Source organism: Alexandromys fortis, unplaced genomic scaffold (assembly GCF_014885135.2).
Source record: "Alexandromys fortis isolate MF-2015 unplaced genomic scaffold, M_Fortis_MF-2015_v1.1 scaffold_5, whole genome shotgun sequence".
In the NCBI taxonomy this organism is placed as follows: Eukaryota; Metazoa; Chordata; class Mammalia; order Rodentia; family Cricetidae; genus Alexandromys; species Alexandromys fortis.
The window spans coordinates 16817853-16943285 of record NW_026067924.1 but is presented as its reverse complement, the minus strand read 5'-3'; the positions used below and the strand labels follow the sequence as shown (position 1 = coordinate 16943285).

At 43.4% G+C, this 125433-nt stretch overlaps 19 protein-coding genes and 5 non-coding genes across 27 annotated transcripts; 12 read left to right on the top strand and 12 right to left on the bottom strand.

Moving 5' to 3' along the window:
* Positions 1-6325: 6325 nt before the first annotated feature.
* On the top strand, positions 6326-11854 carry LOC126501764 (olfactory receptor 2B2-like). Of its 2 annotated transcripts, XM_050142617.1 has the most exons (2): positions 6326-7237; positions 11840-11854. In XM_050142617.1, the coding sequence occupies exons 1-2, from the start codon at positions 6326-6328 to the stop codon at positions 11852-11854; spliced, it is 927 nt and encodes a 308-aa protein (XP_049998574.1). The 2 variants fall into 2 exon arrangements, with proteins under 2 accessions (XP_049998574.1, XP_049998572.1); XM_050142615.1 differs by lacking the exon at positions 11840-11854 and having other exon boundaries at positions 6326-7267.
* Positions 11855-13261: 1407 nt separating this feature from the next.
* Trnag-gcc (transfer RNA glycine (anticodon GCC)) lies at positions 13262-13332 on the top strand. The gene has a single exon. It is a non-coding gene; the product is annotated as a tRNA-Gly (tRNA).
* A 326-nt stretch (positions 13333-13658) lies between these two features.
* Trnam-cau (transfer RNA methionine (anticodon CAU)) lies at positions 13659-13730 on the top strand. The gene has a single exon. It is a non-coding gene; the product is annotated as a tRNA-Met (tRNA).
* Positions 13731-17649: 3919 nt separating this feature from the next.
* LOC126501809 (histone H2B type 1-C/E/F/G/I) lies at positions 17650-18126 on the bottom strand. Its single transcript, XM_050142665.1, has one exon. The coding sequence runs from the start codon at positions 18078-18080 to the stop codon at positions 17700-17702; it is 381 nt and encodes a 126-aa protein (XP_049998622.1). The 5' UTR covers positions 18081-18126; the 3' UTR covers positions 17650-17699.
* A 139-nt stretch (positions 18127-18265) lies between these two features.
* Positions 18266-18798, top strand: LOC126501797 (histone H2A type 1-E). The gene has a single exon (XM_050142651.1). It carries the CDS (start codon positions 18391-18393, stop codon positions 18781-18783), a length of 393 nt encoding a protein of 130 aa, XP_049998608.1. The 5' UTR covers positions 18266-18390; the 3' UTR covers positions 18784-18798.
* Positions 18799-22877: 4079 nt separating this feature from the next.
* Positions 22878-23226, top strand: LOC126501830 (histone H4). Its single transcript, XM_050142686.1, has one exon. The coding sequence runs from the start codon at positions 22896-22898 to the stop codon at positions 23205-23207; it is 312 nt and encodes a 103-aa protein (XP_049998643.1). The 5' UTR covers positions 22878-22895; the 3' UTR covers positions 23208-23226.
* A 3821-nt stretch (positions 23227-27047) lies between these two features.
* Positions 27048-27402, bottom strand: LOC126501828 (histone H4). The gene has a single exon (XM_050142685.1). It carries the CDS (start codon positions 27382-27384, stop codon positions 27073-27075), a length of 312 nt encoding a protein of 103 aa, XP_049998642.1. The 5' UTR covers positions 27385-27402; the 3' UTR covers positions 27048-27072.
* Positions 27403-41867: 14465 nt separating this feature from the next.
* LOC126501812 (histone H2B type 1-C/E/F/G/I-like) lies at positions 41868-42307 on the bottom strand. Its single transcript, XM_050142669.1, has one exon. The coding sequence runs from the start codon at positions 42296-42298 to the stop codon at positions 41918-41920; it is 381 nt and encodes a 126-aa protein (XP_049998626.1). The 5' UTR covers positions 42299-42307; the 3' UTR covers positions 41868-41917.
* Positions 42308-42591: 284 nt separating this feature from the next.
* On the top strand, positions 42592-43031 carry LOC126501803 (histone H2A type 1-E-like). Its single transcript, XM_050142658.1, has one exon. The coding sequence runs from the start codon at positions 42592-42594 to the stop codon at positions 42976-42978; it is 387 nt and encodes a 128-aa protein (XP_049998615.1). The 3' UTR covers positions 42979-43031.
* A 5600-nt stretch (positions 43032-48631) lies between these two features.
* Positions 48632-49087, bottom strand: LOC126501798 (histone H2A type 1-E). Its single transcript, XM_050142653.1, has one exon. The coding sequence runs from the start codon at positions 49085-49087 to the stop codon at positions 48695-48697; it is 393 nt and encodes a 130-aa protein (XP_049998610.1). The 3' UTR covers positions 48632-48694.
* A 293-nt stretch (positions 49088-49380) lies between these two features.
* LOC126501807 (histone H2B type 1-C/E/F/G/I) lies at positions 49381-49783 on the top strand. Its single transcript, XM_050142663.1, has one exon. The coding sequence runs from the start codon at positions 49381-49383 to the stop codon at positions 49759-49761; it is 381 nt and encodes a 126-aa protein (XP_049998620.1). The 3' UTR covers positions 49762-49783.
* An 18201-nt stretch (positions 49784-67984) lies between these two features.
* Positions 67985-69780, bottom strand: H1-5 (H1.5 linker histone, cluster member). The gene is made up of 2 exons (XM_050142629.1): positions 69073-69780; positions 67985-68505 (listed from the first exon to the last, which is right to left on the bottom strand). Exons 1-2 carry the CDS (start codon positions 69738-69740, stop codon positions 68442-68444), a joined length of 732 nt encoding a protein of 243 aa, XP_049998586.1. The 5' UTR covers positions 69741-69780; the 3' UTR covers positions 67985-68441.
* A 5834-nt stretch (positions 69781-75614) lies between these two features.
* LOC126501790 (histone H3) lies at positions 75615-77073 on the bottom strand. Its single transcript, XM_050142643.1, has one exon. The coding sequence runs from the start codon at positions 76247-76249 to the stop codon at positions 75839-75841; it is 411 nt and encodes a 136-aa protein (XP_049998600.1). The 5' UTR covers positions 76250-77073; the 3' UTR covers positions 75615-75838.
* A 140-nt stretch (positions 77074-77213) lies between these two features.
* LOC126501795 (histone H2A type 1-E) lies at positions 77214-77702 on the bottom strand. The gene has a single exon (XM_050142649.1). The coding sequence runs from the start codon at positions 77662-77664 to the stop codon at positions 77272-77274; it is 393 nt and encodes a 130-aa protein (XP_049998606.1). The 5' UTR covers positions 77665-77702; the 3' UTR covers positions 77214-77271.
* Positions 77703-77945: 243 nt separating this feature from the next.
* LOC126501808 (histone H2B type 1-C/E/F/G/I-like) lies at positions 77946-78372 on the top strand. The gene has a single exon (XM_050142664.1). It carries the CDS (start codon positions 77961-77963, stop codon positions 78339-78341), a length of 381 nt encoding a protein of 126 aa, XP_049998621.1. The 5' UTR covers positions 77946-77960; the 3' UTR covers positions 78342-78372.
* An 8234-nt stretch (positions 78373-86606) lies between these two features.
* On the bottom strand, positions 86607-87026 carry LOC126501811 (histone H2B type 1-C/E/F/G/I-like). The gene has a single exon (XM_050142668.1). The coding sequence runs from the start codon at positions 87017-87019 to the stop codon at positions 86639-86641; it is 381 nt and encodes a 126-aa protein (XP_049998625.1). The 5' UTR covers positions 87020-87026; the 3' UTR covers positions 86607-86638.
* Positions 87027-87307: 281 nt separating this feature from the next.
* LOC126501799 (histone H2A type 1-E-like) lies at positions 87308-88041 on the top strand. Its single transcript, XM_050142654.1, has one exon. It carries the CDS (start codon positions 87316-87318, stop codon positions 87706-87708), a length of 393 nt encoding a protein of 130 aa, XP_049998611.1. The 5' UTR covers positions 87308-87315; the 3' UTR covers positions 87709-88041.
* A 1076-nt stretch (positions 88042-89117) lies between these two features.
* LOC126501827 (histone H4) lies at positions 89118-89455 on the top strand. The gene has a single exon (XM_050142684.1). It carries the CDS (start codon positions 89129-89131, stop codon positions 89438-89440), a length of 312 nt encoding a protein of 103 aa, XP_049998641.1. The 5' UTR covers positions 89118-89128; the 3' UTR covers positions 89441-89455.
* Positions 89456-103507: 14052 nt separating this feature from the next.
* On the bottom strand, positions 103508-103871 carry LOC126501832 (histone H4). The gene has a single exon (XM_050142688.1). The coding sequence runs from the start codon at positions 103854-103856 to the stop codon at positions 103545-103547; it is 312 nt and encodes a 103-aa protein (XP_049998645.1). The 5' UTR covers positions 103857-103871; the 3' UTR covers positions 103508-103544.
* A 345-nt stretch (positions 103872-104216) lies between these two features.
* On the bottom strand, positions 104217-105376 carry LOC126501801 (histone H2A type 1-E). The gene has a single exon (XM_050142656.1). It carries the CDS (start codon positions 105343-105345, stop codon positions 104953-104955), a length of 393 nt encoding a protein of 130 aa, XP_049998613.1. The 5' UTR covers positions 105346-105376; the 3' UTR covers positions 104217-104952.
* Positions 105377-105627: 251 nt separating this feature from the next.
* On the top strand, positions 105628-112357 carry LOC126501785 (histone H2B type 1-C/E/F/G/I-like). 3 transcript variants are annotated; one of them, XM_050142638.1, is made up of 2 exons: positions 105628-106018; positions 112270-112357. In XM_050142638.1, the coding sequence occupies exons 1-2, from the start codon at positions 105642-105644 to the stop codon at positions 112340-112342; spliced, it is 450 nt and encodes a 149-aa protein (XP_049998595.1). In that variant the 5' UTR covers positions 105628-105641; the 3' UTR covers positions 112343-112357. The 3 variants fall into 3 exon arrangements, with proteins under 3 accessions (XP_049998595.1, XP_049998593.1, XP_049998596.1); XM_050142636.1 differs by lacking the exon at positions 112270-112357 and adding an exon at positions 108206-108305; XM_050142639.1 differs by lacking the exon at positions 112270-112357 and adding an exon at positions 106434-106458.
* Trnal-uaa (transfer RNA leucine (anticodon UAA)) lies at positions 110064-110146 on the bottom strand. The gene has a single exon. It is a non-coding gene; the product is annotated as a tRNA-Leu (tRNA).
* Positions 112358-116202: 3845 nt separating the features above from the next.
* On the bottom strand, positions 116203-116276 carry Trnai-aau (transfer RNA isoleucine (anticodon AAU)). The gene has a single exon. It is a non-coding gene; the product is annotated as a tRNA-Ile (tRNA).
* Positions 116277-116807: 531 nt separating this feature from the next.
* Trnat-agu (transfer RNA threonine (anticodon AGU)) lies at positions 116808-116881 on the top strand. Its single transcript has one exon. It is a non-coding gene; the product is annotated as a tRNA-Thr (tRNA).
* Positions 116882-125433: the final 8552 nt, after the last annotated feature.

The window sequence follows — 125433 nt, the reverse complement described above, 5'->3', positions numbered from 1 at the left end:
GGGGGAGAAGATTGGGGGAGGGGGAGGGAAATGGGAGGCTGGGAGGAGGCGGAAACTTTTTTTTCTTATTCTCAATAAAAAAAAAGAAAAAAAAATGACCAAAACAACTTGAAAACGAAGGGGTTGTTGCTGTGGCTATTGTGACTTGGCGAAGATTCAGTCATTGAGCCTGGAAGAGCATGGCAGCCAATCTCAGTCCATGTCAGTTAGATCAGAGGACTATTTGGACAGCAGTGGGCCAAAAAGATCAGGGGGAGAGGAAGGAGGGAGGATGAGGAGGAAAAAGAGGAGGAGAGGGAGGAGGAGGAGGAGGAAGAAGAAACAAAAGGAATTGTAGACACAACACACCACTGTGTTGTAATTTAGCAAACATGTAATACAGCAAAAGCAGTACTGATGAAAAATTATATCCACCAGTCCCCACATCAACAGTGAAAGATCACAGATAAACAGCCAATTGTGGTGACCCAAGAAGATGTGCTACTCAAGCAAACCAAACCCAAAAGCAGAAGGAAAACTTAACGAAGATGAAAAGGGAGATGAAATGTACTCCCTCAAACAAGAAATGAGCAGGCAATTGTTCATGTAGTCATAAAATGGGCTCCGGGTGTAACAAGAGAAAAACACTACTAGGATACCTGTGGTGATGTGGATGAATTTCAAAACATTACGCATAGTTGAAGAATCTAACAAAAGTTTACAAACTGCATACATGAAAGTTTTGGTGTAGAGAGAAGTGTGTGGTTCTCACACCAGGTACCCGACATGTGTGAAGCTGTCAGGACTCGATGGGATGGCTTGTCTCAAAGCAAGGGTGATGACATGCAGAGGGTTCAATAAGCAAGGAATTGTGTCGAGGAGCTTGTTTTTTTTCTTGGAGCTTGGAGAAGTAATGGAAAAGTGAGAAAAGGGAGAAGACCTGAACAATTCTACAGATTAGATTGGAATGAAGGTATCACTGAGAACTGATGTGCTCCATGCACACAGATGAATGAGCTAGAAAGAGGTGGAGAATGTCTGTGGGTGAATATTACATACTAATGTGTTCACGCACTCTTAGATCATGCTTTTTATTCCCCATCCCCTCCTGCAGGAATCCAGAGTGATGGGGAGAAATGGCAGTTCCAGACACATCTTGCACTTAAGTTAAGGAAGTGTTTCTAGAAACAAGAGGACAGGACAAAAGGATGTAGTGGAAGCTTGGAGAGACTTATGTGGGCACAATTTGGGGGAATCTAAGGTCAAAATAACAACTGAATGGAAGTTCAACTGATAGGTTGGAGAGGGAATACACAAGTCCACGCTGCTTTAAACTGTGAACACGAACGTGGGCACTTGGTAGAGTGTCAACGAATCAACACAGAGGACTGGAAAAGGAGCTCTTCAAAGCCATGGTATCAGGGATGCAGATGAGCATCGATGAGATGCAGGAAGCAGAGGGGGGTTTAGTCAGACAAAAAAGACCAACAGATATCGAAGGATATCTAAAGGATTCTTCTTGATTCAATCAAAGGGTAACAACATGACCTTGCATGCTATCTTAGGAAATTTATATGTAAAATATTTTTTTTGTTCTCATCAAACTAAGTAGTGAACAGATGTGGTGACGCACCCCTGCAATCCCAGCACTTAGAAGGCTGAGGCCATCCTGGGCTACACAGCCAGATGCTGTCTCAAAAATAAATATCAAGCAAACAAACAAAAGCAATTAAATGGTTTGGGGAAACTCTCTGGATAGCTTGTGAAAAGAAAATAAATCCCTACTAAACATAATTTTAGTTTCCATTTGATAAAGCACCTCAGTTTCATGCCAGTTTGTTGGTGCTTGAAAAAGTAGAGCATCCCATCCCTAGAGGGAAGTTCTTTCCTGAGCTAATCAGTGATGAGCCACCATTTCCAAGATCTCCCTGCCTGTGTCCCATTGGGTCAAGTGCTGACTTTGTCACTATAAACAGAAGACTTTGGCAATGTAGACTTGAGATTTCTTCCACAAGGCCAAAAAACAGCAACAGTCTTCACAGAGGAAGTATTTTTACCCAGGTTTGCAAGACTGACAGGAAAAAATAATCTCTAAATATAACAGTAGAGTCCCTAAACTGTAAGAGACACGGAACCAATGGCATACCTTCCAGTCCTGAGCAATACTTCCGACTCACTTTCCAGACAACTGTGTTTGGGGACCTCAGAACTTCTCCACAGCAAGTGAAACTAAAGAACTTTATTCCGTTTGCCAAAATGAGTATACAGCTAAGCAGTGCAGGAAGGGGCCATCGTATCTGTGCATGTTAAATTGATTCTACTCGCATTCAAGGCCACGTGGACATCAAAGCAAGCCCATCTGTTCCCAATGCTTAAGTTGGTGGTAAGTAAACACATTTATACAAACTTCTAAAACAAGCATTAGAATTTGAGAGTTAGAAGACATCTCTCGTGGTCTTCACAGCAGGTCAGTGATCCCTTCTGTTGGCTGCTGAAGCAGATCTGGGCTCTCAGGAAAGCAAGCTAAGCTAGAGAAGACTATAAACCCAGGCTTCTGCCTTCAGGACTCAGCTTTGTTAAAGGGTAAATTTTAAGTAAAGTCTTCTGTTAATAGCGGGGCTGAGGGACCCCTTTTTATTTATGTTTATAATTCAGCAGAACAGGAGAGTATGGCCAGAGGGTATGTATCTCATCAGGGTATAAGGTAATGTGAGAAAGCACAAGGAAAGAGTTTCCCATAGAGAGGAAAATAACAGCTCAATCCCACTGCAGAAAATGAAACTGATGTTCGAAACGCTTAATTCACTTGCTCAACTGTGCAGTTGGCAGACCTGGAATCGAATCTTCTTACTTTCTTATTCCAATATTCTTGACTCATAAAATCTAAAGAGTTGTATCAAGATTTTGCTCACCTTTTTGAGTATTCGAGCTCAAATATGGGGCTAGGAAACTCAAGAGGGAGATGTGAAATACAAGGTCAACCTGTAACATGCTAAAAAATAAATATATAAATAAATACGGTAATGATATTATCCATTAAGGAAACATCCTAAACTTTGGGTTAAAATACTCTTAGATGACTGCAGATAAAACTTGTAAAGACCCCTCGGTAACTTTCTAGAACTCTCAATAACCTCTGTCAGCTTTTATCTCACTGCTGGGCTCTCCTGCGACCCAAATGTTTTCTGTTTATTTATTTATTTATTTATTTATTTATTTATTTATTTATTCACTGTTTGCTTTTTGCTGGCTAAGTGAATGTGTGCTCTTCCAAAGGAGAATGATGTCACCCTAAGGTGCTGCAATGCAGGTTTGTTTTGAAGGAGAGAAAACCTATTCGGTGGCCTCAAAGACACCAGCAGTACCTGCAAGCAAGTAAAGTAGGCATTAAGAGGCAAGGATAATAGCATACATAACCTATGTCATTTTATTAATGCAGCTAAGGGCACCCTAACCTTTGGTTTTATGTTTTTTTTTTTTTTTTAACTAGGAAATACTTTTTCCTAAGGCAAAGGCTGTAAGTCTGAGTTCAAATCACTTAAAATACAGGATGATACCAATATTATCCATAGGTATGCGTTTAGGAGTTCATAACCATTTTAGGGTCTCACTTGGAAGACGGATACATTCAGCAAGCTGAATAACGCACAGCGTGAGAACTGGAGCGTTAAATTCTTCCATGCCCTCCCTGCCTTTCCTGGCTGTCCCTCTGTGGTACTCTGCCCCAACAGTTCCTGCAAGAATGATAAGTGCTTCTGCTCCTCCCTGTACTGTGACGATGGAGCATGAGAGGATGCCACATATCACAGGCGCACTAATATGCCATTCATAAAGCAGTTATAAATTATGACTCTCGGGGTGAGGGGTCCTTTGATTAGAAATGAGTCAACTAACTTTCTCTCCTTTATCAATAATGAGGCTTCCTGGAGAGACAGTCTTTTGCTGAGTTCTCAGAAGAAACATCAGCATCGAGGCCAAGTCAGTGGGGTCATCAGTCATGTTAGAGGAGAACACGTGCTTTGTCCTCACTGGTGAGATGCCTCTTTAGCAAAAATACAGAGACCATTTTACCACTCAGTTAGGGAGACTTCACAACTTACCCAGAGAGGATCCAGTTTGGAAACGAAAGTAACTCTACCAGTCACTATACCAGGACAGCAAGTCCTTGGTGAACTGGGGTGATACACTCTTATAATACAAGGCTATGTCAACTGTATATTATGCTAAAGACCTGTACCCAGCATGTCAGAGGGAAAGGCAGGAGGATAGTGCCAACATCAGCTACGTATCAAGACTGAGCCTAGCCTCAGCTCCATAAGGCAAAAATAACAAAAATAAAACTGTAAAGTATGTGAAATGTATATTTCTAATATTGTTTATCCTGTTCTTTCTACCTTGTTCCCACAATTCTTGGCAATGTATGTTTCTGATTAAGAGGATAAAAATGTGTTTCTTCAATTCATGTTTTAAATGCCTTCATAGAGTCATACTGAATTTTAAGAAAGCACTGAGTTAAAGAAATTAGATTTCTTATGAAGATTTGAGTCTGATGGCTATTGAAGTCTTATCTAAAGTTACACTAGTCTGAAAATAGAAACCCAAATAGACTGGGGAGTAAAGCAATTAAAAACATTATAAGAGAAACGTGCTTATTTTAAAACTCAACAGACTACTGTCAGAGTAGGCCAAGATGCCTTTGCTCTCCTCTCTCTGCCTCTGTTTCCCAGGGAGGAGCCTCTTCTGCATTCCTTAGGGCACCTGTCAGTCTGCAGGCTCGGATTTAGATGCTGCACGCTGTGTGTTCTTTAAATGGGCACAGCTGTCCAGTCACACATTTTCACTTAAAAATCCATCCAAGACAGGGAATCCAGCTCAGATTTGCTGAACGCTTGCCTACTGCGCTTGAAGCCCAGGGTTCGGTCCCAGCACCACTACACGGGGAGTGATGGTGCTCACCTGCTAACTGCACTCTAGAGGTGGGAGAAGGGAGCTCCAGGTGAGCCTGGGTTACCAGGAAGTTCCATACAGGCTTGGGCACCTGATATCTTATCTCAAATAAAAACCTGACACTTAAAGTCTCTCTCTATAGCCATATATTTCAAATTTCTAAGATGGAAGCAAGGGGATGTGCCCTGAAGGAGTAAATGTTCTGCAAGGAGTAGAAAAAAAATCAGCCCCGTTTGCTAACAAGCAATGAATGAACAGGATGAACAGGACCAAAGCTGAAAAGTATAATTTCTAATGATAGCTAAGTCATAAAATAATTTCGATTATCACTGAGAGTTGTCTGTGATGCACACGTTCACAACAGACTGGTCTCAGAAGCACTGTCCCAATGCAGAGCTATGAACACTTCCTCAGAGTATCACAGCTCTCTGATGCCTGTGGCCCAGCACCTGCGCGCCTGTGGAGCAGGCACTGTCAACTGTTTACACAAAAGATAGCATCCACACTTAGAATCTGTTTCTTTGCCCCCTGGAGTTGAACCTGATTGTGGGGGTTGTAGCATAACCACTTGCATGCTTACATATTTGGAAAGAGAACACTGTAGGAGCTCCAAGTGACTCTTTTGAGCACGTCTGTGGATGCTTTGAGCTCACTCCTGTTTCCTCCCAGAGTTAGGCTGAGTGGGCGCACCTGTGACTCTCAACAGGCCAGAAAATGCATCTGTGTCCTCACCTTACAGATGAGGACCCTAAGATCAGAGTACAAGACACAGTGAAACTAGTTCCAGAAGGGCAGATGAGCCAGGCCCGCCAGCCTCACTGTCACAGCAGCTAACTGTACCTGTGGATTCTGTGACACAGCATTGGAGGATGAGTCTCCTGACACTGTCTCTGAAAACTTACGAGGTAGAAGCCATAATTAATGTCTGCACTTATTTGAGGGAAGAACAGGAATAGTGGGGAAATGAGGTTTACATAATTCTAACAAATGCCTGCAACCACACATTCTCACTGATTCTGGGAAGACATTTAAGTGAATTCAAATAACAGGAGCAATATCTCTGTCCCCCCAACAGCACATACCCAGGTAGAAAGACCCCAGAGCAACTGTCCACAGGACAGGCAAACACAGAGGAGAAGCTCTGTGACTGTAGAAACGGACTCAGTGCTGCAAACTCGAAATCGCTGTGGTAAAAACTGTTAGCAATCCATGAACACCTGTGGAAGATTTGACAGACGCTTAACCTTTTATCAACACGGTTTTCACACTAACAGATCAGTTTGGAAATGCAGGAAACACTCTGGCATCATCAATTCATATCTAATTGACGCGGTCAATAAACATGTTCACCGGCTTACTAACTCTGTGTTCCAGGGACCCGGAGACTGCACCATTTACCATGACTCTGGCCAATGAGAGCATCTCAGGGGAGTTCATTCTCTTAGGGTTCTCAGATCGGCCATGGCTGGAGCTGCCGCTCTTTGTGGTGTTTCTGGTGTCCTACATCCTGACCATCTTCGGGAATATGACGATAATTCTGGTGTCCCGCCTGGATTCCAAACTCCACACCCCCATGTACTTTTTCCTCACGAACCTGTCCCTGCTGGACCTGTGCTACACCACGAGCACAGTGCCCCAGATGCTCGTCAACATCTGCAGCTCCCGGAAGGTGATCAGCTATGGAGGCTGCGTGGTCCAGCTTTTCATTTTCCTGGCCTTGGGTTCCACTGAATGCCTTCTCCTGGGCGTCATGTCCTTCGACAGATTTATAGCCATCTGTCAACCTCTTCATTACTCAGTCATCATGCACCAAAGGCGCTGCCTGCAGTTGGCGGCTGCGTGTTGGATCAGTGGCTTCAGCAACTCAGTATTGCAGTCCACGTGGACCCTTCAGATGCCACGGTGTGGTCACAAGAAAGTGGATCACTTCTTCTGTGAGGTTCCTGCCCTGCTCAAGCTGTCCTGTGTGGATACGACGGCGAATGAAGCAGAACTCTTCTTCATCAGTGTCCTGTTTCTTTTAATACCTGTGACCCTCATCCTCATATCGTATGCCTTTATTGTCCAAGCAGTGTTGAGGATCAGGTCAGCTGAAGGTCGGCGAAAGGCATTTGGGACATGTGGCTCCCACCTAATTGTGGTGGTGCTGTTTTATGGTACTGCCATCTACATGTATCTGCAGCCACCGTCTCCTGCCTCCAAGGACAGAGGGAAAATGGTGTCCCTCTTTTATGGGATCATCACACCCATGCTGAACCCCCTCATCTACACACTTAGGAACAAAGAGGTAAAGGGAGCATTTAAGAGGTTGGTGACAAGGGTCTTCTTGATTAAAAAATAAGGATTGCCCAAATAACATCCTTATTAGTGTAAGTTTTTACAACCTCATAAATTATATTGTTTTCTTCTTTATTGAACTATTATGATGATCCTCATCAAATAAAATCTTGCAGAGAAAAAACTACATCAGCATTCTGCTGCCTAAATATATTCATTTCACAAGCCCTGGTAGCTGCCTTTTCTGATCACCCCAAACAGCTAACCCTACACTGCACATTTTCAAGCTTCATAATTTGTGTGTGCTTGGTAAGGCTCCTTAGATTTCTCAGGTACAAATCTGAGAATCCTTTCTACAGAAACAAGGCATTTACTATACATGCGGATACGCTGTCAGATATATAAGCACACCCCTCACTCTTTTAGAGATGTGTAGAAGTTTGAACGGAAGTATGTGATGCTGGCCATAGACGCATCTTTTTGAGGCTGTATAAAAATTCAGCTTTATTTCTACACCAACACAATTTAAATTCCACAGTGAATCCCCCACCCAAAGGTTATTAAACTATTTCATTATTTTATTTTTACAGTTTCTACTTCTATTAAAGTGACATCCTGTTTCATCTACTAAAAAAGAAATAATAATAAAGAGATATTTTAACCTGTAATCAAACTCTTGTTTGGCATTTTAAATGCTTTTTCATAAATGTATATATATATATTTTTTTCTCATTAACTCCTAAAGGAGATATAGTTTAAATGTGAGAAATAAGATTTGAAGTAAAAGCAACAAATGGGTGGTATTTAACATTAATTAGTATAGATATTTCAAATTCATTTTCTACACTGAAGGTACAGAAATATGATTGACAATATATTCCATAAAACCCTCACCTGGGAGAACATACTGCTCAACGATTGGCTGGAGCTCTGGGATTTGCATTTTAATAGACATACTAGGCATTTAAGATGCCTTTATAGAATAGAGAGTAAGAATCAATCAGAATAGCAAACTTCTCAAAGACTTTTTAAGGCATGGATTTTTTCAGCATGGAGTAGGGAGTGCTTTGTCCTGATATCATTGACATCAGATTGGAAGAATGGTCAAAAAATGTAGTTTCTTTCATAAGTAGAAGAATTCCTACCAGTGGGGGGGGGGGGAATCAAGAAGTTGATTTTAGGACAATGTGTTGGTGGAGGCTGCACTTTCATTTCCTGGCTGCCCAGGCCTGAATAATCATACAGAAACTATATTAATTGCAATTGTTTACCCTATTAGCTCAGGCTTATTATCTAACTCTTTCATCTTAAATTAACCCATTTCTATTAATCTGTGTATCAACACAAGGCTGTGGCTTACCTAGTAAGGTTCTGTTCTGGCATCTTTCTCTGTCAGCAGCTACATGGCTTGTCTCTGACTTGTCTACTTTCACTCTCTATCTCTTCCAGCCTGGCTTTATTCTGCTTTACTATAGGCCAAAGCAGCTTCTTTATTACCAAAGGTAATAAAACATATTAATAACATACAGAGGGGAATCCCACATCAACAATGGAAGAACTCATAGCAATATCAATACTATACAAGTCCTAACAAAGTTGACCATTTCTGACAATCTTGGAAACCAGATATTTATGAAACAAGGTTGAGTCAACAACCTACTCAATGCTTTTCTATTTCATTCTGTTTCAGGAGTTTTCAACAGTGAGATCAAACTTAATACAGTAATTCCTCTAAGTGACTAAAGGAAAGAAAGCAGACAGAAAATGACAGCTATAACACTGTGTCCAGTCTTGTGTAGATGTTGAGCTGGTGGTTGTGGCTTCAAGGGACAGAATTGCTTATTTTGATTGTGCTCATGAATGTCACACTAGAAAATATGGAATGACAGGAATGAGTAAGTGTCTCTGAGATTTACAAATGCTGGAGAGGAACCGCAGTGCACAGCTTATAAAGATTCTTCTACCCAAAAGGTTAGGGTCCTGGAATCTATAAGAAGAACTTGGTTAGATGTGAAGAAGATTTCCAAAGTTCCATAGGTTCTGTACCTGAAACCAAGGTATCAACCAGCCTGGCCATTTTTCACATTTGAGTGGTGAGGGAGGAAGCGTCCTTGGGAGGAACTGTCCCACGCCTGTTGCAGCTCCTGGAGGCCTTGCACGTGTCAGGTCGCTTATTCACAGCCATATGGTCTCACCTCTGGGTCCCTTCACAGTGCTTTCTCCACTTTGTGAATCTCGGTCAAATCTCTCTCAGTCTGTCTCATAAATATTCATGATGGCACTTGGGAGACTTCTAAATCATCTAGAATAAATAATTCCTCTTAAGATTCCTAGCCCCGCCTTTTGCTAATTAGGTAACACGAGGTATGAGGCGTGCCTGTACACCTATCTCATCGCTAAAGTGCTGAGCCATCTCTGCCACTGGGGATCACGTAGCCCTTCATCTCCTAAAGCAAGAAGGACAAAGTTAAGCTGTTTCCTAGAATCTTGATGAGATGGGCAAGAATCCACTTTGTTCTTATTCCTAGCATCATCCCTATCTTACTATCATGAGAAGATATTAAACTCTACATATTGTTCCTATTTGAAGCAGTAGAAGGGAGATTGCATTGCTTACTAGGATGGATATACATTGAACTAAACTTTGGTCAGAAGTTGGCAGGAGAATAAATTAAAAATCCCATCCCTTGGCTGTTGTGACTACAGCCACAGTAAACACGGGAGTGCAGATGCCTCGAAATACTGATGCCATTTCCTAGATGAGTGTGCAACAGCGAGGTTTCTGCTCTGTACACGAGTGTGCAACAGTGAGGTTTCAGCACTATAGATGAGTATGCAAGAGTGAGGCTTCTGCACTACAGATGAGTGTGCAACAGTGAGATTTCTGCATTATGTGGTATTTCTAGGTCTTTGAGGAATCTTCAAACTGTTTTCTATAACGGGTGTGCTAATTTAAATTGTGTTCTGTGATAGGTAACTAATTTACATTAGCACCAACAGTACCTAAATGTTCCACTTTATCTATGCCATCACCAGTATTATAAAGCCGAGTATGACTGGGGTGAAATGACAGAATGTCATCGTGGGTTTCATTTGCATTCTCAGCATTCTTAGAGAAATCCCCCAGCCATCTTTAAGTCATCCTTTTTGAAATGTCTGCTTAGGTCTGTTGCCATTTCTTCTGTCTTTTAAGGCCTTGCTATATCTTGAATTCCTCCTATATTCTGAATAATGACACATAGACAATTTGCAGACATCTCCTGTCTTTTATTTTCAGTTGCTTTCTCAGTGCAGAAGCATCTGAGCTTGATATGGTCCCATACACTTTGGCTTTTATCTCTTGTGTATTTAAGAGCTTGTCCAAAAATGCCTTCCACATTCTAATGCTGTCAAACATTTCCTCTATTTTTTTTAATACAAAGCCTGACCTATCTTGAAAATGTGTTTTTTTTTTTTTTTGCATCTTTGTTAAAAATCAGTTGACATAGAAGTACAGGATTAATATCAATCTTTCTATTCTGCTATCGCTTTGTTTGTTTTTATGCCAGAACTTTTCTATTTTGATTGTTTCTGCTTGATAGTATATTTTTAAACCAAGAAATGTGATTACAGTGTTTTTACCAAGAATTTTTGGGGGGGTGGGGGATTTGAGACAGGATTTCTCTGTGTAGCTCTGGAGCCTGTCCTGACACTCCCTCTGTGGTCCAGGCTGGACTTGAACTCACAGAGATCTGCTTGCCTCTGCCTCCCAAGGGCTGGGAAAGACTTTGTGTGTGTGGGGGGGAGGGAGATGGGTGTGTATATATGTTCATGGGTATATAAACATACATTTCAAGGGCCATTGAATATATCAAATGCCTTCTGCACCTACAGAGTTGAGAGTGAGGATTTTTGTCTCTACTGTGTGATATAGTATGCTTATTATCTGTTGGACTATCCTTTCAGCCCACGTGGTCATGATGAACTTCAACAAATGCAATCATGAAGATAGATGATTCACCCTGCGCCTTTAAATGGTCTGTCTCAAGGCTCCCACATCTTGTCAAACGTTGATCAAGTATAGTTGCTATGTTTTCTTCCTCTTAACCTCTTTCCTTAATTGAGGTGTTGGCTCTGTGCTTTACGAAGGACTCGAAAGGGATGATCTCCTTTAATGTCCTTACACCAGAAAAAGCCAGCGGATGAGGAATTTAGACGAAAGGGCAGCACGATCATATCATACAATGCCTTACACACAAGGAAGCTGCTCTTGTTGCTTGGCTCGTGCGAAGAGGAGCAGCATTTAGTCCGTGAGCATTTTAGTCTGGCGGATGGCAGAGGTAAGCAAGTAGTTCAGCTCATCACTCAGCGACAAACAATGAGAATCTAGCGTTGTTGTAAGTAAACAAGAGGGGGCGGGCATCAGGGATGGATGGAGGGATGGCTCCAACAGCAAAGGCACTTGTCATTCAGACCGGAAGACCAGAGTTCAATCCCAAGGCCCTACGCAAAACCTCTCAGCTTCAAAGGGTTGTCCCCTGACCTCCACGACACGCACAGCTTCACACTTGCAAGACACATACACAACACACAAATAATAATAACAAAGTAAAACTTTCAAAAAGAATAGTGACACGTGAGCCTTCCACCCTCTGAGTGGGGGAGAGACTGAGAGGCAAAAGCTTCTGAGGCCCCAACTTTAGCATCAGTGTTCTCTGTGGCATAAAGCCCTTTTCCTTTTCTTCAGGAGTCCTTTTCTCTCTTTACAATGGCGATTTTTCATTGAAGTCTCTCCTGAATGTAAGTTTTTTAAAGTTTCGATTTTGGACAGTTTAGCTCTGAAAAGTGTTCTTATTGCCATGGTCTCTCTTTCTCCAGTGCTGCTTCCAAAGGTGTCTCCTTCCTCAATATGTTTTTTAATTTAACAATGTGTTCTGGGGAAAATCCCTTTATCAGGAAAGTAGTGTATGTTTTCTGCTTGTCAGTGGCATGTTTTTAAATTTCTATACAGCTCCTTTTGCTGAACAGGTTTTACATTTTGATACAATACTGAATATCCTTTCTCCTCTATCACGGAATTTGGGATTTTGAGGCAACATACCTAAAAGAGATTGATTGGTTAATCTCCCACCTTCCCCCTACTTCTCTTAGCCTCATCGCCTGGCTCCACCCTCAGCTTCTGTCCCATCGTACATTCCAAATCCTAAAGACTTTTGGAGAGAATTTCCCCACCCTTTCAACTTCTCCAGAAGTTTTTGTAGGGCTGCACATTTATATTCTCATCCGGGAGGTGCCTGAAAGGAGACCCCAGGCAAAGCCAGACTCAGTATGCGCAAAGGAAAACCTAGTTATGACCTCGTTCACACACTCATTTCGACATTCCTGATCTCTTATGGAAAAGCTTCTCTTCTTTGGATTTTTTTTTGTTGTTGTTGTTGTTGATTGAGTACAGAAATCATACCTTGAGTTTGTTATATCATACAAAGTCGTCTAAAACGAGTTCACGTTTATATTTTTATGGAAGTCTTGATTGTGCCTTTTGGGAGAAGTTATCCCTTGATGAGACACTGCACTCGGTTTTCCTAAAGGACACCTCGGAGCTACTTCCTAAATCAATGTAACCTTGACCAAAACTCCTAAGGCGACCAGCAGGGAGCAGCACTGGATCCCACGAAGCTGGGCGGGTGTGGGGTTCCTCTTCTCCCTCTGCTCTGCTCTTCTGCGCCCTCTAGTTGGCCTGGGGAGTCCCCCCCCCCTTTTTTCCCTCCCGTTTCCGTCCAGGTTCCTAAGCGAGTGCTGAGAATTTTAGCCCTTGAGGTGATATTCACGGCCTCCGCAGGTGCCCTCCTCCTTACTGCCCGGGTCCGAATACCTTTCCATCCCTGAAGGGAGACTTATGGTCTTCAAGGCGGTATCAAGTTCCTGGGACTCCCAATGGTTGCAATAAATCAGGAAGAAGCATTACAATAAAACTGTAAAATAACATTCATACCTTCTTATTTAAAAATAATTGTATTTAATATCTTAAAAATAAGCAATATACACATTTGTAAGATTATTAGAGCTGCTCATACACCAAGCATTGGTGGTTCAGTGGTAGAATTCTCGCCTGCCACGCGGGAGGCCCGGGTTCGATTCCCGGCCAATGCAGGGTGCAAATTTTTCTTTCCTCTTAAATACAATTTCCCTCAGAGTCAGACGTTTTACCTACTTACATTTTCATGACTCGTACATGTTAATCATATTTTGATTAAAATCACCTTTTCAAATAAAAAGGACTAGTAGGTTAGCGACAAACTGTTTTCTTAAAGAAACAGTGAATTTTATTTCTCTGAGGACATTTGAAATAAAAATTTTCTAAACGAATTTTGCAAGATCCAAATCTCTAAATAAGGCGGTCAACCATTTTATTTTTTTAAAGGGCGGAGTTACATGAATCTGTAAAGGTAAGAATTCAAAGCTATCTACTTGCGGTTAGCAGAGTGGCGCAGCGGAAGCGTGCTGGGCCCATAACCCAGAGGTCGATGGATCGAAACCATCCTCTGCTAGTATCTTTTTTCCTTTACTTTTTCGCCACAATAGAATTAAAGCTTTATCAACTTTCTACCATTTGCTTATAGAAACGGAAAATAATAGTCAATCAAAGCGTTCTGCCCTCAAATATTCCCTCACGTTGAAAACACCGCGTTTTCAATTAACTGGGACAGGGTGACAGACTCGGATTGGCGGTATTTAACCCAGCAGCCAAAGTAGCATGTCTGTTCGTCACAGTTCAAAGGAGCTTAAGTCTAGCCCCGATTTAGAGTGTCAGAGAAAGTGATATGGAGCAGACTTTTCCTCGTACTCCCTTTTCCTCCCTGCCGATCATTACCACCAGCTCAGTATGGTGTTGGGAAGCTCTTTCAGTAGGACCGGGGTTATTGTATTTCTGCTCCGTGATTTCCACTATACCTTGAGCCCAGCCTGGTTACACTTGACACGTCTTGGATACTTGTGGCTTGGAATGAATTAAAAGACACACTTTCTGGTTTACCACTCACCAGAATTTAACATTATTCTTCAAAGATTACAGAAATTATCACATAGCATTGATCTATTTATTTTATAGCATAACACACTGACTACTGGTTTCTTATATTTAAAGGAGAGGAGGGAGAGGAAGGAGGAAGAGAGAGAGAGAGAGAGAGAGAGAGAGAGAGAGAGAGAGAGAGAGAGAGAGAGACTCATAAAATGAAATCATTGTGGTCATATTATCCACTCCAGTTCTCAGTTTTCAGTCTCATAGAGATCTGAACACAAACTCAGTTTATCTAAAACAATTGTAGAGAAAGGAACTATCACTTTCTGTTCTAGGCCTTATTTAAGAAAGAGTTTTTCAGCTTGTTTGTGGATACTCTGATAGCCACTTACAGAATTTGTTTTTTTAAGTGATGTATTCAATTCACCTCCTAGTTACTTACTAATTCTCCCTCTCTATAGAATTTTCTATTAGCAAGTACGATGGTTAATATTGTCAAGATGACAGTATCAAGAGTCACTGAAGACGGGGGGGGGGGGGGTCCCTAGTCATGTCTGTGGGGAGCTATCTAGGTTAGATTCACTGAGATGGGAAGACCCACCTTAAACATGGGTAATGTCATTCCGCAGACTTGGGCCCTGGACCGAGTGCAAAGGAGAAGTGCGCTAAACTCCCTGGTTATGTGAACCTCGAGACCAGCACCTCCTCGAGTGTGCCACAATGACTTCTCTGCCCTGATCCCTTAGACCTTTAAGTCAGAGTCAACCTCTCCTCTCTTAAGTTGCTGTGGTGGTGGTCGGGTATTTATTTGGCTCCAGCAATGGGGAAAAGTCACTAATACTGTTATAGAAAGAGTAGGTCCTCGTAATGAGAAATCACTGTGTACGGTTAGAGATGAAGGATGATAGCCCATGCCCAAGCAAGAGACGGCGTAAAACAGATTTCCCTAACTTACGTACACTATTGGTTTATACGTTCCACCACACTAGCAGGCTTAAATGACATTTTAAGGTCTGGCCCAGGCTACAGTTTGAACAGAGGCAGGAGACTACACCTCTGGCCACTTGGGGAGATGGGAGATTTACACAGCCAAGATTGGCCAGAATTATTTCTGAAGTACACCAGTGTCGTTCTTGTCCACACTGTTGTCACCCAGGTCCGTCTTGCCCACCTGCAGAATTTGGCTTCTCAAATAAGAGCACGGGGACTTAATGGCAGGCCAGAACTTAGTGGTTCAGGTTGTGATGCCTGTTAGAGTCTTGCTGTTTGGGGAATGGGCCTAATGGCCTGTCAATCCTAGTGAACATTTACAACCTAGCGCTGTAAATTTTGCTTACCTCTAACAGACCTAATTAAGCTGGGGATCAGTGCCCCCTTAGCTAAATCCTACGTTGTGTGATTTAATGTCTCCCAAGCGAATCTATTAACCAACCCCTTATAACATGAATTCCATTATGTAACTCAGTTTCTATCTGGAGCCCATTCTGACTTCACAGTCATTTGAGGTCAAGCTTGACTGCTCTGCCTGCTCCGGCATCCTTGAGGGCTGTGAGAACGTTCCGATTAAGCCATGGGAAAGAACATTTTGCCCACGATAGAGAACACATCATCTATTAACACACAGGCTGTTGAACGCCAGTCAAAGGCACATCCAGTTACAAAGTAAAACCTGCTTGCTCCGAGCAGGATCCACAGGATAGACAATGAGGCTACGGTGCTTCTTTCTCTCAAGGACAGTACAGGATGATGATGATGATGTTCTGTGATCTGCTTTTTGCCTGTTATTAGTATATATATGCTGACTGAGAGATAAACTCGGGGCTGTTTGGCTTGACCAACAGACCTCCCGAACCTATCCTGTGTTTTCTGTCTTCATTTCTCTCAATCTAACATTTCATTAGCCTCAGCACCCCCCCTCCCGACTTTGTTGGAGCAGGCTCTGACACCACGACTTTGAGTTTCTTCCACCCCAGCACGGCAAGTATAAAACCAAAAGAGAACAGCTGTATGAAGATACTTTTGAGCCAGCTCACAGGACACAGGGGCAGAAGAATCAAGAGTTTAAAGTCGTCCTTGTCTGCATAGCTAGTTCAAGGACAGTTGGCCTCCAGGACTCTTTGTTTCGACCAACAAGACAGAGTCATTTTGAGAGAGCACCTCACGGGAAGCTGTTTTCTTAGCCAAGGCTGAAACACATCTTTTCGCATTCACATTTGTGAGTGAGGGCAGCCACCTACCACGTCTGGAAGAGAGGCCTCAGAAAAAGTACCACACCTGATCACACTTTGCTCTTGAACTTCAAGAAATACCTGTCTGCGTCCTGTTGCTTGTCAGCCCTGCCGTTCTACTAAAGTGTTTTAATAAGATCTTTGCGCATGATTAAGCGCTGCACACCATTAAAGGATCTAAATCTAGAAAGCAAGCCTCTAATTATTTTAAGTTATTTTAACTTGCTTTTGAGTAGTATTTTATTATTTTTATTTATTTATTTTTTGATAGCGTTGACCAGACAGTCCCTCTATGCTCTCCCTAGTCCCCTCGGTCTTACACCCTCTTGCTCAGTCACACATGAATGACTCCTGTAGTTTCTAGGAAACAAATAGCAACCCTACTGCAACTCGCTCATCACAAGAAGGAAGCAGGTCTGAACAAGAAAACTCAACGTCATGGACTTGTGCTTCTACTTGATGCCACAAGATGGCAGAAAAGAGCCATTTCACACACCCTGCAAGACCAGCTCATTCCCTAAATAGCCCCACTTGCCATGCATCAACTGCAGTCGTCCTGTGGAGGGACCTAGGCGGTGAAGCTTATTCTTTCATAGGTGGAGAAAGATCTACAAAACATGATTGACGGGAGAAAGTAGACTACGGGGTAACCGAAACGTTAATACCATGAGACACGAAAAAAAGAAGTTAGGTGTTATTTGGATAATGGTAAATTGCAGGTGCATGGAACTCCCGCGAATATTGGGAGGTAACTAACCTAGGCAGTTCGGCGGCACAGCTGGAGTCCGCTGATTTTCAGTGTAGGTTGACTCTTATTGCTGGACTCATGACAATGAACACACCCTTGAAGATAGCCTCTCACATAATTAGTGCTGAATTTACACTTAAAATTAGTTTTCAAGAGCTACTGGGTGCCGCTTTTACTTGGGCACCACTAACGATTCACCTTTACCCACTCAGCATTGCTAACCTGTGGTTACACTGCCTCTTTAAATATTTAGGTATGAAAAGTTGACTTGGCCCGGATCCAAAGGCAAGCGAGACGCGTAAAGTTTTGAGTAACCGGTTCACTTCTGGAAATAACTATACAAAACAAAACAAGCCTTAGAGCTGTGAAAATAAAGAACAAAACATCCAAGCATGGGAAGGGGAAACTTGCCTTGCCAAGAGCAATACAGGAAGTGGGGAAGGAATGTCATGTAACAGCTATTTCAGGCGAAATTGTGGTGGCTCTGAAAAGAGCCTTTGGGTTAAGAGCGAGATGGGCGCGCTCACTTGGAGCTGGTGTACTTGGTGACGGCCTTGGTGCCCTCGGACACGGCGTGCTTGGCCAGCTCCCCGGGCAGCAGCAGGCGCACGGCCGTCTGGATCTCCCGGGACGTGATGGTCGAGCGCTTGTTGTAATGCGCCAGGCGCGACGCCTCGCCCGCGATACGCTCGAAGATGTCGTTGACGAACGAGTTCATGATGCCCATGGCCTTGGAAGAGATGCCGGTGTCGGGGTGGACCTGCTTCAGCACCTTGTACACGTACACCGAGTAGCTCTCCTTGCGGCTGCGCTTGCGCTTCTTGCCGTCCTTCTTCTGCGCCTTGGTCACGGCCTTCTTGGAGCCCTTCTTCGGGGCGGGCGCGGACTTGGCTGGCTCAGGCATCTTCAGATCTCCAAACACAGGAAGCTCAATGTGGGTTGGAAGTAGACATCTCCTACTTATAGGGCGTTTATGCTAATGAAGGATTTCAAAGAAGTCTTAGCTAATTGGAAGAAACAACACCAGAGGGATCGTGGGTGTGATTATGCAAATGAGGTTTTGAGATCCTTATTTTCTATTGGCTATAGCGCTGAGTTCTCTTGTAACCAATCAAATGAGTACTTTTACTACCCAGGAACAAAATATAAAAGCAGCCGTGTTTTACAGAGCTTAGTAGTTTGTGTTGTGTCGCTGACTTCCTTATAGCTTTACCATGTCTGGACGTGGCAAGCAGGGCGGCAAGGCTCGCGCCAAGGCCAAGACCCGCTCCTCCCGGGCCGGCCTGCAGTTCCCCGTGGGCCGCGTGCACCGCCTCCTCCGCAAGGGCAACTACGCCGAGCGGGTGGGCGCCGGCGCCCCGGTGTACCTGGCGGCCGTGCTGGAGTACCTGACGGCCGAGATCCTGGAGCTGGCTGGCAACGCGGCCCGCGACAACAAGAAGACGCGCATCATCCCGCGCCACCTGCAGCTGGCCATCCGCAACGACGAGGAGCTCAACAAGCTGCTGGGCCGCGTGACGATCGCGCAGGGCGGCGTCCTGCCCAACATCCAGGCGGTGCTGCTGCCCAAGAAGACCGAGAGCCACCACAAGGCCAAGGGGAAATAGGTTGATTGCCTGTCTCTTGGACTGTCCTGGTGGAAGTCACCTTAAAACAAAGGCTCTTTTCAGAGCCACCTACGGAAACACTGGAAAGCGCTGTACTACTTGACGGTGGTAGAACCAGCAGTCTGTTCTATTATAGGGACAAAGACAGGTTAAGTGAACTCAGCCCTAAATTTATTGAATAAATTAGACCTTAAGTGAAGATAGGCTACTTGTTACCCATTTAGGTATTTTGCGAATCGGGTTCTAATGCTACTTGTTACTCTTTTAAATACTGTGCGAAGCCAGCGTTATAACAGTAAATTAGCATTGAAAATCACGTGTTCTCTGTTACATGAGTAATCGCAAGTAATTTACATTTACAGGAGGACTTATATAGTCTTCAAAACCTTAATCCTTTGTAATTTTATGCTAGTTTTCAACTTTGAGTTTTTGCTTTGTTACATAAGGATATTTTTGTAAAAATTATGAAGGCTGCTATTCCTGCCTTGGTATTGAGTTTTGGAAGGCACATGCAAAATTAAGCGCGGGATGGTGGCACAGGCTTTTACGAAGCCTAAGGTGAGAGATTTGAATTCTTAGACATCTTGAAGTCCATAGACTAATAGAAAAGTTAAAATAAAAAAATTCTGCTGCCGAAGAGCTTAGAAACTTATACAAAATGCAGAATTCGGTGCTTTTATATTCATCACGAGTTCATAGACGTTAGTGGGAAGAGCAACTCTAGAAAGAAAAAGTTTAAATAATGATTTACTAAGTTTAATCACCAGAATCCGTATTTTATCTGAAAACTACTTGCAGTATATATTTAAAAGGGTGCTGGAGAAATGGCTTAGTGGTTAAGAACAGTTTCTGATCTTACAGGAAGGCCAGAGTTTAGTTCTTAGGACTGAACATCAGATAGGGGGTGAGCAGTGGGGTGGGGTCCGGTTCTGGCATTGAGGCGTACAGAAACACCAAATTTATGCAAACAAAACAGAACAAACAAAACAAAACTATTCATCTCATAAGTTGAGAATATACTGCCTGTGGTTTTTTTTGTCAACCATCGGTTACTTGGAGTGAACCAAACATATCATTTCTGCACACACAGAACTCAAGGACTAAAGGAAGACCGTCAATCAAAACCAGGAATTCTATTGGATCGCCCTGCCTGCCTTGGGATTCTGTGATCAAGATCTTCAAGTTAGTGTTTAAATGACAGATTTGCAACTCGGAGGAATAAGAAATCCCAGCTCTTCCACTTTTTACTGTTAATTTTCTTTTTCTCATGAGACTTGGCCTTCCTCAGCGAAGACAGAGTCATGAGCACCCCTTCAAAATACCTATAGAAAAGTGCCAGCATTTTACTAGGTTTACTACAACAGTCACAGGCACATGCTTGCTTCCAGCATGCAGACTGGTTCTCAACAAACCGAGTCTTCTTCAGAGTAGTCGGTGTTGCTTTTTCTCCACTGAGAAGCTCAGTGGAGATGATGGGATCTCACTGCACCCCCTCACTGCTCTCTTATACAACCCTTTGGGTCATCCGTCACCTTTGCACACATAGACACTTGCAAGTACATGTTCGCTCTCATGCGTATTTGTACACACACACACACACACACACACACACACACACACCTAGGAAGTGTTCATTCAGTGCCTGGCAATGCCTAGTGTCCCACCCAACAGTTCTCCACCCCACATCCCTCATCTCCCTTGTATAAAACCATCTCTATATTAAAATGTAGGGTGGAGTGGAGGCCTGAAAAGATGGGTCAAGGTTTAGGAGCTCTTGTGGCTCTTTCAGAGAACCTGGGTTCAGTTCTCACACCCACATGCTATTGCACAACTGTCTACTTCAGTTCCTGGAGATCTGATGCTTTATTCTGGCCTCTGTAGACATCAGGGGCACATGTTGTATGTTTATATTTATATATATATATGCAAGCAAAACACGCATCCACATAAAGCTAAATAAAAGAAAAAGTTATACCTTTTTTTATAAGTAAGAGTTATTTAGGTTCTAAATTGAAATTACGTATATGTAAACTAATAAAAACAATAAACAACAAAAAAGAAGAAAAAACAAATATTCAAAGTATTCTATAAAGTTTTTGGGTAAAATAAAAATTGTTAATTAGCCAGTCTGATACTCGGGCCTGACATACCAGGGCTCAGGGGTCAGGATGGCCGAGAATGTGAGGTCAGGCATAGCATGTCTGGGTAGCATGAACTGCAGTACTATTTTAGCTTCTACCAACCACTGTTGAATAATGTCTTATAGATACTTTATGTTAAGTTGCCTATTAAATAATGGTTTAAATTTTAGTGTAAATGCAAAATCTTGGGAAATTAAAAAAAAAACATGGATTTTTCACACTAAAAAAGAATTTACGTAAAAAAGATTACTTCAACAACTAGCTTGCAAATGTACATCTTTACACATAAAAGTAAAGTGTGTTTGAGAAAAGAGTAGGCTTTATTCGTAGAAAGTTCCTGCCCAGGGGCTGAAAAAGATGGCTCAGTGGTTGAGAGCATTGTCTGCTCTTCCATAGGACCCGGGGTTCAATTCCCAACACCCATATGGCAGCTCACACTTGTCTATAACTCCAGTTCCGGGAGATCTGAGCCAATGAACATAAAATATGTAAAATAAATAAGAGAGAGAGAAAGAAAGAAAGAAAGAAAGAAAGAAAGAAAGAAAGTAAGTTCCATCCCAATCCCCAGCCTACTCTATTCATGCAGATGAGGGCCACAGTGTGGCAGTGTCAGTATATTGTGTTTGGTGGTTAAATTTAATTCGAGCTCACTGTTCACTGTTCAGATCCAGGCTGTGAAACTGGGCCTCGCAGAGGCTGTTTATCCTGGCAGTTCAAACAGGAAAATGCTTAGAGTTCAACTTCAAATGGGGTCCTTTCAGGAGACCTGGATACATGCCTACAGCCAACCAGCCAGTGGCTACCAGGATACATACTGATTGCATCTGATGGTATTCTTAGGTTTTGGATTGATTTGGAAGCTAGTGGTCTGCAATGTTAAGGCTACAACTGACTTTTATCTATTAGCCACAAGGTATTGGTTTCGACATAGAGGTCGACAACCACATTCAGGGCCTTAAAATTAGCCAAAGATGAGACAACCACCCCACGGACCAGTAAGATTCCATCCTCTGTTAGGTCTGGGCCCCTAACTCTCCACATCATCTCAGTCCTAGTCAACGAGTCTTTGAAGACACTGCTCCCCAGGAGTCCTCTTCACAGATCCTAACTTACAAGTTAAGGAAAAAATAGTTCAGGAGTTTAAGAAAAACAAAAGCATTTTCATTTTGCTTGGACTATGCATAGCAGTTACAGACGAACGACCAGCCTCGAAGATTGTATCCAAACTTCATAGAAGCAGTTGGATGATTCTTTGAAAATATTGGTGAAAGCCAATTAAATAGAATATATATGAGAAATGAGATTTCCAATATGATGCAATTTATATATAAAGTTTATAATATAATCAAAATGGAATGGAAATATCAGTATCGACACTAGTATATTAAGTAAAATTATGTTGTATGTGAAAAATGACCTTAAGCTTGAGGCATTCAACAACTGATGCAGGTGACTAATTCACCGATTCATGTTGCTTTTATGAAAAATTCTTAAGAGAATAATACAGATATTAAGATGGCATTTTGAAAGCTTTAGCTAGAGGAAATTATTTGAAATGTAGTCACTGTAGAGAAGGAACACGAGGTAATTCACAGCGGTGTGCGCCTTAGAAAGTGTGCACTGCCCGCCAGAGCTCCTAAGCAGCAGCCTGCGGTGCTCTCTCGGGACTGGGTAACCGGTTGTTAGGGGACCGCTCGGCTTTGTGTATTTCGCACAAAGTCAGTGTACTGCTTGTGCCCTCGATTCTCCAAATTTAAAACAGGATAAGGTGTTAGTTCCATTAGAAAGCACAGACAAGGAAACAAAAGCGCCTCTCCCCCCCCCCTTAAGCCTTCCCCTCCCCCACAAGGGCGGGCGCAACTTCCCGCCTCCTCGCTCAGGTTCTCAGTTCGGTCCGCCGCCTGCGTTATAAAAGCCGGCGCTCGGCTGCCGTCCCAGTGTTTCAAGCTCTCAGCTCTCTAGCATCCGATCATGTCCGGTCGCGGCAAAGGCGGGAAAGGCCTGGGCAAAGGCGGCGCCAAGCGCCACCGCAAGGTCCTGCGCGACAACATCCAGGGCATCACCAAGCCCGCCATCCGCCGCCTGGCCCGGCGCGGAGGAGTCAAGCGCATCTCCGGCCTCATCTACGAGGAGACCCGCGGGGTGCTGAAGGTGTTCCTGGAGAACGTGATCCGCGACGCCGTCACCTACACGGAGCACGCCAAGCGCAAGACCGTCACGGCCATGGACGTGGTCTACGCGCTCAAGCGCCAGGGCCGCACCCTCTACGGCTTCGGCGGTTAAGCTGTTTATTTCATGCTCAGCTTCCTAAAGGCCCTTTTCAGGGCCACCCACTCGGTCCTTAAAGAGTTGCAACATTGTCCATATTTATGGCCAGAGGTTCAATCCTTATTGAAATGTCCAATTTTATAGACCTTCGTTAAACGTTAATAGCAAGTAGTTAACAATCACTTGCCTTTTCTAATCCTTACCTCTTCTGGCTCACATTCATGTGCATACAACATGTGTGAATTTTTTACCCTGGTATTTCATAGTACATAAAAATTATAAATAATCAAATTCAAATCCTAAAGCAAAGAAGCAAAGGGAAAGGAATGGAGCAAGTAGAATTTTTTTTTTTTTTTTTTAGATCAGGTCTCACTACCGGCTAGGCTTGAATTAACTTTGTAGCCAAAGCCGCCTTTGAACTGGCTGATTTTCCTGATTGCATCTCTGGACTGTCTGAGTTACAACAGACAGCACCACCTCTGGCTTATTTTTCTTACTGCTGCATCAGGCTCCTTCACTGTCTATGAAGACAAAGGTACCAGTTTGGGCAAAGTTGGAAGGCCTCCCAACTTTATTCCCCTTTATTAAGTTGGGAGACAAGCAAACCCAGTCACAGCTGTGGGTCAACACAAACCTCTAGAATACTTTCAAGTTTTGTTTGTGGTTTGGTGGATAAAAGGACATAGATCTAGAATGGATATTATCACTGTGTGACTGAATTTGGGCAGTCCATAAACCAAGTATATTTAGTATATCATGAATTTAGTATCCAGGTTTTTCATGTTTAAGTACTTCACAAGTATTATTAGTGTCTTGAGTTTATCCCTTTAAACACCTTAACACAATTGTACAACTTATTTTTTATTGTTTTATTTATCATATTTGTTTCTTAGTATCAGAACTAAGTAATTCAAATAGTATCAGGGAGACATTTTTAAAATGCCAGGATACCGATACTATGAATTTTTTCCAAGTATCATCCACCCCTGGAACAGATGTAATGATATGATATCATATATATAGATATAAATATGTAATATCTTTTATTATATTATAGATATAAATATATTCTGCTGTTTCAGTGATAAAATTATAAAGGTAAATTACTTGTTCTCAATTGTATGACTATTTTTCTACATAAAGTGTGTCTTCTATAAAATGAGGAAACAATGTAATGTGTTCTCTGTGCTTAGTAAACTTCAAAACTATCTACTATAACACTTTATAAACTTCTCTTTTCAAAGTATATCACTGAACTGGAAAAAATAATAACCAAAAGTTTTAGTCATGGATCCATAAGAAAACTATTAAAACTATAGCTATAAGATTACTTCTGAATTAAATTTTATACACTAAACTTCACCTTTTTACTTAGAAATCAAAATAAAGATGTAAAACTTTGAGACAATTCTGAAGCCATTTCTGACAAATTCCGAGCTCTCTCAGTCTCAGCAGTAATGTTCACCCCTTCCCCCGGGGAACCAAGGACCTAACAACTACTGAAATGTTGGGAACTTTCCATTTCCCTGATGTTGACTCAGTTCCTGAACAATTAACCACACAGGTATGTTTTACTCAGCCCCTGGGAAACGGGGTCAAAGTGACCTCTTCCCTCATCTGCTCTGGCAACAGCTCTCCAGCCAATTATTGGTAATAGCATTTCCGAATAAGCCAATCATAATAGTCAAAGAACAACCCCTTACTTCTGTGGCTTTTCCTTTAAAAGTAACCTGTACCATCTATTCGGGGTCTCTCAGCTTCCTGAATGCTGGGAGACCCTGTCATGACAGAATTAATAAAATCCTCACGGTTTTACATCAGCTGTGGTGTGAGGGATGGTCTCTGGGGGGGGGGGGGGCGTCTCCTCCTCGCTTTTTGGACTCTAGGGCACAACAAAGATATTTAATAAATCAATGGAGAGTTGATTTGAGATATTACATATCACAAATCTATAATAAACCTTTATAGGATATTGAGGGAATATTAAATTTAAAAAAAGAAATGGAAGCAAATTCATGAGCAGAATCCACATAATGATTACAAATGAATCTAAAAAAGCATTTGATAAAAGTTCCGCAGGCTTTAGGAATATATAGAAAATATCTCAAAATAACAAATACTATATACAACAAGCTTACAGCCAGCAGGGTATTAAATGGAAACAAAGTGGGAACATTTCCTCTGAGAGCAGGAGCACACAGGGTGACTGTTCTCCCCACTCATAGTCCATGTAGTTCTGAATGGCTTATCTTTAGCAAGCAGACAAGAGAAAGACATTCGGGGTAATAACAGAAAGCAAGGAAGTCAGACTATCCTTCTTTAAAGATGATAGGATTCTTAGAAGACCCTATGCAGTCTGTTAAAGATCTCGTGGAGTTGATTAGAAACCCCATGGACTTCATATGGATAGACATAGTAAAGTCCCAGCATATAAAAAATCAATAAAAACAAAAACAAGCAAACAAAACAGTGGTTTTCATGTGACACATAGTTGAGCTTCCCAGAAACTAGTCAGGAAAATCACTCCATTCAAAATACCCCCAATAAATAATTCATGAATATATCCAACCAAAAAAAAATTTAAAAAGCTCTGCCACAAGAACTTTAAGATACTGAAAAAGGGAAACCACAGTGAAGTGTCTAAGATTAGGCTGTCTTGCTCTGACTCCATTTTCTGTCTGCGTGTGTAGACAGGTCTTGGCTCTCTAGCCCTACAAAGGCCTTGTCTGTCTTGGGGATACATTTGCACTATCGATGACCCTGACCGTTGTCCACATGTATTAACTAAAATCATTAATGTTTGTACAAACTAAAAATAAATTAAAATAAGTGATAAACTTATTTTGTTGTATCTTAAATAACTACTATGTTGAGGAAAAACAGAAATAAGGCTACTTTGACCCTCTCCTAAGATTGACATAATTGTGGTCTGTTGCACTTTTAAAAACACAGTCTCCTTTGAGTTTTGGCACCAAGAGACATTCTTCTGCTCTAGCCCATGCTTGGTGGCTGGCCAAAAATAAAAAACCACTAATTTGTCCTTATATGTATGATGGTGTGTAAGTTTCTCACTTATACATTATATAAGTATAATGTATATAAGTAAATTATAGCAACAGAAGATGCCAGAAAGTGAAAAAAAAAAACCCATGTTCCTGAATAACTGAAATAACATCGCAAAAACATCTATAGTAGCAAAATTAATATACAGAATTAATGCAATACTTATGGAAATGTCCAAGTCACATTTCACAGGTTTAGGAAAAAATGTGAATAATTCATATAAAACCCTATGTAACGGGGATGTAGATGAGTTCCAAACATGTTTGTATTATGCTGATTATACCTTGCCTCTATACCTGGGCCTCTCTGGTGGTCTCTCTGGGGGTGGTAATCTGGGCACAACACTCTTGACCGTTTAATTTTGCTTAGGTGTTAAGATTACAAAAAAAAAAAAAATCTGTTTAGAAGCTCAGCCCCCTAAGGTGGCATCTTTCAGTCACCAGGAAGTATCACTGCAGAGAAAAATGTGTAAAGTCAGAGCAACCTCAAATTGTTAGGAGGCTGGAAGCTGTGAAAGAGCGAGGATATCTAACTACAAGTGGAAAAATAATTCTAAACATTAGCATCAAGAAGTGCTTCGACAACCACTTGGCTGATTCCAAAGCGATCCTGCAGACAGCACTTTGATAAATGTCATGCAAATGAAGAACATGGACAGCTATGCTTTGATTGGACAGATTCATACCAGTCGGCTTCTAACCTCATAGTCAAGTCCGACGACCTTATTCCTAAAAATAACAGCGCTTAAGCTCCTTTTAAAGAAAATGTTGTGGCCCTGAAAAGGACCTTTGGGAAGAAACGGACAAAAGGTAAAAGATTAACCGCCGAAGCCGTAGAGGGTGCGGCCCTGGCGCTTGAGCGCGTAGACCACGTCCATGGCCGTGACGGTCTTGCGCTTGGCGTGCTCCGTGTAGGTGACGGCGTCGCGGATCACGTTCTCCAGGAACACCTTCAGCACCCCGCGGGTCTCCTCGTAGATGAGGCCGGAGATGCGCTTGACTCCTCCGCGCCGGGCCAGGCGGCGGATGGCGGGCTTGGTGATGCCCTGGATGTTGTCGCGCAGGACCTTGCGGTGGCGCTTGGCGCCGCCTTTGCCCAGGCCTTTCCCGCCTTTGCCGCGACCGGACATGATCGGATGCTAGAGAGCTGAGAGCTTGAAACACTGGGACGGCAGCCGAGCGCCGGCTTTTATAACGCAGGCGGCGGACCGAACTGAGAACCTGAGCGAGGAGGCGGGAAGTTGCGCCCGCCCTTGTGGGGGAGGGGAAGGCTTAAGGGGGGGGGGAGAGGCGCTTTTGTTTCCTTGTCTGTGCTTTCTAATGGAACTAACACCTTATCCTGTTTTAAATTTGGAGAATCGAGGGCACAAGCAGTACACTGACTTTGTGCGAAATACACAAAGCCGAGCGGTCCCCTAACAACCGGTTACCCAGTCCCGAGAGAGCACCGCAGGCTGCTGCTTAGGAGCTCTGGCGGGCAGTGCACACTTTCTAAGGCGCACACCGCTGTGAATTACCTCGTGTTCCTTCTCTACAGTGACTACATTTCAAATAATTTCCTCTAGCTAAAGCTTCTAAATGGTCACGTCTGCTTATTTCTAACACGCTTATAGAGAAAATTTTAACCAATTGTAAAGAAATTCACGAATTACCTAAGAAATCATATGCATTTTCTCTTTTCAGACCCACATTGAATACTACCACTACTTTTAATTTGATCAGTATTTCTTGGCAGAGGGACTGTACCGTGGAATAGGTTAAAATGGTGTGGAGAAAAAAAATAAAACTTTTTTGTATAGTCAATATTTCAACATAACTATGTGGGCATACATTTTAAGAAATCTCACGCATTTAACAGAAGCTCACACATTTAACCAAACCATGCTGATGGAATGTTTTCGCATACAAAATACATAATTCTGACCGTAATATGAAATTCAAATGTTTTACCTGAGAGGATGGGCATTCGTGATAAGTAAAAAATAATATTAAAAAAATACTTTTTCATCAAAGGGGGATAACATCCTTTATTCTGGAGCCATGGCCCCAGAGACACAGAGTTCAGTTACCCCAAATTCCATGTTCAAGTAATCTTTCTAGGATCTAGTACCCTTTTTGTAGCAATATGAACCTTTTTATCGTAACAGAAATAGGAAAATCACAACTCAGGGGATTTTAAAAATTGTTTTTATATGAGGTCATTGTCAGGTCCAAAATAAACTCATTTTCCCAAAGCTCCAAAAGATAGGTAGTTTATATATCCAGAATTGAGCTCAGCCTGAATTACAGGAATTCTGGCCCTTAGATAAAAGGCAGTTTCCTCAGGAACTCGCCAAACTTGTTTCCCTCTGCCCAAAGGAGTCTGTTTCCTTTCCTGTGGCAGAAGTGATCTCTGGCTACCTCTGGCTGCATATGGACTCCCATGTTGGCCTCCAGGCTCCCACAGTATCAGAAGAATATGGTAGACGTTTCAAAGTCCCCACTCGCTTTTCAGCCCTTCTCACCAACTCCTGTACCCTAGATTCCCTGCTGCTCAGCTCCTTCCCTCAGCCTAGCTCCCCCCCACCCCCACCCCCACCCCCACCCCCAGCCGCTGTCTCATTGTCTCTTACTCTCTCTGCCTGGGCTCTAGTTTCCGTCTCTGGCTTCCTCCGTCTCTCAACTGTTCTCTACTGCCCCCCTCTTCCCTAGCTCTGGCTGTGCTCAGCCCACATCTTTCCATCTCTGCTCTGCACTCATCAGATGCTGCTGGTGCTTCCCTCTCTCATCGCTACAGTGAAGAACTTAGCATATCATGGAGAGGTCAGGCCAGCAGTTTCTTTCGTGTGTCCCCTCCCACACACTCATCAGATCCTTGCAAGATGGAGAACAGCCAATGCCAGGCCTTCGAAGTTAGTCGACTGCATTCTTAGCCCTTTGGTTAGTGGAAATTAGGGTTCTATTAAGTTAATATATTCCATAAGGTTATTTCATATGTTAGTCATAGAAGGTTAGGTCCAACACCATGCTGGGCAAGGAATGGCTATTGAGGAGATTAAAGATCCCAAGATAAACTGTAATTACTCTCTGGCCCTGTACCACTGACTCCAATGTCTCCACATGGCAGCAGTTCTAACCATCTAGTCAGTCTTTGAAGACACAATTTTTTTTCCAAAGTTCTTGCTCAAAAGGTTAAGGTATTTAATTAATATTATCTTATCCTCCAAAGACTTCTAAAGACTTTAATATACTCACTAGTGCCCGCTGCAAGTGTTCTGGATGAATATAAACTTAGCGTAACATAGACAGTATGGTTTTTGTGTTTCCTTGTTGGGGAGAGCCCAAAGACTTTAACACAGGGCTGGCTTTAATATATAGCTACAACAGCCCAAATATGTTTTATGCTCAGAATGTATTTTCAGTGTGAATGAAAGACTGTCTGATGCATCAACAGGCACTTGCCCTGATTTTTTTATTTTTTATAATAAATAAAATATTATCACTAATATAATAACTTCTTGATTCTAGTAGAACAGTTATTGCATTTTGTATTGTTTCCATTCAAAATTTTAAGGTTTTTCTGCTTTTATTTTAAATTTTATTTTATTTTTTTATTTTTTTTTTTTCGAGACAGGGTTTCTCAGTGTAGCCCTGACTGTCCTGGTACTAACTCTTGTAGACCAGGCTGGCCTCAAACTCACAGAGATCTGCCTGCCTCTGCCTCCCAGTGCTGGTGTGTGTCACCACTGCCTGGCACATGTTTAAGTGTTTAATAAGATTTTTTTTTATTTTATTATGTTCATGTAATTTTTTGTACTGGTATATTTTTTGTGCACCTGCAACATCTGCACACCTGATGCCCAACAGTTAGGAAGTTCAGAAGAGGATTAGGTGTCCTGGCACTGGGGTCCTGAACAGATGGTTTGAAGCCACCATGTGGGTGCTGGGAACTGAACCCTGGTCCTCTACAAAATCTTCAAGTGTTCTTAATTGCTGAACTATCTCTCTAGCTCCTCCATTAAAAAATGTTTTAAGATTTGTGATTTCTGGCAAGTTTAAAGAAAAATATCTAAAATTATTTTAACATTTTAAAAAAACATTGTATTTTTTCATTCATTATCAGATATTTCTACATCATGGGGATGGCAAGAAGATATCCTCTCTCAACAACAAGTTGAGCAAAGTTATATAGTTCCTGCAGAAGCAGAGACGATACTAATGGAGAAGAAACTTGAAGTAATAAAATTGATAATATCAAAAGTTTATGAATGCATTTGTTTTGAGACAAAATAGCTATATCTTTTTTTTATTGTAGGGATGTTCACACAAGTTGTCATGTAGACCTGCTGTCCTTGAGGTAGTCATAAAGTCATCTATGACTTAGTATTCCTGGTTCTTTTGCTGACTCTAAATAAGTATCTTTAAGTAGCTCTTCCCTTGATTTTATGCTTGCCGTACTGGTTTGGAAGAGATTCAAAATAACAGAAATGACATTATAAAGGATTTGTTAATAATAGGTTTGTTTAGGAGACGTGAAATCACACGAGGTAAAATTTAAAAAGAGCCCTGCCCTCCAAATAACCCTAAAGATTAGCTGTGCACTAACCAGTGCCCTTAGGGAGGAGTGAAATTTAAGGTGCTAGGAGCTGTTTATTCAGCAGCATTAACTGGTCCTTAGCCTCATTTCCATAACAACAGAGACAAGCGTGAGTTGCAACAGCTGTTAGGCACATTCCCATAACAAAGAACAGGACTCTAAGGGGGCATCCCAAGGGGTCAGTTTAGGGTTACAGTCAGTGTAACCCTCGCCTGCCACAAAGCAACCCACCACCTGACTCCCTTCACTTCTTGAGAAAAGCATTATTCCACCAGGTGGGCAAGATGATCCCAGGCAAGCTATTTTATAAAGAAAATCACTGGTGACCTTAAAAGAACTCTCTCAAAAGATCTTCGCCTTGTAATTCTCCTACCTGCCTGAGGGGCCAGAAATGCAGATTTTCTTTGTTTAAATTGCTCAGAGTGTAACCTGGGGCTGAGATCCAAAGAGATTCAAGAGCCAGAGAATACAGAAGCTCCAGGTGTCTGTAAGTTAGTGAAATCTTCTATTCAAGACCAGCTCCTCCTGGGGAAGCTGCCAGAGCCGGATAAACACCCTCATTTTAGAACCTTTCCCCCCAAAGTGTGCAGAGTGATTCTTCACTGCGAAGGCCTATTACTCCTCTAACAATACACTTCGGAACACAGTAGATCAGAGCAGAAAGGTTGGCTGCTCAACCGGCCTGCCATGTGGGAAGTGTGGCTTAATAGAGGCATTCGTGCTAATCAGCATAGCCCCAGCTTTCCTGGGTTAGCTACTGGGGAAGCTCACGTTTCCTTTCAAGTTCTTGTCTCATTAATAAAAAAATTTTTAAAACAGACTTGGGAAGAAGGTCTAGGATAATTGTATTAAACTTTTATGTGACATCAAGCCTTTTGTAACAAATATTCAAGGATTCAGGGGAAACGTCCCTTCTTTTTCTCCTGAATTTTCACTAACAGACAGCTGTGTATTAGTGGAATTAGAGAACAAAGGTGTGGGGATGAACTAATGGGAAACCTCAGCCTGGACTTTCTGTTCATAATCTTTTCTGCTTTTCCGTGTGGCGTTTCCTTCCCTCGGTGTAAGACTGCTGTGAGCCACAGCATTATACAGTAAAAGTGCAGCGGACAGATCACTCGACAAACTCAGAGAAGCACTGAGAAGCCCGATTTGCAGAGCTTCAGGAAACCTGCCTTTTGAATAGTCACTGTCGACTCTGTAGAAGTCTTGTGAGGCCAAGGCTTTTCTCCCTCCCATGATGGGATTCATCCCGAAATATCCTAGTAGTGTATAAACCATTCCTTAATTATGATTTCCCTGTACCAGCAATGGGATGATCTTTTCCCATACTGCTTCTGAAAATGGTCTGTCAGTTACTCCAGTCCTTAGCCAAAGTTGGTTGTTTCGACATTGCAAATGAGACTTTGGCTGATTGCTAAGGCAGCCAGTTGTCTCTGTCATCTACTTCACATTTTCAAAGCTGCTTGACTGCAATTCCTGCCTACTCAAGTAATATTATCTCCCTTCTCAGGCCTTTGATGGGGTTGAAGAATAGATAGTTGTAGTTATAGTTTTCCTTAGTTATGATAAAAGATTAAATAGATACAAATGTTGTAAATGTAATTCTCTCTTGATACCTGTTTTGTTATATGTAATTTTACTATGTTAAAGTTAAAACTTTCCTTTCTTATTTAAATAGAAAGGGGGAAATGGTGTGGGAAGTCTTTCGGTATATGTGTTGCTTTTGTTGGTGAATAAAGAAGCTGTTTTTGGCCAATGGCTTAACAGAACATAGGCAGGCTGGAAGAGATATATCGAGAGAGTTGGTGCAGTCAGAGAGATGCCATGGAGCCGCCAGAGGGGAAAGACACTAGCTGCCAGTTAGAACCTTGCTGGTCGGTCACAAGGCTCATGGTAAAATATAAAATAATAAAAATGGGTTAACCAAAGATATAAGAGCTAGCTAGCAATACACTTAAGTGATCGGCCAGGCAGTGATTTAAATAATATAGTTTCTGAGTGGTTATTTCATAGTCTGGATAGCCAGGAATGAGCAAGCAGTCGGCTACTCCTGACAAGTGGCCTCTTATACTACAGGACGGGGCTGTTAGAACAGCATTTCTGGTTTAGTTTGGCAGCATTTCTGGTTTTGTTTCTGTCATATAAGGTGTTCTCACTTCTTTGCTTGCCTTAGGGTAGAAAAGGATCAGGAGACTCCCCTGTGTGGGGGCAAGAGGTTCACAATAGACCAATTCTAAAACTCCATTTCCTTCATGTCCTTAGCATGTGAAAGTCCCACAATTTGGTGAATTCCAAGATCATTAAAAATCCAATTTGGGGGCTAGAATAAACCATTTCTTTTATTCCTTGGACATTAGCTGTTTCTTTTGTGGACAGATGAAAACTGCTTTGTGGAAAATCACCCATACTACTCCATACTGAGACCAGTTCTGACAAGTCTACCCTCCTTATTGATCGTTCTAGTCCTTAAGGATTGGCTGGATTTTCTCTTCTTCAGGTGACCAATATTGTAATCAGTCAAGCATGTATATTAGTTAGGGCGTTCTAGAGAAACAGAATTTATAAACTACATACATTTGGAAGCCATTCTAGTAAATCCCTTTCCCTATGAAAAAGCTAATGGGCTGTTTGGAAGTCCACGTGTGACTCAGTTTCCAACTGGAGTCAATTCTGACTTTAAGACGTCATTTGAGTTTAAGCTTACCTGCTCTGCCAGCATCCTTGAGGGCTGTGAGAAAGTTCGGATTAAGCCCTTGGGAAACAGCATTTTGCCCATGAGCTGAAAACACATTATCTATTAAGAAATAGAAAAAAAAATTGCTTGCTGCTAGCAGAAGTCACATGAGCGATATGAAACTGAACTTCCTCCCAAGGACAGCGCAGGGAGGTGGTTACTTGACTGTATTGCTCTTTGTCCTGACGTCTGTATAAAAGCAAGTTCTGAAATAAACTCTGGGCTGTGAGGCTGTTTTTGCATGACCAAAGAGATCGCCTAATTCTATCCTGTGTTTTCTGACTCAATTTTTTTTTTCATCTGACATATCCTTAGCCTTAACATCCAGGAACCCTAGATGATTTGTGGGAGTAGGCTCTTACAGGGCTGTGTTCCAGCTAGCCCAAAACTGGCTGTCTATGAACGGAAGAGCTAAGAATCTAATAGTTGTTCAGTCCATGAAGGCTAAATATTTCAGCTGGTCTTCTGTAGATCTGGGAATCCCAAAGAAGTAGACTCCAACGACAGTGAAGGAATGAACTTGCTAGCGAGAGTGAAGAGCAAGCTTCCTTTTTCCATGTCTTTCGTATATAAAGGCTGCCAACTGAAGGTGTGGCCAAGAGTAAAAGTGCATCTTCCCACCTCAAAAGATCTGGATTAAAGGTGTATCTTCCATCTCAAATGTACACAGAAGTGGGTCTTCCCACTTCAAATAATATAATTAACAAAAAATTTCCTCACAGGTGTGCCCAGCTATTTGGGTTTTAGTTAATTAAGGATGCAGTCAAGTTGGCAATCAAGAATAGCCATCACAACATGCAAAGACCCTCCCGTTCTCAGCACTTCCAGCCATGGGTTTTCTCAAAAACCTGGGTTTTCTCAGCCTCTCAGACATCTTGCCAGCCATGGAGAGGTTCTAGCCTTTCTATAAGTATTTTTGCCCCTTGCCCTAAAAAAGCAGTCTTTTAGGTAAATCAAAGGAAGGTTTGAGGGTCCTTGACAGGTCGGTACTCGCTTGTATCTTCTACATGTGCCTTTTTCAGAAATGTGGACTATGTGACTCTTATTTCTCCAGAGATAGTTGAAGTCCACTGAACGTAAATACTTAAAGGGTCAGCGTTCTGTATTAGTTCAATCAACTGTATTTACAGTTCACTGTTTGCTGTATCTCCGGCTCCCTTGCAGGTATGATTTTCTTTCAACCTGGGAATCAAAAACAACCCACCTAACTCCCAGTTAAGCTGTGCGCGCGCGTGCGCGCGCGCTCGCGCACACACACACACACACATACCACACACACTGTAACTTCCTGGGAGCTATTCATGCATACATGTATGTGTACACCTGTCTCCACAGTCTCCCTAACTGCAATCAGTCGTCCACCAGAAAGGCTGAGGCTGCACCGTTCCCATACTGCGTCTCAGCCCTTGGGGGTGAGTCTGTCTACCTCTCCACTTCAATTTTTTTTTCTTCACATACCACCCACATGGCAGCTCACAACTGTCTGCACCTATAGTTCCAGGGGATCTGATGGTATTTTCTGGCCCATCTGGGCAAAAAACATGCATGTGACATACAGGCACGTATGCAGCCAAAATACCCACACACCTAAAAAATAAAATAATAAAAAGAAATCACTTTAAACAGGCCATAGCCAGTCATCTTTCAATATTTTGACTTCTTGTTAACAAAGCCTTTTCTTTCTTGGTTCTTCTGTCTTTCAATTCATTGAACTTGTTGGGTTACAGTAACCAGCCAAGCCTTGTGAGGTAACAATAGCTCACATCTTTTGCCCTATCATATTTCCTCATTATCTCCCACACAAACTCTTTATAATGTACATTAATATTTTCTAGTTTTTTTTTTAAGCAAACAAACTTTCCAGGGTTCCTGGAGATGTTCAAGGTTTTTAAAGGTTCCCCAATAACAAAAGTATCTGCTTTCCATGTCTCCTTTCTGTCTGAACTAAATTTATATAATGCAATGATATGACTCAGGATAGGAGCTGCTAACTAGAAAAAAAACAGGCAAATATAGAGTTTGGGTTGCTGACTAAATGGAAAACAGTGATATAATATCTCGAAATTATCTCTTACTTTCTAATAGCCAGGAATGTTTTTTTGTGCCCCACAGCCAGAGTTAGTAAGTCACTTTTGAGAGTGTTAAACTAGCCTGTTTGTTTAACGTGTGTTTAAGAGAACAATGTAACATTCAACTGGATTTCCCATGGAACCAACTTTCGCCACCTAAACTAGTGCATTGCTGTAATCTGCGGTTACATCCTCTTCCACACTCCTGACCTAGATAATGTGTGCATAACATTTGCTGAAAACATCAACTCCAGAAGTTGAAACCTACCTTCTAAAATCTACCATACAAGTTGAAAGTGACATTTATGGATGTTAGTTTATAAGGAATAATGTTTGTTGTCTGTTTCACTTATGAGCAGGTGTAGCCAGTGACATAATCCTTGTAAAACTCTGTTAAAGATTTCTGCAAATCTCAACCTTCCTAATACTGTGACCCTTTAATGCAGTTCCTCGCATTAAGGTGACCCCCACAACCATAAAATTATTTCATTGCTCCTTCATAACTGTAACTTTGCTATGGTTATAAATCATAATGTAAATATTTGATATGCAGGATATCTGCTAAGTGACCCCCCCCAGGAGGCTGCAACCTGCAGGTTGAAACCAATGCACTAGGGGCCATGTGATGCTTTCTATGCTGTTCAAAAAATACAGAGTGAAGCCTTTGTGAGAGACAGACACCATCCACACACACAGTTCATACAACAGACAGACACACAGACAGAGACAACAAGACAGCCTTCAGCTAGGCAGTTCAGACTCAGACTCATTCACACTGACAGACGTTAAGTCAGAACAGACACATGACGCAGGGAGCATGAAGTAGAAAGAGAACTCAGATTTGGACTTGATCTTGGTTAAGTGACTCCTAAGGGAAAAGATTTTATTTCTTCCCTTAATGTGACACCCATGTACTACTGGTGACTCCGAATCAATCACTAATGGGTTTAACCTGCACAATATTCTACCTAGGTTTTTCTCTAAGCTGCTATACGCCTAGCAAGTACAGCCCCAAGTAGGGTGGGGCAATAGGAAGACCTGTAATGGACTTTAGTAGCCCCACCCCACCCCGATTCCATGATGGAAGTACCATTCAGACCCTAAAGCTCAGCATGTAGGCAGCACCACCTGCCAAGATAGAAACCAAGACCTAATCCATCAAAGTCCCTAGTTCTGGGAAAATCTCTAGATATATTATCCTTGCTTTTTGACTTCTATAGTTCTGCTTCTGGCTAACTGTTCTTGTGAACAGAAATAAGCCAACCCAGGATATATATATTAGTTTTTTCGAGACAGGGTTTCTCTGCTTTGGAGCCTGTCCTGGCACTGGCTCTTGTAGACCAGGCTGGCCTAGAACTCACAGAGATCTGCCTGCCTCTGCCTCCAGAGTGCTGGGATTAAAGGCGTGCGCCACCACCGCCCGGCATATTTTTATAATGAAAAGCTCACCATGAGAAAGGCTCAGTGCTACACTGGCATCCTGAATACCCAGTATAAATGCTGCCCGGCTAATAAAGACTTTCATTTTTTCCCCCAATATAGGGTTTCTCTGTAGCTTTGGAGCCTGTCCTGGAACTAGCTCTTGTAGACCAGGCTGGCCTTGAACTCACAGAGACCCGCCTGCCTCCGCCTCCAGAGTGCTGGGATTAAAGGTGTTCGCCACCACTGCCTGGCAAGACTTTTCGTAGGCTTAAACCTGTGTCAGAATAATCTTTTCTTGTGGGTACACCATAACAGAGCTTTCTAAATTGTGGTCTTATATCTTATTTAGGACTTTTAATAATCTGTAGAGCTCAGATACCCTCTCCTAATGGCCATGAATGTAAAGATTTCCCCCTTGTGCTGTGGGTGGGCTTGGTTTGCTGTGATGTTGAAGGACCTCATCGCCTGACACCCATCTCAGCTCATCGCTCTCCCAAGCCTGGAAAGAATGTCTAAAACAGTGACCCGAATCTTTTATGATGAAAGCTCAGCACTTTCCCTTGATACCTGAGTCAGCTGAGAAGTTATTAAGTCCGAAAAGCTGTGAGCCTCTGAACTTGATGATGGACATCCGGGGGAAATAAGAGTGGTCTAGGAAATGCACTTGTGAATGTCACGTGACAGGAAGTCAAGCATGTTGAAGGACATGTGTCTATTTTTGAGTCTCTTTCCCTGTTCGACTTGCCACAGAACTAAACTCCAATACAGCGGTTGACATTAGGAGTTACACGGAAATTTATGGACACTTAAAATACAGACCAACAAATTAGGAAAATTAGACAAATTGAAAAATACCCACAAAACAAAATCCAAAGAATGCATCCAAAATGACTTCTAGGGGGCTCGGTCATGTCTGGGACTGTGAAGAAATAAAAGACAGACTCATGGACAGAAAGCTGAGATTGGACGGACTGGTGTCTAGGCTGTAGAAAACAGCACCCACAAGCTCAGCGAGTTTCTTATATAGAGTTGAGCAGGAGGCAGGATTGGTGCATACAGCTGGGCAGGGAGATAGGGTTATTGCACACAGATAAAGGGGGAGGCAGAGTTTATGGCATACAGCTCCATCAAGGCAACAGGCTTTGCTAAACTCTGTTGGAGCGGTCTCTGCAGGCGGGCAGACTCTGAGCCATGACCCCGGGGCTGGGGAGTTATGGTAGTTATTTTCTGCACACACTGTCAACATCTACTCACGAGAGGAGGTTTTACCATGCTTTGAGCCTCATTCCGGTGTGGGAGGCTTTGCCATTCCTTCATGGGGCTGGGATTCTAGGGTCCTTGACACGGCCATCCCCATGTCAACACACATCCACTCAGGACTCCACTCACTCTGGGCTTCCTCAGGAAGCGGGGCAGAGTGCTATTCAGTATTTGCTAGGTAAGTTTATTCGCAAATTCTTTATAACATTAACTTACTACTCTTAGTTTCTCTCACATCAATGGAAACATTCTTTTTCATATATTTAATATTCCTTACAAATATGACATAGAAAAATTTGGTAAATGCCAGTCTAAATTTTGCCCTTTGCAGTGCAAACTGAGCGTATTTTGGAAACAAATTTATGAATATGTTTGATCTGAATTTCCATTAAATTACCAAAGATAAACTAATCACCCAGAAGCAACCGCATTAGCATGGGTATCCTCTGGAAACACCAAGGCCAGATGAGGGGTATAACTTACCTTGCCCTAGTCTGCTGGTTGCCCTACTCCACGAGAAGAAATATAAAGTTACAGATCTCTTTCTTAATGTAATAAATGTATACACTTTTGTTAGTTTATCAGTTTATCTCATTGACTTAATCATGGAACAATGAGACTAGGGATCATGAGCATTATATCGGTAAATTGCCATATGATGTTTGAGTTCACTGAAAAGCTACCTCCCAACCAGTTCAGACCCAAGTGTGCTTGTCTCAAAGTCTCTTTGGAGTCTGGGAGTGGTTGACAACACACACCTTTAATCCCAGCATTTGGGAGTCAGAGGCGAGCAGGTCAGTCTGGTCAACAGAGAGTTCTGGGGCAGCCAGGCTACACCCCCTCCTCACCCTGCCCATAAAAAAGCATTCATCTCTTACAAGGCCCCAGAATTATCTGGCTTGCCTAATGCTGTTGCTAGGAAAAAATAGGAAACAAGCCAAGCACAAAATCATTGTGTCCTTAGAAGGTGAACGATTTCTAACAAACGTTACTTTTGTTTGTTCCATTATAAAAAAGTGCTCTCAGGGGCAAAAACAAAACATAACAAAAAAAACTATTCAAGAAGCAGAGGCATGTGGATCTGTGGGTTCGAAGCCAGCCTGATGTTACAGAGCAAGTTCCAGGTCAGATCTACAAAGAACCCTGCCTCAAAGGGAAAAACAAACAAAACAACAGAAACCTAGTACTTTTGTTCTTCCGTTAAGGGAAGCTCAGTAATGGATGGTAAAGGCCCAGCAGGAAACTCCAGCCGCCTGCAGCTTCCCCAGTTGGTTCCTGCTTCATGCTGTGAGCATCTGATTTGATGGTATTATCTCTACAGTTGCTCTTTGCTTTTACTTTACAGGAAGAGCCCCTTCTGCCAAGGACTCAGTGAATCCAAGCTGACTGAAGGCTTCCTCAGCTGATGGCTGCCGGATGTTTTGAGATCCGTTTTGTTGAGGTTTTACTGTATCTGCGGCATCTCTCATTATTTTTATTTATTTGCTTTTGACTTGTTATATATTTAGTAAACCGACTCAAGTTATAGTTACCACAGAACATTGTCTGGACTGTAGTGACTGTCAGAATTTACCCTCTCACAGGGATTCAGGCTGAAACTCTGCCTCTGAGTGTATATCTGGCCTGGTGGACAAGCCTCCAGCCACAGCATGGAGCAGGCAGAGAAAGGAGGACTGGAGTTCCAAGCAAGTCTGGCTATAAAGCAAACTCTCACTCTTTAAAACAAAATGAAACAAACAAACAAAAACCCACAAGTAAACAAATCAATGAAAGAAATTTTATTGAAATTTGACAGAATCTGAGGTATTTCACTTGACAAGGTAGTGATTTCTTTTCAGGGACTGTATGATTATTTTGGAGAATCGTTCACAGCTCAGTCTTTGCAGTCCAACAAAACAGGATATTAGCTGTGACTTCTGTGCGGTCCATTCTCATTTAATTTCCTCAACTTTAAAAGAGGGAAGACAATAAAATTTGTTCCACAGGATACTATAGAGATTAGAGATAATAAACAAATGGTTAGACACACATATTAAGATCTTACTATACAATAGCTAAAATTCACTGATGTTTGGGCTGGTTAGTTTTCGTCTACTTGCCACAAGCTGGGTCATATGATGAAAGAGGGACCCTCAGTTAAAAAGAATACCTTCCTTCCTTTTTTTTTTTTTTTTTTTTTTGGTTTTAGTTTGTGTTGTTGTTGTTGTTTTGGGTTTTTTTTGTTTTAGTTTTTTGTTTGTTTGTTTTGGTTTTTTGAGACAGGGTTTGTCTGTGATTTTGGTGCCTGTCCTGGAACTAGCTCTTGTAGACCAGGCAGGCCTCCAACTCACAGATCCACCTGCCTCTGCCTCCTGAGTGCTGGGATTAAAGGCGTGCACCACCACTGCCTGCTGAAAAGAATACCTTTATCGGATTGCCCTGTAGATAATTCTGTGGGATGTTTTCTCAGTCAGTGATTGATGTGATTGAACTAAGCTCACAGGGAGCAGTGCCATCCCTGGCTGAGGTGGTCCTGGGAGGTAGGAGAAAAACTTTGAATGAGTCTGGTTTCTGCGTCTGCTAATGCTTGAGTTCCTGCCGTGACTTTCTTAAGTGGACTAAATCAGCAAGGACTTGTAAGTCAAATAAAGCCTTTCCTCCTCAGCTTGTTCTTGGACATGGTGTTTACAACAGCAACACAAAACTATGACAATATCCTATTACCTACCTTTATGTGATTAATTAATTCTATGCTAAGAGAATTTAGAAATAACTTTCGTTTTCTTGAGATTTCTATTATAGTTAAATGAACCTTTACTTTACCTAGTACTTTATAATTAAGAAACAAAAATTCTTTGTAAGCAGAATGACAAAACTATATAAAAAGGTAAATCACATTAAGACTCATTGAGATTTTCTCCTTTAAATTCCTTTTTAAAACATCACACTAATAAATTCTTATATATAGTTAAAAATCAACAGAAGACAATTTTTAAAATCAACAACTGACCTAAGGTTATCAGGCAGCCTGATAGAAAAAAACCGGGGCCATGTAAAAACCACATGTACAGGCCTAAAACCCCAGGCTACCCAAAAAGTTAAGGCCCAAAGATGCAAATTTTGAGGCAAATTCAGGTTAGGGTGAAATCAAAGAGACCTGGCTCCCAGAATACAAAGTGAAATCCAGAAGTGAGGCGTTGCCAAATTTTGGTGCAACAAGAACAAGGGCAAGCTTACACAAAACAATTGTGACGCCAAACCTGTTAAAGGTGGGGCCAAATTACGACGGAAAAAGCTTAAGTGTACACTGAAAATGCCAATTGGGAACAAGATACTCAACTGAAGTGTCTGGAGAGCATGTGGGATCACATTATTTTGAGTTCCAATACTAAACACTTAGCAATGTGAACCAGTCTTTAAAAATGTATTAACTTATGGTGTACAAGCGCTTCCAGAATAAACATCCGGGTGGCCACATATTGCTACTGGCATTGGGAAGCGAAGCTTGCAGAGATATACATGAAATAGGGGAGGAGGAAAGGTGTCATGTAACAGCCATTTTATAGGAAGTTGTGGTGGCTCTGAAAAGAGCCTTTGGGTTAAGAGCGAGGTCGGAGGGCTCACTTGGAGCTGGTGTACTTGGTGACGGCCTTGGTGCCCTCGGACACGGCGTGCTTGGCCAGCTCCCCGGGCAGCAGCAGGCGCACGGCCGTCTGGATCTCCCGGGACGTGATGGTCGAGCGCTTGTTGTAATGCGCCAGGCGCGACGCCTCGCCCGCGATGCGCTCGAAGATGTCGTTGACGAACGAGTTCATGATGCCCATGGCCTTGGAAGAGATGCCGGTGTCGGGGTGGACCTGCTTCAGCACCTTGTACACGTACACCGAGTAGCTCTCCTTGCGGCTGCGCTTGCGCTTCTTGCCGTCCTTCTTCTGGGCCTTGGTCACGGCCTTCTTGGAGCCCTTCTTCGGGGCGGGCGCGGACTTCACTGGCTCAGGCATGTTAACCTACTGAATAACGTCAGTTAACTACGCTCACAGACGAGCGAACGCTCTCCTTATATAGATTTCCATATGCAAATGAGGTGAAAACTTGGCCGCGATCTTATTGGGTACCTAAAGTTCGTTTTATTCAATCACAATACAAATTTCCAAACCCGTACTTCTATTGGTTGACATGAAAATAGACGTCTAACCAATACCACGGCTTCTTTTTTTAGCGCCACTGTGTAAATATAAAGATTGAACTGTTCTTCCAATTCAGCCTGTAAATTATTACACACGTTTACTTTGCGATGTCAGGACGAGGCAAACAGGGCGGCAAGGCTCGCGCCAAGGCCAAGACCCGCTCCTCCCGGGCCGGCCTGCAGTTCCCCGTGGGCCGCGTGCACCGCCTCCTCCGCAAGGGCAACTACGCCGAGCGGGTGGGCGCCGGCGCCCCGGTGTACCTGGCGGCCGTGCTGGAGTACCTGACGGCCGAGATCCTGGAGCTGGCTGGCAACGCGGCCCGCGACAACAAGAAGACGCGCATCATCCCGCGCCACCTGCAGCTGGCCATCCGCAACGACGAGGAGCTCAACAAGCTGCTGGGCCGCGTGACGATCGCGCAGGGCGGCGTCCTGCCCAACATCCAGGCGGTGCTGCTGCCCAAGAAGACCGAGAGCCACCACAAGGCCAAGTGAACGGTATAGTTTTCGGAAAGCTCTTAGAAACAAAGGCTCTTTTAAGAGCCCCATTCTCTACTCAAAAAAGAGTGACACTTGGATCTGTGCTTAACCCATTAGAACAGTTACAAGATAGATCTTTAATTTTGTTCAGTTGAGTTATTGAAGTCTGGAACGCAACGGACAACTTGGCTCTACCTCAGTAATGTTCAAGTTCAGATTATAGGCTTCCATGACAAGTACCTTGCTAAAATTACTTTGGGCTACAAGCTACTCCAAATTGAGCACTGTTTAGGTTTCCGTGTGGTTCCAGTCTGGAGTTCCTGCAACGTGGAACTCTGCAGAAGGTGGCCGCAGCTCTTTGTGTTTTACTGCTTTGTCCCTGGAGCATCACATCTAAGAAACAAGTTTTCTGCAATCTTCCGGTTCTGTATGAATAGAATTCAGTTAGTGACCTAGTCCAGAGCCAGGAAATCCTAGTTGCACTTAATAGTTGAGTTCAATCCTGTGAGCCCACATGGAAGCAGACAGAATCAATCCCCACAAGTTTGTCTTTTCTGGCTTTCACATGTGCACGCCCCACCCTTATAATAGTTGTAACTAAGAATAAATACATATTTGGAAAGAAAGTAAGCAGTATTAGCTTAGCTGGTTTTGACTTAGTCTTTGATTACCTCTGTTTATGACTCAGCTTGGAAATGAAATGGAGCTGAAGTTACACGTGGGGAGAGGTTGACCATCTATAACATTGAGAACACAACTTAAATTTTCTATAGTGATCCAGTATTCATATTCATGATTCTGCTGCTGTAACACCGAAATTAAATTTAACAAGCCAGGTATGGGTGGTTCTTACCTTTAAATAACTTGCTGTTTGAGGCATTGGGACAGCTGAGTTAGAAGAAGCTAAGGGCTGAGGAAATAGGATTGCTGTTTGTGGTTGGTCTTTAACAAAAGCTTAGAAAATAAAATGTTTCTAGCTTTATTTTCTTGTTATGAATATTTGCACTTAACCGCTGTACCTTGCTGTCTTACGTTACTGGCTCATCTCATAAACTGTTAGGAACGTTGCTTTGCAGGGGTGTTCCACATCTCTAAACCCAGTGTTCAGGAGGCAGACACAGGCAGATCTCTGTGAGTTCCAGGCCAGCCTGGGCTATACAGTGAGACCCCATCTCAAAAACAAAAATTCATTTACCATAATCAAATGAGTTAAGTGTTTATATACTGAACAGTTACACACACACACACACACACACACACACACACGGGGAGGGGCGGCAGGGATGGCTCCTAAATGAGACTACAGTAATAATGATGATATTGAATGTTGTCATCCCAACCCCAGAAGTACTAATACTAATAAGCAGACAACCCGTCTTCAGGAAGTTTAATTTCTGCTGGAAAGCCAAAGGCTATTTGGAGAACAGTGGGGTCAAATGCCCTTGATGCAGCCTATATTAGCATACGGGAAATCTGGATAAGGAAAAGGAAATTTATATTTATACCGTGTAATAGTTATGTTGTCTCAAGAAGCTCAAGCACAATGACGGTTATTTTTCCTCCTTGTATTCTAACTATTCATTCAGAACCAGTTCACCTCACCCTTAGACAACGTAGGTTAGTGTCTGAGCTACAGAAACAACCTAGGGAGGGGAAACCCGGAAGTGAGGGAACAGCATGAGAAGGGTGAGAAAGTGTGCAGACTAGGGAACAGGAGCACGGTGCTTTCAAAGAATAAGAATCTACGGATGGGAACATCTGCTCGGGAGGCTAAAGGAGACGATTATTGAGGGGTACAATGGGAATCCAGCAAAGAATGCCCGTAAGCACAGATTCATGCCTGAGAGGAACAAGCCAATTAGGAAGTTTGACATTGACAATAAGGCAAAAGTTCCAAGGGATATCCCTCTTCTTCGGTTTTAAATATGTTTGCTATCCTACTGAATTCCACATCTTTATGTCTGTGGGAGACTTAACCCCTCTGTGTGGACCTTTCCTCTAACTCCAAGATTTCTTCTAGGAAAACAAAAAACAAAAATAAAACTAAACACATATCCTAAATCTATTACTCAACAATTCAATATGGGTCCTTGTCTTGATAAATAACATCAATGTCTACCCACTAGGACATGCCAAAAGTATGTGCCACCTGGTATTCACTTTTATATGCCATTACTAAAGCAAAACTACATTCTTATCTGGGAGATGAGACGTGCTCGAGTTTTTAATGTTTCTTTCGAGGATGACCTGACCACACTAATGTGATAGCCACCACGTGGAATATTGTCAGAAACAGAATACAATGTACAGGTAGGTATATCTTATCACTGCCCCTGAAAGAACATTCCACGGAATTCTAACCGAAAAGCTAAAACTGTGAGATGCATACTGAGTATTGATCAGTGCAAACCTGAAAAAAAAAAAAAATCTTGTGTGAGGCCGTCTAGAGTCCGTAATAGAGCATAGTGCTGCTCTAGGAGGAAAGAGTGTTCTGCTTACTGTCCAGTCGACAAGAGGCTCAGCCTGGGTCCAAAGACAAACTCTCCATCTTCAGTGTGGTGCCACTGGCCTTCCTTCCAAAATATTCATCTGTCTTTCCAGGGCCACTTTCTTGGAGAGGGACTTTAGTTTGCTTTAGGGACTGATGCCAATATGAAGCATATGCTGCTATTATTATATTTAAATTTTTATATTATTATATATTTATATTATTTATTGCATACTTATATTATCTTTAAATTTTTATTCTGCATTTGTGTGTAGTGTGTTTGTGTTTAGTGTGAATGGTGATGTGTGTGCATGGAATGCAGGTGTGTGGCCAGGGGTTGACATTGGCTTGATCACCTCCTGTGATCTTCAGTTGAGGTCTCCTAATCTGATCCAGACCTGAGGGACTCAGCGGTTAAATTAGTCAATTTATCTCTGCCTCCCCCTCCCTTGCACTGGAGTTACAGGCGGCACAGTATCGCTAGGGACCAGAACCCCTCTCTTGCACAGTGCCTTTTTTCCAACGAGCTCACTGACAAGTTGAGACAGGAATGTTATATAGGTCACTTGGCCAGGAGAAGCTGAATGCTTGTGGAAAAGGAAACATGTTAGAAAGATACGTGGATACTGAAACTCAAGGCCGGCCCTCACGGGCCACAGGAAGCTAGTTTAAGTACTCTGACTGATCATGAGTTTTGCATCTTCTATCTGGTTTTCTTGCTATTTTTCTGCGCACTCATCCATTTATCCGAGGATTCTGAACACATTTCCAGGAGTATACAAACCAACACAAATTCCCTTCATGGGACCGGAGAGATGGCTGAGTGACTAAACCAGCTTGTACCTCCTCCAGAAAGACCTCAGATTCCAAAGACCACATGATGGCTCAGGTAAATAAGGGTGTGAGGAAAAGCTAAAGGATACCCCAGGCTCAAACAGTATGTAAAACCAAAGAGTGTTTATTTCTTGATTAATTAATGCAGGTCGTTGACCTATACAAAATGGCAACGACTCCGAGAGGACCATGTAAGTTCCTTAAAAGTTTCAAGAAGTTAGGTCATCTCACATATAATTGGTTAAGCAAACAGCAGGTACATTAGTATACTTTTAATTGGCTGAGACTGTCATCATTTTTGGACCTCTTTGCACAAGTCAGGGGGACTGCAGGACTTGCCCTTGAGACATTGTGAGGCTGACCTGATTTAGGCCTGTTTTCTCTGGGTAAATGTCTTGGTAGGAGACACCTGTTTTGCCTTTCTCAGAGAACTGACACCTAAACTCGGTTGACAGTGGGAGAGTTTAACCCCTTCACTCACAACCCTCTGGAACTCTAGTTGCAGGGGACCCTATGCCCTGTTCTGGCCTGAGAGCATCAGGTACATAAGTCGTGCAGACATGTAAAGATTACACCTCACTTTTTGAGCACGTCTGTCGCTACTTGCTAATCTCTGGCATGTAAAGCGGACACTATGAATTGATAATCGGGAAGAGGGACAGTGTTGCGGCAGATTGTTATCGAAACTTAACCTTTACATATACCTAAAAAGATGGTTTTGAACGGCGTCAGGATAAACTGACCAAATACAACTAAAACCAACCCTCTAAGTAACCTCTAACACAAAATTTTTGGAGCAGCTCGCTTAACACAATAAGGTACTATTAACTTGGGGCATTTGAAAACAAATCTTGGCACCTATTAAATACATGCCTCAGCAAAACAAACCGGGCAGCAATAAACTAGACGTGAGGTAGTGCTTTCCTGAGGAAAATTCAAAAATGACAAGGCTCAAACAAAAGCCAACAGCTCCTTCCGTGCAAATATGGGTGGCTCTGAAAAGAGCCTTTGAAAGAACACTGCGGAGACCAACTTAAGCCCTCTCCCCGCGGATGCGGCGGGCCAGCTGGATGTCCTTGGGCATGATGGTGACGCGCTTGGCGTGGATGGCGCACAGGTTCGTGTCCTCAAACAGACCCACCAGGTAGGCCTCGCAGGCCTCCTGCAGCGCCATGACGGCCGAGCTCTGGAAGCGCAGATCGGTCTTGAAGTCCTGTGCGATCTCGCGCACCAGACGCTGGAACGGCAGCTTGCGGATCAGCAGCTCGGTCGACTTCTGGTAGCGCCGGATCTCGCGCAGCGCCACGGTGCCGGGCCGGTAGCGGTGCGGCTTCTTCACGCCGCCGGTGGCCGGGGCGCTCTTGCGGGCGGCCTTAGTGGCCAGCTGCTTGCGCGGGGCCTTGCCGCCGGTGGACTTGCGAGCGGTCTGCTTAGTACGAGCCATTACTAAAGGACTAAGTTCACAAAGAAAACTCTGAGCTTGGAAGGCGCGCGACCAGAATTTATACGGAGGAGCGGATTCTGATTGGTCCATATGGCTGCAGGAACAACTTAATTGGCTGTTGACTTCTTTTGTTTTCTGCATGATTTGTGGGTTTTTTTTTTTTTTTTTTTTTTTGCAATAATGTGGAATTTTCGCTAACTAAAAGACAACCCGACCGGCCATTAGTGGAAATCCATTCTTCTTAATGCGTTTATTTTAGAGCCTTCTTTCTGTTTCAGATTATATGAAAAGGTAACGTATCAGGTAGTGACTTTTAAAAGCGGTTTTAAGTGGTTAGCAATTTGGGCCCTGCAATTCGTGAATTTTAATTTGCACAGAGCAAAGAAGGTGGGGAGTGGAAATGTGCTTAACCGTGGTATCACCAAATTATTTGATATTTTCAGTTGGTTTTGATGTTAGCAAATGGCTGATTTGTCAATCATGCGTGTAATTCAACATTCAAGTGAGGACTGTACAGTGATTAGTTATTTCCCAATAAATATGAAGTTCTCCAAGTGTCGAATTGAACATTCAGTGGCCAAAGTGTCTGTCTTAACCTCTAGAAAACTCAGGAGTTAATAAAATTTTGATTTAATGTAGAGGAACATGCAGGACCAGTGATTTGAGCAAACGGTGGGGCAACAGTTGTTTTGGGGGGAAGAGGGGTTCGAGACAGAGCTTCGCTGTAGCTTTTGCAGCCTGTCCTGGAACTAGCTCTTGTGGACCAGGCTGGCCTCGAACTCAGATCCGCCTCCCTCTGCCTCCCGAGTGCTGGGATTAAAGGCTTGCGCCACCTCTCGGCTAGAAGAAATCTCATAATGCCCTTAACAGCTATTATTCTTCCCATAATGGTCAGTTCTTTTAGAGAAAGAGTGGGTGGCTCTGAAAAGAGCCTTTGGCATAGCTAAAAGATTGCTTTAAACGACTTATTTCCCCTTGGCCTTGTGGTGGCTCTCGGTCTTCTTGGGCAGCAGCACCGCCTGGATGTTGGGCAGGACGCCGCCCTGCGCGATCGTCACGCGGCCCAGCAGCTTGTTGAGCTCCTCGTCGTTGCGGATGGCCAGCTGCAGGTGGCGCGGGATGATGCGCGTCTTCTTGTTGTCGCGGGCCGCGTTGCCAGCCAGCTCCAGGATCTCGGCCGTCAGGTACTCCAGCACGGCCGCCAGGTACACCGGGGCGCCGGCGCCCACCCGCTCGGCGTAGTTGCCCTTGCGGAGGAGGCGGTGCACGCGGCCCACGGGGAACTGCAGGCCGGCCCGGGAGGAGCGGGTCTTGGCCTTGGCGCGAGCCTTGCCGCCCTGTTTGCCTCGTCCTGACATCGCAAAGTAAACGTGTGTAATAATTTACAGGCTGAATTGGAAGAACAGTTCAATCTTTATATTTACACAGTGGCGCTAAAAAAAGAAGCCGTGGTATTGGTTAGACGTCTATTTTCATGTCAACCAATAGAAGTACGGGTTTGGAAATTTGTATTGTGATTGAATAAAACGAACTTTAGGTACCCAATAAGATCGCGGCCAAGTTTTCACCTCATTTGCATATGGAAATCTATATAAGGAGAGCGTTCGCTCGTCTGTGAGCGTAGTTAACTGACGTTATTCAGTAGGTTAACATGCCTGAGCCAGCGAAGTCCGCGCCCGCCCCGAAGAAGGGCTCCAAGAAGGCCGTGACCAAGGCCCAGAAGAAGGACGGCAAGAAGCGCAAGCGCAGCCGCAAGGAGAGCTACTCGGTGTACGTGTACAAGGTGCTGAAGCAGGTCCACCCCGACACCGGCATCTCTTCCAAGGCCATGGGCATCATGAACTCGTTCGTCAACGACATCTTCGAGCGCATCGCGGGCGAGGCGTCGCGCCTGGCGCATTACAACAAGCGCTCGACCATCACGTCCCGGGAGATCCAGACGGCCGTGCGCCTGCTGCTGCCCGGGGAGCTGGCCAAGCACGCCGTGTCCGAGGGCACCAAGGCCGTCACCAAGTACACCAGCTCCAAGTGAGCGCGCCCGTCTCGCTCTTAAACCAAAGGCTCTTTTCAGAGCCACCACAGTTTCATATGAAATAGCTGTTACATGCCTTCAAATTTCCTGTGTTTAGTGTGGCCTCTAACAAACCATAAAGGCCAATAGTATAAAGTATGTATTAGGAAAGTCGATCCTATTTAATTTTTTGAAAGCTTTTCTGTAAGAGCACCAATTCTCATAGCTTAAAAACGTTAGCGTTTCATTTATGTTTGGTTCCTTGCAAAGTCATCTTTTCAATCTCAACTGGAAAACTGACTAACCACAGAACAGCAATGCTGTAGGAATCATGATCTATAGAAGACTCTGGGATTTGAATGTCCATGATCTCAAATCCAGCAGCAGAAGTCTTAGCTCAAATGATCTTTCCAGAGCCACTGTACTGGTAGGAAGTGGCACTGTTGTGAATAGACATTTTTTAGCTGTAACAGCCAGCCACCCAGAGGTCGTCCGGATGAAGACTTGGTGAGGTTCTTGAGTACTTATTAAGGAAACGTTAGCGCCTTGGACACCAGTTTTTCCGGTCTTTGAAAGCTCCTGTGCACAGATAACACCTATTGCTCAGCTTTAAAGTTTGCTTTTGTGTGCGCTGCTGTTCATGCATGTTTATTTGCTTTGCCCCTGGAGCTTTGTTTTACCAAAAGTGAAACTAAGCAAAAGAATTTCTACTCTTCTCAGTAGCCTTGCTACTTAGTGACTTCATTGGCCAATCCACGCGCCGCGCGGGCAATTTAAAAATCGCGCCAAATCTTTTTCCCGAAGAGGAGACTCTTCCGCGGAGGCGTTTTGTTTCCCGCCTCTTCATTCGGTGCTTTCCTTTTTGTTTCTTTTGTCTGTTTCTGACGCTTGGAAGAGAGTTAAAAAGAAAAATCAGAATGTTTTTGGTTGCTGTCCCCCGCTCATAATTAAAATAGGCTCTTCAGTTCAAATACGTAGTAGCAAAATTGAAATATTTCAAGTCTTTACCTAGAATCCACATGAAACCACTTCCACAATACGTTTCTTTTGCTCAGTTCTTTTGTTGGTACATTTTATATGATTAGGATATTCTAATGACTCCCAGCTGTTTTCATGAGACTGCTGCAAACAAGCAACAGGAGATGCGGAGTGGGGGGTGGTGTTCGTTTTAGCAACAACGGTGTTCTTTCAGACAGACTAGTAGAAATAACAACATATTCATATAAAAGAAATACTATAGTTGAGGCAAATTAACATAATGCATTTCATATAAAGAAGAAAATGGCTGAAATAAATTATTTAATTTTAGAGTCATTCCCCAAGAGGTTTGCAAACAATGGCATTTAATAAGACCTAAACCAAACTAATTAGTTTCAAAATTCACTTACAAATTGGTAAATGAAAGTGTAAAACTATTAGACAAAGGCTACTTCAGTGCTAGTGGTTGCCAAGGTAACTGGTAAAGCACAGTAGTTTGGTCTCAAGTGCCTCATAGAATTGGCCCTACATTTTAGGTGTGAGTTCCCTGTAGCCTGCTGTTATCAGATACTATATGATAGTGTAGATACAAAAGAGACATGAAGAACCCTGTGTAAACAAAGAAGTTCTAAGCCTCTTTGAATGTAGAAAAATCTATGAGAACCTAGTTTTTCTAGGTATTCTTATTTTCTTTTAAAAAGAGTAAGAAAGAAGAGAAATAAAGTACTAACGGAGGAGGCCAATAGCAAGGCTCGTGGTTTCAGATTTGGGCGAAAATTAAGTATGAAAGATTAAAAGATCCAGTCAAAGAGACCACAGATGCCAAAAGGAAGAACAGAGTGCAGAACCTTATTCTTAGCCACACAATACAATTGCAGCTCTGGTTACAAAATACAGAGTACCCAAGATACCAAGCTATAATGCTGGAATTTTTTTTTTCTTACTAGACAAGGAGCAGCTTTTTATATGTCATTAATTGTGCATTTTCCCAGAAGATTTTTTTTAAAAAAAAATTACACTTGGCCAAGGAAAACGCTTCCTAGAGTGTGAAGACAGCATTCTGCCATAACTCTGCAAACATCCTCTTGCTTTCAAGAATTGTCTGACAAGTGTAATGTCCTGGGCTGACATCAGTTCACCAAGTCACCTTTATTTCCCACTTTTTGTTTAATCATCTTTTGTTATATAATATTGAATACAGCTGCTCGGTGTTGAATTACTTTTTTTTTTTGATGTTGGGTTTTTTTCTAGACTATTAAAAACAACAAAAATGAGCAAATAATCAACATAAATATTACAGCATAGAAAGAGCTTGAAATCTCAAGTTGATCAAATGGATTTAACTTCCCCAAGGCTCCAGCAATCCCCACCAAAAATTTATTAACAGATAGTCTGTGCAATTAATTCTTCTGCAAACATGTAATAGCAGTCAGTAATTTCAATATTTTCTGATTACCATGATTTAATAAGTGTTTTCTAACCTCATCCCATCCAGTAGAAATGATTCACATTCCAAGCACATCTTAATGACAGTCTTTTCAAGTTAACAACTTGGTCACTTAACATAATCACAGCTGACTCTAAATCAGTGATTTCAGCATGTAGTCTACTATCTATATGTCTTGGAGTAATACATACATTTTCTGAATAAGAGTATCATTTTTAACATCATGCATTTTGAAGACTTTGATGTAGAGCTATTCCAGCAGTTATAGCAGTGGTAGCAATGGCAAGAATTCCCAATATTGATGTGGAATTTCCCTCGGTATGCTGTGATTACCATTGATAAATAAAGGAACTGCTTTGGGCCTATAGCAGAGCCATGGGGAACAGAGCTAGGCAGGGGAAACTAAACTGAATGCTGGGAGAGAGAAGGCAGAGTCAGAGAGAAGCCATGGAACTGTGGCCAGAGACAGGCATGCTGAAACTTTGCTGGTAGGCTACTACCTTATGGTGATACACAGATTAATGGAGATGGGTTAAATTAAGATGTAAGAGTTAGCTAATAAGAAGCTAGAGCTAATGGCCCAAGCAGTGACTTAAACAATACAGTTTCTGTGCAGTTATTTTTGTTCTGGGTGTCTGGGATAAACAAGCACACACACACACACACACAGACACTATACAACATAATATCAATAATTAGTCATTTTCTTCATTTGGTCCCATATATCATAAAGATAGACAAAGAGGGCACATATTCCAAGGTCGGCCCATGTGTACAGGCATCCAAGCACCAAGACAGAAATATGTTAAAATTCAGAATCTCAAATTTCCAGGAGTAATTAGCATTTAAACATGTCTACAAGGAACAATTGGAACAAAACACAGATCCTGCAGATTGATCACAACTGGTTTCTCCAGTCATAAAAGGTAAGGATGAGTAATGCATGCTGTACTATTATATGATATTTTTTAATATTTATTTATTTATTATGTATACAATATTCTGTCTGTGTGTATGACTGCAGGTCAGAAGAGGGCACCAGACCTCATTACAGACGGTTGTGAGCCACCATGTGGTTGCTGGGAATTGAACACAGGACCTTTGGAAGAGCAGGCAATGCTTTTAACCTCTGAGCCATCTCTCCAGCCCTTATATGATATTTTTTAAAGATATTTATTTGTTTATTTATTTATTATGCATACAATATTCTGTCTGTGTGCATGCTGAAGAGGGCACGAGACCTCATTACAGATGGTTGTGAGCCACTATGTGGTTGCTGGGAATTGAACTCAGGACCTTTGGAAGTCGAGACAATGCTCTTAACCACTGAGCCATCTCTCCAACCCCATATGATATTTTTTAAAAGAACACTCTCATTGTTAAAAAAAAAAAAATTTCCATATATCTCCTTTCCAGCCCAAACATTACCTAATGTTATTAATTTTCAAAAATGTTCTTGAGTAGCTCCTCACTGCAGATGAGGAGAGGAGGGAGACATCCTGCCCCCATGTCATACTGACTCCTCAGACCTATTGCTATGCATGGAGATGCTATAATTATTACACAACTATCCTAACTATTGTTTTTCCATTTGGTGAAGCAGAAAGCTGCAGGGCTGCCATCTACGGCACTATCCCAGGAAGTGTTGGTAAGAACTCACACCTCTGAGCGTCCTCGGCATTGTTCCCATTCACTGAACTCTGAGACAGACAGCAGCAAGGGGGAAGACAGGTGGAATGAAAGGCTCATTAGTAATGTTTATTTCCTTTAGAAGCCTTAGCTGTGAAAACGAACAGATTCTTTTTCCCTTCAGGTTTGTTCCATTACAAATAACAGATAACCATATCCTAGATCTAACTTTCAAACAATGAACTTCATGCCTAATACAAATAGGAAGATTTTCCACTCACACATAATAAGACTAATTCAAATTTAAGCCCCCTTCATTGGGAAACAAAGAATCTCTACTGTCATAGGGTCCTAGAATCCAAATAGAGTCATTAGTATAAATGATAATAGTCTGAACCCCCTAAGGCCACCACTCAGTCTAAGTGAGAATTACAAATGTAAGCCCAGTAAAGTCCTCTGAATGGGAGACATTTGTGTGGCTTGGGCAATTTATAGGGCCACTAGCAGTGGTAACGGGATTAATCCCTAGTGCATGAACTGGCTTTTGAGAGCTCATTCCTTATGAAGGGGTACCTTGCTCAGCATAGATGTTAGGGAAAGACCTTGTTCAGGCCTCAGTGTGGTGTGGCAGACTTTTGACTTTCCATGGGAAGCCTGACTATTTCTGAGGAGAAGGGGGACAGAGTGGGGGGAAGCGGAGGGGAGAAGGAAGAGGGGAGGGGGGGAACTGGAATTGGTATGTAAAATAAAAAAAGACTGTTTTTAAATTTTAAAAAAAGTAAGTTGAAAAACAATAAAGGTAAGCAATTTTCAAACAGTCATTTAAAAAAAAATCATCATCTGCTCCTGTCTCACACCCGCTGATGTGAGCGAGTTTTGTGAGCTATATCTCCTGTTCGAACTCTCTCCATTTGCTTCTTCTTCCCCACAGGGACCCTGGGAGGTGCCCTAAGCATGCTGTGCACCCTGCTCCTGAGAGCCATTACCAGGTCTATTTTAACCCTCTGACTGAACTGTCTCTCTTCCTGCAGGTAGTACCAAAAGATGACTTCCCCAGGTTCTTGTTGTAACCCTGCAAACTTAATGTTAGCACCTTAGAGAGGTTTCCTGTGACAAATCACCTCACAAAAGCAACTGACGAGAGGAAGGGGTTGGGTTAGCTCCTGATTTGAAGGAATACAGTTCATCAGAGTAGGGATGGCATGGTAACCATCCTGGCAGGGCAGGGGATGCTCTACTGATAAACACTCAAGATCCTCCCTTCAGATATCAGGCTACCTACAGGGTGGGAACTTTACCCAAATTAAAGTTGCCCCCTGGGAATCGCATACTGGGGAAAGGAAAAGGTTAAAGCCTTGATGCCAACTGGAAAAGGAACTCGCCTCCTCAGAAGAGGTTTCAAATAATTCTGACAATCAGGCAACCTTGCAGGACCAGTAGAAATTGAGAAAATGATAGGCCAGTGTTGGGTAGGCGAAGCCTACATAAGAACTTACTAGTTAAATATACCCGTTCGCTTCTGATTTAAGCTTGTGTCAAAAACCCAAAGAAAAAGTATAAAGGTAACGGTGCCTCCTTATTTGCTCCTCTTCCCATTGTGAACACATTGAACAAATCCTCTTTCTCGGCTAGTCTCTATGGCTTGTCTCCTTAGTCAGCCACCGTGTTGAGAATGGATGGCCATGCCCAGCTTGCTGTAGCCCAGGTTTAACTGTAAAGACTCCAGTACTAAACGTGGTAGTGGGACTGTGAAGTCGCTGTCACATGGCCTCCACACCAAGAAGCAGAAAGATGCACGCTGGCATTCTTCTTGCTTCCTAGATCTCATCTTTATTCAGTCTAGGATCCAGACTAAGCTTGTGTGGGTCCAACCCACATTCAAGATAGGTCTTCCCTCCTTGGGCAAATGCTAGTAACGCCACCACAGACACACACAGAGGCGGGTCTTCTTTGTAATTCCAAATACAGTTCCTCTGGAGACGAACAGGAACCACAAGAACGACACACAAGCTGCCTTGATGCCCTTTAAGCACAGCACTGTGCAGCTCGGCTGCAGGGCACAGAACTGAAAGGTTCTGAAGTGCTTGGATGACTGAGTGGCAGTTCACTAAATCAACTTAAAGCACAGAGCAAGAAGCAGGGGGAGAAGATGGACTAAAGGGGCCAGCTCTCAGAATCGGGAGTCTGGAATTGGAAATCAATCATCTCTGCCTTACTTTGCATGGTGACTTTGAGGGAGAGACAAGATGAGTAGACCTGACCACTGTTGGGACCCGTCCATTTATCTGCTGGAGAGCTAAGGAGTTCGTTTTCTCCCTCTCCTCTCCTCTCCTCCTCCTCTTCTGTCCCCCTAACCCCTTTTCTTCCCTCCTTCCCTATCACTTCCACATAGAGTGCATGCTACCCATGCATGCAGCCCAGATTGGCTTTCATCTTATGATTCTCCTGTTCAGACTGCTGAGCATAGGAATTAGAGGCCTGCGCCACCATGCCCAGATGATATCATTTCTTCAGTACAGAATAAGGGTATCCCCAGCTTGGGTGTGTGAGTAGTTAATGTTTGAGTGTGTCCCGTGATGAATTCTATTTACTGTTTCCCATTTGTGTCTAAACATTAGCTGTCTCTTGATGCCGAGGCCCTTCTGTCTGTATTAAATTACATATGCTCTATTTACTAAGAACTTATATAGCCTTTAAATATCTTAAGTTGTTTTGCCTATAACTTACAAACTAAAAGCATATTTGTTTTTCATAACAGAATTATAACAAAGCCAGGCATAGTGGCACATGCCTTTAATCCCAGCACTCGGGGAGGCAGAGGCAGGCCGGGCAGTGGTGGCGCACGCCTTTAATTTCAGCACTTGGGAGGCAGAGACAGGGGGATCTCTGTGAGTTCGAGACCAGCCTGGTCTACAAGAGCTAGTTCCAGGACAGGCTCCAAAACCACAGAGAAACGCTGTCTCAGAAAAAAAAAAAAAAAAAAAAAAAAAAGAACTTCGTTTGGCTGATTCCGCGCCCCTGTGTCTGCGCTCTGTGCGCTGGCACCCAGTTCGCGAGCTTCGGGAAAGGGGCTGGAGGTTGAAGACACAGATGCAGAGACAGACGACACACGCAGCTCCCAAACACTGGTTCAGAAAGCCCATCTTTAGTAACACCATGTAGACATAAATACACTGCAGTTAATGGTCAACAGGTGATCCTCTGATCCTCTAACTAGGCACAGCTTCTAGTAACTTACATTAGAAGGTTCTAGGAGGGAAAAGCTACTGAAGGCCAAGACTCATTAATCCTAACAGGTGATCTGTTTCTATTTAGCTTATCATGGCTGGCTCCTGCGATTGTCATTCATGCACATTATTGTTCCACTATGCTGCCCCCTTTAATATATGCTTTTCACCTTTCTCTTGGAGTGTCTTAGTCGCTGTTCTATTGCTGTGCAAAGACTCTGCGACCAAGGCAACACATCAAAGAAAGCATTTATTTGGTGAATTGCTCACAGTTTCAGAAGGTGAGTCCGTGACCATCATGGTGGGAAGCATGGCAGGGGGCAGGCAGACAAGGACCTTTAGCTGAGAGCTCACTTACATCTAATCCAACAGGAGGGGGAGGGAGTAAGCAGAGAAAGACACAAAGACTGGGCCTGGCTTGGGCTTTTGAATCCTCAAAGCTCACCCTCAGTGACACGCTCCTCCAACAAGGTCAATCTCCTAATTCTTCCCAGAATAGTGAATAGGGTCTTAGCCATGGAATATGGGAACCTATAGGAGCCATTCTCATTCAAACCACCACAGAGAGGAAATTTAATCAGCATATATACTTTATTTAGACCAGAAAACAATCTATATAGTCAAAATAATGGAAACTCAACAAAATTTTTAAGTGAAAATGTTGACATAGAAAGTGGTCAAGATAAGGGGAAGGGGAAGAAACTATAAGAGTAAAATTTTTATTCATGTAAATAAATTGATAATAAATAAGAATAAACAAATCAGAAGACTGAGTGTGATGGTCTATCCTGCTGTCTTGTCCCTTTAAGAAATAAGCCCTGTCCACTCCCTCCCCCAGCCACCAAGGCAAGCTGATCTTCAGCTTCCAGCCCGAGTCTTTACTTTGCACCTCTCTCTCAAAGAGACTGCCATGGCTCTTCTTACCCCCCCAACCCCCTCTCTCCCTCTCCCCTCTTCTCTTCTTTCCCTTCCCCCTTTTCCTTCCAGAATCCACTAAATAAATATCTGACCTCACTCTGTATGGCGTGCCTATCCATCTCTGTCTCTCACCCACCACTTGGCTCCCTGCCTAGGACCCGCTGTCCCTCGGGGGCTCCCTGACTGGGACTGACTGAATTCATGGCCCAACATGGTCTCGGGACCCGCTGCACACTGCCTGCCGCCACTGGGGGACATGCAGCATTTTGTTTAAATCCTAACACTGAGACAGGCAGATTATGGTTCACAGACTGCCTGCTAGTCTCAAAGACCAAATAACAAGGACTGGAGAGATGGTCCGTGATGAAGGGCACATAAAGTTCTGGTGCAGGACCCAATTTCAGTCGCAAGAACCAGGGGATCAGAGGCCATTTTCCTCACTCTCATGCACATGAACACAGTCAGACAGACAGACAGACACATACACACAAAGAAAAACTTTTAAAAAAAATTTTTTTTTCATAAAAAAAAGGTAATATATTGTGTGCATGTTCTGTTTTATGTGGATCCGTGGAAAACATCAGTCACTTCCAGGATGCATTTTGACTTGAAGCAGCAGGAAAGTCAGTTTTTGGTGAACTTGTAATGGCTTAAATAAAAACGGGGAAGAACAGAGAGAGAGAGGAGAAAGGAGGGGGTAGAAGAGAAGTGGGGGAAAGGGAGTGAGGCAGAAGCTGCCTCTTCAAGAGAGAGATGGAGAGGGAAGAGACTCTGGCTGCAAGCAGGAAGGAAGGTTTGCCTGCCTCTGCAGTGCAGGTGGAGAAGTGAGTGGGCGGGGCTTGACTCTTAAAGGGACAGGACAAACCATTACAGTCCCATTTCTTTTATAATAAAAAGGCAGGAGGTTAGGCACAACAAGTTAAAGGAATTGGGGCGGCAGATTCTCAAGAATGCTTCCTGCTTATATGTGGGCGTCAACTTGGGGGTGGGGGGGAACTTGAGAAAGCAGGGTGCTGATCACATTCTGGGGTAGCTGGTCTCTGTTCTTGTCTGGTATTTGTGGTATAGAAATGTTTAATGTCTCTTACACATGTTTAAGGTATTGGCAGAACAGAGGACAAAATTAAGTTTAGGTAAAAAAAAAAAATTAGGACCAAGGAATTGACAGGGATGTATCTGACTGTTTAATGTAGATCCTTTAATTCAGCTCCCTGGAACTCAAAAAAATTCTTTGGGTTTGTGAAAATTTAAACAGCAGTATATTTATATCAGAATGACTGTGACAGATATTTTTTTGTATAATGAAATTATTTTTAAGACTATGAGTGAGAGAGAAATTTGATAACTTGTATTTGTCCTCACACCCTTATAACTTGCAGGTACACACCTTAATAACTTGTATTTGTAGTTTACTGAAATTTGTTTGGTGAGGTTGTTCTTTTAAACTGACAAAACCTCTCAGCTGTCAAACTGCATCAGAGATCTTTGAGAAGGATAAAATTTTACTTAAGTTATTGATTTAAAAAATAACAGATAACTTACTTGGTTGGCACCTAGCGCTACTCCTCATGGTCCTCCATGGTCACTGAGGGTCGTATTTGCCTTTGGCTGTTTAGTGCAGGGCCTGGCAGACTCCAGAAGATCCTGTGGGCTAAGAAATCTGTAGGAAGACAGGCCTACCTTGACCTGAGATGCGAGGCTGTCAATTCCAGCAATTCTTTCCATTGGTGATCTTCGGCTTAAATGAAAGGCAGTTTTTCCCAGTGTTCAGTGCTTGTCAGTTGAAGCACATTGCAGATGGACATTGTTGTGTGCCCATTTGTCTTCTGTCTTCTTTGGAGGATGTAAAGTACTGCTGCTAAGAACCAACCTGTCTCTTTTTGTTATGAAAAATCTTTTAATAATTAAATATTTAAATGCTATCTTCTTCAGATCTCCGAGCAGTTGAGAGCTGTTTACCAGGTAAAGAAAAGTTATAACTACAGTATAGAATCTGCCTGGAGAGCTGGGTCCAAGCTTGACTGTACTGGCTCTCAATTTAACAGGTAAAGCAGGGTTGGATTAAATATACCGGTTTTTTTTTTTTTGTAAGAGACTTAAAAGTACATACCAGTTTAAGACATAAGATTTATTTGTAGTCTGTAATGAGATACAATGAACAGACAATTATAACATTTAACAGTAAACATAGGTGTATTAAAGTTACATGTATAAACATACACACACAGAGTGAACAGGAATCGGGCAAAGTGGATGCTCTTGGTGGCCCCACCAAAGGCATGCTGCTGCACAAAACACACATGCAATAGAATCAGCAAGAGGAATTTACAGACAATAACGTAAGTAAACAGGGGGACCAGGTAGGGTATACTTCAGTAAAGATGGTGAGACTTGGTCAGCTGATCTTGCTCTCAGTTAAATTGGTGGTAAGGTCACCTGATCTCAGTCAAAATGGCAGTGGTCACATGTTATATGAAAAAAAAACACATTTTGTTTGTTTGTTTGTTTGTTTTTTCGGGACAGGGTTTCTCTGTAGCTTTGGTGCCTGTCCTGGAACTAGCTCTTGTAGATCAGGCTGGTCTCGAACTCACAGAGATCCACCTGCCTCTTGGATCTTCCTAGTACAGCAAGGTAGGTTGGGGACAACCCCACTTTCTGAGCCAAGAGAGTTTAAAATATAGTAACAAGAGAGACCTAGAGGCATGATCCACCCTATTGCCTAGCAGGAGTGGCCACACAACAAGCCGCAAAGGGAGCAAAGGCTGGAATTGAAAACAGCCACCTTACTGGGCAGTGGTGGCACTCGCCTTTAATCCCAGCACTCGGGAGGCAGATGCAGGAGCATCTCTGTGAGTTCGAGGCCAGCCTGGTCCACAAGAGCTAGTTCCAGGACAGGCTCCAAAGCTACAGAGAAACCCTGTCTTGGGGAAAAACAAAAACAAAAACAAAAACAGCCACTTAGTGGATCTTGTTGGCAGCAGTAGCAGTGGCAGGGACAGTATTAGGAAAAGTGGAGCCGGTGGGACACCGGCAGAGTGAGATTTCATACCATAGCTGAAAATGTGAAAACCCACGAACACCGGAGGGCCTGTAGAAGAGCGTGCTCTCCCTATATACAGGCCAGGTGTTAAAGCCTGGCTGGCTCTGCTCAGGGCCACTCGGGAGCCAGAGAGGCTTCCAGGTACTGACTGCCCTTGCTTTGCAAAAAGGTCTTTTTTATTGTTATACAATTTATACCTTAGCATTTTGATTCTAAAAGTCAAATGCTAACTAAAGCAATTCTCAGTCACAAGAGCTCTTGGTGTTTCAAGTCCTCTCATGACCAAATTTTGCAAAAGCTTTGAACCCTTCAGGAAGAACTCAGATAAGATTCAAACACACCAAACAAAAAGTAACATCACAAAAGGCAATTGGAGCCCAGGTGCTAACAGTTGGGGAAATCAAGCCAGATGCAATGTAACAATAACGCTATAGTAATAGCTAATTCTCTTCTGCTGTAATGAAACCCCAAGATCAACTCAACTTATACAAGAACGTTTATTTTGAAATACGACCCCAAAGAGAGTCGATAATGGCAGAGACCAGGTGTGGCCACTGGGGCTGGAAGCTGAAGGTTGTGAGTTCAAATCTCACCACGAGAATGAAGCTAGCAGCAAACTGTAAATGGAGCTAGGCCTGAGACTGTCAAACCTGGCCTCCCCGTGACAACTTTCTCCATCAACGCTTCATTTCTAAAGCTCTCCAAACAGCATCAGCAACTGGGAACCAAGTGTTCAAATGCTGGTGACAACAGGGGACATCTCTCATTCACTCAAACCACTGTAAGTAATAAGGCTGTTAAAAAAAATAATAAAAATAAAAGTCCCTCCATCTCCCAGTATTTCTAACTTTTATGTTCCTCATTTCAGTGTTTCTTGACCATGCCCTTAGAGGCAGGTTCACAGGTCAGCAGTGGAATCTCACAGTCACATCCTTTCGCATCTGGCGGCCTGAGGACTAAAGTGGATGTGGCCCCAGATGAGCAGGGACATCGGAAAGTGGCAATGGCTGACACAAAAGTAAGGAAGGGTTCCTTACGTGGAGATGCAGGTATTAGACTCTAGCGTCCAAACACCCCCAGAGACCACCTCACACACCACAGCCGATGCAAAAGCATGAGGATTTTATTAATTCTGTCATGACAGGGTCCCCCAGCATTCGGGAAGCTACAGGAGAAGGCCACAGAAGCAAAGGGGATTGTTCTTTGACCATTATAATTGGCTTATTCAAAAGGGCTATTACCAATAATTGGCTGGAGAGCTGTTGCCAGATCAGATGAGGTAAGAGGTCATTTTGACCCCCTTTCCCAGGGGACTGAATCAAAACATACGCGTGTGGGTAATTGTTGAGGAACTGAGTACAAGCAGGGGAGGAGGGGAAACACTATGGCACGGAGGCTGAGAGGGTTCAGAATTGTCAGAAATGGCTTCAGAATTGTCTTAAAGTCTTACACAGGCTTCCTGAACTTGAGCATGTAAGCTTTGAGGCAGGTCCTAAGGAGGAAAGAGAAGTGGAAAACAAGAGGTAAGAGGCATGCTGGGAAGGCTCCACTTTGTGAACGTGGTCGCTTGGCCACTCCTAGGGCTTCTGCACTACCCACTCGTATTTCCAGCTCCCTTTGTCAATCTTCATCAAATTCTACAAAATACCTAAAGCGGGCTCCTACTGAAGAACAGGCTCCTATTGAAGGACAGAGTTTTGACTAGCTTACCATATTGGATACCAAAAGTCTAAAGATAGTGACAGACGCATGACAAACGCTGAGAATCCCTGAAAAGATCGCTTCTTCCAAGAGAGGGGCTTCAATGGAGGGTGACTCACTCTGCAATAACAATAAGCCTTTCTTCAGATTTAACTTAGGGCTTTGCACAGTACTTTGATCACTTCCAAGGCCATTGCCTACAGTGACCTAAGGGCTTGCCAAAAAGGTCCTGTATGCTAAAGGTCAGACTGTCTCCCATATCACCAAACTGGCAGCAAATTCCCATTGTAGGGACATTTGTAAATCAAACCAAACCAAAGTCAAACAGTACCTGTCATCCATTATCCAGCCACCAGCCAGCAATCCACGCATCCATCCATCCACTCATCCCCGACCAGGCATCCAGCCTTCTGTTGAGTCACCGTTCCTGTCTATCCTTCTTATTCATCTGCTTCCTGGCCTGTCTTGCAGCCACGTGAGGCAGTGTGTCTGACTTCCAGCCTTGAGATAGTTGGCAAGGTCAGAGACCTTACATTTCAAAAAGTATTTGATGGCTGGAGAACCGTCTCCATAGTTAAAAGCACTTGCTATTCTTGCAGCAATCCCTGGCTCAGTCCCCAAAAGCCTCACCACCTTCTTCAACTCCAGTTCAAAAGGATCTGACTCCACCTTCTGGCTTCTACAGGCACTGCACACACATGGTTCACATACAGGCTTACAGAGACAATGCACATAGGAAAAAAAAAAAAACCTTTAAATTGTGTGTGTGTGTGTGTGTGTGTGTGTGTGTGTGTGTGTGTGTGTTTGCAAAGGCATGCGTGTACGAATCCTTGGCAGCCAGGGTCATCAGATCCCTCTGGAGCTGGAGTTACAGGCGAGTGGTTGCTGCCTGGAGTACAAGCAAGAAACTGAACTTGGTTCCCCTGCAAAAGCAAGTATCTGTTCTAAACTACAGAGCCATCTCTCCAGCACCCCAGAGCAAGAGCACTCTTTTTTGGTTCATTCTTTATATTTTTTCTGTTTGAATGCAAATGTAAAGGCTGGAGTCGAAATACCTTTTTTGGACAAGACATAGAGGGCAATAGGAAGAGCTTGAATAGTAGACCATGAACGGTGAAAAAGGTCTGTGCTGTGTTTTAGGAGCTTTTCAACAACTCGGGCCAGAAGTTCCAAGTTTGATGAGGGTGCAGTTCTGCACCCAAAGTCTTAAAATAAAAAGGCCAGCCTTTTCTCCCTGTCCCCAAGAGTGGCATCCAGATGTAAGAGAGACAGCTGTCACTCTCCTATTCCCGCGCCCTCTCTTTGGCATTCTAGTGGCCTGTCTGTGCAGCAGTAGCAGTTCAACCTGACCCAATGGGATTTTCTACAATTATCTTTCTGGGTAAGAACAATTCTCCTTTTTTTTTTTTTTTTACTACACAACATGTTTTAAATGATATATGAAGTATGAGGGCAAATATGATGGCGAAAACATTCTAGTCAGAGGAATCAGAGAATATGTTTTCAGTTGTTGCAGAATAATTCATCCTGGGTTCCAAATGTCATGCATCCCTCCCTGGATCTTGATGTGTCCTTAAGTCCAGAGCCCCAGAGGTACCAAATTCAACTAACCTCAGTTCCACAAGCTTTGAGGAAATGCTGAGACATGGGCTGGTGCGTCAGAGCCCTCCGGCAGAAATCATCTGGGGGTACCCTGGGAGGGGGCACAGAGGCTGAGGAAATGTTAGACTGAGAGAAATGAAGGCTGAAACGTAGGATAGACTGGGAGGACTAAACGCCAACACCAAACAGCCCCGAGTTTATTTCTCAGTTTCTGAGTGTACATACTACAGGCAAAAGGCAAAACAAAGAGCAGTCCAGTCAGCTAACCACCTCCCTGCACTGTCCTTGGGAGGCAGCTCAAACAGGTGCATTAACTCATTCAGCTAAGCAGCTTCTATTCTCTAACGAGGAGTGCTCTGCCTGTCATGCACCAGCCCAAATCTTAATAGAAAAAAAAATGTGTTCTTTCATCTGGGCAACAATGCTCTAAGAGCTAATACAGACGTTACTCATAGCCCTCAAGGTTCATGGAAAAAAAAAAAAAACAAAGCAGGCAAGCTTGAACTCAAATGACTTCTTTAAGTCAGAAATGACTCCAGATGGAAACTGAGTCACATGTGGGCTCCCACGTTGGTACAAGTTCATCCTCAAGAACAACTCCTGATGTGCACTTGGGCCCCAAAGAAGCAGAAAGGAACACGATCTAGTGCAACAAGCCTTTTGTGCAGCTGAGAAATCCAAGCGTTTAGAATTGCTGGTCTCAAGGGTAGCGTGGGAGGGCACACTGCAGGCATCCTAGCTCTGTCTGGCCTTCATCACAATAGGCTTCAGAGAAGCAGAAGCCTCTCCTGACCCAACTAGGAAGCCTGGGCTGCTCCATTTCCTTTGTGTCCCATAGTCTGCCCCTTTCCTCTCCCCTCTCCTTGGGGTTTCCCTGTCCCTTTGTCCTCCGTGTTTCACTCTGTCTTCTGACTTACTCTCTCCTGTGTCTCTCTGAGCTGAGTCTCAGTGTAGGGCACAGCGTGTTGCAGCACTAGAATTTATCCCTCTGGAATAATAGTTCCCAGAGTCGCTGTTCAACTCAGTCCTGAAGTAACCCAGCACATGAGACCTGGGTCTGGAAGTGACGCCTGTTAACATACTTTGTGCAGATCATACCCCACCCTGGCAAAGCACAGCCCTACTCCCAGTGGCTGACATAGAAGAGCAATGGGTAGACAGTGGCCAAGCATGACGGCAGAGATTGTCTTAAAGCCATTCCCAACTGCAAGTTCCTCTCTGTCCAGCCCACTCCCTCCTAACCCACAGGATCATCCCTAGAAAAGTCAGGATTTCACTGCTTTGCAGTTGGTCCTAGATAGCGGGATTGAGGAGCATTCACAGCAAGCCTGGGCTATGTAACTGGGAGAGGGGGTCAGTTTTGTGCCTCCAGCTTAATAGTGTTCACCCCGGGAAAAAGCCCCGTAAACCTGTCTTACTTTTCTATAGTAGGTCCTTTTCTAGTTAACTCCTATAAAATATAAGATTGCCACAGGCACACTGGAGAATAAGTTCTTTCCCTGATTGGGGTCAAGCTATACGTAAATCCATTTTCCTTAACCAATTTCCGTTTCATTTCTTCTGTAATACAGCAAAGTTAAAAAGCAGTGAACGTGAACCTAAATGCCTTGTAACAGTTGTGCCAAGGGCCAGAAAATGCCAGGGCTGGGAGTGGCGGCAGCAGGGATGCAGGTAGGTGTGGGTACTGAGGGGGACGTGGGCTCTGGCTGACGACTCCTCCACTAATGCTGCCATCTTCTCCTTTCCAGGTCTGGGGCCGTGGGCTCTGTGCCTTCTGCACGGCCGGCAGCAAGAAGAACCCCACCTAAATCAGTGTTCCCTTTCCTCTCCTGCTGTTCTTGCCCTTCTACGCCGGCGGCTGGCGTCTTGGTATAACCACATTTACCACTCAGCGTCCTTGGTTTCCATTTCTTCAGCTTGTAAATAAATACAATTAATAACGAAAATGTCAAGATTCTCATCAACCCTGTCTTCTATCCCCTTCTGCTCTGGGCCGCTGTCCTGTCTGAGGCCTAGTGTTGTCATCTCTGTTCTACGTCATCATTGCTAGAGGGTCACTGCCAGGATCCTAGAGTGAAGGAAAAACCTCCCTGCAAACTATACTTCAGTTTTGCATATAGGAATCAATATAAGATTAAAAATTTAAATATTTAAAGTGACAAGGAAGTCAAAGCAGTAAAAATATCTATAAATTCACAAGACCTTCCAGTGTTCCCTTTTAAACTACCAAACAAATAAATAAAGTAGCGTCCCTATGAAGAGATACAAAAGAAGAAATACAAAAAAGAATTCAGAGGCAAAGATGAAGCAAGATCTGTTTGCCTACCTATTTGTCTCTCTAGCAAACTTCTGAAAAACCTTTGTCAATCAACTTCAAAAATATATTGTCCTACCAATTAGTCACTTAATGCCTAATTTTCTATTTGTTGAAAATACATATAAAAGCATATTGAGAACCTAAGATGTTTAATCTACAACGTACTCAAAGTGGTCATTTAACATCCCTCAAGAATGAAGTCCTGAAATGGGGGTAGGGGACACTCCTGGTCTTTGCTTAAGGCAAGGAGGCATCACATTCAGAAATACTGCTTTATTGCTTAGAATTTTGTCCCCACATTGCAGAAGAGAAAATAGAGAAATGAAACAAAGAGCTAATCTTACAGGGTTTCTCTATGGCTTTGGAGCCTGTCCTGGAACTAGCTCTTGTTGACCTAGAACTCCTCACAGAGATCTGCCTGCATCTGCCTTCCAAGTGCTGGGATTAAGGACGTGTGCCACCACCGCCCGGCGCCAAAGAGCTAATCTTAAAAGACAAATCTCCATTGTGGATGAAGGGAAATTCTAACACTGTGGAATTAATGACAAACAGGCAGGATGTCGCCCACATTCTAAAGCACTGCTATCCCAGCGCTGAGGTTCAGTAAGAACTGCTTTCTGGTGGCAATCAATGTGAGCTAGGTTGTGATCATACCTGAAAAATAATAAGTAATCACAAAATAAACTTCTAGAGGGACAAAACATTAGAAGGCAAATAAAACAGGCAGCAAAATGAAGCTAGCAGTTTCATCGTAGGAACTTCATTAAAAAGTATGGTCAGCACTCGGGAGACAGAGGCAGGCGGATCTCTGTGAGTTCGAGGCCAGCCTGGCCTACAAGAACTAGTTCCAGGACAGGCTCCAAAGCCACAGAGAAACCCTGTCTCGAAAAAAGTAAATAAATAATAAAGAAATGAAGGAAGGAAGGAAGGAAGGAAGGAAGGAAGGAAGAAAACATGACAACAGAAATTCCAGTTACTTTGCTCTGTATAGATCAGATATACAAATCAACAGAAAAATTCGAATTGCCAGCATAGTGTTTACACTGAAAGCCAATTCTAATTCCTACTGTGGGAGGCCTTGACTGAGTATAATTTAACTTCTTCGTGAACATTCAGGCATTTCGCGGAGATTAAGCCTGCAGCGACCAAGAATCCGCATTCCCAATACTTACATTGCTAAAGAAAACGTGACTTGAAAGTCGTTCCCTTAAAGACTATTTACTTAAGCATTCTTGACTGCCCTCCCAGGTGGGAAGCCTGAAACAGTTAACAATGGGTCACTGAAATGTTGACAGCAATCCAGCCTTAAAACTGAAAACACACAATCTCTAACGCCTAAAACCGACCTAATGTTAAATAAATAAGACAAAACGCCAGTTTTGGGGTCACACCAGCCACATTATTAAACTTTTAAAACAACAAAAGGACTGTTCTCAAGGAACTTCAATGTCTGTGTACCACCAATGGCAGAGCCCAGTACCATTGCATAAAATGTGTAAATGAGGACCGGGTGGTGGTGGTGGTGCACGCCTTTAATCCCGTCACTCCGCCTTTAATCCCATCACTCCGGGGCAGAAGCGGACTGATCTGAGTTCGAGGTCAGTCTCCTCTACGGAACTAGGTCGGGACAGTCAAGGCTGTCATACATTGTCTCAAAAAGAAAAAGAAAAAAAAAAGTGTAAATGACTTGGACAGTTTTGCTGCAGTCGGACGCGGCGTGTTTGGCATGGGGCGTTGGAAGAGATGCCGGTACTGGGTGTAGCTCCTTCAGCACGTGTAAACCTGCAATGAGTAACTCTCCTTGGGGCTGGCTTCTAAAGTCCTGCGACCTGGTCACCGCCTTCATAGGGAATGACTTCCAATCGGGCGCGGACTTCGCGGGCTGAAGTACTGCGAAGAACGGGAACTTTAAAAAAAAAAAAAAAAAGTGTTCAAATCGCATTGGCAATTTAAACAAGTAACATGTATCTGCAAACGTCACAGACTAACTGTCCAATCAAGTTAAGATTAGAAGAAAACCATGATGCGGTTTGGCTTAGATTGTTATCTTCAGCCAATAAACTCTTGTCTCTTTTCGCGCCCAGCGTTACTTTAAATTGTGAAAGCTTCACCTGCAATACATGTTAACTGTGGAAAACTGCATTCCTAACAATGTTTTCACAGACTTGGTGCAAGCTTAGGGACAAGTGGGGGGGTGGGGGAAGTGGGAACACCATCCGTGGTGTGCACATTGCCGCCCACTCCCCAGAAAGTTTAACCAAGTAGCCGTCAGTACCTGAACGGTGTAAGTATTTATCACTTCATCTCTGCCAGTATTTCTAACGTTAGCGGTTGAGCCAACAATTGCGGCCAGATGCCTCGACTCAACAAAGACCAGACCATTTAAAAACAGTGTACAGCTACATTCACCGAGCTCTCTGGGTGGCTCTGAAAAGAGCCTTTGGGGCTTTGGTGCTGTCAGAAGCAAACCTACTTCTTTTTGGAAACAGCCTTCTTCGCCTTAGCAGCTTTAGGCTTAGCTGTCTTTGGCTTGGCAACTTTAGGCTTAGCTGCTTTTGGCTTCACAGCCTTGGGCTTCGCCGGGCTCTTAGCTGCCTTTTTAGGCTTAGCTGCAGCCTTGGCCTTCCTAGGGCTCTTGGCCACTTTCTTTACTCCAGCCGCCGCAGGCTTCTTTGCTTTCTTTGGAGTTTTCTTCACGGTCTTCTTGGCCCCCGCAGCCTTCTTGGGCTTTTTCGGGGTGGTGCCTGCAGGTTTCTTGGCCTTGGCAGCCCCGGCCTTCTTGGCTTTGGGCTTGGCCTCCCCGGCAGCCGCCTTCTTGTTGAGCTTGAAGGAGCCGGAGGCGCCGGTGCCCTTGGTCTGCACCAGGGTGCCCTTGCTCACCAGGCTCTTGAGCCCCAGCTTGATGCGGCTGTTGTTCTTCTCCACATCGTAGCCACCGGCAGCCAGAGCCTTCTTGAGCGCGGCCAGGGACACGCCGCTGCGCTCCTTGGAAGCAGACACAGCCTTAGTTATGAGCTCGGACACCGGCGGGCCGGTGGCCTTGCGCTTAGCAGCGCCAGCCTTTTTTGTCGTCTTCTTCTTGGCGGGAGACTTCTCCACAGGCGCTGGTGCAGCCGTCTCGGCGGGAGCAGTTTCGGACATGGCGAGAATATAAGATGCTAGCAAAGTTAAGAAAACCTAACTCAAAGAGCAAATTTTGCAATGCTCCTTTGCTCAGGCTCCGGGCTTATATAAGGCAGAGCTGGGCTGTGATTGGTGGAGTGTCCAATCCGCCGCCCTCTGGCCGCCGCGACTGAAGGTTACAATCCCGAATTGTGTTTGTTAGTCCCCAAATTTTTACTTACTGCTGAAAATAATGGCACAGAAATTGGCAATTTGGAGTTCCAAAGGAGAACAGCCTTCGGGTTCACATACCTGTGTGTGCTTTTTTGAATCACACTCAACTGAGCAAAGATATTTTTAAAAATCCCTCCAGTGTTCATGAAGAATCCACCAAGGAGAAGGCATCCACATAGTTACTTGAGTATTGTTGTAAACTTATACGAAGTAGACAAGGAACATTATTTAAGAGGATTTGTCCACAAGTCCTGCCTTTAATTTTTGCAAGAGTAAAAAAAAATTAGATGTTTTGGTTTGAGTACAAACTTTGTTTGAGACTGTAGTAAATAACACAGGTACTGGATGGGCTACAGACAGAAATTCACCACGGGAGATCTTTCTCTTTGAAATGGCTCAGACTCCTGGTGCCTTCCACACATTGGTATCTTCAATGGAGAATGCAAGTTTTCAATTGTGAAAGTTTTTTTTTTTTTAATTAGGAAGATTAGACATCATTGACTTTAGGAGTTGTGGAAATGGATTAGCAGGCAAATCTGCATTTGTTTCCCAGTACCCATGGGCACTCAACTGTCTAACGCTGACCCCAGGGATCTCGGGCTTCCTTATAGATTCTTCCGATATCAGGCATGTAAGTACTGAACATATATGTGTGTGTGTGTGATATGGTGTATATACATGATATACATATATATATATACATATACATACAGGTAGGCGAAACCTCATACACAAAGCTTTAAAAAGTAACTCAAACATTCAAAAACAAATCAGACTTCAGGGGCTAACCTAATTAATTCCGAGTAAGAATAAATTAGATGTGAATCTGACGGGGCTACTGTCACTTCCTGGTGATATTTAAAGACAGAAAATACAAAAGATAATTTACATTAGGAAAATTCTACAATAGTCAGAAAATTATGAGGGTGGCCCTCCAGCCCTCAAATGCATTCGGATGAGACTGCCAGTGAGAAGTTGAAAACACAGAGCAAACAGGCATGCTCTTAAGTAAAGAGTCAATGCCAATATAGGTTTGGTTTTGTTTGTGTTTTTTTTTTTTTTTTTGGCAAGTTCAGGTGCCAAACAGGAAAATATATTAGAATATTGTTAAGGGGCCAACAGTTATATTCAAATTTCAAAGAATTTGAGAAGAATAAAACAAGGTAAAGGGAAAAGGTGTGGAGAAGTTTGCTCTATGGGAAAAAGTGAAGCTTTTTATGGGGAGAGACTATAGGTGGGGAAGATGAGCAGAGTTCTGTAGTTAGTAATTTTTGACATCATCAGATGGATTTAGATGTAAAATAACAAAGGATGCTGTTGTTTTATTTTAAAAAGAAAAATGCAGTTTCTTTTGACAGTTACAGTCTTGATCCAGGTTTACCTGGGCATGCAGATAAACCTACAAATGCAGCTGAGGCAAGATTACAGTCTTTTGTTGCTACATCTTCAGGTGATTCCAACATTGAACAATAACTTTCCTGAGAATTTATCTAAAAAAAAAATAAATTAATTAAAACTGCCTTACCAATACTTAATACCAGACATAAACAAGGACGCAAGAGACGCCAAGATATATTTTTGCTAGAAATGATCTGAGAATGGTGTGTACAAAATAGCCAAACTTACATAGTAAATTGTATGACTCTCAAAGTAGGAACCTCTTTAACCACAAAAAATATCATTTAAAGAAAAAAAATGTCAAAGATGGTATGTTACTTTGAAAACTTAAAACTTCACTTCTTCACCTAGCACCAGGCTAGTTAAACACCAACAGGCCAGGTTGCCAGAGTTCAAAATTAGCAATAGTTACAGGAAAGCCTGGTCTACAGTGAAGCATTGCTTGAAAGGAAAAAAAAAAATGAATAGGATAGTTATAAGCCAATAATTTCAACTACTAAAATCCCAGATCTTGGGAACACTGGAATGCAGAATAACGGGTGGACGGTATTATACATTAGCTAATAGCATTTTCAAAGGATGGAGTCAAAGGACATACTTTTGATATTGCATTTTTGCAAATACTCGTATGTGCAAACATGGGACCAGAAAGGATTAGAAACGCTTACGTTTCCAAAGGGGACAGAGGATGGGATTTACAGTAATGGAATTGTACGTCTAAGGTGCTCACGAGATAACCACATTATCTTGTTTTAAGCTATTAAAGCCTCAATGTGAAGCAACTCATGGTGAGGGACTAGGTTAAGCCTAGGTCAATAGCATGAGTTCATAAATTCTTGTGAATCAGGTTTAGCAGCTACTTTTTGGTGATAAGGGAGGGGCTCTGAAAAGAGCCTTTTGCAGAAGGAAGACAACCAGGAACTTTACGCCCTCTCCCCGCGGATGCGGCGGGCCAGCTGGATGTCCTTGGGCATGATGGTGACGCGCTTGGCGTGGATGGCGCACAGGTTGGTGTCCTCAAACAGCCCCACCAGGTAGGCCTCGCAGGCCTCCTGCAGCGCCATGACGGCCGAGCTCTGGAAGCGCAGGTCCGTCTTGAAGTCCTGCGCGATCTCGCGCACCAGACGCTGGAACGGCAGCTTGCGGATCAGCAGCTCGGTCGACTTCTGGTAGCGCCGGATCTCGCGCAGTGCCACGGTGCCGGGCCGGTAGCGGTGCGGCTTCTTCACGCCGCCGGTGGCCGGGGCGCTCTTGCGGGCGGCCTTGGTGGCCAGCTGCTTGCGCGGGGCCTTGCCGCCGGTGGACTTGCGAGCAGTCTGCTTTGTGCGAGCCATCTTAGGAGATGAGAATGGAACGAATGAGCTGCTCGAAAATTCCTGCGTTTATATAACGACTCTCGCTGCTGGATTGGACAGCAAACTGCTGACATCATAGAACCAGACAAGGGATTGGTCCGCGTTGAAACCCAGTACTAGAAGGGAACTCGTCGCCTACATTTTCTTCTAAATGTACAATTTTCAATTTTGACGTAACAATTACTCTAGCAAATCCCAGGAATTATGATCACAAAAAAAGTTCTTTGAAAAATATCAAAGTATGGTTTTTTTTGCTTAGAAAAAGGAGCCATTTGGCGGTACAAATTTAATGAAAACCTTGAAAGGAAAATTGACAAGAAATTACTAATTCCTGGAGTCATCCACACTTCTCACACTTGATCGCACGCAAGAAGGGCCCCAACAGTTCTATCCCAGGAAACTGCGTTAGAAACTACAGTTCATACTGCCTTTCTCGCAACTGTTGCGGGTTTGGCGCGAAAACATTCAAAATGGTGAACCAGCAACTTCCTGTGTTTACAAACCCCGAGGGCATTGAGATTTAACTCGGGACACTTGGCTAGCGATTGGCATTCCTTTACTAGTTACAAAGTTACACGGTTCAAGGTGTAAAGAAACCCCGAAATTATTCATACAAACAGCAGCCTATACAGAAATTTGTGCTGCCCTGCTGCGCCAGACAGATGGCAGGCTAGGTGATGATCCTGTGTGTTTTGTAGGTCTTTGCAGGGGCGTTTAGCACGGGCTTTAGCCAGGCCCTTCTCTTTTAATGTGGTCAGATTTGCCAGATACAAAAGACAATAAGATCAGACTTTTTTATAAACAGGTTTTTTTTTTTATCTGATAGGGAACATTTTGTGCCACCAACATTTATTCAATATTTACCAGAGAACTTTATCAGAATTTTCAGGAAAGCACTGGAACTCCAGAGTTCATAGAGACCTATGGGAAAATCTCTTCAGCCCCGTCATATTTGGAGCTACCCACTGCTAGCGGGCCACCCTGGCTTTGGAGTCAGGCTCCCAGCCTGCTTCGCTCACATCAAGGATACAATAATCTCGTGGCTGATGGGTTTGGGACTCTCAGTTCTGATCGAGTTATTTCTGACGTGTGGTGTGCAAAGCGCTTTCTTCCTAATGGGAGCTAAACACCTGAACAGTGGATGCCTGCAGTGGCTGCAGGGTTGCTGGAGCTTACATGCGGTTTGCCGCCAATTGCCAACCGTACTTCTTGTCTCTGCTCCATATATAAATATTTCAGTAAGAGGGATTCAAACCCAAGTCGTGTGCTGCTTTCAATCCCTTTGTTTCTCTCAGACTTGCCACATTTCCGGTGAGAAGTGATCCATGTTTTCTTCATTTCGAAATCATCCAAGAAGCAGGGTTTTTGCTCTGTATTAATTTGCAGTGTGCAGAGGTAGGAAAGTGCTGTGCAGACCTCGCTCCCGTCCCCTCTCTCTGCAAGTGGAAAGCACCCAGACCGCCTCTTCTTCACACTTACAAATAAGAGGAAGAATGACTGAGGATGGTTTTCTCACAGGAAGACAGGAAAGGCAAGAGTCCTGTTTGGTTCCCAAGATTCGAGCTGTTTGGCCCGGTCCTATCTTTCACAGCAACTGAGTTTTCTCCCACCCACCTACTCCTCTTATCTTCAGTGTCGGTGACATTGCCTTTAAAATGTGTCAACAAGTTGAGAACTCTTGGGGGGGGGGGGGGAAAGTCACATTAAACCTTAACCAGGCAATTTGTCTAAGTACATTTTGAAGTGTGGTTTGCACATACAAAACAATACACACTCATGTCCCTTGTTGAGTATTTCTTATGGAGTTACTAGTTTGTAAGTGACTGGTTTTGGTATCTTGCAGAAAAGGTTCAACAATCCCCTTACCTTGCAAGAACTACTTTAAGACCAAGAAGCATTCTATGAAATAGGAAGAGCCCTAGGAGCACAATTTCAATTCCTGAAAAAGAAATCGTGGCTCTGATTCTCTCTCTAATGAAAGTTCAAAACAGAAAAATTGAAATAATAAAAATTTCCTGTACTTTAAGGTTCAGTGCCTGGGCCTTTAAATTAACCTGACAAAGGGACATTAACAGGGAAAATTATTTACAAAGAAAAGTTTTGCAACAAGCCCAGAAAAGTCAACCATACAACTTATCAGCTATCCTAAGGGTAAGAGAAGTTAATATGTGGAATGGTAAATGCAGGAGTAAATTTCTCACAGGAAAACGTAACCTCGTGGGAATTCCTGGGAGCACGATGTTCTGGTATGTCAGGCCCGACAACTTAGGGAAACTTCCATTTATGAACTTTTGAAGAAAAGGGAAACTTCTACCAAGTGTTTCCCAATAACTATGTTCACTGTTTTGGCTTTAACTAATCCTTATATCTAAATAATATACTTAGGGTCAAATATTAAGTACCCTGTGCGAGGTATTTTGAAAGGTAGCTAGTTTTGGTGACCTTGGCTTACTTTGGTATTATTCTCCTAGATAGGTTCAGAAATCAGTACTAAAAGAGTGGAGGGCCTGAGAAAGAAGTCCCTGGCATTCCCCCACCCTCGTCTTTTCTCCCAAATCTAGTTACCAGACAGAATTCCTCTTCGACAGAGCAGGAAGTAGAAACTAGAGTTGCAGACCCCAAAAGCTGGGCATTGGTGCAAGGAAGTTCTTTCTTCTCCTTTGCAAGGCCGCATTCCATACCTGTGAGTCAGCTGCACAGATCAAGAACGTGGACCTACAAGCCTTGCAATTCCCCTTCCCACTACAAGCACCGGTCAAATACTGGATGGAGCATATCCACCAAAGCACCAGCCTATCTCGTTTAATTTACTTCAAACACACACTCTGCACCCTTGGTACCATTCAATGAGCTTTCAGATAACCTAGTGAGTTAGGAAGTTTCGAGCTACAGTGTCACTGCTGGGAACACTAGAATTGTGGGTTAGAGAAATCAGTGATTTAATCGCTGGGGAACTGCCTCTTTCTGTGTCACGGAATGTTATTAACTAAATCTTAAGGGAAACTTAAGTCTACTTTCCGAAGATTCTGTAGTACAATGTTACATCAATACAAGTTGATATCCTGGGATGCTTAGTGCAATCAGCCTCTCTAGTGAGAAATGTGGTGGCTCTGAAAAGAGCCTTTGGGGAAGAACACAACCAGAGAAAATTTAAGCCCTCTCCCCGCGAATGCGGCGAGCCAGCTGGATGTCCTTGGGCATGATGGTGACGCGCTTGGCGTGGATGGCGCACAGGTTGGTGTCCTCAAACAGACCCACCAGGTAGGCCTCGCTGGCCTCCTGCAGCGCCATGACGGCCGAGCTCTGGAAGCGCAGGTCGGTCTTGAAGTCCTGCGCGATCTCGCGCACCAGACGCTGGAACGGCAGCTTGCGGATCAGCAGCTCGGTCGACTTCTGGTAGCGCCGGATCTCGCGCAGCGCCACGGTGCCGGGCCGGTAGCGGTGCGGCTTCTTCACGCCGCCGGTGGCCGGGGCGCTCTTGCGGGCGGCCTTGGTGGCCAGCTGCTTGCGCGGGGCCTTGCCGCCGGTGGACTTGCGAGCGGTCTGCTTAGTACGAGCCATAGCTTATACAAAAAGAAGATGAAATTTTGGCAAAGCCTAATGCTCCGTTGCCGGAGTACGTATATATAAGGCGAGCGAGCCCCGTTTTCATTGGCCCACACAGGAAAATTAGCACGGGAACCTTATTGGTAGCTCTGTTGACATCACTGTCCAGGACCCGCCCTGTTCATTTTAATATGTTCCCTCGATTGGTTTTCCACTTTAAGTCAATACTGTTCTTTTATCTTGCACAGAAAAAAAAATTGTACTACCCAGTTTCCTTCAAAATAATTATTACTTATTAGATACAGATTGTTTGCCTCCTAAATTTTTTTAGAGTGAGCCCGAAACAATTTTTGGAAAGGCACGGGCTGTGAGTAATTTGATAGGTTTTTTTTTTCTTCTACAGAAAAGATTCACATCAAAATCAAAACCTAATTGAATTTTGAGGGTTTTTATGTCATTGCTAAGGCTTTGAATTCCAAATGAACATTCACAGTGAAGCACTAATTTCAAACTTGATTTTTAACTTGAATGATCATTTTCCATAAAACAATTGGGGATTCTAAACGTGTATAAACAGGATGGGAATAAGAAAAGGCTTACTCTGAACAGGTAGAATGCTGCTTAAGACCTAGGTGAAGTTTGACATTGCAAAAAGGAATATAGATTCATAATTGTCAATAATCGGTACAATTATGAATCTTGGTGTCCATCCAGTATCTAAACTGCACGGATAAAGACCTCCAAAATTTTTAGGAGACTTTAAGACAAAAAGCATTATCACCATGTTGAATCTGCATACTTGGTGTTGGCTAGTAGTTCTGGGAAAATACGCCTGGCTTTCTAGGTTTCCTTATTTACCTAATTACATTCCGGGAGGCTCTACTGATTTGACCAATAGTCTCAAACTGTTAGTAACTGGAGGTCGCCAAAAGACCGAGGTCATTATTGTAGTTTGTTCAACTCTTTCTTTGAAACTGTGGGGGCTCTGAAAAGAGCCTTTGGGTCTGAAGTTTCTGAAAGTTCTGATGGTTGTCAAGTTACTTCCCCTTGGCCTTGTGGTGGCTCTCGGTCTTCTTGGGCAGCAGCACCGCCTGGATGTTGGGCAGGACGCCGCCCTGCGCGATCGTCACGCGGCCCAGCAGCTTGTTGAGCTCCTCGTCGTTGCGGATGGCCAGCTGCAGGTGGCGCGGGATGATGCGCGTCTTCTTGTTGTCGCGGGCCGCGTTGCCAGCCAGCTCCAGGATCTCGGCCGTCAGGTACTCCAGCACGGCCGCCAGGTACACCGGGGCGCCGGCGCCCACCCGCTCGGCGTAGTTGCCCTTGCGGAGGAGGCGGTGCACGCGGCCCACGGGGAACTGCAGGCCGGCCCGGGAGGAGCGGGTCTTGGCCTTGGCGCGAGCCTTGCCGCCCTGCTTGCCGCGTCCTGACATCTTGGAAACAGAACAGCTGTTAGCAACTGGGTATGCGAAAGTCGCAAGAGCTTGGGCCTTATAGTTTTCTCTGGGCGCGAAAAAGAACCCTTCCGATTGGCTGCCTTTTTCTTTTCATTTAGACCAATGGGAAGCATGCGTGTCATCGCGTATTTCTATTGGACAATGCTTACGATGACGTCTCCCATATATTACCCAATTAGACGTGTGCTTTTCTAATCCTCATTTGAATAACGCCCCATAAAAAAGGAGGCCCCGGCCCAGTCGCCGTTGCAGTTTTGCTAGACTGTGTCGCCATGCCTGAGCCTGTGAAGTCCGCGCCCGCCCCGAAGAAGGGCTCCAAGAAGGCCGTGACTAAGGCCCAGAAGAAGGACGGTAAGAAGCGCAAGCGCAGCCGCAAGGAGAGCTACTCGGTGTACGTGTACAAGGTGCTGAAGCAGGTCCACCCCGACACCGGCATCTCTTCCAAGGCCATGGGCATCATGAACTCGTTCGTCAACGACATCTTCGAGCGCATCGCGGGCGAGGCGTCGCGCCTGGCGCATTACAACAAGCGCTCGACCATCACGTCCCGGGAGATCCAGACGGCCGTGCGCCTGCTGCTGCCCGGGGAGCTGGCCAAGCACGCCGTGTCCGAGGGCACCAAGGCCGTCACCAAGTACACCAGCTCCAAGTGAGCGCGCCCTCTCGCTCGTAACCCAAAGGCTCTTTTCAGAGCCACATACTTTCTCAAAGAGGAGCTGGTTTGGCAACAGTAACTGACCTTGTTTAGGCCTAGGAGCTCAGTTTTGTCTCGGTCATGGTGCTAAAACTACACACTCGCGGCACTAACATTGCTTTTGAAATTTCAGATTCCACGAAGAGTGGAAATTTGCCCTGCCTTGTCCGTGTTGTGATGTAGTAATAGTGCTTTAAATTCCCTTGATAACTGCTAAAGTTGAGACATAAGCTTTTATTCAAAGTTAATCTGTTTTTCTTTTACAGTTAGGTTTTAGGGCCCAGAGCTCTGCATGTTAGGAGATGATGTTTACTGAAGATGTAGGAGGCATAGTCCAACGCAGCTTCACTTGACTGGGTCCCATTTTTTATTTTGTTTATACAGAGTTTTGGTTTTTTGTTTCGTTTGACATCAGGTTTCACCACTTAGCACTAATTAAATGGGTCTTACTGCTTTAGATGTCATGAGTAGCTGAAATTAAAATCCTCATCACCAGGCTTGGTCTTAAAACCACCCCGCACTTGGAAAAGTAGAAAAGTTTTTTTACCGTTTTCTTAAGTGGTTTGTTACTTACATGATTTTCTTCTACTTCACCCTCATTGCACTTATTTCTTGATTTTAAGATTTTGTGTGTGTGGTTTGTATATAAATATATTAAATATATACTTTACTGATATAATTGAAAATAGATTGTGGAGGAGAAAACACCAAAGAGGGTCTTAATGTGACTTAGTTTGCAGTTGTGTTTGAGCTTTCTGAGCACCAAATACTAAATTAAGGAAGGTTTATTCAAAAAGAAATTTGGGTGGAAAAAGTCATTTTCTGTACATTCTCTAGTCTGGTATATGCAAATAAAGTATATGAACAGCTTAAACTAGTTGAATATCAAATAAATGTTAGGACACTACTTCTGAAAAATGTATGTCAGCTATTATCTGACTAGTGAGCTTTTTTTCTTTTTTTTTAAACCATTAGTAACTGTAATTTTAATATTGTCAGAACCAAACTCAAATGCTCTTTCTCTTAAGCCTAATGAGCTTTTTTTCTTTAATTTATTATGTATACAGTATTCTCAGTATTCTGTCTGCATGTATTCCTACAGTCCAGAAGAGGGCGCCAGATCTCACTACAGATGGTTGTGAGCCACCATGTGGTTGCTGGGAATTGAACCATGTGGTTGCTCAGGACTTTTGGAAGAACAGGCAGTGCTCTTAACCTCTGAGCCATCTCTCCAGCCCCCTGACTAATGAGATGTTAATAAAGCCTAACTATTTCCCCTAATCATCCCCATTAATCTCTACAGAATATTGTGTGACAAAATCTATTGTCATCCTTTCTTTAAAGATGAGGAAATTAAAATGACCAAACTGAAGCCACAACATAAATTCAGTCTTGTCTGAGGTGAAACCAAACTGAAAGACCCATCAAAATATGGTCCTGAGAAAGAACTACTTACTACATTATTAAATAAATGTTTTTATTTGTCCCAGAATGTAATACAATTGCATCCATTTGTTTCTTCATTTGGGTTTGGGTCTCCTGGGGATCGCTTATTTGGCTTTTTCCCCCTTAATTTTGTGTATGTGCGAACGAGAGGAGTCTTGCTCTGTAGCAAGGCTTAAGAAGAAAGCCTCCTTCCTCATCTATATTCACCTCCATCAGCTGCAGTTTAAAGATAGAAGAATTTCAGCTGAATTCCTGTGGAGGGTAAACTTTCCTTCTCTACTCAGAGTGTGCCACGATTAAGTAGATGACAATAAACAGAGAACCAAAGAAAAGTGTGCACATCTATTGCGTGAAAGCAAAGAGAATGAATACCTACACTACAGAGATATCTTAAAGTCTATATTCTTTTTCAGTGGAGGAGGAAGAAAATAGTGGAAAGCTGGTGGAAAGGAATGGATCTGGGGCATGCCCTTGGGAAATCACTTGCAGCAAGTCTATATGAGCAGGGAGTTGATCGTAAGTCTCTGCTGAGACAGTCTGTACTTGGGGCACATTTGAAAGAAAGCCACATTGTGGTAACTTTTAGACATTTGCCTTTGTTCATTTAAGGGAAATTCAAATCAAGTCCACCCTGAATTTAATGGTTCTCAAACACCCTCAGTCGGCAGTGCAAAGGACACAATTTGGGGTAGCGTTTAGCAAATTCCTTCACTTCATACCTGGATATAAAAAGACAAATACTTCGATTTGGATATGTACTAGTCTCAGGAGCAAAAGGAAGAGAAGCATACCTCACTACTGCATCACAGCATAGAAAGTTCCCTTAATATTGTGAGGGCCCCAACTCGGGTGCTACCAAGTCCTTAGTCCAACCTACCTTTGTCTGAACCTAGGCTCCTTTGCTCTCACTTTTGAGCTAATGATGAGCGGCCTTGGGTATCCTAGCAACTGCTGAGCCTGCTCTCCGAGCTCCTTCGCAGTCATTCATTAGATGCAATTTTGACCTGACTTATTTAAGCCAGTATGTCTGTCACAGCCCTCATTAGGGGCGCCTGGCCTTTCTTCACTTCCACTGGACCTGGACATCAGTAGGTTTGTTCCTTGTGGTTCTAGAACACTATCCTCCCTAACAGTTCCAAAACTTGAGGTTCAGGTAAGCTGCAACACCCTTTCCATTGGGTTTGCTGTCATCTTCATAGCATGGAAAGTAATAATTTATTCCTTGAAGTGAAGTTTTGGGTATTTCTCATCTTTTTAAGTTTTGGATCCTTGGTGCTGAGCCTAACATAATTAACATTAATAGGTAAAGCCCACATGTTTTTGGTGAATGAAGGAAGTTTATTCCTTCCATGATTCCTCAGTTTATTTCAGCCCTGCAGGAAGTAAAAGCATTCAGAGAATAAAGGTAAATGCATCCAAGAAGTAGCACACGATGGAACTGCAAACGTCCATGGAATCAAGCTGTCAGTCGCAGCCCTGTGTATTCACCCAGCAGGGGCCCACTTTGACAGTGAGCTGGGAAAGGGGACTGCCACTGTTTACTGGTTAGTTTTTGTCACCTTGACATCAACTGCAGTCCCACTGAGAAAAGGGAACCTCGATAGAGGAACTGCCTCCATCCTATGGGCCTGAAGGGCATTTTCTTGATTTATCATTAGCGTAGGGCAGCCAAGCTGACTTTAGGTACTGCCACCGTGGCCAGTTGGCTGTAGGCTGTCTAAGGAAGCTGGTTACAAAGAATTGGAGTAAGTCAGAAAACAGGATCCTTCTATGGTCTTTGCTTTAGTTTCTTTCTGCCTGCCTGTCTGTGATGGCCCACAAGTGGCTCAGTTTCCATCTGGAGGCCATTGAGATTTAAAAGTCATTCGAGTTCAGCCTTCCCTGCTCTGCCTGCTCCAGTATCCTTGAGAGCTGTGAGAATGTTCTGATTAAGCCCATGGGAAAGAGTATTTTGCCCATGAGAAAGAACACATTATCTACTAAGATCCGGGCTGCTGACTGCCAGCCAAAGGCACATCCAGATGAAAAAAAGAAGCTGCTTGCTTCTAGCAGTTAGCAATAGATAGTAGCCACTTGCTCATTCTTCCAAGGACAGAGAAGGGAGGTGGTTAACTGACTGAATGGCTCTTTGTTCTGCTTTCTGTCCTTAATCAGTATAGAAGCAGGTTCTGAAATAAACTCTGGGCTGTTTGCTATTGGCCAAGAGCCCTCCCGAATCTATCCTGTGTCTCTGTCTCAGTTCCCTTCGTCCACCTTTTCCCCCATCTCCCGCACCCTTCCAGGTACTCAGGTTGACTCGGAGCGGGCTCTGCCATCCCGAGTTTGAATTTCAGATCCCACTTCCCTCAACCACGAACTATAACCTAGAAGATGGAACAAACCCATTCCTCCCCTACGTTGCTTCGGGTCATGGAGTTTTATCAGAGCAACAAAAGCTAACGTTAGAGTCTCAGAAGACAAATTTCCCTGAGATGAAAGATTGGCAGATGAGCCTGAACCAGCTCCAGGTACTGTGCCACCTCACCAGAGGACACATTCCTGTGGTGGCAGGCATAGGACACTGAGAATGAGGCATGCATTGCAGTAACCTAGAAAGTACTGAAGACAATTATCTGCCCGCTGAACTAAGAACACTGGATGGTACAGAAACTTTTACATGGAGCAGTCCCAGAAAACCTTACCTAGGTAGGATTTTGGAAACAGAGTACACATTTCTAGCAAAGTGGTTAGGCTTGGGAAGGCAGAATGGCTAATGGAGGCCAGGAAGAGGAACATCTTCAGTGAAAGGGTTACCTTCTGAGCCAGTCCAGAGATGTTAAGGAACTTTCCAGGAGGGAGGTACCTGATATAGATACTGGAAGAAGGGCTAGTGACTTGAAGTCTGGGAGTTCAGGCAAGGTGGCTCAGGCCTGTGATGTCAGCTTTTGAGACGCTGAGATAGGAGGACCACTGTGAGCTTAAGGACAGCCTGGGCTACAAGCTCAGTTGGCAGAAGACCTGCAAGAAGCTCCATCTTTAGGACCATATAGAACCCAGCCCTGGGGCGAATGCCTGCAATCCCAGCACAAGGCCGGTGAAGGCAGAAAGTTAGGAAGTCAGGTCTCAAATAAAAAACTGAGAAGCAAAAAGAAAAGGCACGGTCATCTTTTTACCAGAGTGACCATCTTCAGAGGACTTCTGCCTCACAGCCAAACCCAGCAGGCAGGGATTATTCTGTCTGTGTTCTTGCCTAGATTCCTGAGGCCCTGCATTTAATGCCCTGTACTGACTTGGGGTGAGCACAGTGTGGTGATGTATGCCTGTACTTCTGGCATGGGTTGCTGAGACAGGAGGATTGCTGAGAGCTGGAGGCCAACCTAGAATATATAGCAAGACCCTGTCTTAAGTCAGAACAGAACCAAAAACCCTCCTCCCAAACAAAAGAGTAAAAGTGACTAGGAAAACTGAGCAAAGAAAAGGAGCACGCCCCAGTTTTTAACCATTTGAAGGCATCTCAAGTGCAAAATTAACAGACATGTAAAATTTACACTGCTTTCTTGCTTCATGTTAGTAAAATATTTCTCTTCCTCCTCCCTCTAGTATAGTCTTTGTTGCCTCTTTGTGGAGGGGGAAGCAGGCTTTTGCTGTGTAGTCTTGAAGTCCTGCCTCAGTGTCCCCAGTGCTGCTGGCATGAGCCACCACTGGCTTTTCTTCTTTATAATGTCTTTTATTCATTTTTATTTCTGTATGTTTGTGTCCCTCAGTGTACATATGTGCACCATGTGCTTGCAAGAGCTCAAATAGTCAAAACAGGGCATCCTGTCCCCTGAATCTGGAGTGAGTGACAAGCAGTGTGTGTCATCATGTGGGTTCTGGGGATTAAATGTGAGTCCAAGAGCAGAGCATTTCTCCAGCCCTCTTCCTATTTTTAAATATTGTCTTCTTTCTCCTTCAGCAAACTGTTGTATGGTTAATATAACATGTCTTCTTGGCAGGGCAATGAGCTAGATATCCATGTAGTTGGCCAAACATCACCATGGGTTTCCCTGTGCACCTTTTCATTCGTCCATAGATGAGTTTAACATTTACCCAGGGCAAAGAAGATGCTCCTCCTAGATGGAAATGGGCTTCATCCGACTAACTGCAATGCCAAATAAAGCAGCAGCAGCAACCACACACAGAGAGAAGAGGGCCTGCCTTCCAGCCCTGACAGCTTTTGAGCTGAGACGTTGTCTTGCTGGTATTAAACTCGAAATGTTGTCAGCTGCTAGCCTCTGAATGGCAAATACACCATTGCCCCCAGCTTGCTATCTGTAGGTGTTGTGAGTTGTCGGTCTTATGTCTCTATGCATATTTACTTCATATTGGTTTGTTTCTGACTAATCAAATGGCAAAGACGGGCTCATTCAGGTAAGACAGTAGGGTATAATAGCTTTATTTCTCTACAAGTATGAGCTCGATTTAAATTCTTTTTTTTTCCTTCCTTGAATTAGCCCCTCTTTGAAAAGACAATCCAAGTTAGGCAGTGATAGCACACGCCTTTAATCCCAGAGGTTGCTGGATGGATCTCTATAAACTCAAGACCAGCATGGTGAACAGAGTTCCAGGACAAAAGGAACAGAAACTCCATCTGTGGAATCGCTCCCCCCGAAGCAGAAAGTCAGGTAGAGCAAGGAATCATGTTTCCCACTAGCGCTGCATGCCTGGTACTCAGACTTGCGCTGGAAAGGGGTCTTCAGCGTACAGGTACCTGATATGCATTACAGGCTAGGTATGCACTTGATATTGACAACTACATGCATACTGTACTCCATTCTGTAAATTGTGTTTATGGAACACAGAAAACCAGTATTCATATTAATCTAAACTAAAATGGATCAACTTCCAGGTAGTTAGAGGAAGTGTTGGGGCCCATCAGAAGCAGAGGAACCAGGACAGAAAGGTCTAGATGGCTAGAGGTCCTAGAGGTGCTCAACCCCCCACTCTGTACGGTCCTTAGCCACCTACCGTGTGCAACCCGGGTGTCGGCCACATGTCCATCTTTAAATGCTGTTATTTCAATGGACAAAACACTCATTAGTTTTCTGCTGCAGTGTGGAGCATCACACCCCAGCACATAAAAAGTGTTCAGTTCTCTGTGAACAATGAACAGGCAAAGAAATGTGGGCACTCCAGGGAGGAGACAAGAATGTGCCCTTCCTCACTCAGACCAAAGCATGGTTGCCAGCAATTGAGGAGGCTCCCTGCAGTATTAATTTCAGGCTGTGGGCCTGCTTGTGAAACTGTGTGGTGAGGTTTAGGGGTTGTTTAATACTGGGGGACAAGTAAGTTTCAAGAAATAACACTACTCAATAATGAAAACCTAGATAATCCCACCAAGATTTGCACTCAGATCCCTGGATTCTAAGATCAGACCACTCATCATTACCTGGCTAACAGGTTCCTCTTCCCACCGAGATTTTCCTGGGGAACCAACTCATCCCTGAGATACCGCTGACTGCAGAGATGTTAAAGATCGTTTTCCATGAAGCTCTACTGCCCTCTCGAGGCCGGTGTTGATAATACATGGGTGCTTTGCCTCTCTGGAGCATAAAATTGACATTTCACATTTTGCAAGGCAAGAAAGTCAGAGACTGAAGTCCTGCGGTGCCAAGAGCAATTGTTGCCACGCAGAATGATCCCGAGGCCCTCCTATTGTTGGCGAACGTTTGGTCAAGTTTTCTGGGGAATCCTGTTGGGCAGTAAAATCCTTGCTCAGCTGTGCCTTCCACTCAGACATACATGCTCTTATTCTGAAATGAAGCTTCACACCTGCCAACTGGATGTCCTGGGAACGCGTTTTTCCAAACTTGAGCTATTAGATGGCAAATGTGACTCTGTAGCGGTGGGTTGTCCTGAGCATCCCAGTACAATCAACATCAGTTGCCTTGCCAGATCTGTGTGGGCAGATCGGATGTGAGCTCAAGCCTCTTTCCACCTAAATCTGCAAACCTCCCATATTTCAGTCCAAATCACTGACCCCAGAATCGGAGATTAAAATACAAACTAACAAACGGAAGACCAGGAACTTACGAAGGCACACACCCTGAATCATAGCAACCAAAAGGCAGAGGCGGGTGCCTTTAGTTCGAGGGCAGCCTGTCATACAGAGCAAGTTCCAGGACAGTAGCGTTTACAGAAAGAAACCCTGTCCTGAAAAACAGGAAATGAACATGGTGATTATAGAGGATTTCTTAAAGGTCGGAACCCAATCGCCCCACAATATTCCCTGGTTAAAAAACAGTATTCATTTAATGCTCACGAGTTGTTTGATACTCCGTCACAAAAACAAAACCTTAAAAGGAAAAAGAGCGTAATTGCCTTAACTCGCTGGCCTACAATCCTCTTTAGGTTAGCCTACAAGGTTTTTTTTGTTGTTGTTTTGTTTTTGTTTTTTTCGAGACAGGGTTTCTCTGGGGTTTTGGAGCCTGTCCTGGAACTAGCTCTGTAGACCAGGCTGGTCTCTAACTCAGTGATCCGCCTGCCTCTGCCTCCCAGTGCTGGGATTAAAGGCGTGCGCCACCACCGCCCGTGCCAACAAGTTTTGAACATAGGCCTAGTAAGGAACGGACGACCAGGAACTTACCTGCCGCCGTTGCCTTATTCGTTTTCATTCATTTTTTGGAAAGGTAAAAAAGGCCGAGGGTTTATGCAGGATACAGGCTGAATGCTGAAAGAAATAAGGACTTGTCCCTACGTCCGCGACAAAAGACGCGAGTGCAACAACTTTTTTCGGTGAAAGTGTAGGTGGCTCTGAAAAGAGCCTTTGGGTTAAGAGCGAGGTTGGAACGCTCACTTGGAGCTGGTGTACTTGGTGACGGCCTTGGTGCCCTCGGACACGGCGTGCTTGGCCAGCTCCCCGGGCAGCAGCAGGCGCACGGCCGTCTGGATCTCCCGGGACGTGATGGTCGAGCGCTTGTTGTAATGCGCCAGGCGCGACGCCTCGCCCGCGATGCGCTCGAAGATGTCGTTGACGAACGAGTTCATGATGCCCATGGCCTTGGAAGAGATGCCGGTGTCGGGGTGGACCTGCTTCAGCACCTTGTACACGTACACCGAGTAGCTCTCCTTGCGGCTGCGCTTGCGCTTCTTGCCGTCCTTCTTCTGCGCCTTGGTCACGGCCTTCTTGGAGCCCTTCTTCGGGGCGGGCGCGGACTTCACAGGCTCAGGCATGGCGACACAGTCTAGCAAAACTGCAACGGCGACTGGGCCGGGGCCTCCTTTTTTATGGGACGTTATTCAAATGAGGATTAGAAAAGCACACGTCTAATTGGGTAATATATGGGAGACGTCATGGTAAGCATTGTCCAATAGAAATACGCGATGACACGCATGCTTCCCATTGGTCTAAATGAAAAGAAAAAGGCAGCCAATCGGAAGGGTTCTTTTTCGCGCCCAGAGAAAACTATAAGGCCCAAGCTCTTGCGACTTTCGCATACCCAGTTGCTAACAGCTGTTCTGTTTCCAAGATGTCTGGACGTGGCAAACAGGGCGGCAAGGCTCGCGCCAAGGCCAAGACCCGCTCCTCCCGGGCCGGCCTGCAGTTCCCCGTGGGCCGCGTGCACCGCCTCCTCCGCAAGGGCAACTACGCCGAGCGGGTGGGCGCCGGCGCCCCGGTGTACCTGGCGGCCGTGCTGGAGTACCTGACGGCCGAGATCCTGGAGCTGGCTGGCAACGCGGCCCGCGACAACAAGAAGACGCGCATCATCCCGCGCCACCTGCAGCTGGCCATCCGCAACGACGAGGAGCTCAACAAGCTGCTGGGCCGCGTGACGATCGCGCAGGGCGGCGTCCTGCCCAACATCCAGGCGGTGCTGCTGCCCAAGAAGACCGAGAGCAGCCACAAGGCCAAGGGGAAATAACTTCCTTTGTTTAGTTCTAACGCAAATCTAAGGCTCTTTTCAGAGCCACCACATTTTCTAAAAAGAGGCTTGACATCTACCTTTGTCATCAAGTGGAACACAGATATGCGGAAACAAACACCACCGTTATACTCTCAGCAAACTAGGTTCAGTAAATTAGTTGGAACACTTTCGGTCCCCTATTTGTGTCCGGACTCGTCTCGTGGCTTTCAAGTACCAATGTTGCGGGCATAATAACAGGATTAGAGGTGAAACCTGCCAGTCTGGTTCCCAGGGCAGTGCACAAAGCTTACTCCTATCTAAAGTCTATAAGGGTACAGTTTCCGAAGGTAGGGCACTCGGTGTTTCGGATTTGGCGGTCTATGCCTAAAGACTCACTAGTTCACGCTAGGGTCAGGCTTTTGGTTTCCTTATATGTCACGGAGAGGTCTGCGTGGCTATATCCTCGGCAAGTAATAGTCTGTGAAACCACCTACCTCCACCTCCATTGTGAGATTTATGCCTTGACAAGGAGATTTATGTAAACTTAAGGCAGTGGTGGCACATGCCCTTTTAATCTCAGCTCATGGGAGGCAGAGACACGCGGAGGACAAGCTGGTCTACTGAGTTCTAGGATAATCAGAAATAGAGAAACGGTCTCGGAGGACGAGGCCGGGGGCGGGAGGGGCCGCGGACAGGTTAAATATATTATAAAATCGAAAATTTGATTTCCCTGAAACTTCTAATTGAAATTTCTTCAGCATTTATCTGAATCTGTTATCACAAAAATATAATTTCGCTTTACTTCTCCATACTTAAATTATTTTAAAATCTGTCTGACTTAGAATGTATAAAACCATGTGTTGTGCTTTAATACTATCATTCGCGAAGAGAGCCAGGCAGATTTCAGAGTTCGAGACCAGCCTGTTCTACACAGCAATTAACACGTGAAATACATTAAGGAAACTCTCAAAATAAGAGTGAAAAATAGTAATGACAGCAGTTTAAATAATTCCCTTACTAAAACATTTAAAGAATTTTAGCTGCGTGGCTCAATTAGTGATTTTTTTTCGCACTTTGATTCATTAAAAGGTATTCCAAGTTAAATAGCATCGTCCCATACAAAAGGCTAAAAGGAAAAACGTAAATGTAAATAACAGAATTTGCTTCCTTTCCATGTATATCCTATACCGCTAAATTTTTCTTGTTTAAGGATTGGGCAGGAATCACATTAGAGGGTGAAATACAGACTTTGTTTTTAAATGAAGTAAAATAGAATTGAAAAGGCCGCGGGACTCCTATGCTGCTGAGGGCCCCTCCTCCAGCCGCAGGCACTTCCGCCTGGAGCTTCCTGTTTTCACTCCGGTCCGCACATTCCCTATAAGAGAGCCCTGCTGGCCTGTGCACGTCGTCAGTCGGGTTTTCTTTCTCTGGCTTAGCAATGTCTGGTCGCGGCAAGGGCGGGAAAGGCCTGGGCAAAGGCGGCGCCAAGCGCCACCGCAAGGTCCTGCGCGACAACATCCAGGGCATCACCAAGCCCGCCATCCGCCGCCTGGCCCGGCGCGGAGGAGTCAAGCGCATCTCCGGCCTCATCTACGAGGAGACCCGCGGGGTGCTGAAGGTGTTCCTGGAGAACGTGATCCGCGACGCCGTCACCTACACGGAGCACGCCAAGCGCAAGACCGTCACGGCCATGGACGTGGTCTACGCGCTCAAGCGCCAGGGCCGCACCCTCTACGGCTTCGGCGGCTGAGCTGCTTTCTGTGTAGCTGTTGATTGCTTTCTTAAAGGTCCTTTTCAGGACCGACCACCTGTCTCTGAAGGGCTGCAGCATTGTCGTGAGCTCTCATTTCCTGCGCTTGTTGGCTGTGTCAGCCAGCACGCTGCGTACTGTGTCCTTCACCAGTGCTTCCTGTTGCTGTGGGTAGCGCTCTTGTCCCAAGTTGTGAAAGTTAAATATAGCACGATAGGTGGCTAGGAATATCTGTTCAGCTGTCTGTAGGCACATGCAATTCATAGGAGTGCCTGGTGGTATGTTGCTACGTTAGTGATCTTCCAACAGAAGTGGCCTCCTTGACAGAAAAACTCGCTTTGTAACTACGTTCCATCGGGAGGCCCCTACTGGCTAACCTAGGTCCTTGTCAGGCTTTGCCCAACAGTGGGAATATTCAGGCATCTGATCTTAAACAGGACGTGCTTTCAATTGGAGCAAAACTGGCTTCCTAGTGTTCGCACAAGAGCTATTCCCGGGTCTGGCAGTTGCTAGCGTGTTTTTCCTCACCTCCCACTAAATGCCTTTCTTAACTGTTGCTTCTGTTTCCTGCTGTGTGAAATATTTCAGGTTGGTCTCTGCTACTGGGGAATTTAGAGAAAACTAACCCAACGGAGACCCCTTTAGTTTGTATTTGCATGGTTTGGAGTGATAATGTTTTACGTCACCTCCCTGTACGTGTACGTGGTTTGATAGGGAAGTGAGGTCTCGGCAGCGCTCATGTTGGCATCACCTTACGCATGGTACAATAGGTGTCAAGAACTTGTGCCTTTGGCATCTCTCTCTGTCTCTCTCTCTGTCTCTCTCTCTGTCTCTCTCTCTGTCTCTCTCTCTGTCTCTCTCCCTCCCTCCCTCCCTCCCTCCCTCCCTCCCTCCCTCCCTCCCTTCCTTTCTTTCTCCCTTGTTAGTTTTGTAACTGGGTGGCTGATCCCTGATTTCCTCCTCCTTCTTCTCTTGCTCCTCCATTGCTTCCAGATTTCTCCTCCAATTTTTTCTCTCTGCCTACCAGCCCCACCCATGCTTTCCTGCCAAGCTATTGGCTGTTCAGCTATTTGTTAGACAAATCAGGTGTTTTAGATAGGCAAAGCATCACAGCTTCACAGAGTTAAATGTAAAATAAAAGAATGCAACGTATTTTTGTGCTGAGAGAGGTTTCTATACCACCTGGTCCCAGTAATTCAGTCACAAAGAGATGCAAAGAGGTCTACATTAATTATAAACTGGTTGGCNTAATATATAATATACTATTATATTGTTTTACATAACATAAAAGAACCACAAATTATCTGGTGTCTTTGCCCCCACCCCCAACACCACCACGTGTCTGGCTTATGTGGTATTTTATTCTGATTCATTTGGGTTTAGCCTGGTGATAGACTGACTTCAAGGGAGCCAACAGACCCTGTCTCAAAAGGATGATGTGCTTACTGGACCCTGGATTTAGGCTCCAGCACCCCTACCTACAAAACCCAGGTTTTGATATTTAAGCGAGCAACATTTGGCTAAACCTCAAAATTTTCCGTCCAAATGAGAGACATCTGCATTCCACCAGTACAAACTTTTGCCCTTCAGCTGTCTCTCGCCCATGTTGCAGTAACGACTCCTTTTCTGCTAAGCAGCACCAAAGACATCCTTTACCTGTCAGGTGTCCCTTTTCTGGTAAGCATAAAAATAAGTAGTAGTGTTTACTCACTAATTTTGCATAGTAGTTTAAGGTTAGTGGCTCCCTTGAAGCCTTTAGAATGTAGGAGCACACTCCTGCCAAGTCAGCTGTGGTTTCTAGAGTGGGGATCCTCAAGGCCAAACAAAAGTCTGGAGAGAGAAGCTGAGATAGAAGGCAATGGAATCGGGAGGTCTGTCTGGTTCCTGCCAAAGCAGCCAAACAGCCCAAAGTTTATTTCAAAACTTGTTTATGAACAAAAACAGAACAAAGCCCGACACGACCATTTGTCATCAAACCATGGGTCGTTTACATGCACTGGCAACGTAACAGAAGAAGGTTGTTTTAATACCAATACACGGGTGTATGATCATCCACTTGAGAAGTACACTTAGTCAAAACACAATCAGGGCATGATACATTAAACAACAGTTCAAGGAGATTTTTATTTCTCTCACCAAAAGAACATCAGGCATTTCTACACACATCAAGACAGCTCCTTTCAGGGGGCAAACAGCTTTTGAAGAACTCAATTGTCCTGCCACTTTTCCCAAGGCAGCTCAAGTTTTCAAATATAAGTCTGTGAAAATTTTGTACCAGAGTACCAAATTCCACCTGACAATCCTTGATCCCAAGATTCTGCTCTAGACAAATGATGTGGCATTCCCCTCTGTATGCTGTGACTGCCACTGGTTAATCAAAAAGCTGCTTTGGGTCTATTGCAGCGCAGAATAGGGCAAGGCAGGAATTCCAAGCAGATGGAGGAGAAGGTAGGCAGAGTCAGGGAGGCCAGAGGAGACAAACGCCCGAACTTTGCCTGGTAAGCCATAGCCACATGACGATACACAGATTAATAGAAATGAGTTAATTTAAGATGTAGGAGCTAGCTAGAAATATGCACAAGCTAATAGGCCAAGCAATGATGTAATTAAAATGGTTTCTCTGTGGTCATTTCGGGTCTGGGCAGCCAGGACCAAATGAGCAGGCTCCACCAACGGACAAAGGATAACAGTCACTATAATATTGGTTTCCAGAGCAGCTAAGAATGTACTGTGATGTCGCTGTCATGTTGTACTTTAATGGGATAACCTCATCTCCACAACAAAGTTCTAGTAGCTCCTCGCAATTCCGTGAACTGAAGAAATCATTGAGGGAATGAAGTATTTACTCATTTACCTTGAGTGATAACTTGGTATAATATGTACATTGTTTATCATGACCCATAATTAGTATTGGGAACACTCCAAGACATCCCTCAAAAGCAATATTCTTTGCAAAACATACAGGAATTCCTTTGCCATACCCAGCATAGGAAAATTTTCAAGTGATCAGGAACTCTTGTGTGGCAGGTCAGTCTGAAGGATGTGTATCATCGGCTGTGACCACCATTTCTCTTCCTTCCCACACAGCAGGATGTGAAATAGGTGGACTGGGAGCACAGGCTCAATAGGTCTCTCTGGCTTTTCTGAATCAGCAGCAGCAGCATCAGGATCAGCATCGTTCTGCTTCACACATCGCACCAATTGAGCTTTATTTTCATCCTGTGAAAAAACACAAACATGCCCTCTCCCCATACCAAAACAAGATCAGAACTCCGTCAGAAACCAGTAGATGGCTCTTTCCATTAGACCTGAACAAAGTGTGTGGTGGTACTTTCATGCCAAAAGCTATTCAGGAAATATTGCTCACAGACACCCATATTTTAAAAATTTAAAATAAAGCACATATATGGTGACTATGGGTATGATTCTAACTCACCCCTTTTTATTTTATTTTTAATTGAGTCTTAAAATTCCCATGGGCCCTTTCAACACTTTTCTGCCCTTTAATAGTGCATCATCTCAAATTCTTGAGATGGGTTTGTTTTAGAGGCTGATATTGGGGTTTTAACACCATTAGCTTAACGGTACCCAGACGGGAATTATCATTTATTTAAGACATCAACTTGGAAATGAGAATGGGGACCAAAAAGTATTTTATCTCATGCTTTTTATGACAAGAAATTCCCTTTTGATCTAACATCTGGAGGGGGGCAGGGACGATGTATTGGCTTCTGTAATTACTTCCTGCTGACATTAGAAAATTGTTCTTAGAGCCCTGAAAGGCTAGAATGTGAGCCAAAGGCAACACAGGGACTTAGAAGCATCTGGTTCATTGACAAGCTGAAAAGGCAATGACTTTGACTGGGTGTGTCCACATCAGGTTTCAGCAAGTTTAGGACTCATTTGGAACAGGTTGTTATCAGGAATGATGCCTGGATGTGTTTGTCAGGCAAATGGAAAGGGGAAGGGTCTCAAGGCGAGGAGAAAGGGAAAATATCACAATCCTTCTGATTTGTGAGAAGTGGATCCAAGTTTTACACTTCTCTCCATGTTCTGAAGTTGGTATGAATCTCCATTTTATAAAAGGACATAAAAGAGCCTGGTGATGGTGGCGCACGCCTTTAATCCCAGCACTCGGGAGGCAGAGGCAGGCGGGATCTCTGTGAGTTCGAGATCAGCCTGGTCTACAGAGCTAGTTCCAGGACAGGCTCCAAAGCCACAGAGAAACCCTGTCTCGAAAAACCAAAAATAAATAAATAAATAAATAAATAAATAAATAAATAAATAGACATAAAAGTTTCAGATATATTAGCATTGTGAATCTGTACTGAAATCCATATTGTAGAAAATCTTGACCACGCCCTCAGTCTATTTAAACTGCTTCCCTGGAAAGTTTTCTCATTGTCTCTTTCCTCTCCCCCACTGTGGTTGTGTTAGTAGCCTCCCAGTTCCCCCTCGGGGCTATTCGAGAGCACAGGAATCCCATTAAACCTGGATATTTCTTAATTTGGCTTGTTGTGATTTGGCTTGATTGGGATTTTTGCGTGTTGGCAGAAAGCTTGCATTAGGAAAAATTCCTAATAGTAAGAAATCTTGAAATAATTTCTGTATACCCCTTCAGCCATTATTTCTTGTAAGTTGTATCTATATTTTTCTGGATATTCCCTCAGATCCATATAATCCACACTTTTATGCTTTCAGATCCTTACAACCTATGTAGATGACCTTAAGCCATTATAGTTTTTAGACCCTCAGAATTTATATAGACTTAAAATATAAGCATTTTGTCCTATTTATAACCATTATAGGAGCAGTTAGACCGCAGTGTTCATTTTCAGACCTCAGATGTGATGTTGACAATTTTCAAGGAACATGTTTGGACTTTTCTATAAAAGTGTGAGTAGCAAAGAGCTTTAGCTTTGTCATTTCATAGGAGGCTGATCATATAGAACCCTGTAACTCAGAGGGTTGCAATATGATGATTAATTTGTAACTTGTATTTAGGACCTCAGTCCTCCTTTCACCTTTAGAGAACATGATCCCATTATTAACATAACTATTCTGCAGTGACGAATCACCAGCCTTATTAATGAAGAAAGTCAACCAGAATTAACTTCACATGGTAAAATCTCAACACTTTTTATAGTTTCCTTTAAAACTCAGTATTGTACGTAGATAAATTCCTTTTCCGATATCATTTTAATCTCTTGTTTGTCCCCTAGTCCTCCAGGCAAATCTCCATCGATGTCTTTCTTCCAGCAGTCCAAAAGATTGCATAGATACATTTCAAACAAGAGCCCCCCAAAATATGTGTGTGTATCACAATAAGAACAACTAGCCAGGCGATGGTTAACCCCAGACCTTGGGAAGCAGAGACAGGCAGATCTCTGTGGGTTCAAGGCCAGCCTGATCTACAAGATAGAGCAGTTCCAGGACAGGCTTTAAAGCTTCAGAGAAACCCTGTCTCAAAAACAAAAACAAAGAATAACTTAAATTTGCATTAACATAAAAAACCTGTATCAATATGAAACTTTCTAAACAAACAGCAATTTTCTTGGTCTTAATCAATAATAATTTGCACCCAATTTCCTTAAAAGATAAGTATTTGTAACCCATTGGATCTAAATCACTAACACCCATATATATCTTTCTTGTGAAAACAGAAACATAATTTTCCCCAAACATAAAGCATCTTTGATTTTACTTTAAAATCGGCACTTCCTAAAATATCCAGCTTGGTAGAGTTCAACATTTTTTACAAGCAGTATCAAGACAGGGAAGGGTTAAGAGGGGAAGCTGCAGGCCCGGGGAAGAGACCTTGTGTGTTACCACACAGAAGAACTTGGCTTAGGAAAGAAAAGAGGGAGAGCAGCGCTGGTGGGCACAGAATGTGTCCTTGACTCTCAGTATCCCTGAAAAAAGAATTTTAACTTCTCAGGCCACAATCAAAGAATCTCTGGCTCACATCTGTGAAGTTTTTCAACTGCAAGCAGTCAATTCCCTGCCGCCCCGTCCACTTGAGCATCTCTCTCTGTAGTATATATCTCTGTGTAGGCTCTCTGCCCACCTGAGCATGCGCACCCCCGCCCTCACCAGGAGCTGCTGGCTGACTGCGGACCAGAGAACAACGGAGGGAGGGAGCCCTTACCAGGCCTCTCCTTTGAGAAATTTTTCTTTCAGGACCCAAAGTCCTGGAACTGAATCAATAAAAATGCACAGGGACAGGGACCTAGAGGCAGAGGCTGCCTGCCTCATCACCTCCAGGACAACAAAGAAGGTCAATAGACAAAAATGGACTATAATGACAGACAAACAGGTACGGGTGCCACTTAACCTTTTCAGGGACGTGTGAAAGACCTGGATAAATCCAGACCTCCCCAGCAGGAAGAAAACAGCCAAAAATCCAAGCAGAAAGAGAAGAATCAAAAATCTAGGATTAGCTGGTTCAGCGACCGTGTTTCAGGAACTAGCTGAAGTTAGATTGTAATCTCAGGGAGTTTCCCCCCCTTGTGATTTTAGGAACTAGCTGATTATGACCTTGAGTGATCTTGAGAGGCAGGAAGTTGTCCCCTTGTGACTTTCTGTGACACCCTCCCTGCCCCTATTGTTGGGCTGTGGTTTTTTTCCCATAAAAACCCCTTCTCCAGGTCACTCGGGGTCGAACTCTTCCCCTGCGTGGGTTATGAGTCTCGGCCCCAGTGCACTGGTTCCCGTCTCATCTCATCAATTAAAGCTTCGTGTGATTGCAGCAAGGATGGTCTCTCGTGAGTTACTGGGGGGGGGGGGGGGTCGTGTTATCCCGAGACTTGAGTGAGAATCTCCCCAGCACTGGGGGTCTTTCAGTGAACACAGAAAAGAGAAGAACAACATAGTAAACAAGTCCAAACACAGACCAAGACAAAGCTCATTTACACCTTTTTAAATCTCTAGACTCACCGTCCCTTCTGCAGGAACCAGGGGCACACAGCGTTTACACATTTCAAAAGCAGAAGCCCTTGCCGTTGTCCTGCCTTAGCACCCCTAGCCTTTAAAATATCTATAAGTAAATGTAGAAATTCTAAAGTTTTGCACAGTTGTTGATGTCCTCCCTACCCTGGCACCTCTAACTTAAAATATTTTTCAGTAAATGTACAAACAGCTGTTTAGTATTTTCTTGGCCCATAATTACTTTTTACAGTTGTACTAAAGTTACTTCATACTGGTTTTTCACGCTGTGCAGCTAACCTCCTTTTTGTATTTACACTGTGCAGCTGCTTATACTCCGGGGATCTGCTTATGGCACCTCCTAGTGCCTGTGGAATCTGCTGGGCGCCACCTGGAGGAGCCCCTCCTACAAAGTCAGCTAGGGTTCCTGGTCATGCTGAAACAGTCAAACAGCCCAGAGTTTATTTCAGAACTTGCTTATATGCAAAAGCAGAACAAAGCATGGCTCCAGCGGTCAGTCAGTGTCTAACCACAAGACCCCGTCGTTGAGTGAGCAGCCTCTCTAACACACATTTGCTGCTTAGATGCAGCCTCACTTTCTGTCTTGATTCTTGATGTTCCTGAGGTCTGTCTTCAGCAGTATACTGTCTACTAGATACAATGTTCTTTTCTCGGGCTAAATCAGAAGTCTCCCAGTCCTCAAAAAGCAGAGCAGGCAAGCTTGAACTCAAATGACTTATAAGTCAGAATGGACTCCAGCTGGAAACTGAGTCACACATGGCTCCCACACCAGAACATGTTTTTTAAAAAGTTCACCCTGATTAAAAGCACACCTTTAATCCCAGCACTCGGGAGGCAGACGCAGGCCAATCTCTGTGAGTTCGAGGCCAGCCTGGTCTACGTTTCTCACTATGGAGCCGTGGCTCACCTTGAATTTACTATGGAAACCAGGGTGGCCTCTAACTCATAGAATTTTGCCTGTGTTTGCCTCCCAGGTTCTGGGATTAAAGGCATAGTTCATCACTCCCAGCCAAAGGCATTGTTCTTAAGTTCCTGATATATTGAAAGACATTTCACAAAATGTTTTTCTAAAGTTTGAGAGGACAATTTGAAAGTGAAAACATCTGAAAGAGTGTTGGTCAAGAAGGCATGCGTTTTTTTTTCTTTTAGCTTGTTTATGTGGTGGGTTACATTGACAGTTTTTCATATGTTGAATCATCCCTGCATTTCTGGGATCAAGTCTACTTGACAGTGGTAGAGGATATTTTCGATGTGTTCTTGGGTTCAATTTGTCAATATTTTATTGGATGTTTTTACCATCAACGTTCAAGACATAGATAGGTCTGTAATTCTCCTTCATTGAGCCTTTGTGTGGTTTGGGTACCAGGGTGACTGCGGCCTGATAACATGAATTTTGAGATGTTCCTTCTGTTTCTGTGTTGTGGAATAATTTGAGGCTTATTTGATATTAACTCTTCTTTGAAAGTTTGATAGAATTCTGTGATAAAACCATCCAGTCCTGTTGGTTTTGTTTTGTTTTTATTTTTATTTATTTTTTTGTTGGGAGGCACTTAATGACTGCTTCTATTTCCTTAGAGGTTACAGGTCTATTTAAATTATATATTTCATCTTGATTTAACTTTGATAAATAAGTGTTATGTATCAAGAAATTTTGTCCATTTCTTTTATATTTTCTAGTTTTGTAGAGTACAGTCTTTTGAAGTATGTCCTAATGATTGTCTGGATTTCCTCAGTGTCTCTTGTTATGCCCTCTTTTTTCTTTCTAATTTTGTTAATTTGGATATTCTCTGTCTGCCTTTTGGTTAGTTTAGATAAAACTTTGTCTATCTTGTTGATTTCCTCAAAGAATCAACTCTTTGTTTCATTGATTCTTTGTATTGCTCTCTTTGTTTATATTTTATTGATTTCAGCCCTCTGTTTGATCATTTCCTATCTACCATCTACTCCTCTTGGTTGTGTTTGCTTCCTTTTCTTGTAGAGTTTTCACTAGTGCTGTTAAGTTGCTAGTGTGAGATTTTCCCAATTTCTTTATGCAGGCACTTGGTGCTATAAGCTTTCCTCTTGGCACAGCTTCCATTATGTCCCATAGGTTTGGTACGTTGTGCATTCCTTTTCATTGAATTCTAGGAAGTCTATAATTTACTTCTTTATTTCTGCCTTGACCTAGTAGTGGTCATTCAGTATAGAGTTGTTCAGTTTCCATTAGTTGTTAATCTTTCTGTTGTTTCTGTCATTGTTGAAATCCAGCTTTAATCTGTAGTGGTCTGATAGCATGCAGGGGGCAATTTTAATTTTTTTGTATCTATTGAAACTTGTTTTGTGACTGAGTATGCGTTCAGTTTTGGATAGTGTTCCATGAGGTGCTGAGGAGAAGGTATATTCTTTTGTGTTTGGGTAAAATGTTCTATAGATGTATGTTAGGTCCATTTGGTTCATAATGTCTGCTAACTCCATTATTTTTCTGTTCAGTTTATAGACATAAACATTACCATTGGTGAGAACAGTGTACTGAAGTATCCCACTATCAACATGTGAGGGTCAATAGGTGGTTTAAGATTTAGTAATGTTTCTTTTACAAATGTGGGTGTCCTTGCATTGGGCACAGATGTTGAGAATTGAAATGTCATCTTTAATCAGTATGAAGTGTCTTTTCCCATCTCTTTTGATTAATTTTGAATTGAAGTGTCATCTTTGATCAGTATGAAGTATCTTTTCTCATCTCTTTTGATTAATTTTGGATTGAAGTTTATTTTGTTAGATATTAGAGTAGCTCCACAAGATTGCTTCTTGGGCCATTTGCTTAGAAAATCTTTTTAAGCCTTTCTTATGGTGATTATTTTCTTTACGCTATAACAAATAAAGCTTGCCTGAAGATCAGAGAATGAAGCTAGCCACTAGTAAACCATTGAGGTCTGGAGGTCCGTACTGACAGACAGGAAGTGATATGACTGGGTGGAGAGAGGAATAGATGGTGGGAGGAGAGAGGCGCTCTTCCTCTATTTGGGTTGAGAGCAGCAGAGGTAAGATCCCTAGTGGCTGCTGCTCTACTTCTCCGATCTTTCAGCTTTCACCCCCTAATACCTGACTCCAGGTTTTATTGTTAATACATATTGGAATTCATGCAACACTTCTTACTCCGAAGTGATGTCTATCTTTGATATTGAAGTGTGTTTCTTGCATGCAGCAGAAGGATATATCTTGTTTTTACATCCATTCTGTTAGTCTGCGTCCTTTTATTAAGAAATTTAGTCCATTGATATTGAGAGATATCAATGGCCAATGATTGTTAATTCTTGTTATTTTGTAGTGTGTGTGTGTGTGTGTGTGTGTGTGTGTGTGTGTGTGTGTGTTGCCCCGGCTCAACAGAGACCCTAGAGAGGGAGTGAGAATGGGATGGGACAAGAGCCACAAGAGATGGAGACAAGACGGGATTCTGATCGTTTATGTAAGAGAAGAATCCAAGTAAATACAGGGTAAGGGAAATGAGGAAATTCTCCTTGTATATATGGGTAACTAAGCAACTTACTAGGCAACCTAACCATGGTCTAATGGTCAGGCAGAAAGTCCCTAACTGTAACATGCAGAAAAGTCAGAATGTTCAGAACATGGAAACAATGGAGCAGTAATTCCTTGCAGAGTTAGTATTTGACAGATCAGAACAGAAAGAGAAGTCAAGTGCTGTAACTGGGTGGGCAAAACTGATCCAGGGAGCAGGAAGTCTCCCAAAGGGTGTGTGTATGTGTGTGTTTTCCTTCTTTGGGTTTTGCTGGTGTGCGATTATCTATTGACTGTGTTTTTCTGGGTGTAGTTAACTTCCTTGGATGGAGCCCTTCCTTCTGTAGGGCTGAATTTGTGGAGCGATACTATTAAAATTTGACTTTATCATGAAATATCTTGTTTTCTCCATCTATGGTGATTAAAAATTTTGCTGGGTATGTATGGTTGTCTGGTCTGGCATCTGTGATCAGTTTAGAGTATACAGCACATCTGTCTAGGCCCTCTGGCTTTGAGAGTCTCCATTGAGAATTCAGGTCTAATTCGAACAGGTCTTCCTTTATATGTTATTTGTCCTTTTTCCTCTTTTAGTTTTTAATATTCTTTGTTTTGTGTTTCGTGTTTCAATTATTATGTGGCAACAAGACCTTGTTTTCTTGTTCAATGTATCTGGTGTTCTAGATGCTTCTTGTACCTTTATAGGGATGTAATTCTTTAGATTAGGAAAATTTTCTTCTATGGCTTTGTTAAAAATATTTTCTAGGTCTTTGCGATGGGAATCTTCTTTTATTTCTATTATTCTTAGGTTTGGTCTTTTCATACTATTCCGGGTTTCCTGAATGTTTTATGTTAGAAATTTTCTTTGATTGATGTATTTCTTCTAGTGTGTACTCTGTTTCAAATTATCGATTTCATCTCTTGTCTTCTGTTGGTAATGCTAGCATCTTTAGTTTCTGTTCACTTACCTAGATTTTGCTTTTCCAGAATTCCCTCAATTTGTTTTTTTTTTAAATATTTATTTATTATGTATACAATAGTCTGTTTGTGTGTATGCCTGCAGGCCAGAAGAGGGCACCAGACCTCATTACAGATGGTTGTGAGCCACCATGTGGTTGCCGGGAATTGAACTCATGCAATGCTCTTAACCGCTGAGCCATCTCTCCAGCCCCCTCAATTTGTGTTTTCTTTATTGCTTCTTTTTCCATCTTTAGGTCTTAAACAGCTTTATTCATTTCCTTCAACCATTTTTTTCTTGATTTTCTTGACATTCTTTAAGGGATTTAATGATTTCCTTCAATATTTTTGATTGTCTTTGTCTCAATTTCCTTAAGTGATTTATTCATTTCTTCTTTAAGGACCTCTATCATCTCCATAAAGTTGGTTTTAAGGTTGTTGTCTTTTGCTTCAGCTGTGTTGGAATATTCAGAGCTTTGCTTAGTTGGATGGATGGCTAAACTCTGGTGGTGCTATGTTGCCCTGATTGTTGTTGATTGTGTTCTTTTACTGGCATTAGATTAGACATGTGCATTTGGTTTAGGTGCTTATTTCTGGTTTAAGTATTGATTTCTGGATTTGTATTTGTTGGATGAGTGTTTTCTTCCTTGGTTTCTCTTTCTTCTGTCATCTTCTGGCTAGAGTGATCTGTGCTTGAGCAGAGGGTCTCTACCCAAGTTGGCTGACCTTCTGATGGCTGGATGACCACTGGTCCAGCAGGGCATTACAGCCCAAGTTGGGACTGGAGTTGTGGCTAAAGATTAACTTACCTGGTTTTCAGGGAGCAGGCCAGGCTCAGGTGGGGTAGGAGGTTTTCACCAGAGGTATGGGTCAGGATATAGTGACAAGGAAGTAAGGGACGTTTTGGCTATGCTAGTTGACCACGAGTGGGTTGGAAGGCGGTCCTACCTATGTAGGTGGAGGCTGCTTGTCTGTTTCCCGACTTCCCATAACCGAAATATCACACAGAAACTATATGAATTACAACACTGCTTAGCCTATTAGCTTAGGATTCTTATTAACTAACTCTTACATCTTAAATTAACACATTCCTATTATTTTATATTTTACCACGGTCTGGTGGTTTACCAGTAAGGTTCTGGCTGGTGGTAGTCTCACTGACTCCACCTACTTTCTCCTCTAGCTCTGCTTGGCTTTACTCTACTAAACCATTGGCCGAAACAGTTTCTTTAATAAGCAATGGTAATAAAACATACTTATAGCATACAGAGGGGAATCCCACATCATACCTGGTGTCAGGATACCAGCCTGGCCTCTGGTGGGGTATGAGGTTTCTGCCAGGTAAACATTCTTACTTATGAGGTTTATTCTGGTGAACTTCCTGTTGTGATTTGCCCTTTCTACACACAACAGTTTTCACAATTGTATGAGTATTTACACACTGAGTATGTCTTCTGTAAAATGAGGAAGAAATGTAATGGGTGTGGTCATTTGGGAAACTCCAAAGATAACTTGAGATACAACTAATATTTTAATAGTTCCCTTATTTCAAAATGTGGTTTTTGACTGTGAAAGGGAGAGAAAAAAGAAATAGTTGTTATATCACGGGCCTAGAGGGTTAAGAGTTAACCTTAAGTGGTTAAGAGCATATACCAATACCTGAGCAGTTCCCAGTACCCATCAGGGGCTCATAACCTCCTGTACCCTGTGTTTAGGAATCTTATACCCCTTTCTTGTTTCCATGGACACCTGTGTATAGATACACATGAATAAATACTTAGTAAAGACATATGCCACCTGGCCCAGCTAATAGAAAATAAAAATAATCTTATATTTCTGTTTGTTACATCAATTTAATGTTTCATTAGATCAGAAAATAAGCATTAGTAATTTCTAGATTCTTTTTGTTTGGCTTAAGACAGAGTGTTATTTAGCTCTGGCTATACTGGAACTTGACTAGTAAACCAGACTGCCCTTGAACCCAGACAGAGATAAACTATCGCTTCAGCGCAGAAGTGGTTGGGGGATTGGAGGTTCTGCTTTAATTTGTTTTTGGAGATAAAAAGGAGATATAAAATTAGAAGGCATTGAAGGACAGATGCTGTTTAGTGCCTGGGCGGATGAGCTCCCCAATGGACTGAATTAAGAGAAACCGTGGAGCATGAAAGTTCCACAGGAACTGTTAGAAAATGCTGACCCTGCTAAGACCGTGGCAGTGAGATGTCCCTTTACCGAGAGTTGGGTTCGTTTTACTCCCCTAATTAAGAGCATGTCATTAAGATCTGAAGGATGAAGTGTCCCAACTGCCGGGCCCTTTCTCTTGACATGTTACCCAGGTCAGTCGGTAGGGGGACTCCTGGTGGAATGGCAAAGGGTACAAAGCAAGTTTTTTTTCTGGAAAGAAAGCCACTCCTGTTGGAAGTTCATTACCGTTTCAACGTCCCACCAGGTACTCATTAACTACATCTAAAGCCATTTGAGCAGACGCACACGCCTAAACCTGCGGTCCTACATTTAACTGCACAAGTTGGACAAACACTAATACAGGAGACGCCATCAGCTAAACGCGATTACCACAGCAACAGGAGGCACTCACTGTGCACAAGATAAGGTAATGGGAGCTCACGACAATGCTGCAGCCCTTCAGAGACAGGTGGTCGGTCCTGAAAAGGACCTTTAGAAAGCAATCAACAGCTACACAGAAAGCAGCTCAGCCGCCGAAGCCGTAGAGGGTGCGGCCCTGGCGCTTGAGCGCGTAGACCACGTCCATGGCCGTGACGGTCTTGCGCTTGGCGTGCTCCGTGTAGGTGACGGCGTCGCGGATCACGTTCTCCAGGAACACCTTCAGCACCCCGCGGGTCTCCTCGTAGATGAGGCCGGAGATGCGCTTGACTCCTCCGCGCCGGGCCAGGCGGCGGATGGCGGGCTTGGTGATGCCCTGGATGTTGTCGCGCAGGACCTTGCGGTGGCGCTTGGCGCCGCCTTTGCCTAGGCCTTTCCCGCCCTTGCCGCGACCAGACATTGCTAAGGCAGAAGAAGAAAACCCGACTGACGACGTGCACAGGCCAGCAGGGCTCTCTTATAGGGAATGTGCGGACCGGAGTGAAAACTGGAAGCGCAGTGGCGGGAACTGCCCGTGTCTGGGGGAGGGGCCCTCACCGTCAATTTAACGCTACAGATTAGAGATGGAAAGGAACCTATTCCCACTATCTTTTAATATTCTTGTTTAGTATTATTTGTATAGGACCATGCTTACTTAATTCACACGTATCGAACAACCTTAGAGTCAGGCGCGCAATGTTTGCGAGTTTTTAAAGAGCTTTTGACAATTTTCGTTCAATGTGATCCCTGACGTGTCGGTATAAAACACAATTTATTATAAAATATACAGAGGCGCCAGGCGGTGTGCCGCAAGCCTTCAATCCCAGCACTCGGGAGGCAGGAGCAGGCGGATCTGGCCAGCTTGGTCAGCCCTGACTACACAGAGAACCGCGATCTCGAAAAACAAACAAACCAAGATTTTTTAGCCCCGTTTGCTTTTATCCCAGCACTCCGGAGGCAGGGGCAGGCGGATGTCTAGCTCGAGGCCACGGTGAACTAAGGGACAGACATGAATACAACACAGAAACCCTGTCTCGGAAGGCAACTTAAAGTGGCCACCTGAGTTGCTACCACGAGATTGTCAAAACTTATATTCTTTAACCCTCATAGTTGAAATAGATGTCAAGTACACACACACACAAAAAGTATTAATTCGTGGGATTAATAACGCTAAATTCCAGATGGGAAGCCGACAGGGAAAACAGGACTAGACCTCAGTTTTGTGTTTTGCTTCTTTTGGAACAAGAGATCCGTCTGGCCCTGCCTGTAGCGTGCTGAGAGAAAAGGCGTGCAGCATCACCGCCCGACTTACACTTTACGGTTTTTAACCATAGGTCCACAAATATCGCAGCACCGTTCAGGGGACATAAATCAACAAGTAAAACACCACCAGTGAACTTGCATATAAAAGTGTCACTGTATAAAAACAAAATGTTCAGCGCTTTAAGAGACATTGTAGATGGCTCTGAAAAGAGCCTTTGGGTCTGAAGTTTCTGAAAGTCCTGATGGTTGTCAAGTTATTTCCCCTTGGCCTTGTGGTGGCTCTCGGTCTTCTTGGGCAGCAGCACCGCCTGGATGTTGGGCAGGACGCCGCCCTGCGCGATCGTCACGCGGCCCAGCAGCTTGTTGAGCTCCTCGTCGTTGCGGATGGCCAGCTGCAGGTGGCGCGGGATGATGCGCGTCTTCTTGTTGTCGCGGGCCGCGTTGCCAGCCAGCTCCAGGATCTCGGCCGTCAGGTACTCCAGCACGGCCGCCAGGTACACCGGGGCACCGGCGCCCACCCGCTCGGCGTAGTTGCCCTTGCGGAGGAGGCGGTGCACGCGGCCCACGGGGAACTGCAGGCCGGCCCGGGAGGAGCGGGTCTTGGCCTTGGCGCGAGCCTTGCCGCCCTGTTTGCCGCGTCCAGACATCTTGGAAACAGAACAGCTGTTAGCAACTGGGTATGCGAAAGTCGCAAGAGCTTGGGCCTTATAGTTTTCTCTGGGCGCGAAAAAGAACCCTTCCGATTGGCTGCCTTTTTCTTTTCATTTAGACCAATGGGAAGCATGCGTGTCATCGCGTATTTCTATTGGACAATGCTTACCATGACGTCTCCCATATATTACCCAATTAGACGTGTGCTTTTCTAATCCTCATTTGAATAACGTCCCATAAAAAAGGAGGCCCCGGCCCAGTCGCCGTTGCAGTTTTGCTAGACTGTGTCGCCATGCCTGAGCCTGCGAAGTCCGCGCCCGCCCCGAAGAAGGGCTCCAAGAAGGCCGTGACCAAGGCCCAGAAGAAGGACGGCAAGAAGCGCAAGCGCAGCCGCAAGGAGAGCTACTCGGTGTACGTGTACAAGGTGCTGAAGCAGGTCCACCCCGACACCGGCATCTCTTCCAAGGCCATGGGCATCATGAACTCGTTCGTCAACGACATCTTCGAGCGCATCGCGGGCGAGGCGTCGCGCCTGGCGCATTACAACAAGCGCTCGACCATCACGTCCCGGGAGATCCAGACGGCCGTGCGCCTGCTGCTGCCCGGGGAGCTGGCCAAGCACGCCGTGTCCGAGGGCACCAAGGCCGTCACCAAGTACACCAGCTCCAAGTGAGTGCTCCGACCTCGCTCTTAACCCAAAGGCTCTTTTCAGAGCCACCTACATTTTCAGCGAAAAAGTTGTTGCACAGGCGGATTTCGGGCATATGGGGGTGTTTTCTTTTAAGCATCCAGCCTGTTCTGTGTGTCCCTGTGGGTTTGCTGGCACCAAGTGTCCACAAGGCTCCTGCCCAGACGCTCGGCCTCGTATACCTTTCCAAAAAGTGAAGGAAAACTAAATAAGGCCAAGGCGGCAGGTAAGTTCCTGGGCGTCCGTTAGTTACTGGACCCAGGTAAAAAACTTGTGGACTGTACGCTAGAGAGTAAGGCCCCAAAAGAAAACCTAAAATTATTAATTTTAACAGTATTATTCAGTAATTGAACACAGGGTTAAGCTGCCCTCTAAATTCTAACTTCCTACCCATAGGTTAGTGTAGCTCTCAGACCTCATCAGAGAAGTTTCTTTGTGCTGTGGACAGGGTTAACAGAAACTCAACGACTTGTCAAAACACGAAGACTACATGCCAGGGAAGTTCTCAGCCCCAGGTAGGACATCTCTCTTGCACACATAACTGGGACTCGGACCACCACCGAAGAGGTGCAGGAAGTAACGGTTTGGCCATTTTAAAACAAACACACAGAATACTACAAGGTGTATATTGAGATATTTTCTTAGACCAAATCATAGTCTTATGCTTAATAAAAAATTAAAATAAAAAACTTCAACTCTTACAGACCCAGGGTCCACAATATTGAAACAGGCTTCATCTGGGGAGCTCTGTGACACATTAAATAATCCCATCAGGAGTCTATAGCCTCTGAAGTCCAATGATCCACGGAGGGGAGGGCAGGAGTGAGAGGGTGGTGGATCAGTGCTATCTACACAGTGAATATTGAGATATGATTACTGTTTGGGGCTTTCTTCTGGTTACTCTTACATGTCAATCCAAAACTTGCTGATTTAAATCCAGCATGTATCATAACCCTGGATTTTCTTGTATTATAATTCCGGACAACTTTGCATCATAATCCCGGATTCTGAGGTCAGTGAACACAGCTGGAGATTTGCAGACTCGGGTGGAAAGAGGCTTGAGATTTGCCCACGCACATCTGGAGACTGGTGTTGACAGTGTACTCCGACACCCAGAAGGACAACCCACCGCTACAGAGACCTCCTACAGAGAGTCACATCTGCCATCTGATAGCTCACATTTGGAAAAATGAGTTCCCAGGACAGCCAGTTTGCAGGTGTGAAGCTTCATGTCAGAATAAAATGCCATGTGTCCTGCCCTGCATCTGAGGGGATGCTTCAGTGGAAGGCACAGGCGACCAAGGATTTCACTGCCGAACAGGATTCCCCAGAACACTTGACAAAACGTTCACCAATGATGGAAGGGCCTCGGGATCATTCCACGTGGCAGAATTGTCCTTGACACTGCAGGACTTCAGCCTCTTTGACCTCCTTGCATAAAATGTCAATTTTATGCTCCCGAGACACAAAACACCTGCCTCGAGAGGGCAGTAGAGCTTCATTGAAAATGACCTTTAACATCTGCAGTCAGCGGTAAATCAGGGCTGTATCGTCAACACCTGCCTCCAGAGGGCAGTAGAGGTTCATTGAAAATAACATCTACAGTCAGAGGTATCTCAGGGATGAGTTGTTTCCCCAGGAAAATCTCTCAGTAGGACAAGGAACCTGCTGGCCCTGGGGTGTAATGGTTAGTGGTCGAGCTTTGGATCCAGAGATCTGAGTTCATATCTTGGTGGAATCATCTAGGTTTTCATTATTGAGTAATATTATTCCTTGAAACTTACCCCTACACCCGCCCACCACACACTTTCACAAGCAGCGTTAGTTTTATCTGTCCATAGAAATGCGAGCTTACACGTCCAAGCAGGCCCACAGTCAGAAGTAAATACTGCAAGGAGCCTCCTCAATTGCTGGAAACCATGCTTTGGTGCTGAGTGAGGAAGGGCACATTCCTGGTGTCTCCTTGTTCCTGGAAAAGAATACTCATGTGCATTTTAAAGAAATGCCTATTTTCTCCGCTGGTATGATTGTTCATCACTTTAAGAGACAAGCCACGCCCACTCCCTGCAGCCCCTCCCTCCCCGCCTCTGAAGACCGCCATGAATGTGCCACAACCCAAAACCACAAACTTATTTAAAACTTAATGAGATCTCTTTGCTTTTTATAAGCCTACTGCAGGGCTGCGTGGTCCCGTCGTGGGAACTCTGTAGACTGCAGCATCCTGATACAATGGCAGAGACTGAACCCAGCTGACAGGTCTTTTTCCGAGTTTGTTTTAACCGTCGTTCTCATCGAGAGCTCCTTCCATTCCCCAAATATTAACTCTGACGTCCCAGTCTTTCTCGCTGGGATCTGTACCGGTTTCCCTTTATCTGGGCTTGGGTATCCAATTCCATCTGTTACCCCTTCTCACGCTGCCTCAAAGTCTAATTCTTGTCTCTTAGCTCGTCTTTCCCTGAGTGGCTCGCAGCAGGAGGTCAAGACCACCTCTGGATGTATATGATTTTGCCTGTCTGCTTTGATCAGCCGAGAACCTACGATTGATTATGTCTGTTTGGTTGGAAGTCATTCTGCTTCTTTCTTCCCAGTTTCCTTTGCCTCTAGGCAAGTGCAGATCCACTCACAGAACACGTGTTGGAAGAGCTCCACAGATAGGAAGGTCTCCCTGCAGGTGAATTCCAAACATGACTGTGTCAAAGGTGGAACTGAGGCTCTATACTTTCCCAGTTTTGTTTAAAGACTCGCCTGTGGGAAGAAAGGCTCCTCTCAGCCCCCACAACCCGACCCTCACCCCCTGGCCCCAACTCTCATTCTTGGGCACCTTCCTGGAAGTCCACTCTTTGCTGTAGAAGACTCTACCCTGGCAGGAGCCAAACCTCTGGAAGACACTAACCATCTGTGATTCAAATGAAGTTTGTGGGGGGTGTTTGTGGTTTTTAGCTGTGCACCCAGTCAGCAAGGGCGGAGGACACCTATTTGCTTCTTCGAGGTACAGGAAGTAGACAGGGCCTCTGAACTAGCTCTTCCCCTTCTGGTCAGTAAGTGTCCCTGTGCACTCGCTCTCAGCAGGAATTTGAGGGTGGTCCTGGAGACAACAGCAGTACAAACTCTGAGAACGCCAGAGAGGCCGCTGAGGTCCAGGAAGGCAGATCCAACGGTGGTACAGTTTCATTTGTTTGCTGAGGAGCGCGTTATCCACTAGAGGTGGCAAAATGCTGGGAGCTTGCCTCAATGACCTGGGAGGCCAGGCCGTCCCTAAATCAGGGAAAATCATTATCTGTTCAAGCCCCTGTTGCATCTACACCGCCTCAGCTTCTCAGAGCAAAGCTGGTCAAAAGCTGGGGAACATGCTGAAAGGCGGACTTCAGACAACGCAACTGGCCTCTCTAAATGCCTGCGTTAACTGAAGACCAGCCACTTGTTTCATCTTTGCCCACCTCAACAAGCGCCGATTCAGAACCAGTATCCAATGGCCCCTAGAAAGCACGACTGCTTCTTCCCCTATAAACAGTTACCCTAGTTAAAGGGATATAGGTCCCTCTGAGGAAGGATGGGAGAAAGGCTAACAGTAAAACTGTCATTAGATATTTTAGCAAGCGCCCATCAGGGAGACCCAGCATTTTCTTCGTTTAGGGAATTCTGGGTCTGCAAACTGCGGAGAACCGGAGCTTATTTCTGTAAGGACAAAAAGTACAAAGGCTCAGTTAGTCCTCTTAGAAGGTTAAAAACTCAGCAAGCCAATAATGGCGGCTAGGTATCCCTCACTTGGGAAACCTGAGAGGACGGTGGTTGAAAATCGTGCACAGGCGACTGCCTGTGGCAAAACGTGAAGATGGAGCCGCTGTGTCCGATGCCTGAGAGCTGGGGACGAGCTGGATCGGAAGCGAGACCAGCCCGAGCTACGGGGGAGGGCTTGTTGCAAAATAAGTAAATAAACACAAAATAAATAACACTCTTATTTATGGGTTAAGGTGTGCTTCAAAATTACTAAAGGGCACACGAACGCATAATAACCACACCTAGTCCTACTGGGAGTGGGGTTCGAACCCACGCAGGCATTCGCCCATTGGATCTTAAGTCCAACGCCTTAACCACTCGGCCATCCCAGTGCCAAGGTAGCCTCCCGCTAAACATATTTCTCTACTAAAATCGATACACCTGTGCTGAATTGTTTTTCCTGTAGATTTTTGTTGGAACAGGATGACTGACGGCGAATTTTTTTTACTGTGCCTTAAGAAATCGCTCTTCAGGGTTGGGGGGAGGGGAGGGAAATGGGAGGAGGTGGAAATTTTTAATAAAAATTTTAATAATAAAAAAAAAGAAATCGCTCTTCATGATCACCTCTAACATTCTAGAAAAATCTTTATTTTTTCCTTGATTTCCAAAGAAAAGTCACTGGTGGTGGGGAAGAGTCAGGAAACCTCCTGCTCCACAGGCTTGGGGTTATAGGATGTACAACCTCACGCTAAGTACACCAAGGTTGACCTCAGAGTCATAGAGATCTCCCTGCCTTTGCTTGCACTCTAACAATGCTGGCACAAGAATGCGCCAGCAGGCTCTAATCAAAGCCAGGGCTTGAGCAAGCTAGGCCAGGCGTATGTTGGGTGGTCTAAAATCTGAGGTTTTACTGCCTCCAGATGCTAGGGTTGCAGGTGTGCCACTCTGACGACGGTGCCGGTCGTTGTTTGCTGGCTTGTTTGTTCGTTTGTTTTTGTGGTGCATTTGCTTTATGTTGGGGGCCAGTCGCTTTCATCTTAAGTAGCTGGAAATTCAAATTTGGAAGGATGTTCTTTGAAGATTCCTTACCCAAGGAACTGAACTCAAGAAATCTCATCTGTTGATGTTGTTTAGATCCCGTAACCCCAGTACCAAGTCCGAGTGAAGGAGGCTGAGAGCATTTCCCATGTGACACAGAAAACTGTAGGGTCTGATGGGCGGAGATGAAACGGATGACATAAGGGCGATCCCCTCATGTTTCAGTAACTGAAAAAATAAAGTCTGAGTTTGGGCAAGGAATTATGAGGGTCAAATTTGAACCAAACTAAGACCACCCTTCTCATGCCTTCTCCATGACCCCAAGTTCCCAAAACGAGTTGAACTTCACCCTAGGTATGACTGAGGAGGGTAATGTCACATGACTAATGACAGCTACTAACCACACGCCTCAACCACGCTTGATGTATTTTTAACTACTTGAATCTTCAATTCTGTACTTCCCTTTCAATCAAACGTCAGCTACCGCAAAACCCTCTGACAAGGAAGGCTGTGCCCATTTGTGGTTTTCCCTATATAAACCCTAACCTGTAAATGCTCAGGGCGGCTCTCCTCCACTCATCGCTGGACAGTGGACTAAGCCCAGACCTGCAATCAATAAACCCCTTTGTGTTTGCATCAGATAACAGCTCTGTGGTGGTCTTGTTTGGGGGTCTCATGACACGGGCACAACAGAATTTTATAATATACTGTATTATCATAGATCATAGCTTGTGGAAGCCTTGTGGTATAGCTGATTAAAGTACCTTTCTGGTAAATGGAAGAACCGGGGTTTGTGTGCCAATACCACATTTTCCTTCTCTGCAGGTTTTAGGCAAATTCTTATCACTGGAGGTAACTGAGATTTGTGCCTAATGAAACAGCTTGGCCATCAGTCTTCATGGCTTAGACACTTAGAAGCGGTCATGGTCAGGACTAGCTAGCGACCCTTGTGAGTGACTCGGGTTTAGTGCAGAGGGTGGAGGTGAATCTGCATTTGGCTCACAAGAAATTGTCAGCATTTATGCCGGAGACCTCCCACCTTGAGAATGAAAAATGATTAGTGAAAAAACACAGAACCAACCAACCCAAACAAACAAAAGATAGACGGCAAAGAGAAACCTAAAACGTCTCAGATTGTCTCTTAGATAAGAAATTAAAGGGTGGGGGAAAAGAGGTGAACCCTGTAATAAACTTTTAAAAATCCTATTTAGTGAATGTGTGCATGTGCATGCGTGTGTTTGTATGTGTATGTGTGTGAAAGTGTACAGTAGCAGGCAGGCAGCAGTCAAAGCACAGTGGGGCTACTTGTTCTCATTTGAAGAGTGTCTTTGTTTTTTTTTTTTTTTTTTTTTTTTTTTTTGCATTTTGCAAGCGCCTCCTCTCACTCATCCATAACATTGCTGCACTAGCTGCCAGGCAGATGGGAACACAGCCTCGCTTATCTTTGAACTTAAATCTTTCTTCTTTCCTTTGACAGGGTTTCACTCTGCAGTTCTGGTGGCTTGGAAATTACACGTGGACCGTCCTGCACCAGAACTCAGTGCAATTAAAGTGTGTGCGACTTCCTTGTCGGATTTGTGAGACTGTGTCTCCTCGGCTGACACCGCAACAGAAAACTAATGAGTGTTTTGTTTATTGAAACAGACAACAGAATGCAAAGATGGAAACATTGTGGTCAGCATTTGGGTTGCACAGGGTAGGTTGCTAAGGACCGCACAGAGTGGGCTGAGCACCCCTAGGACCTCCAACCATCTAGACCTTTCTGTCCTGGTTCCTCTGCTTCTGAGGGGTCCCAACACTTCCTCTCACTACCTGGAAGTTGATCGATCATTTTATTTTATATTAATATAAATACACATTTCCTATGTGTCATAAACACAACTTATATAATTGAGTACAGTACACATGTGGTTGTAGATCTTATCCTCATGCCTAACATACAATGCAACACCAGCTATCAGTGCACTGAAGGCCCATTTTCCAGCGTACGTATGAATACCAGGCATGCAGCACTAGCGGGAAACATGATTCCTTGCTCTACCAGACTTTCTGCTAAAGAGGGAGGGTCTCCACAGGCGGAGTTTCTGTGGGGCTTTGTTTGTTTGTTTTGTCCTGTTACCAGAATGACCTTGAACTCAAAGAGATCTACCAGCCTCTGGGGTTAAAGGCCTGTGCCACCAAGGCCCAGCCTGGATTGTCTTTTCAAAGAGAAACTCATTCAAGGAAGAAAACTGAAAATTTAAATTAGGCTCATCCTCCTCTAGAAATTATAAAGCCATCCATACCCCCTACCGCTTCACTCTAATGAACTTATCTTTGTCATCTGATTAGTGAGAAACAAAACCAACACGAAGTAAAAATGTGCATATCGATATAAGCTAGATAATTTACAGCAGTTGTGACCCAGCCCACAGAAGAAGCAAGAGGTGACTGCCTCGCTAAATAAGGTACCGAGCCACATGGCTAACATAGACAAGAATAATGGGCTAATATGTTATGTGAATTAATAAGAAGTCTGAGCTACTAGGCCAATCAGTAGCAAAAAAAAAAAAAAAAAAAAAAGACAACTCACAAAACTTACAATTAGCGCATTGGAGTCAATGGCATATTTGCAATTTACGGACTAGCAGCTCAGTACCTAGCAAGAGCTGACAACATTTCAATTCTAGTTTAATACCAACCAGACAATGTCTCAGCCCAAAAGCTGTCCATCGTGGAAGGCAGGCCCTCTTCTGTATGTGTTGGAGGGATGGGGAGAGGGGGTTACTGCTTCTGTTCTATTCGACTCTGCAATTAATTGGATGAAACCCACTTCCATTCAGAAGGATCGTCTCCTTTGCCCCGCGTAAATGTTAAATTTGTCTAAGGAGGAAAAGCCATGGTGATGTTTGGCCAATTCTGTGGATATCTAGCTCATTGTCCTGACAAGAAGACATGTAATACTAACATACAAGAGTTTGCTGAAGGAAAAAAAAAAAAAAACACAAGATTTAAAAATAAGAAGAGGACTGGAGAGATGCTTACTGATGCTCTTGGTCCCACATTTAATTCTCAGACCCCACATGGTGACACACTCACTGTTTGTCACTGCAGTCTCTGGGGACGTGATGCCCTCTTTTGACCATTTGAGCTCTTGCAGCACATAGTTCACATACGGACACTGAGGGACACAGACATACAGAAGTAAAAATAAAACAGATATTGTAAAGAAGAAAAGCCAGTGGTGGCTCATGCCAGCAGCACTGGGGACACTGAGGAAGGACTTCAAGGCTACACAGCAAAACTCTGCTACCCCCTCCACAAAGGGGGAAAAATCTAGACGGAGGAGGAAGATATATATTTTCCTAACACAAGGCAAGAAAGCAATGTAATTTTGTTCATGTTTTCAATTAGTTTTGCACTCGGAAATCCATTCCCATGGTTCCACGGTGCAGCGTTTGTCCCTTCTTTTATCTCCTTAGTTCTCCTTACCACGCTTTCCACTTGTTTTGGTTGGGGATGGTGGTGCTTAGTCTTGTTTAGTTTTAAGGCAGGGTCTTGTTAGATACTCCAGGCTGGCCTCTAACTCTCAGCAATCCTCCTGCCTTGGCCTCTCCTGTGTTGGAATTCCAGGCATCACATTTGGCTCGCCCTCAACCCTCAGTATTACGTGACTGGCCTCAGGAAAGCTAATCAAGAGCACACGTAAGCGGATCTCTGAGTCTGAGGCTGGTCTACAAGGGCTAGTTCCAGGACAAGCTCTAAAATAAAAAATAAATAAATAAATAAATAAATAAATAGCTAGAGAAACCTTGTCTCGAAAAACCAATTTAACAAAAAGAAAACACACACACACACACACACAGGATAATCTGCCAGCTGAGCTGCATCCTAAACCAAGAAGAAACTCAGGGGAAGAAAGAAATCTTGTCCTATTCTAACAGTTCCAGGGCTGAACTCAAGAGCTCCTTACTTGGGATAAGCTCCTACTAACCCATAGCCCACAGTGAGTGTTGTTAATGGGTAGATAAAAGCAGTTTCAGTTCCAGCGTATTCATTTGGAGTCTGTATGTTTGGTGGTGAAGCAGAAGTCCTCTGAAGATGGTCACCCCTGGTAAAAAAGATGACCGTGTCTTTTGTTTCTGCTTTTCAGTTTTCTGTTTGAGACCAGGCCTCCGGTAGATCAGGCAGCCTGACTTTCTAACTCTCTGCCTTCACCGGCCTTGTGCGGGGATTGCAGGCATTCACCCCAGTGCTGGGTTCTATGTGGTCCTAGGGATGGAGCTTCTTGCAAGTCTTCTGCCAAATGATCTTGTAGCCTGGGCTGTCCTTAAGCTCACAGTGGTCCTCCTATCTCAGTGTCTCAAAAGCTGACATCACAGGCCTGAGCCACCATGCCTGGTTTATGTTATTGTCTTCGTTGGGCTCCCAGACTCCAAATTACTAGCCCTTCTTCCAATATCTGTATCAGGTACCTCCCTGCTAGGAAGTCCCCTAACATCTCTGGATTGACTCCAAAGGTAATCCTTAGACTTTCTCCAAAGATGTTCCTCTTCCTGGTCTCCATCAGCCATTCTAATTTGTCTATCCCTCCCCAAAGCCTAGCTACTTTGCTAGAAAGTTGATACCATGTTTCCAAAATCCTACCTAGGTAAAGTTTTCCCAGACTGCTCCATGTCAAAGTTTCTGTATCTTCCAGCGTCCTTAACTCATTCAGCAGATAAATATCTTCAATACAGTCTATGTTGCTACAATGAATGTATTTTTCTAAGTATCTGATGCCTGTCACCATAGGAGTGTGTCTTCTAATGAGGTTACCCAGTGTCTGGAGCTGGTTCAGGCCTATCTGATAATCCATCATCCCAGGGAAATTTATCCTCTCAGACTCAAATATTTGTTTGTTTGTTTGTTTGTTTGTTTGTTTCCTATGATAAAACACCATGACTAAAAGCAACTTGGGGGAGGAAAGGGTTTGTTCTCATCATGGTTGAGGAAAGTCAGATCTGCAACTAAAAGAAAAACCCATAGAGGAATTCTGTTTTCTGGCTTACTTCAATTCTTCATACTTTCTTACAGACTAGGGCCACACCGGGACCTCAATATTTGGAGCTGTTAAGGAGGATAGCGTTTTAGAACCACGAAGAATAGACCTAGCAAGGTCGAGGTCCAGTGGAAGTGAGGAAAGGCCAGGTGCCCATAATTAGGGCTCTAAAGGATTTACAAGCTTAAATAAGTCAGGCAGAAATTGCAGCTTATGAAGGACCGAGAAACAGCTTAGATTTAGCAGTTGCTAGGATACCCAAGGGCCACTGATCAAAAGCACAAAAGTGGTGAAAACACTTTTTGTCCAAGACAAAATTCAGACAAACTATTAGAAAGAAGTGCAGGAAGATTTTGGAACCAAGTTACTTGCAAAATCTGCAGTTTGTGCTGGCCCGTACGGGGATCGAACCCGCGACCTTGGCGTTATTAGCACCACGCTCTAACCAACTGAGCTAACCGGCCACCATAAATATCACTTACTTCTTTCTTACCTACAAAGATCTCAAATAGTATCTTTTTTTTTTTTTCCTTGATGCCTGGGGATCAGAATAAGTAACTGTACTGATTTATTTTGCTCTAGATTTGGCCTCAAGGAGTCCTGTATCATCCAAAGAAACGCTTGGGATCCTTTGTTTTTGCTTTCCCTTAAACCAGATAAACCGAGTCTGCTAACGGTTTTTCTTCCCTGTGCTTCGCCTGCAGCGCCTACAGATGCGACTCACACCCGCAACCACACACGCTCATATGCGGTTCCGAGGCAGCGATGTTTGAAACGAGATTTCCTTTGACTTCAGCCTTTGTCAACGGGAGGTCGTTGTTTTAGTCCAGATTTTAGAAGCAATCATTTAAGGGAAAGTTCTTTTTTTTTTTTTTTTGGTTGTGACTGGTGTTTCTGATCTTTTTCATTTCCAAGCCAATTTCCAGGGTTACTGAACCTTACTAATGTATGACATCCTATTCAAATAATACATAACTACATGACTTCTCAGCTCTGGCTCCGTGGCTTAGCCGGTTAAAGCGCCTGTCTAGTAAACAGGAGATCCTGGGTTCAAATCCCAGCGGGGCCTTTTTTTTTTCCTTAGGACCTTTATTACTCCCACCGAATATTCTCGCTGATTGACTTCTGGTCAATCACATCCTAAGAAGTGGAGCACAATCCAGCCTTTTAAACTCCTCTGAGAAACTGAACAGCCTCGCATTGGAAGATGGAGATGTGAAATGAAGCAATTCAGGAAAAAGCTTTCGAGTAATTCCTGAGGACAGGAGAGAATTTTGTTTCTGAGATCATGGGACTAAAGGTGCATAGTCGGTCTAAACTAGCTGAAGCTTGTTCCTTTTCACTACACGCTGTTTGAGAAGTAATGAGAATTTCTGAACTTTAAACACGTGGGGAGTGATGACGCACGCCTGCAATTCTAGTATTTCGGACTTTGAAAGTGAAAGGTCCGGTTTCTGATACATAACACGGCCTTACTTTTTCTTTCTTTCTGTTTTTTAAATGATAATTAGTAACAAAACATAAGTATTTAACACCTGACAACTGATTATAGGTAACTGAAAAAAATCATTCTGAACTTGATGTCTTTAGATTTTTTCGTAGAATAACTGAAAAAGACACCGAACCCTGAAAAATTAAGACATCCATGTTTTATTTTCTGTTTCTTTTCCTACGTTTTATATTCTAAGGTATATTTTCAGATTATGTTAGACTCTGTAAAAGCCTAATCTCCCTTCCTTAATAAGGTCCATAGAATTCTATAAGCAGAGAATTGGATTTCATGAAGGTTCTCAACTGCCTGCCTGTAATGGTCTAATGAGTGACTAGTGGGGTTCTGTTTCTTTGCTTGCTTGCTTGCTTGCTTGCTTGCTTGCTTTTTCGAGCTGAGCATGTATAAAGACAGACTGACAGTGTAAAGAACCCCTTAGGCTGGAGACATACTTCAGTGACAGAAAGCTTGCATGTTTGCCCAAGGCCCTGTGTTAGATTGCCCTTACTACAAAACTAAATAAAGTAAACATGAAAATAACCACGCTGCAGAAATTGGTTTCCAAACACAGTGTTGTCCAGACCAGCTGCAGCCCAGTGTTCTTTGGGCCTGCTATAGTGTTTTCTTTTATGTCTAACATGGAGGCCAAGTCTACAGTTCCACTTAAGGAACTCGGGCAGAGAGAATAAATACGAAGAAAAAATCTGGGAAGAGACGATCAAGGGATGAGAAAGAGGAGGAGAGGAAGACTTCAGGGGCCAGCCACCTAGGTACATGGCAAGCCACAGAGAAAGAAGTAAGGAAAGACATACAGAAATAGAGTAAAATACAAGTTCAGAGGCGAAAGGTTAATGGGATAATTTAAACTAAGGGAAGCTGGCCAAGAAACAAGCCAAGCTAAGGCTGGGCATTTGTAAGAAATAATAAGCCTCTGTGTGTATTTATTTGGGATCTGGGTGGCAGCCACCCCAAAGAGTAAAGAGTAAAAAAAAAAAAAAAACAACCAACTACATCACAACAATGTAACAACCAACCAACTGCCATTGTCACTTATCATCAATCACTCCTGACTTACAGCTGCAGTAACTAAGGAGTGATTGATTACACATTGATAATTACCCTGCCCAAGGTCAGAGAGATTATAGAATTTGGAGCCCACGGTTGCATCAATGCGCATAAGCCCGACGTTTTGGGGTCCTGGAGAAGGAAGGGTCTATGATGGGACCTGGTAGTAAAAGGATGGAAGTGAATGAAGGTGACTACAAAGACACAGGCAGAGAAACCCAGAATCCAGAGACTCTAAGAAGGAAGCCAAGTCTAGTCTCAAGGGCCTGTAATATCAGATACTCAGGCGACTGAGGCAGAAGGATTCTAAATTCAAGGCTACCCAGAGGGCTGGGGAAATAGTATAGTGCTAAGTGCTTTCCTATCATACAGGATACCCTAGGCAAGAATACAGGGACCAGAGTAACTAAAGTGAGCTCACATAAACATTGTGCGCCCTTGAAGGAAATAGGGAAGGCCTATTTCAAGATAAAAGAAATTTCAAAATGTGTAGGCTATAATAATAGTTATTGTGTGTTAATACTGCCTCTAGTTTACCACAGCACTTACTTCCCAAAAATGTTACTTACAGACGGATTGAAAGAGTATTTGAGTCAGGTGGTGGTGGTGCGGGTCTTTAATCCCAACACTCTGGAAGCAGAGGTGGTGACTGAGTTAGAGTCCAGGCTGGTCTACAGAGAAGATTTCAGGACACCCAGAGCTACACAGAGAAACCCTGTCTCAAAAAAACAAAAAGAAAAAAAATATTGGGAATGTGGCAGTGTGGTCTACATATGTAGACCACATTACAAGTCTATTGGAGATCCTAAGTGATTTCCTTTTGTGGCATTTGGAACAAAAGCAGTATATACTACTGAGGGAGGTTGTGTCCTGACATAAACAAGCTTTCACCTAGCGAGAGTTCAATATTTTACAACTGGGAATGGAGCAATGGCTCAGCCATAAAGAATACCCAGGTTCAATACCCAGGTTCAGTTCCCAGCATCCACATAGTAGTTCAAAGCCACCCATAACTCCAGTTCCAGGGAAGCCAGCACCCTCTTCTGGCCTCTGTTGGTATTGCACACATATGGTGCATCGCTATACTCATACACATAAAATAAATACTGTTTCATGAGTTCTAACTGGTCTCAATAATAAAAACCCAGAGCCAGATATCAGAGTAAATGCTGAAAGATGAGAGAGACAAAGGAGCAAGCTACAGCCAACTCTTACCTTCATGACTCCTCAGTCCAAAAAAGCTGTACTCCTGTCTCCTCCTGCCTTATATTCCTTCCTGTCTGTCTGCACAGATCTCCAGACCTCTGTGGCTAACTAGTGGCGAGCTCTGTTCTCTGATCTTCAGGCAAGCTTTATTTGTTAGAGTACAAACAAAATATCACCACAAAATACATCTAATAAAAAGGAATTTTAAAAAATATATTTTACTATCATTTTAGCTTTTTTCCTTTTTTGTTTTTATTTTTTAATGTTTTTTGTTGTTGTTGTTGTTTTAAGATTTGTTTGTTTATTATGTATACAATGTTCTGCCTGCAAGTGTCCCTGCAGGCCAGAAGTTAGCACCAAATCTTATTAGAGATGGTTGTAAGCCACTATGTGGTTGCTGGGAATTGAACTCAGGACTCTGGTAAAACAATCAATGCTCTTAACCGCTGAGCAATCTCTCCAGCCCCCCTTTTTTTGTTTTTAAATAATTTTTTTTTTCATTTCAGTTCCTTAACACTTCTCCAGAAGAGGCATTAAGAAAGTCTAACAGGCCAAGTGTGGTGGCGCATGCCTTTTGTCCCAAACACTAAGGAGGCAGAGGCAGGTGGATCTCTGAGTTTGAGGCCAGCCTGGTCTACAGAGTAAGTTCCAATGCAGCTAGGACTGCACAAAAAAAAAGAAAAAACAGCCTAGTATATTTCACATCCAGTGAAATATAAACTCATTTCAAGAGTAGCTGGTGAGTATTTTTTTAATATTGAAGTATTAAATTTCTTAGTTCAATGAAACTATAATAAATGCTAACATACAGAAGAACAGAAAAAAAATTAGCATGAAGAAGAAAAGCAATGTCCAGATCAAAGAGTTAAATATGGACATGAGCAACACGGACACCTACAAAAACTAAAAGTTCAAGACTGCTCCTAGGACTCAAGAAACTGCTGTGGGGTGTCTTTCTGCACACTGTGAATACGTGTTGTTCCATTGGCTGATAAATAAAGCTGCTTTGGCCTTTGATAAGGCAGGGTAGAGTCAGGTGGGAAATCTAAGCCGAGACACAGGAGAAGAAGGGTGGCGTCTGGGCGATGCCAGCCACTGAGGAAGCAAGACAGAAAGAAAATGAGATAATGCCGTGGTCACGTGGCAGCACATAGATTAGTAGAAATTGGTTAGTTTAAGTGTTCAGAGCTAGTTAGCAAAAGCCTGAGCTAGCAGCCGAACGTTTATAAGTAATATTTAGCCTCTGAGTGATTATTTGGAAATGTCTGTGGGACAGAGCAGGACAGAGAAGAGCGTCCATCTACAAGAAACTCCTGAACTCCAAAAGCAACTGTCAAAGAAAAGGAAGAAGTGGGAAAGGGTGGGAACGTCCCTGATGCCGACATTCCAGGAAAGGGGAGAGAAGCAGCAGTGAGAACGCAGACTGCCTTCCTCCTGAAAACAACGGGGAGGGCTCTGATGGGTGGCACTAACGATAAAGCATGAAAAATCTCCGAAGGAAGCAGAGGTAAACCGGGCGTGGTGGTATAGGCCTTTGATCCTAACACTCAGGAGTTAGAAGCAGGCAGATCTCTGTAAGTTCCAGGACAGTCAAGCCTGCCTCAATAAAAAAGCCAAGAGGTGTAGCATTAAGATTGGGATTAGATAATGCAAAAATGTTCTGACTATTTTACAACCCCAGCTCTTTAAAGGAGATTTCTTATTTTTCTAGAAAGAGAATTCTTCTCCGTAGAAGAAAAGGATAAAATAAAAAGTAGCCATCTCTTAAAAGCAAAAGGGAAGCAGAAGAAAAAAAAACGTTAAAGAGAGACATAAAGTGAGAGAAAAGGTTACAGCATTGAGAATATTGGCCAAGTAAGCACCCTGTCATAAGCAAGCGTACAACATCCCAGGATTGCGGGACTTCAGGGACAGGGACTCATATAGACAAGACTGACCTCAAACTCGTAGAATATTAAATGCTAGCCTTTAACCCGTAATTGTTCTGCCCACCTCCCCAGTGCTATAACTGCAGGCACATGCCTCCTGCCTATTAAGAGACCCTGTTTCCACAGCCACTAACTTCCCTCTCTACCCTCCCATCCTCCCCCCAAAAGTATGACCATTAATATCATGACAAATGTTTAAAATATATGTGTATTAATCTTATAAATCTTATACCTTAAGAAAAGCTGTTAAAGAGCCAATATAAAACCAAAGGTTTATGAGATTAGTAGCAATAATATCGTCCTTACATTTTTGTTTTTCTTCTGTCCCATATCAGGTGGCATAAGACAGAGATTGGGATTTCACTTTAATAAGCACGCTTGGGTTTAGGGAAGGAGAGCCACACTCCAACTCCAAGCCAGCTTTAATCTTTGATTGAACTAGACCTACAAAAAGACGGTTTGTATCATATGTCTGTAGAGAACAGCAGAAACAAACATTTGGGAAGATTTATAAAATTTTATCCTGTTGGAAATGTGATATACCAATAAGCCAATTTACTCTTTCTCTGAGACATTTTCTCTGGATGATTTGTCCTTTTCTTCAGAGGACTCATCTGTCCAGTAGTCTTCAGATTCCTTCGCTGGATGTCTTTGTTCTCCCGAAAAAGGAAACAAAACTCTTTCCCAACCCTAATTTTGGGGAGATTCTCTCTCTTTTGGCAAGTCATATCTCCTCAAATTAAAAGCATTTTAGTTTTTTCTTAATTTATTTATTTATTTATTATGTATACAATATTCTGTCTGTGTGTATGCCTGCTGGCCAGAAGAGGGCACTAGACCCCATTACAGATGGTTGTGAGCCACCATGTGGTTGCTGGGAATTGAACTCAGGACCTTTGGAAGAGCAGGCAATGCTCTTAACCTCTGAGCCATCTCTCCAGCCCAAAGCATTTTAGTTTTATAGCATTTGTTAGTTTTATAGGTTACTTTAGTCTAAACAGCAATGCTATTTGATGAAATATCATCTCTTCTAAAAATATCTCTTGTTCAAATCAAATCCTTCTCAATTTTGATAGTATCCATAGTTTTTCTTCTCCCATGAAAACAAAATCAAAACCTCTTCCCCAACGTGTTATCCAATGCTTCTCGACAGCTGTTGTTTCTTTCTCATTAGCATTTAGAAAACTCAAAGTTAATAAAGCATTTTGCAGTCTATTTCTGTGAGTATTTATCATTCCTTTCTGTTTATTTAACATATTCTTTAGACTTTGATTTGATCTTTCTATAACTGCCTGCCCTATAGGATTGTGTGGAATACCTACAATATGCTTTATATTATAATAAGCAAAAAAAAACTGTTTCATTTTCTTTGAGACATATGCTGGAGAATCATCTGTCTTTATTTGTACAGATACACCCATGATGGCCATAACTTCTAGCAAATGTGTGATTACCGAATCAGCCTTTTCCAAACACAAAGCAGATGCCCATTGAAAACCTGAATAGGTATCAATGATGTGGTGTACATATTTTAGTTTCCCAAATTCTACAATTGAACATATCCATCTTTCAGATTTTATTTCTTTGAGTACCCTTTGGGTTACTTCCTGCAGGCAGTGGTGTTTGGTCGTATAAAGAACAAGTAGGACATTTCCTTATAATTTCATTGGCTTATTGCCACAGGATGGAGAAGTCTTTAAAAAAAAAAAAAACTTTGCTATTGACATGATGATTTTTATGAAATTCTGAGGCCTTCAGCACATTTCCAATCAATGATTGATTAATTTCTGTATTACTTTGTGCTAGAAGACCTGGCAGACCCATATGGGATCAGATCTATGTTATGTATATGGGATAATGCCTATTCCTGATTATATCACATAACTCAATAAAATAATAACATCAATTCTATATCATCTGGTATAAATTTAGTGGTTTCAATATGGAAGACAACTTTTTCTCCATATTGCAAATCAGCAACTATATTGAGAGTTTCTTTAAAATCCTTAGTACCATGAGAATAACATGTAATTCTGATTTTTGGATAGAATCATAAGGGCTTTGATACACATTACTTAAATTTTCTGATTTGTAATCTGCTTTCCTGATTTATTTGCATCAGTATCAAATGTAGGGGCTCCAGTTATTGGAGTACCCCACACAATGTGAGGAAGTATTCAGTTAGTTCTCTTTATAAGTTGAATTCTCTTGCTTTTGGGATAGTTGTTAATCTCTCCCAAAAAATTACTACAACATCTTTGTCAGGTTTCCCTTTCTTCCCATAATTTGTCATTTTCATTATTATTAAAAGATACTATAGGGGCTGGAGAGATGGCTCAGTGGTTAAGAGTATTGCCTGCTCTTCCAAAGGTCCTGAGTTCAATTTCCGGCAACCACATGGTAGCTCACAACCATCTGTAATGAGGTCTGGTGCCCTCTTCTGGCCTGCAGACATACACACAGACAGAATATTGTATGCATAATAAATAAATAAAACATTAAAAAAAAAGATACTATAATTTCTGCTGAGTCTATTCCTGCTAATTAAAAAGTCTCAATTTTCCTTTCAGAATTAACTCAGAGACTTTTTCCATATAAGTTTTTAATTTATTACTCAGTTTTTGTGGTAAAAAGATCCATTCTCCATTCTAAGTCAGTATCTTCCCTCTGCATTAAATTTCCTGTAGGGAATAGTTGGAGGATAATATGACCAGAATTCAGTTAAGATTCGGATCCACGTGATCCACATGTGCATTTTGTAATTTCTCTTAAACTCAATTCTCTCTCAGCTTCAGCTGATAATTCCCTGGGACTATCTAAGTCCTTCTCACCATCTAAGGTTTTATTTAAATTAATTAGCTCATCAGTTTTTATCCCAATAGTGGGTCATAGCTGAGAAATGTCTCCTAGCAATCTTTGGAAGACATTAATAGTCTGCAATCGATCTCTCCTAATGTGTACCTTTTGGGGTCTATTTTTTTGTTAAACTTATTTTATAGCCTAAATAATTAATAGAATCTCCTCTTTGTATTTTTTCCAGGAGCAATTTGTAATCAACAAGAAAAATTTTTCTTTACTTCTTCAAATTTCTAAAATCTTTCTAAAGTATCTACATTTGAATCCAATAGCACAGTGTTATCAATGTAATGGCAAACTATAGATTCAGGAAATTGTGTATATATCATTTCCAGTGGCTGACTTACAAAATATTGGCATGTGATAAGACTATTTAACATTCCCCATGAGAGAATCTTCCTTTGATATCTTTTAGCAGACTGGTAAATATTATAAGTAGACACTGTAAAGGCAAATTTTTCTTTTTCTTGTAAAGGTATAGTGAAGAAACAATCTTTTAAATCAATAATTATAAGAGGTCATCCTTTAGACAATAGACAAGTCAAAGGAATGCCAGACTGTAGGAAGCCCATTAGCTGAATCACCTTGTTAACAGCTCTTAGATCTGTCACCATTCTCCATCTTCCAGATTTATTTTTAACAACAAATACAGGAGAATTCCAATGGCTGATTGATTCTTCAATATGTAGAACATCTAGTTGCCCCTGTACCCACTGTTCTAAAGCCTACAGTTTCTCTATTGTTAAAGGCCATTGCTTAACCCATATGGACTTGTCTGTCCACCATTTTAAAGGTGGGGTTGTTGGTGCCTTTGAAATATCAGCAGTTGTTTTGGCCTGTTCCTGTACAATCTGAATGGTCGGTGGCTGTCCTTTATAATATCTTGTAATATTTTTCCCAGAAATATATGTTAATTTATGGTTTGTTTCTAAGATTGAGAGAACGTTAATCTTAGTATTCCATTGCTGTAACAAATCATGTCTCCACAAATTCATTGCTATGTTAGCCACATATGGTTTTAATATTCCTCTCTGTCCTTCTGGCCCTATTCATTCAACCCATCTCATGCTCTCTTTT

What these genes read in the sequence shown, in the direction of transcription:
- LOC126501828 (XM_050142685.1), bottom strand. Translation starts at nt 27,384, where the DNA reads ATGTCCGGTCGCGGCAAAGGCGGGAAAGGCCTGGGCAAAGGCGGCGCC.
- LOC126501803 (XM_050142658.1), top strand. Translation starts at nt 42,592, where the DNA reads ATGTCAGGACGAGGCAAACAGGGCGGCAAGGCTCGCGCCAAGGCCAAG.
- LOC126501808 (XM_050142664.1), top strand. Translation starts at nt 77,961, where the DNA reads ATGCCTGAGCCTGTGAAGTCCGCGCCCGCCCCGAAGAAGGGCTCCAAG.
- LOC126501832 (XM_050142688.1), bottom strand. Translation starts at nt 103,856, where the DNA reads ATGTCTGGTCGCGGCAAGGGCGGGAAAGGCCTAGGCAAAGGCGGCGCC.
- LOC126501807 (XM_050142663.1), top strand. Translation starts at nt 49,381, where the DNA reads ATGCCTGAGCCAGCGAAGTCCGCGCCCGCCCCGAAGAAGGGCTCCAAG.
- LOC126501797 (XM_050142651.1), top strand. Translation starts at nt 18,391, where the DNA reads ATGTCTGGACGTGGCAAGCAGGGCGGCAAGGCTCGCGCCAAGGCCAAG.
- LOC126501827 (XM_050142684.1), top strand. Translation starts at nt 89,129, where the DNA reads ATGTCTGGTCGCGGCAAGGGCGGGAAAGGCCTGGGCAAAGGCGGCGCC.
- LOC126501809 (XM_050142665.1), bottom strand. Translation starts at nt 18,080, where the DNA reads ATGCCTGAGCCAGCCAAGTCCGCGCCCGCCCCGAAGAAGGGCTCCAAG.
- LOC126501830 (XM_050142686.1), top strand. Translation starts at nt 22,896, where the DNA reads ATGTCCGGTCGCGGCAAAGGCGGGAAAGGCCTGGGCAAAGGCGGCGCC.
- LOC126501812 (XM_050142669.1), bottom strand. Translation starts at nt 42,298, where the DNA reads ATGCCTGAGCCAGTGAAGTCCGCGCCCGCCCCGAAGAAGGGCTCCAAG.
- LOC126501798 (XM_050142653.1), bottom strand. Translation starts at nt 49,087, where the DNA reads ATGTCAGGACGAGGCAAACAGGGCGGCAAGGCTCGCGCCAAGGCCAAG.
- LOC126501785 (XM_050142636.1), top strand. Translation starts at nt 105,642, where the DNA reads ATGCCTGAGCCTGCGAAGTCCGCGCCCGCCCCGAAGAAGGGCTCCAAG. An exon ending in ACCAAGTACACCAGCTCCAA is followed by an intron (nt 106,019 to 108,205) that starts GTGAGTGCTCCG and finishes GCTTTTTATAAG; the next exon opens with CCTACTGCAGGGCTGCGTGG.
- LOC126501799 (XM_050142654.1), top strand. Translation starts at nt 87,316, where the DNA reads ATGTCTGGACGTGGCAAACAGGGCGGCAAGGCTCGCGCCAAGGCCAAG.
- LOC126501764 (XM_050142615.1), top strand. Translation starts at nt 6,326, where the DNA reads ATGACTCTGGCCAATGAGAGCATCTCAGGGGAGTTCATTCTCTTAGGG.
- LOC126501795 (XM_050142649.1), bottom strand. Translation starts at nt 77,664, where the DNA reads ATGTCAGGACGCGGCAAGCAGGGCGGCAAGGCTCGCGCCAAGGCCAAG.
- LOC126501801 (XM_050142656.1), bottom strand. Translation starts at nt 105,345, where the DNA reads ATGTCTGGACGCGGCAAACAGGGCGGCAAGGCTCGCGCCAAGGCCAAG.
- LOC126501790 (XM_050142643.1), bottom strand. Translation starts at nt 76,249, where the DNA reads ATGGCTCGTACTAAGCAGACCGCTCGCAAGTCCACCGGCGGCAAGGCC.
- H1-5 (XM_050142629.1), bottom strand. Translation starts at nt 69,740, where the DNA reads ATGTCCGAAACTGCTCCCGCCGAGACGGCTGCACCAGCGCCTGTGGAG. An exon ending in AAGGCTGTTTCCAAAAAGAA is followed by an intron (nt 68,506 to 69,072) that starts GTAGGTTTGCTT and finishes TTTTTTTTAAAG; the next exon opens with TTCCCGTTCTTCGCAGTACT.
- LOC126501811 (XM_050142668.1), bottom strand. Translation starts at nt 87,019, where the DNA reads ATGCCTGAGCCTGTGAAGTCCGCGCCCGCCCCGAAGAAGGGCTCCAAG.